At 38.2% G+C, this 114,150-nt stretch overlaps 8 protein-coding genes across 25 annotated transcripts in view; 4 read left to right on the plus strand and 4 right to left on the minus strand.

The window, feature by feature from the left end:
• The window catches only part of Ranbp16 (Ran-binding protein 16), a 33,541-nt gene extending 23,798 nt beyond the window's left edge, over positions 1–9,743 (minus strand). Inside the window, 9 exon segments of the mRNA XM_074108343.1 lie at positions 5–151; positions 511–732; positions 1,518–1,713; positions 2,772–2,899; positions 4,059–4,166; positions 4,824–4,923; positions 5,721–5,824; positions 6,697–6,792; positions 9,698–9,743. Coding sequence (XP_073964444.1) covers positions 5–151; positions 511–732; positions 1,518–1,713; positions 2,772–2,899; positions 4,059–4,166; positions 4,824–4,923; positions 5,721–5,824; positions 6,697–6,792; positions 9,698–9,712 — 1,116 coding nt within the window. The 5' untranslated portion in view covers positions 9,713–9,743.
• Positions 9,744–10,045: 302 nt separating this feature from the next.
• Positions 10,046–17,997, plus strand: LOC141442640 (uncharacterized). Of its 2 annotated transcripts, XM_074107667.1 has the most exons (3): positions 10,046–10,324; positions 14,397–14,558; positions 15,426–17,997. In XM_074107667.1, exons 1-3 carry the CDS (start codon positions 10,213–10,215, stop codon positions 16,715–16,717), a joined length of 1,566 nt encoding a protein of 521 aa, XP_073963768.1. In that variant the 5' UTR covers positions 10,046–10,212; the 3' UTR covers positions 16,718–17,997. The 2 variants fall into 2 exon arrangements, with proteins under 2 accessions (XP_073963768.1, XP_073963766.1); XM_074107665.1 differs by lacking the exons at positions 14,397–14,558; positions 15,426–17,997 and adding an exon at positions 11,112–13,811 and having other exon boundaries at positions 10,055–10,324.
• An 11,735-nt stretch (positions 17,998–29,732) lies between these two features.
• On the plus strand, positions 29,733–35,317 carry LOC141442649 (hemolin-like). Its single transcript, XM_074107688.1, has 7 exons — positions 29,733–29,779; positions 29,862–29,925; positions 30,632–30,758; positions 31,326–31,922; positions 32,757–32,974; positions 33,868–33,996; positions 34,869–35,317. Exons 2-7 carry the CDS (start codon positions 29,877–29,879, stop codon positions 34,994–34,996), a joined length of 1,248 nt encoding a protein of 415 aa, XP_073963789.1. The 5' UTR covers positions 29,733–29,779; positions 29,862–29,876; the 3' UTR covers positions 34,997–35,317.
• Positions 35,318–35,414: 97 nt separating this feature from the next.
• Positions 35,415–43,589, plus strand: LOC141442652 (protein TEX261). The gene is made up of 5 exons (XM_074107693.1): positions 35,415–35,976; positions 37,490–37,569; positions 38,570–38,791; positions 39,599–39,710; positions 41,004–43,589. The coding sequence occupies exons 1-5, from the start codon at positions 35,907–35,909 to the stop codon at positions 41,120–41,122; spliced, it is 603 nt and encodes a 200-aa protein (XP_073963794.1). The 5' UTR covers positions 35,415–35,906; the 3' UTR covers positions 41,123–43,589.
• A 5,034-nt stretch (positions 43,590–48,623) lies between these two features.
• On the minus strand, positions 48,624–90,083 carry LOC141442641 (uncharacterized). 15 transcript variants are annotated; one of them, XR_012452956.1, is made up of 6 exons: positions 89,749–90,072; positions 88,190–88,346; positions 87,300–87,413; positions 85,465–85,650; positions 53,371–54,496; positions 52,683–52,770 (listed from the first exon to the last, which is right to left on the minus strand). XR_012452956.1 is itself a non-coding variant. In XM_074107673.1 (6 exons), the coding sequence occupies exons 1-5, from the start codon at positions 89,902–89,904 to the stop codon at positions 59,363–59,365; spliced, it is 1,836 nt and encodes a 611-aa protein (XP_073963774.1). In that variant the 5' UTR covers positions 89,905–90,074; the 3' UTR covers positions 59,149–59,238; positions 59,359–59,362. The 15 variants fall into 15 exon arrangements, 14 of the variants coding, with proteins under 14 accessions (XP_073963783.1, XP_073963777.1, XP_073963778.1 ...); XM_074107673.1 differs by lacking the exons at positions 52,683–52,770; positions 53,371–54,496 and adding exons at positions 59,149–59,238; positions 59,359–60,585 and having other exon boundaries at positions 89,749–90,074; XM_074107682.1 differs by lacking the exons at positions 52,683–52,770; positions 53,371–54,496 and adding an exon at positions 48,624–50,062 and having other exon boundaries at positions 89,749–90,067.
• Positions 90,084–92,840: 2,757 nt separating this feature from the next.
• Positions 92,841–98,415, minus strand: LOC141442859 (uncharacterized). Of its 3 annotated transcripts, XM_074108005.1 has the most exons (5): positions 98,157–98,415; positions 97,614–97,746; positions 97,075–97,155; positions 95,742–95,870; positions 92,841–95,285 (listed from the first exon to the last, which is right to left on the minus strand). In XM_074108005.1, the coding sequence occupies exons 1-5, from the start codon at positions 98,301–98,303 to the stop codon at positions 94,096–94,098; spliced, it is 1,680 nt and encodes a 559-aa protein (XP_073964106.1). In that variant the 5' UTR covers positions 98,304–98,415; the 3' UTR covers positions 92,841–94,095. The 3 variants fall into 3 exon arrangements, with proteins under 3 accessions (XP_073964106.1, XP_073964107.1, XP_073964108.1); XM_074108006.1 differs by lacking the exon at positions 97,075–97,155; XM_074108007.1 differs by lacking the exon at positions 98,157–98,415 and having other exon boundaries at positions 97,075–97,153; positions 97,614–97,693.
• A 3,422-nt stretch (positions 98,416–101,837) lies between these two features.
• LOC141442644 (uncharacterized) lies at positions 101,838–109,052 on the minus strand. Its single transcript, XM_074107684.1, has 5 exons — positions 108,849–109,052; positions 107,484–107,619; positions 105,772–105,837; positions 104,364–104,501; positions 101,838–103,149 (listed from the first exon to the last, which is right to left on the minus strand). The coding sequence occupies exons 1-5, from the start codon at positions 108,975–108,977 to the stop codon at positions 101,951–101,953; spliced, it is 1,668 nt and encodes a 555-aa protein (XP_073963785.1). The 5' UTR covers positions 108,978–109,052; the 3' UTR covers positions 101,838–101,950.
• Positions 109,053–109,563: 511 nt separating this feature from the next.
• The window catches only part of LOC141443132 (uncharacterized), a 14,853-nt gene continuing 10,266 nt past the window's right edge, over positions 109,564–114,150 (plus strand). Inside the window, exons 1-3 of the mRNA XM_074108344.1 lie at positions 109,564–109,857; positions 112,262–112,400; positions 113,938–114,012. Of these exons, the coding sequence (XP_073964445.1) occupies positions 109,711–109,857; positions 112,262–112,400; positions 113,938–114,012 (361 nt within the window). The 5' untranslated portion in view covers positions 109,564–109,710. The remainder of the gene's footprint in view (positions 109,858–112,261; positions 112,401–113,937; positions 114,013–114,150) is intronic.

The raw sequence follows: 114,150 nt of genomic DNA on the forward strand, positions 1-114,150 counted from the left end.
TTACCTGTAGGCTCTGTACGGTGAACTTGGCGATCAGCTCAATGAGGCGAGGGTAGTTGTCGACCATCACCAACTCCCCAAGCTGGTAGTTGGACTTCTAGCGCGCCAGCAGCCGGCAGAACTCGTGGTAGTTGGAAGGGTCCGAGAGGCCCTGCAAGATATAGACTATGTTAATATACTTATTTAATTGAGAACTAGTTCCGGGATATCGCAAGAAAACGTTTTTATTTTTGCAGACTGTACTGGACCACTGGAAGAAGGTCAATTTTGGTTCCCAAGATTTGGTCCAAATAAATAAATAAATAATAGGGCCAGCTAAACACAAGCTTGTAAAAATACGATGGAAAAGGGGATCGGGACGCCCTCAGACTAGGAGCGATGATCTTCGCAAGGTGGCTGGCAAGAACTGGATGAAAGTGGCCGAGGATCCATCTATCTGAGAGGATCTATGTCCAGCAGTGGACTAAGATAGATTGATGATCATGATGATTTACTAAATCAGTAAAATACCTGCGTATTCTCCAATATCCTGAGCACTCCATGCGCCAGCCTGTTCAGGAACTTGGCTCTCTCGTTGTTTCCGAACAGAGACCGCCGCACGGAAGCCAACTGCACCAGACAGGCCAGCGCCAGCCCGGCCAGCCCCCCGCCGCCGCCGAGCGACTGCTGCAGCTCGAAGAACAGCTCCAGCGTGCCCCCGCCGAGGAATGAACCGCGCCATGACGTTGGGATCTGGAAATACAGGTTAATGAGGGCTATCGTTTTTTGTCTCACTAGATGGCGCACTGTAGCGTGAGGTTTTTAAGTATGGCTTTTAAAGTCTGTTATTACGGGCGTGAAAACAAAGTTTAGATTAAAATCATATTTAATACACCTTAAAACCGTACCATAAAAATATCGAGCATGCCACAGTGTTGCATAGTCCCCATTTTGTTCGGAAAAAAGGGAGGACAAAGGTTTCCGAAAGACAAAACTGTCTCAAAACACAGACATTCATTGCCCCGGAACGCATATTTGCTATAATTAATTTCCGATATTGCAAAATATTCACAAATTTATTCTACCCAAAAACTATGAGATTTGACATTTCGGAGACCTCACGCTACACTAGCGCCTCTAGTGGCGAATTCACACGCGATAGCCCTCATTAAGTCAATGGTGTCATTGTATGGAACCCAGAGTGTAGTTACGCTTAACTTCTTGAGAAAGTGCAGAAGGCTTTATGATTCGTTTACAAAACAATCCTCTATTATTATCTCAGGTTCGAATTGGACTTTGGCCCATATGGAAACCACATAAAAAAGGGGTCTAATAAAAACAAAAAACGTGATCAAGCCGGGAGATATATGATTTATGTTGTAGCCGGAATGTTATTATCCAAAGTTTCTATGCTGATGAAACGGCACCCCTATGAGCGTGTGGAGACGTTCCAAACTCCCTGGAGCTTATTACGGGGAGGAAAGGATTGGAGGGGCTTACCAAATGTGGTCAAACCCAGCCTAGTCTAGAGACCTCACCTGCACTGTGCACAGATCATCCGAGCATTCATCCACGGCCGTCCCGATGAAGTCGTAAGTCAGGCAGTGATGCGCCAGCCGCAACAGCGCCGCTATCAGCGTGTGCTGCGCGCCGTCGAGCGGGTCCAGAGTCTTGCCTCTCGCTCCGGCGAGCAGCGAGCAGGAGAGACGGAACATCTCGAACAGCTGTGTGTCTCTGCGGACAAAAATATCCATCACTTTCTACGCCTACGTAAATGGGCTAGTTTCTATAGGGGTTAGGTTAGGTCAGATCCAATTCCCTAAATTTCCAGTCTCGTCACTTTCGTCCAATTCTCAAAAATTCGATTCTCCAAATATCCAATACTCAAGATGTCCAATTCCTCGAATGTCCTGTCTATTTCGTTCATCTGTTTCTGTGGCTTTATGTCCTAATTTAATTTGAAAATGCCAGAAATTTGAAGATTGGGTTAGGTTAGAGTTGTGTCCGGTTGTGGCGCTCCGCAGCCATGCGGAATAGAAGCTCCGCTGCGAAGCTCCATCGACCATGGATCATAGAATTAAAAATTACAAACCAGAAAATGGAGTAACGCAGACCGACTGGACATTCGGCTAAATAGACGTTCGGGGAAGATACGTACATACAGGTATTCACTTAACATTAAGGCCGTGTATACATATTTTTGCAACTTTGGCCGTGTCGATATCTTTGCCCTTGACTGTACCTAAATGACGATGCGACATTCATGGAATTGGACCTAATGGACCAAACCGGTCAGTACCCTGTAGAGGTTGGGATGATGATCACCGATTAAAATTCATCCTGTATTATGAGATGCTCTCTTTTATCAATGAGGGCTATCGCGTATAAATTCGCCACTAGAGGCGCTAGTGTAGCGTGAGGTCTCCGAAATGTCAAATCTCATAGTTTTTGGGTGAGCTACGCGGGTTTATTTATAATTAGAATATTTTGCAATATCTGAAATTAATTATGGCAAATATGCGTTCCGGGGCAATGAATGTCTGTGTTTTGAGACAGTTTTGTCTTTCGGAAACCTTTGTCCTCCCTTTTTTCCGAACAAAACGGGGACTATGCAACACTGTGGCATGCTCGATATTTTTATGGTACGGTTTTAAGGTGTATTAAATATGATTTTAATCTAAACTTTGTTTCACGCCCGTAATAACAGACTTTGAAAGCCATACTTATAAACCTCACGCAACAGTGCGCCATCTAGTGAGTGAAAAAACGATAGCCCTCATTATCAGCCTTACCTGAAGGAGGAAGCGATCTTCCTGTGCTTGGCGAGCGAGCGGTTGGCGTCCGCTTCCGACACCTGATTCATCTCCATCACCAACTGCGACAGTAGTTGGACGCCGATGGTGCACATCTCGGCAGGACCCTGCGACCACATACCCACCAATATAAGATAGGTGCCTCCCACACTGGGTCGCGAAGATGTTATTGTACTGCTCTGAAGGGGAGCGCCAAAGTTCGCATACTCTTCGTTAGTCATACTATAATTTTTGTCCGAATCATCGTTTGTCATAATTTTTTCCCACTAATACCTTAAATTTTTCTGCATTTTTAAATGTTTCATTTTAGAATACTTTAGGTTAGGTTTGTTTTATAACAATGCTGAACAATTATTGGATTCAGAGAAAAAAGAATTATGACAAACGATCATTCTGACAAACATTACATTCGCGACTTACAATAAGTATGCAAGCCGATATGGACCCTCAGAAGGTACCAGCGGAGTGCACAGTAGGAGTGAGAGAATCGTGGGTTACAGTTAAGCTGCAGAGAATGGTGACCCCCCCTACGATAATTGTTAAAAATTGTCAGACCAATTTTGTTTCTAGGTCACCACAGAACCGTGTCATAATAACTTTAGATTAAAGAATGGTCATAAATCGATCAAAAGAGAACCTTATTATACGTTTAATGAAAAGTAATATTTGCATTTACGTCAAAAAGGGTTTTTTTAATAACGTTTTGTTTATGTTTTTTTGTCATAATCGATTGTCTTCTTGATTTCTGAGTAAGGAAGATAACGTAATTTTTGCCATTATTGCAAAAAAAGAAAAGGTACACTTTTTATAAAAATGCCCATTCCATTAGCGGTGCGATATTTGTACTCAACGAAAGTTTGAACGATACGGTCAAGTAAACTGAATCACGTACCACGATGGAACCTTTGTGCTACCAACGTCATGTTGACATCCCATTAATTTTCCAAAAAAAACATTACTTAAGTCTTTTTAAAATTTTCGCGGTTATTCTCTGAAATTTTAAGTCTTTGACAGCTACGATTTTCCCACTGACACTTCACTTCCTACTCACTGTCAGTTTCCTATCCGGCTCGAAGGACCACTTTTTTACACCCATGACCATGTTCAATACTAAGTATTCACCTATATCTTGTAGTCAGTCAAGTGTTACCTAGGCTTTTTTTCACGTACAACGCCACCTATCGGTCAATATGTAAACATCGTCCGAAACATTCTTTAAGAAAAGGTACGTGATTCAGTTTCTTCGATGGTACACTGTTGGCTGACCTGCAAGAAGCTGGCGACGTCGTTCATGACGTTGTGGAAGACGAACTCCTCCTTGACCATGTCGAACCAGCTGACCTTCGTGATGCGCGCGAACAGGGCCACCAGCGCCTGCCACAACAAATAACAATATATTTTTTATTCATTTATTTTATTTACACCTCACATCAAAGCCCCTCTAAAAGTGCGTCGCTCGATTGCAGCGATAAATCTGGTCACGTGACCCCATTGTGAACGCAATTTTGAATTAGCCGTGACTCGAAAAACGGGCCAAGAGCGTGTCGGACACGCCCAAAATAGGGTTCCGTAGCCATTACGAAAAAATTAAGTAATATTTTTCTAAGGATTTCGTATTTTATACGGAATCTTCCAAATTTAGGTATATTTTATACCTAAATACCAACATCCAGCAGTCAGATTGACTTGAAATTTGGAATACTTATGTAAATCGCGTGACAATACAATAATCTAGTAGTGACATCCTGGTAGTCCAGCCAGGATCGTCTCCACAGGATGGAACTCTTCAACGGTTAATAGCATCGACTTGAAATTTGGTATGCAAATGTAGTTCGGGTGACAATGCAAGTACAATCAACAAAAAGTACAGTCGGCAAAAAAAATGTTTTTTTTATGGTTAGGTTATTTCATTTTGAATCATGGAAACATATAATTATTACTTTATAAATGTGACGACTCTTCATTCGTAAACATTCTTGCGACGGTCGCTATTTCGCCTTATTTATCAGCCCTCTACTAGACTTTAAATACCTGCACGACGAAGTTGGCAAGCTTGGGCCGCGAGGCGAGGTAGTTGAGCACATAGTTGCGGATGTCCAAACGCTGCTGCACCGTCAGGCTCGTCGTCGATCTGTTGGCAACGATATTACAATGGTCTAAGGTCTGACAGTGGTATGGTAACTGCGACTACGCCACGAAGCTGGGACTCTACCCTTTAACACGCAGCGTTAACGCAACGCTTGGGCAACGGCACCGCAATAGTACATTGTGTCTTAAGGGCGGTAAATAAGGAATTACGAACGAGTGTCTATTAGAAGCCCGAAGTCGAAGACTGAGAGGGCTTTAATGAGTCGATGTTCGTAATTCTAGTACCGCCCGTGCGACATACAATGTTTTTCATCACATTTGCAAGTAAAATTGTATGTGTGTAAAAGAAAAACTAATATTTTTTCAAAAAGCCACGCAGTATCAAAATCATTTACCGACTTTGGGCTTCATGACAAGAAAATTAGTATGGGGAATGGCTCATTTACGGGTTTCATGAAAAGCACATTAAGGTCGAAGGGTTTTATTTGGGGGGTTGCAACCAAGGTAGCCTGCATGTTACGACACTGTTTACGAGCAAGTGTGATGAAAAAAAAACAATTTAAAATCCAACGAATCGATAGGTATTTCACCCTTAAAAACCAAGAATCTCGAACTTTTTGAAATTCTAACTCTTAATTTTTGAAATTTAATAGGAGAGTAAGAGGGACGATATGATACTAATTTCGAATTCAGATTTGTTCTTTTGAACTTGACCTGAAATGTATATTTCAAAATTAACATTAATATTATGTACACGAAAAACAGGGTCGATATTTCTATGACGGTATTATCCGGCCCGGTAAAGAATGTCACCCGTCCGAAGTAATACAAAAAAATGACCTGCTGATGAGCTTGGCGAGTGTAGTGGCGGCCAGGAGCTGCGAGTAGCTGGAGTCAGCGCGCTCCAGCAGCGCCTGGCATTTGCTCAGTGTGTCGGGTGCTTCCTGCAAACATAGTAAACTAATTAATATCATTAGACAATAGGGAATTTACCTTTATCACCATAGTAACGTCTCCTGAGTTACTTACTAAATCCACTAAAAGTTAGGAGTTGTGACAGTTTTAACATACACTAAACAGTTGATTGACACTTCGGGTGCCGTCGTATTTCGACTTTTCCCGATTAAATAGTACATTGTGTCGTAAGGGCGGTAAATAAGGAATTACGAACGAGAGTCTATTAGAAGCCCGAAGTCGAAGACTGAGGGCTTTTAATGAGTCGATGTTCGTAATTCTAGTACCGCCCGTGCGACATACAAGTTTTTCATCACATTTGAGAGTAAAATCATATATTCGTAAAAGGTCAATGGTGTGATGAAATAGTAGATTACAAGACAGAATTAGAAGACAAGAGCATAAAACGAGCCACTTTACCAGAGACGAGGGGAAAATGGGTTTAATGCTCGAGTTTTACACTCTGTTTTTCATTTAAATGGCGAGGAAATGAAATAGCAATAGTGGAAACAATATTGTTCACTTACTATTTACATACCTTTTATTGTTAACGCATTACTATTATAATTATACATTTTTAGTTTTATTGATCTATTTTGATTGATTTGTTTGATGTTTAGTTTTGTATAAATTAAAAATTATTAAAAAAAAAAATGTAGAAACTTCTTTGCTTGTGGCTGTTTACACCTGACTGCTTTGGTCTTTGATTTTACTTTATGCACTAGAGCATAAAAAGTCATTTTATGTCAACTACATCCAGCATAAACACGAAGTTTATGAGCATGACGAGAAGTGATAAATATATTATGCACCACCACCACAACTGTAACTGACGATGACTGATATAATGATATTAATTTACCTGGAAAGCGACGACGGCCTTCTCAGCCTGGTCCCTCACGAGGGGGTCCTGCGACTCGTAAAGCTGCTTGCACAGCAACTCTATCTGAATCACCTCCTGCAACACGAAGGAAGCACGTCAAAATATAGAGTACAGTTGAGTTCAAAAACTTGTAAGCAAAAATTAGATCAAAAATATCTGAACATGAGTATTGTTAACGGCGTAGTTGAGCGTGTTCAGATATTTTTGATCAAAATTTTGCTCACAAATTTATGAACTCGACTGTACGAGAGCAGTGTTTCCCAAAAATTTTTCTGCCATGGCCCGGTAATTTTACACTTAATACTTTTACAATTATAATAATAATAATATAGCCTTTATAACCCGGAACTCCTTAATATTCTTTTTTTTTTTTTTTATAATATATCCTGGAGTTCGGTGTGCCTCCTGGCAAAGGCCTCCTCTAGTGATTTCCATTGACCTCTATCCTTTGCAACTCTTCTCCAATTGTAACCAACTGTTAATTTGAGCTCGTCCATCTTTTGCGTTGTCGAACTCTATTTCGTTTCCCATTTCTAGGGTACCATTCCGTTATTATTTTGTTCTTTTACAATTATTTTTACAAATATTGACGATACGTTGAAGGCAATGCTGGGCAACGTTGGGTTGCGAGGAAATGTGGCGACAAAATTCCCCTGGGAATTCCCAAAATCTATATCGCGGTCTTCATTGAGGTTGTGTTAAGAACAACTTTCCAAAATTTCATGACCCATGCCCAGATTTTCGAGATTTAGGTATTTCTTGCTCAAAAACGGTGTGTCAGATCAGAGCAATATTCGGGGCCAACAATATGGATTTGCGTCGACCATTTTTTTTAAACAACGGTATTCTTGCTTGTATATTTTGGAGACCTCAGTATTCGTGCACAAATATAAATATCAGTTTTTGGAAGTGCAACAGCTGCGATCTCGTGTAAAGTTCGGGAACAATACAGATACAAGCTTTATAAGTGCGACTAAAATTACTATCAAAAAATACACATTGCATGTGCATAAAAATTTATAATAAGTTGCCAGCGTCGTTTAAGAGCCAGAATTTAAAAGTATTTAAGCAATCTGTGTGAAAATGGCTTACTGATAAATTAACCAGTTCGGTGACGGTTATTCTTAAACTAAGTAAAATGGCCGAACTAGATGCAATTTTAATGTGAAAGGGCTAAACATACGTTTGATACTTTTACGCGGTAAATCCTGGGCGGATTTTTTTTTATCTGTGGGCATAACTACCATTTAGGTAGTACTTTTACGTCAAGCGGAACGCCGCTACCCCGATGCTACATCGTAATGTAATTGTATTACTTTTTTTTTATTTCTCCAAGTATCTTGGGTAACATATTTTTTAGCAAAGATTTTGAAGTTGAAAGTGTATATGAGCCAAAGTACTATATAGATCTTTTTACTGTCTTTTTTTACACAAGTTTATTTCCCGTATTTTTTTCAGGTATTTGCACCTTTAAAATTAAACTGAAACAATTCGAAATATTCACATTTCCAAAATAAACTAAATAAAACACAATATGGTTGAATTTTAAAATCAGAAAATTTTGAATTATTTCAGTTTTATTTTAAAGGTGCGTATGGGCGTAGTATGTACGTAGAATAACTTTTAATGAAAAAATATTTTATTTAAATTTATTTGTTGTGGTTGAAGGACAGTCCTATTCGCTGGTGTGCCAAATTTTAGAAGTCTCGGATACACCATCTCTGAGTTACGACAGTTTTTGACATTGAAAGCCCGTCCTGTAAAGTAGGTAAGGATTTTACACTTAAGTCCTTGTACGTAATTTGTATTGTATCATATCACTTTTAATACAGCATATTTTAGATAAGCTATCTTCTCGGCTGGTAGATACCTCAGGGGATCGGCAGGCTGGTGCTTACCTTGCACAACGCTGCCTAGCTATCCAGAGAGGTAATGCTGCCAGCCACCTAGGAACGGCCCCCCAAAGCAGCAGCCTTGAAGACGTTTTCTATTTAGTATAAGTTTTGTAAGTAGATAGTAGTTGTATTTTTTAAATTTTGTATGTGTTATAATTCTGTGCTTTTCTGTTATGAAATAAAATTTCAAGTTATGTTAGTTACAATCATGCTTATTTGTATTTCTATTTTACAAACAAAACTTAAATGAGCTCCATTTTTTTCTGAGCAGTAGTAGTTATCAGTTATATGACATGATAGTGATGAAGCAGAAATGGGATATAGTTTTTAAGTCAATAAAGGCAAGTGTTACCTTAACCAGGAATACCATAGAAACTATCGCTTCATAAAAGTTGGAGATGGTTGAAGAACAGAATTACTAACAAGATTTATTTCAGCTAATAGGAAAGTCTTAATAGATTTTCTCAAGTGGTTCAACAAAGAGTGAAGTTGAGATTACTCTTGCTGACTTGGGTTTTAAATTTTGACTATTTTTGGTAACCTCTTTTTCATATATGAAAGTCAAACAAGTCAAGTAAATTTGCCACTGTATAATCTTGGTGCAATAATCAATAAACTATCTGTAGGTTTTTCGTTCGAGTGCGGAAGGAACAAGCCTGTCAATCTATTTAGTTCTGTGTACGTGTTTCTAGTGATGAAATATTACAATGGAGCATTGGAACGAAAACATTGACAAGTTAAATTCAAGGGTAAGGAATATATCAAATACGTCAACAACTAGCATCAAAATATAACCAAAACGCCGGTATATGTGTCAAGAATTACATATTACTTGATATGACGCGTAACAGTGCCCCACATATTAATGTATAATAGGTAAATAACACGAAAATTTATAGCGAAAACTGTGTCAAGCACAGGTTCGGAGTGCGTAAATGCAATTGACTAAAAACGTGCAAGTTGTGCATGAACATTAGAAATCAGTGGACAGACTGAATTTTAATCTATCACAGAGTCATCCGTACGCGCCAAAGAAGCTGAATTAAGTTAAAATTGCATATAAATCGCAATATTTTGGTACTCACCTGTTCTTCGGCCATCTTTGTTATTTTCTCGCATTTGAAATGACGTTTCGATATTGCTATGTTTTGAATAAGACGATAGTAGATTGCATTGCTGTTATCTTGGTCTTATTTAACAAATGTTCTCAGTCATCACTGCATAAAGTGATTTAATCACATTATCAATATTTATTTATCATCAACATTATGACGTCAGTTCTAAAAAAAGACCGGTAAAACGTTTATCCAAATTAAAAGTTCTTATTGTGAACAAAACGCAGTTAAAGGTACGTTCAACATAAATAAAAGTCGCCATGCAATATCCAACACTAGAACATAACGTCAAATTTGATTAAATCCTCAGTTTATCTTTCATCAATACTGGCTAGAAGAATCATGACAGTAATTTCAAGAGCAAAATAAGAAACGAAGACATGGCATGAAACAAAAGCTCATAATGACACAGTATCCGTTTTTTGAAACGTACCATTTTTAACATGTAGTTTATTTTCGCTGATTATCTTCAAAATTATCAATGCATGCAACCAAAAATGCTTAAAACGATGTCGAGAATCAAAAGGGTGTGCGCCATGCTTATGGTGCCACGTTTATTCAGAGGTGCTGGATGCACACCCGGGAAATTTTATAGGCGTAAGTTTACCCATTTATATGATTGCAATCACTTTAATGTTCAATAGTTCATGTACATTATTCGACGCTTTTTGCCTTACAAACAAGGTTATACCCTTAAATACTCATACTACACAAGCAAGTGCTATCTGTAACACGTACCACATCTGTATCACGGGCGGTAAATCTTCTTTATCGAGTACCAGATATGGTACACCATGAATTTCGAGCTGCTTTGTCGTTGTTCCACTTGCATAGCGCAGTGTCAAGTGTCCACTTGATTTGAAATAGATATCTATTTTAATTCATTCCTTTATTTTTTATTTTGTTGTCTTCTTACTTAAGTAAATTTAGAAAGGTACAATTTGTTATGAATGTTTCATGATAACGTATAAGTATTTTATTACGAAATATAACTCCTTACTGTTTATAAATGTCATAAAGACGATGAAAATACCTAAGCTTTCAATTATGTTACAGAAAATGGCGAAAAAAGTCCATGCGTAGAATTTTCCATTGCGATATCTACTGGCTATAATTAAAATCATATTAATACGTCCCTTTTCATGAATTTCAAACTTCAAACCTGCTCTGCTATAACTTGACAACCTCGTATGTGACAGTCGGTAGAACATTGTTGCAGTCAGCATTTGCCGCACTTAAAAAAAAACTTGATAAAGGCAGCAGAGGCTCCCTGCGACAGGGTTCTACCAAAAGTCACATACGAAATTTTCAATGTATAGCAAACAACGCCTCGGCTCCCTGTAATTCCCGCGTGACTCATGGCTTTTTTTTTCGCTATTTTCAGTAAAATTCGACGTGATACGGAAAGTCAAGAAGAGCACTAGCTCTGATCACACGGATCACACCAAGCATGAAGAGTTCAAATGCAAGAAGTGTAAAAAAATAATAGAGTACGCTTTTGGACCTGCCGAGCCGTATCGTTACGTAGACAACAGAACTCATAAAGATATAGCGCACGTGAGTATGTGTGCTAAAACTCAAGGACCTGAGGATGAACGTTTGACACATGAAAAAGATGAAAAAATTATCGCAGAATGGCTTAAGCTTAATGTACCACCCACTAAAGAAAATGCGACGCTTTTGGAGGATTTGAAAAGCAAATCACTGTCAGACGCTAAAGCTAACGTACTTCTAAGAGTTCGAAATCTTGACACGATTCTGGCTGCAGTTGAAAAAAAGGGAAAAGAAATTAGTACAAACACTGCAGAAGCTAAAGATGTTAGTCTATTGCTAAAAGCTAATGCCGGAGAGGAAAAGGAAGAAATAAAACTACATGATACGACACCTAAAACCACAGAACGCTTAGAACACACTGTTTCGCTAACTGAAGATAAGGCCTTGAAATTGCATGCCACTACAGCTGACAAGCAAAATGAGGAAAAAATAAAACTTGCACCAAAATTAGAAACTATCAGTGAAGTTCCACTCGTTGAGGCTGCTCCAAAAACTGATATATTCAATCCACCAAAAGATTCCGTACTGAATGTTACTCGTTTCGATAAGTCTGTATGGCAAGATAATCAGTCTCAATTTATAGATAAAATAGCACAGAAGTATATGCAGTCACCAGTGAAAGATATTGATAGACACTTAGTAAAAGAGATAAGCCGACTAGATCTGCCCCATAGCCAGAAAATTATAAACATGAGTGCTCAAGAAGAGAAGAAATTGGAACCAGAAGTGGTTAAGAATGTATCTTTAGATACGAAACTCAACACTCCGAATACATCCAAATTGAAAAATGAATCCTTTGACAACAGTGAACATATCTCTTCAGCGCTCAAAACAGAGCCAATCAGACCAGCTGAACCGGAAATTAAAATTGATTTTAGTCCGTCAGCTCAGAGACTTGTATCACAAGTAAATATATCAGAAAAGGAGGAAATCCCGGCAGACAATCTTTATTGTGAATTCATAGGACCCGCTAGCGAGGGTAGAGTCGCACTAAGAGATATAGGCGAAAGACCTATTGAAAGTTATAGCATAGATGAGATAGAACCTGAACATTCACAGTGTGAACACAAGCAACCCTGTCATTTGTTCCGTAGAACTATAATTGACGTAGTACATACTACTGAACCTAGACATGGATTAATAGTAAGAGAATACCCTGTTCCTACAAAGGGATTTTTTGAAACACCCAATTATGTAACTGACCCTGCTGATAAACGGACTTTTGATTTAGAGGAGTGGGAATGCCAGGATACTCCAACCGCGCTTAACTACACTCAAGCTACTAAATATTCTGACATTCAGCCATCTGATTCTATTTTGCTCGACAAACAAAGTAGCAGAACTCCTAATGATTTTAAAGAAGAGACGTTAACTGTCAGCCATGCTTTACCAGATAAACAAGAAGGTATTGTTAACTCCAAAGAACTGCCTAAAGAAGAGGAGCCAAGAGAACCAACGCGAGCAGCGGTGGAAATGGCGCATACTTTTATTCAAGCACAGCCCTGTGCAGAGCCAATGCATACAAAGGATCACGAGGGAAAGGCGGCAAGTCCTTTCACTGTAGACGACTCTCTGCCTGAAATCAATCTAAACGATACATCAGTGTCACTCACAGAGCTGCTCCGCCGGGTACGAGAACGTAACAGGATACTGTACTGTCGTGAAGTCAGCCTACAATTGGCGAAAAATATGGCTGCATTGAATCCAGAGGGGAAATGTGGAGACAAAAAGCCACCATGTCCTCCACCCCAGCCGAAGTGTCCCCCGCCGCCACCTCCCTGCCCGCCTCCACCCCCTCCAAAGTGCCCTCCCCCCTGCCCGCCACCAAAATCAAAATGCCCGCAGCCCAAATGCCCTCCTCCATGCCCACCTCCTCCTAAATGCGCGCCATGCCCACCGAAGAAGGATCCATGTGGTAAAAAAGATCCATGCGCCAAATATAAAGCTCACGAAACTATCACTCTGGTGTTACACCTTGGGCCGCTTGTCAACCCCGCAAAGAAACTCATACTACCCGTGCTTGCGACCAATTTTATCCCAGCGGCTGCGCCGAGCTCAGAAGAGCTCCCAGTCAAAGGATACTTAGCAAAATTGATAAACCAAAAACTCGGGCTATTCAGGGAAATTCTGCGTTACATTTTGGAGGGTCATCCTAATCACCTCACTTGCGATATGATTTTGTTAAGGTTGAACAGGACGAGAGATTACACACCATGGAGTCCGATTCCGTCTTGGCCGTACCCGATTATAAATAAAAAGAGGCCCTTGCAGTGCCCCAAGGAGGGCTGTCCCGTAGACCCGCCTGTCAATCCAGCTCCCAAATTCCAAAGACCCTGCCCAAACAAACCTTGTTTAGAATTTCCAAAACCCCCTGGATCGTAGTTTTAAGTTTTAAATTTAAAACAAGCAACATTTTTAGCAAACTACCTACATTTAATCATGACTGTAATTGTTTCGATAAGCAGCGGAAATAAATTATTATGTTAAAACTTTCGTTTTTGTGCCAGCTTAACAAATGATTGTGTTTCGTCAGACGATTGTTATTGAAATATGTTTATTATTTTAGTTTTGTATATGTAAATTATATGAATAAACCAATTCTTTACAATTGGCTTTTAAAGGATAGTATATATACTTTAATTAAAAGTCTTGCTGGAATTCCTTGAAAAATTACTGTAGAGAAGTTTTTTTCTTTATAAATCTATACGAGGATAGTAGTTTCATGTTTTTCCAGCGAGATGGCAAGAGTTGGGTGAAGAAATTCACATTTGAGAGGATGTGAGCAGCAGTTTTTTAAGTGTCTATTCTGGCAATTATCATATTTATCAGATGTAGATTTTCCCTTTTGTTGAACTTCATGAGCAGAACCACTCAGGAGCTGGCAGGGAACGGAGCAGGTGGACGCCTATAGAAAAATAGTACGAGCAGCGATAACTGCACGCATTGCGTGCAGAAAATTTTACCTGTACCCCAGCCGCGGGCGTGCGCCTGCTTCTTGCACTCTTGAGCTGACACAGACTCGTTTCCTGACAGGATACCCTAGTGACTTCTGAATTTTACATCAGGCTTTATATTTCCATTACCGGCCTCTTCATAAGGTCTCTACGAATTCCAGTGCAAAATGAGGAATCGCCAGTGCTATCAAGAGGGTTCTGCAAGACTGATTGGACCAAGCCCAAGTATGTCAACAAGCCATACTCGGACGTGCGCAGTGAACCTGCTGAGATGCCGAAACTGCCGATCGAGGACCTTGGGCCTCTTGAAAAATCTTATAGTCGTAAGTATATTATATACTACTCAAAAGAAAATAGGAGCCACGTGAGTTTCATTGTTCAAACGAGGATACTAATAAATATAATTCTTTATAACATTCACTGTACAAATTCTTTTCTTTCAATTAAACGTGTTCAAGTAATTTTTGATTTCATTTTATCATTGAAACTCAAGTGGCCCTTTTTTCTTTTGGCTAATACATACTATACGTATTTGTGTTGTATGTTTTTCTGTTTTATCCGTATGCTAGGGCATAGCAATTTCCAGAAGTCATTTAATTTAACATTGAGGATCTTTTTATATACATGCCTATATATCACATTCTGATCTACTAATTTTTATTATAAACCTATCAGATTACTTAATAATTCTCCTTTTTTTGTATTGCCGAAGGAACTACTGGGCAATTCATCTTATCCTACGTACCTATAGTTCAGGGGATGGAATTAGTGAAGGGACATTGTCATAGTCACTATCAAATGCTCGTACCAATATGCTTTTCCAAATTAATACATTTCGTATTAGATTTAGGCGTTCCTTTGCAGAGGTACATTTTGACTCTATTTCTAAATCCGTTGTGATAAATTAGCCGTAATACAAAAACGAGTGTTAAGTACTAAATTCAAAAAATATTCTTCGAACGGAATGAATTTACACAGAAAATGGCGAAAAAAGTCTGCTATTAAATTAACAATAGCTATGTACAAAGCATAGTTTTTAATGTGATGGTTTCTAAACTAGTCGCTGTCTCAATAAAACAGTATTTAGTGTTTTCCTTGTTTAAGAAAAATGCCCGTATGACACCATTTTATTTTTCCTCTCCATAGTTTTTTCTATTCGTAACGCTCATGGCTTTTTTCGCTACTTTCAGTAAAATTCGTCGTGTTACGGACGCTGCTCAAAAATGCTGATCACATTAAAATTGGAGTGATCAAAAAGAAGTATCAGCAGCTCTTAGTATACATCTTCGGATGGCCTCGACCCGACGAATCCAGCAATAAATCCATAGATGCAATATACGAATCTGCTATATTAAATACAACTACCTCTAAACAAAACGAGGACGAGAAACTGACACAGAAAATTGAGGAGATTACAGAAGTTCCGCTCGTTGAAGCAGAACCTAGACCCGATATCCCAAATCCACCTAAAACCTCAGGCCCGTCCGTAATGACTTTCGAAAATGCAGGTAAAAATGAAGTGAAAGCGATCGATGACTTGGCAAAACAGTATCTCAGAGTTGTGACGTCAAGAGAAAAAGTCAATGAACAATTTCTCAGGGCACAAATGAGACCAGTAGACTCTTTGCAAAATGTTGTAAACTGTAAACCCCTAGACGACACTGAAAATCCAGTTCAAAGTAAATTTTCTGACGATACAGATCGTTTTGATACAGAAGATACTATAGCGGAGAAAAAAGCTGAGCTGAAAACGAAAGAACCTCATCCAAAAGGTGACACCATGTTAATAGATATTACGCTCTTTGGTAGCTCTTGCCCACGGGACAGCCAATCGATTTTGAAAGAAGCTTATGAAATCTCAAGGGACTCTATTCTGGCGGGAGCTAATACGACACAAGGCGACACCAAAACTGAAGCCACACAGCTATACACTATCTATGACGAACTGCCTGAAGTCAAACCAAACGACAAGAGAATCGCACTTACGGAACTGCTGAGGCGTGTTCGGAAGCGCAATCAGACACTGCATCAACGTGAGATGGAACTGCAGATGAGTGCGCCATCATCAAACCTTGAACCTAGGAAGCCAGGCTGCAATCCACCTTCGCCTCACATCGGCCAGCAGCCAATGGGGCCGAGAGTGATGCCTCAAATCCAGCGGCCTTGCCCCACCAAGAAAAGAGAACCTATGCAACCAGACGCACCAGCTAAAAAGAACCCTTGTTCTAAATGTACTCCAGTCAAAAACCCTACAACTCTGGCACTTCTTGTAGCTCCGTTCGCTTTCCCGGAATTTCTACCACTACTAATGTGCAGTATAAGCCCGATGATTTCATATTCGGTCTCAAAATTAAACTGTGCTAAAGTATTGATAGATGACATAAAACAGAGATTATTTGGATATTCAGAATTGGAGAAAAAACAGGGTGAGACGATGAAAAGGACAAATGTTAAAATAGAAACAAAGGATATGACTCGGTAGCCAAGAATATAACGGCAGATTTCATTCATATATAGCTTAAAAAAGATACGTTTTAAAATAATTATAATTTAACCTTTCAACGCGGAAGATAAAAAAAAATGCGTTCTAGGCTTTTTGTCTCAAATAATATCAATAACGAGATTAGACAAATATAGAAAAATATAGCATAGCTTTAAATTTTGCTGATCTGATCAGTGCCAAACTGCCAAAGCATTATGAAAGGTTAAGAAATAAAATACAGTAAAATGTTTCTAAGAATGAAGTTTCTATGATGTAAAAAGCGGAATAAGTCATTAAAAATTAAGTAAGAATTAGGCTAGCCTAATGGATATCTATAATGTTTTAGTTTGGTACTCTGAGTAACTATTCTACTAGAAGAATACTCAAGGGTAACTAATGAACTAATCGCTGCCTGTGCTTTATTAGTTTTGCAACTAACTTACTTTTCTACCTAACCCAGAAACTTCAATAAAATATCATAATAAACTCATTCCGTTTTAATTCTGAAATAAGTAATTTCTGAACAACTTGACAAATCAGTCTACTTAATAGTCCAGTCGACATGTTGAAAAAGGGAGTAGATAGATGTCAAAAGATTAGTATCCAAAATTTTACCATTTTTGTCTGCTTTTATAGCACGAATATTATAAATGCGAAAATTGGAATGTATACATGTTTGGATGTTTGTTACTCTGTACGCCCACGAAGCATAAGGTCCAGAAGATCGAATGCTTAGGATAGTAAAGTTTTCTTGGTGTATGTATCGCCAAACAATAAACCTGCGAAAGTTCCATTAATTAAGAAATACATTCCAGTAAAAAGTACACAAATTCTGGAGTACCTATAATATTTATGTACCTATCTGAGTACGGCCATTGGTAGGAAAAGTAGCAGGTTAGTCCGAGTCCGACGCCGCATATCCCTTACGCATAATACAACAAATGACAAATAATTGACATTAGTTAGACCCGTGCCACATATGGTACATGAACAAAATATCCTCTACTGCCCCCTACATCCAGCACACCAGATTTAGCACACCCTTTTTTTCTTTCCATAGAGCAGCTAAGATACCTACACTTACGTGCGTATCGCGTTTGTATCAATACCTAATACATTACAATACTCTTTGATCAATACAAACACGCGTTGACGGCGCGTTTAAGAATCGTAGTCAGGTCAGTGAAGGTGGTTTTAGGTACCTAGTTTTTTTTTTACTTTTCACTATTTAAAAAAAAACAACAAAAAAAATTCTTTCAGATTTTGAAATAATTTCAATATTTTTTCTAGTTAACACTGAAGACTTGGCAGAATCTACCCATTCAAAACTTCAGAGACACCAAGCTCCAGGCATCCCGCAATTTAAATGCACGAGGAAGCTACCAGAAAACGAATTGACCGTAGTTAAACGTTACAGCACAACGGTTAAAGGCGCCATGGTTTCGCTCGTCGAAGAAAAACTAGGATTGAGTTTGGAGAATCTGCTTTTACCGCCTCTAGCGGCGGTCACGCACATTGTCAAAAGAAATTATTCTGAACGCAGCGATAAAAATGGCGGGAAAAAAGATTTCTTTCGACCGAGAACGCGCGCTCCTATAGAAACATTCAAAGATCAAGTGCAAAGGCACGAAGACGATATTTATTTGTTTGTTACCTTGAAAAAAACTTTAAATGGTAGTAATGTTACGAATAATGCTGTGTTGAATGCTAAAACTGTTGAGGAAAAGACTTAGGAATTTTCATTTTAAGATAGGTTACATAACAAAATAATTAAAACTATCTGCGAAAAAAACCCGTAGCTAGAAATTGAATAAGATAGATAAAAGTTGTAAATACTTACTAAATTTGTTTACGTAAAAAATGTATAAAAGTTTGCACGTATGTCATTAGGGAAGATTTTTACATAATTAAAGATTACGTTCAATAAATTCAGCTTACTTAGCCAATTTCTTGACAAAGGGGAAACTTACCGTTTCTAAGATGTCAAAGGGTTATTGTTATCGTTATTAAATCGAAAGGTCATGAACTGAGATTAGGTTTGTGCCGAGGAGTTTTCCTGTAGTAAATGTTTTCCGTAGTTTATTTCTCTATTTCCTTGTTTTAGTAGTGATAGATAATTTTGCTTGTCAATAATAAATTAATAAAACGTTTTATTTTCTTCTGTCGATTGATTTTCAGACATAAGTTAGTTAATTACTTAGTTAGGATGGTCATGGACAAGAACGAAGTTAATGGAGTTTTTTTTTCGTTAACCTAAAGGCCAGTCGGGTTTCCATAGTACGTTGGTCCTTACATAAAATGGGTTCAGGTTTTTTTGTGAGTACCTCTTACCTATCATCTCTTATATAGTGAAGAGTATTTATGCTAAGTATGGACATTCTACCTGTAAGTAGGTAGAGATTTTTTTTAATGTATTGTTTTTCGGGATGTATTCAAGCCATCTTCAAATTTTGGAATGGTACAATAGAATACAAATATTCTTTATTGCACACCACAAATCAGTACAAAAAATCTATACATTACACATACATTCAGGGTAGATAATAGGCGGTCTTATCGCTTAAATACGGTACCCTAAAAATAATAACTTCTGTTTTTTTTTTTAAAGGTTCTTATAGATTCGCATCGTCACCCAAAAAAGTAATAAATACTTGTTATCATATAAAAAAGCAAAAAAAAGACCGAATATTTTTTTTTTATGTGGTTGTAAAGTAGTGACACCTCTAGATTTTTTTTCTCAGAATGGACCATACATGGTCTAGTACGTGGCTAGTACTTGCCTAAATATCAAAATTCTCCAAGTGGTACTTTCCTATCAAAAACCAGCAATACCTATGTGTATTCAATTAGTGTTTTTTAGATTTCGTATGTATAAGTACAAACTGTTCTTGAGTTTACTAATCAGTTTGTCTTATTTATGAGCAAAATGCAAGACAACCATTGACGTATCTAGGACTATTTTTCATGGCCTGGCCACATGGATTATTTTTGTGTGAAGACATCTATATTATAGAATTTCGAATCGGTAAGCCTAACATCCTGGGGTGTACATACTTTGAAGTTCGTATCGTACCGTCCCTCTCGCTCTCGTATTAAATAGTATAAGTGTCAGAGAGACCGCACGACACGAACTTCGAGTTTCGAGTTTCGTAGTAGCCCTGCAGGGGTGGGCACGGCCCACCCGAATATACGCCCATGATGACAACTTATAATCCTAACAACAACAATTTGTATACGACACTGAAAAACACCGATTGAATCAGATTGTATACAGAACTTGACTACACTTGATTTAGATAAAATTGCTCGTTTAAAGGTATTGTTGTGTAGATATCTGGACCTCTGCACAGACTCCACAAGTAACCTCTGAAAGAAATACAGGCTACTTTTTATTCCGATATTCCCACGGGATCACGGGAAATACATATTTAAAATTCTCAAATCTAAGTCTGGAACTCTGGAGGCATGAAATTTTGCACGGGTGTTCAAACGTTATACTTAAATGAAAACATTAATGTAAATTTAGGGATTCCAAAAAACCAATCTTAATTTGATTGCTTAATAACGACATCTCTTGTCCGGGTGAGCGGTTAGTTCCAATGGAATGCCGAAAGTTTCTCGATGAGGGCTACGGCATAGATGTCGCTAGCGTCACTGCTTAAGTGGCTAAATAAGAAACAAACAAGCTGAGATATGTGGTGCATAGGGGAAATTCGTGTTGTGCCGTTGACCAACAGTGGTGTAGCGGTATAGCACGCGGTACGGAATACCGAGGACCTGGGTTCGATTCCCAGTGTTGGTCTTATTTTTCTGGTTTTTCTGTGCATCTATATTTCAGTTTGTATTTTCAATTTAGGTTTTACGGGATGACCGTAAAAGTAAAAATTTGGAATTGAAATAAAAAATACAAAAAGATTCCAAAAAACCAATCTTAAATTTAGGGAATTCATCAGTAGAACTGTTATTCAGCTTCAGCTACCAGTGGCCCATTTCACGAAGCTTCAAGTTACAATTTACAAGCGGTAGTCTCTTTCCAATACATACTGTTAAACAAAGACTACCGCTTGTAAATTGTAACTTGTAGTTTCGTGAAATAGGGCACAGACCGCATTTTTAGACGAGCGAAGTCGCAGGTAAATGCTACTTAAAAAAATATGGCTTGTCCATCGGAGGACAATTTTGCCAGTGTCTAGTAGTTTTTTGCCGTTGTACGGTAAAAAATTCTAGGAATATGAGAGGTGATGGTGGATGAATGACCAGAGAAGTTAAAATGAAAATCAGCGCTGCGTGTTTGCGCCTAATTTTTAGACGAGCGAAGTCGCAGGTAAATGCTACTTAATAATAAAAACGTGTAATATTATAAGTTCTGGCTTGACAGCAGGCAGGTTAAATAAATACCTATTTAGGTCTGCTTACATCAGCCTAGTTAAGTAAATAGTTATTGCATTATGCAATACAATTCATTGTAGTGTAAGAGCTAGTGCTCATTGTAATAAAAATATATATTGTAGCAACATAATGGCTTATATGGATCGGCAAGCGTTGCGTCCACCGAGACTACTGATGTGCCAAAGGAAACTTTCCAAAATTGCGAAATTTTTTATATAGGAAAATTTCGGAAACTTCTCACAATTTTGTATGGGGATTGGATTCTAAAATTTAAATTTCCTATATTTCTTGTGAAAATTTCCTGAAATTTCCGAGAACTTTCCCGACTTTTTGGAAACTTTCTGCAACTTGCACATCTGTAACCGAGAGCGACGGATTGCCTAGTTCACGATGGATGCTGGCCGCTTCCAAACAAAGCAACTAAGGCCTATGTAACAGTGGACGCCCAACGGCTGATCTGAATGATGAACTTTAAATTAAACTGAAATAAGTAATTCGAAATTTTCTTATTTGAAAATTCAACCAGATTGTGTTTTATTTAAAGTTTATTTTGGAACTGAATATTTCGAATTATTTCAGTTTAATTTTAAAAGTGCTAATATGATGATGGTGGACGTGGCCCAAACAATAAAGACACAATAAAATGCATACTTAGTTTTTAATAGTTTGATACCTCCACCCGTTCCCATGGGCACCCATGGGTATCGTGGGTCTGGAGAAAGAAAAAGTTATGCAAAACGAATTTCCTACTTCATCGTTTTTTGGCGAAACAATTCGTATCTATACCAACTGAAACAGATGCGTAACGTTTAGCTGTGAAACGTTACTCTGCGGTACACATAGGATAACATATAACAATCTGCTAGCCGTACTGTGTTAATCGTTGTTGCTGTAAATGCTTTTCTTACTTTCTTACGTTAAGTTACTCGGCGAAACGTAAAATCTAATCGTTGGACAAAACATTAAGTAATAGGTATCCATGAAAAGACACCGGCTCTTAAACAAAAGCTTATCATAAATACAATAAAATTGTAATGACTTAGTAGTTATTGTGGTGTATGAATGTACCGTTTTCCTCCAGGAAAGCCCGCACTGTCACGCTATTGTGGAACTATTAAATGCTTGTTTACAATAACTATCATACTTATAATAAATATCCTAGCGAGAATGCGTATTATTTTAAATAGTTTAATAATTATCTAAGTAGTTTATATATATATATACTGGCCTATATTACCTTAAAGTTTTCATTTTCATTTGTCAAAAGCCCCGGCTTGTGTTCAAATATGCAAGTTGGGAATATACCAAAAAGTTAAAAAAGTTCTCGGAAATTTCTGGAAATTTTCACATGAAGCATCCCCATACAAAATTGTGAGAAGTTTCCGAAATTTTCCTATACGAAAAATTCCGCCATTTTGTAAAGTTTCCTTTGGCACTTCAGCCAGTAGGCCGATACACGGCTGAAATCCATACTGAAAAAAAGGTAATAAATAGCTTCCGAATCGAAAGCATCTTAGATGAATGATTGGTCTCGCGCGCTCGCTCGACTAGATACCGCGCTACTAAAACAAACGTTCGTGAATGCGGCAACTCAATATTGTAGTGTGCGTAAGAACGGTGTAAGACAATTTGCAAGGATGCTAGTGTGCGTGACGAATTGTGTTGCAGCTGCTCACTGTTACCCGAATTATTGGGAAAATAAATTATTCTGTGGTCTATTAAGTTACTGGTTACAAAATGTATTTGGAAATACTTAGAAATTAAGAAGTAATTAAGAGTGAATGTATTAATATGTTTGTGTATAGGTTAGGCGTAGGTTTCTTCTTTAAAAAAATGGTAGGTATGATGTAGGTATATAATGATCAGGCTTCACTTTTAATTAAAAAATATATAATTTAAGGACATTCAATATTTACATTATAACTGAAAATTCATGGACTGAGTCACAAACTAAGAAGTTTTCCGTATTTAACACGTTGCACCTATAGTTAAACTAATATAATGTACAGGTTAATTAGACTTAAATAAAAATAATTGTTTACAAAATATACATACATAGGTACATGCATACATACATACTTACATACATACGCTTGAAAAACATAACCCTCCTTCGGGCAGTCGGGTAAAAAGTTAACATTTCAGGAAAATGGGTAGAAATACGAAAAAAAAATTTTTTCGTTTCCCGTAATACCTAAGTAAATCAGCTGATCGGGCTTTGACTGGGAAGACGAAAACATTTTTAATTTTAAGACACATTCACCCCTTAATTAAATAGTGTCGGGTAACAATTAATACACCTTAGTGTATAATATCACAAAGATACATTAAATTAATATAGAACTAGGTTATGTATATATAATAATTACGTTAGATACTTATAAAATAAGTTATTAAAATTTTCATCATTTAATGATGATAACAATAAATTCAATTTATTAAAATCTCAACCACGGGGAATTTGATTCTTGTGTACGCGGCAACACAGAATGGCGTTTAGGGTTCATGTTATTTTATTTTGTAATTTCGAAATTATACGATATTAACTGATGGTATGTGATCCCAGTGTCCTTCTTATTTCTTGAAGTATTATTTTTAAACAGTTTCACTGCGAAAACTGGCATTTTACTTCGGTTTATGACCAAAATTTAACAAAAATTCGGGACATGCATCTTACGCACAGGTTGCAAGGCGACTGACTCGCCTCGGGCTCGGGTACGCCGATTTCGGCGTACTATTTGTTGCCGCATTTGACAAGTACGCCGGCGGTATCTAGTCGAGCGAGCGCGCGAGACCAATCATTCATCTAAGCGAAAGCATAATTAGGAATTTAAGACACACGGTATATCACAACTTCATCGCCAACAAACTGGTAACAGTTTGGCGATACCAAAATTTAGTTTATTAGCATGTGCGTTTGATTAATAAATTAAAAAAAAAAAAAAAAAAACAAGTGTCTAATTTAGCCTTTGCATTGAGAACCTAACCTAACCTACGTTGTTCAGAACTCTGCATACTATAGTGGCACACGCGTAGGTCAGATGTGAAGTTGCGGAATCTAAAAAGTTGGAAAAGTTCGCGGAAATTCCTGGAAATTTTCACTAGAAATATAGGAATAAGGAAATTTAAATTTAAGAAACGGAAAGTTTCAACTCTCATTGAAAGAAATTTCCGAAATTTACCTATATGAAAAATTCTGCAGTTTTGGAAAGTTTCCCTTGGTACATCAATACACCTGCTTGACACTTCAATTGTTTTTTGTCCTGTGGAATTAAATTTGGCACAATAGAGAAACTAAGTAGGTACTTTATTATTTCTTATTTCTTATAATTCGACACATGAAAAGCGATAAATGAATTCTTAGTAGTTAGTCACGAGCGAGCCAAATTTTCACATAAACATTTTTAAATCAGAGGTAAACATAATTAATATTCGTCCCGAGGCTCTTGTAGATAAAGTTAGTTGTCAGGTTCTTTCCCTGTCGGTGCAAGCCGTGCAAGCCCTCATCTGCGCGAAATGAATGCGCATATCAAATGTAACAGGAAAATGGCCTCGTTACCTGTCAAAGCTGAAGATTTAAAAAAGTTTTTACTTACTACTTTATAGGTAAGTACACATAAAAATTCCAACGATGAGAACCGGTTTTTTGCTTTAGAACAGGCTGTTTATGGCTATATAGATGTTTACGATAATGGATGTTTATTGATAATTTCTAAAATTATTTTTATCAAACAAAATTTATTAACGTTTGAGTATTAATTTTTAACGTCCACTTGCAGGCTTTTTAATCTAGGTTTAAGTGGTCTTAAGTCCTGTCAGATCCATAGGTACAAGAACTGTCAGTTTAAACCTGGGGGCACGGTAGTGCGGTAGCACGGGCCAAGACGAAAAAAAAGAAGGCGGGGCACTACACCTACCTTTTCTCGAACCGTTTCGTCGTATACTATTTACCATTAACGTCTCGTATGCCTAGAGTTCTAGACACAGATAAAAAGTAACTATGTGCTAAAGTTAAGGAAACCTACCTTTCTTTTTCCATTTTAATTTTGATCTGTGAAATTGGTATTATTTATACAACTTGTAATGTATGTCCCTATGTACATAGGTGATTCCAGTGATCTGATTTACTTGAAATTGGGCATACTTGCGAGTATAATATAAATCTGGTGACAATACAATAATCTGGAGTGAGTTCCTGGTAGTCCAACCACGATCGTCTCCGCAGGATGGAACTCCGCAACAGTTAATGGCATCGACTCGAAATTTGGTACGGAAATGTAGTAGGTATGACAATACAATAACTGTCAACAAAGAGTACAGTCACCGAAGAAACTTGTGTACAAATTATATTTTTTACAAAAACTTATTAATAAACGACTTGAATGCACTTTTTAACCTAAAACCTATTTTATTTCTGACATACGACATGAATGTAATATTATTCGAAATCACAAAAAAAAATCTTAGATAGCTCAATAAATAAAAAATTGTGTGTACAGTACATTTATTAGGGTTCCGGAGCCAAAATAGCAAAAACAGAACCCTTATAGTTTCACCATGTCTGTCTGTCCGTCCGTCCGCGGCTTTGCTCAGGGACTATCAATGCTAGAAAGCTATAATTTTGCACGGATATATATGTAAACTAATCCGACAAAATTCTAAAAAAAAATTTTTTAGTGTACCTCCCATAATAGACGTAAAGTGGGGTTGTTTTTTTTTCTCATCCAACCCTATAGTGTGCAGTATCGTTGGATAGGTCTTTTAAAACCATTAGGAGTTTGCTAAGACGATTTTTCGATTCAGTGATTCGTTTGTGAAATATTTAACTTTAAAGTGCAAATTTTCAGTAAAATCAAGCGTCCCCCACCCTTCTAAAATCGAAACCGGTAGATGGAAAATTAAAAAAAAATCATGATGGTAGTAAGCATATCAAATTTCCAAGGAAAACTATAACGGCTAAGTTTGCTTGAGAGTTATTAGTAGTTTAAGAGTAAATAGCAGCATGAGGTATAAAATATACCTAAACTTGGAAGATTCCGCATAAAATACGAAATCCTTAGAAAAATATTACTTAATTTCTTCGTAATGGCTACGGAACCCTATTTTGGGCGTGTCCGACACGCTCTTGGCCGGGTTTTTTTAACATACTTATACAACGCTGCATAGCATACAAAACTTTTTCTACGACTAGGTAGGTACTTGTTAAATAAAATACATACTTAGTAAAATTTAAACTTTTTCATACTTAAGTATAACCCTCTTTCGGGCAGTCAGGTAAAAAGTATGGCAACTGCAAAAATAAGGTGAACAGCAATAAAACGAGTCGGAAATATGAAAATGACAAATACTTACTTAATCAAAAGATACATTTTGTTGTGCATTTATTTATTTATTTGTGATAGGACACTTTATTTTATTTTATTTTATTACTTACATTTTATTATTTATATTTATTTTAGCTGTATAAGTTAGCAAAAGAACGTTGTTTACAAAAATCAAATCAAAAACAAAAAAGAATCTGGTTATTTTTTTTATTGATGTTTACTTGCCAATGACGATGTTAAAAATAATTACGCGTGGTAGGTACTTATGTTCGGAAAGTTTTTGTTGTGTATAAAAACCACCTTAGCCTATCCGAACGAACAAATAAAGAAAAAAATGTAATTTTAAAAGTGGTTGTTTTAGCAACATTACGATACAAGTGCTGTTTTATGGGGAATAGACGATATAGACTTTTCCAGAATCTGGTTTCTTATTTAGTGTTCATGATTAAGTAGATCACAAATATAACAGTATAGGAGTAGAAAAAATAAATAACGAGAACCTGCGCGTGCGGCGGTGAATCCCTAGCACATTGAACTGCATACTGATCAACCATAGGGTTCTATGAAAAAGGGATCAACTTTGAGAAAATTTAACAGCTATTTTAGACTTAAATCCCTTTCCACTAGAATAGAAAATCACTTTTCCCATAATTTATACTTGACCACATCTTTACATGTCACATGGTAAGTTAGTTGGACGAGTATGTGATTTATTTGAGCAATCTCTCTGTAAATACGTTGAACGTACAAATACAAGGAGAAGGAGAGTATAGGTAACTAAATATTGACATTAATGATTATTTGGATGACAACGGCATTTGTACCTATGGTTTTTAGATCTAAAAGCTGAGATCGATCTGTGATCCATATATTCGAATTACATATAAAGTGTTAATTGGTATACCGCAAGAGCTACGCAATTTTCCGTGATAAATAATATACGATATCCTACCTACCCAAGGTCTCACTCCGTACCTCATCAAATATGTAATTATCAAGCGTTTAAAAGTGTTGAGGTAATACAGAGAGACATACAGACACACAGTATTTTTAAGGAATTTCCACGGAAAGTTTTACGGCATACTGGAATAACTAGTCTGAATACGGTTGTCATTTTTGTATTTTAATCCGACCTCGAGAGAATTTTGGGACAAAAGTAGTAGTTACCCCAGGCTACGTAGCTGGTAGGATTAGGATTAAAGACGTGAATATATCCAACTTTTATCCAACTCTAATTACATCAAATCACCATTAATATTTGTCTAGAATCCCGAGAAATATAAGGAACTGAGTAGAAATAGAAGTAAAGTTACCATTTATTTTCACACGTCAGTACAAAGGATTGGATTAACTCTTTGGACTGACAAGTCATACAAGATGATTTACCATACCTGCAACGCTAGGATTTTCCTAAACACCTCAGCAGGACCAAACCGCCTAATCTTACATAGGAATATATTTCCAACAATGTTGCAATATGTAAACAAACAAACGCATAGGAATTTCCTGTTACACGACTAAGTAAATTATAAGAAAAATTACAAAATTTTCCTTTCTGTTCTACACGAGGTTGTTACGGACATATTGCTTTATGTGCACTATTTTGTAGAAAATGTTTATTTATTAGGTAGGTATGTTTGACATGATTCAACTAGGCTGTCCCTAAACAATGCTATTTCAAAGTAGGTACCCCATGTTCGCCCCTTTTTTAGAGTTTCGTAGGAACAAGGAATACCCTTAATAGTTTCGATATGTCGGTCCGTCCATCCGCGTCTTAGCTAAGAGCTTTACTGTAAAACCGGCCAAGAGCATGTCGGACACGCCCGAAATAGGGTTCCGTAGCCATTACGAAAAAATTAAGTAATATTTTTCTAAGGATTTCGTATTTCATATAGAATCTTCCATAGTTTAGGTATATTTTATACCTTAGGCTGCTATTTACTCTTAAACTACTAATAATTCTTAAGCAAACTTAACCGTTATAGTTTTTCTTGAAAGTTTGATATACTTACTACCATCCTGAGTTTTTTCAAATTTTTCCACCCACCGGTTTAGATTTTAGAGGGGGGGGGGGACGCTCGATTTTAATGAAAATTTGCACCTTAAAAGTTGATTATTTCCCAAACAACTTACTGAATCGAAAATCATCCTGGCAAACCCCTAATGGTTTTCAAAGACCTATCCAATGATACCCCACATTATAGGGTTGGATGAGAAAAAAAAACCACCCCCACTTTACGTCTTAGGGAGGTACCCAAAAACATTTTTTTTTTAAATTTTATTGTATCATTTTGTCGGCATAGTTTACATATATATCCGTGCAAAATTACAGCTTTCTAGCTTTGGTAGTCCCTGAGCAAAGCCGCGGACGGACGGACAGACAGACAGACAGACATGGCAAAACTATAAGGGTTCCATTTTTGCCATTTTGGGTGCGGAACCCTAAAAAGGTGTCATTTGATTCACATGAGTATACATGAGTGAGATCGAATCTAATGCCACTTGGATGGCAACTACCTTAGATAGGTATTGGAAGTAGCACATTCCGTGTAAAGGAGACTTTCCTTTATTAAAATATAAATAAATTCGGCATTTATGGATTTTTGAAAAATCGTCTGTCTACCGGGACTCGAACCCGTCAAATTCAACAAAAATAAAATGCCGTATTTTATGATGCAGATCGAGAGGGTTACTGATAAGGTTAATTTATTTCTAAATAACATGCACAATCAAAATAATGGAAGGCCATGAAAACTAACAACCTTTTAATTTTGTTATTACCAGACTTGGGAAATGCAAATGCACCACAGCTGCCTTAAATACTAGAAATACTTAGCAAATTTTACGCAATGGAGACTTACTTTTATTTTAGAATGCTTGAAAAATATTAGTAAGTACTTTAAAAGTAAATAGCAATAAGGTATAAAATTTACCTAAACTTGAAATATTCCGTATAAAACACGAACTCCTTAGAAAAATATTACCTTGTACTATTGTACTTGTAATATTGTACTACTTGTACTATTACTTATTCTGTGATATTACTTAATTTTTCCGTAATGGCTTCGAAACCCTGTTTTGGGCGTGTCCGACACGATCTTGGGCCGGTTTTTTTAAAGTAATTACTGACAGACGATAGTTCTAAACAGTCATTGCGATCATAAACATAAACAAATAGGTTATCTACTCATTTCTCGCGGTACTTTACATGATGTGGATTATTCACGCGCGATACAAATTCTGTTGACTAACAAGGAAACAACCGTTAATATTCTGACCATATAAATAGTCCTGTCGTCTGACATTCAAGCAGTTGTCATCTTCCCGCCAAAGTGTTCACACTGAACGGGTGCGTTCGTAAATTAATATTTTTAAAAAGATATTTTAAACTGTTTAAATATATTTTATTAAAATAGTTTTTTTTTTTTTAGGGATTGAAAACAATCATGGCCGCTACCAAAGTTTTTATTCTGTGCGCTGCGAGCCTCGCTTTGAGTAAGTTTTTCTCTTCTAACATAATATTTTTTTTATTTTGACTGAAGTGCTTAGGTACTCAACTTTCTGTATTGACTACAGTTTTGTATTTTTTGCGATTATTTTGTTAGGATTACTTACATTTTAAAAGTTTGTTTTTAACCGTTCGTTCGTGCGATCACGTTGCGGTTCATTAAAAGTACGTGAATTGATTAGTACTTAATTTCTATTGCCATTATTCAAATTTGCTCAGGCACTGCGCCTAGTACATTATTTAAAAGACCTATCCAACGATACCCCATACACTATAGAGTTAGTCATAAAAAATCACCCCTACTATAGAGGCATAGGCCTATGGGAGGTACCCTGAAGATTTTTTTTTTACTTTTTTTTATCCCTTTGTCGGCGTAACTAATATGTATATTCATGCCGAATTACAGCTTTCTAGTACAAACGGTCTCTGAGCTTAGCCTGGACAGACAGACGGACAGACACGGCGAAACTATGGGTTCCTAGTTGACTACGGAACCCTAAAAATCACGACTCAATTCATTTGTAGCTCCCAACCTCGACACTGGCAAAATTGTCCCATATTGGACACACGCAAAGCATTGGACCTTTATCTGGCCTTTTACTAAAAAAAGTCTGCTCAGCCCAGACAGAAAGTTTTGGTTTCTCGTTTCCTAAACTCTTAATTATAATAACGTGTATATTTTTTTTCCCACAGGCGTAGCGGCTCCAGTAGACAACCTGCCAGTTCTAAAAGAACTGAAACCCGAGGTCCTGTTTCGGACCACTCCTGAAGCCCCATTCGTCCTCGAATGTGCCACCACCAAGCCCAATGAGAAGCTGCAGTAAGTTTTTTTTTTTAAGTTCAAGTCTCCGGCTTTTTTTAGGACCCTGGAGCCAAATATTTTTTTTTCCAGTATTATTAGATTCGCAGTTGTCAGCTTAGATTTCAGTAAGATTCATCACTCATTTCATCACATAAAGAAAATTAAGTTTTGGAAAACTTGCCAAATGCGAGTTAGAATGCGCACTATGTGTTGGTGTTTGCAAAAAAGTTTTTATTGGTATTTGTAAAAGTGAGCGCTACTCGCAGTAGGAAATAAAAATCGATTTTTTTTAAATGATTAAATAAACACTATTTATTTTTGATCTATAAATGTACATGATTGTTTCTATACTACTTCAATATTTTTTGTAGTGTTTATCTAGAAATTAACATTTCTAAATACACTTCGAAACAGAGTAGATAGGTACTTGGGTATTCTGTCTTAATCGGATTTTAACTTTTGTTTTATTGAATAATCATTTTTTAATATCTGACAAAAATAACGTTACCTCTACATACCTATACCTATCTTACTCAAAACTTGTCCACTTTTTTTCATGTTTTATAAAACCTATTTGCGTCACAGCTACCACTGGGAGAAAAACGGCAAACCCTTCGACCTGAACGGTGGCAAGGACATCACCTTCCGCGCCCACGAAGGCACCCTCATCTTCAAGAAGCCCAAGGAATCCGACGAGGGCCTGTACCAATGCTTCGCCACCTCCGACGAGGGCGTCGCTAGCTCCCGCATCGTAAGCGTTAAGAGGACCTTCGTGGACATCCCAGAACACACCCTCAAGAAACACAGGCCCGTAGAAGGCAGACCTTTCAAACTGGACTGCGGTGTCACCAAAGCCTATCCCCAACCTAAAATCGAATGGTTCAGACAGGGCAAAGATGGTAAAATCGTTGATATTAAGGAGAAACGTCTCTTAGAATCGCCTGAAGGTACTCTTTACTTCACCAATGTGACCAAGAAAGACATTGACAAGGACACAATGTACGTCTGCCTGGTGGAGACTCCTGCGTCTGATGAAAAACTGGTCGCTGCTGAGCATATTATTGAAGATCTGACGCTGACCAAGGAGCCAAAGACAGGGGAACTTATACCCCAGTACTTGAGCAAGGACTTGACTGCTAAGACTGGTGACGTGACCATGATGTACTGCATCTACGGTGGCACGTGAGTTGCTTTTTTACCATATATTTTTCGCTTTAATAAGTAAAAATTATCGATTAGCTAGTTTGTTAGGTATTTACTGTGCCTAAAAGTTGACAGGTAAAGTTGTTTTACACCACATACATATTTGTTTCATCGCTAAGCGTTATAACTAACAAGGTAAGATAAGTATAAATAATAAAATAATAAAATTTAATAAGTAGTTACGTCTACATATTTGTTGCCTAGCTACCAGTGTTTGCGCCGTATTGAACTGCAAACGCCAAGCATTTAAAGCGTTGGAAAGTTGGTTTTTTTTTTTTTTATTCGACTGGATGGCAAACGAGCAAGTGGGTCTCCTGATGGTAAGAGATCACCACCGCCCATAGACAACTGCAACACCAGGGTATTGCAGATGCGTTGCCAACCTAGAGGCCTAAGATGTAATACCTCAAGTGCCAGTTATTTCACCGGCTGTCTTACTCTCCACGCCGAAACACAACAGTGCAAGCTCTGCTGCTTCAGGGCAGGATTAGCGAGCAAGATGGTGGTAGCAATCCGGGCGGACCTTGCACAAGGTCCTACCACCTGCAAAAAAAAACATGAGATTCCTGATGAGAAAAAAAAACACCCCCGCTTTACGTCTGGGTGGTACTTTAAAATTTTTATTTTTGATTTTTTATGTATAGGTAAGCTTTAAGTAATTACTAACTACTTTCCGCTAGCGTTCGTGTCGTCACAGTGTGTGTATTTTTTTACGTTTAGTATTAAATGGGTCTCATCGATTAACAGCATTGCGGCTTTCCGCAACATTATGCTGAGTGGGGCTTCTCGTATAATCTAGTCTCCTTTTTCTAGCCCTATGGCCTACCCCGACTGGTTCAAGCTGGGCCCGTCGGACTCCAGAATCAACGTGAACGGCAAGCCCGGCGACCGCGTGACGCACCGCAACCGCAGCGCCGGCCGCCGCCTCCTCATCACCAAGACCCTGGCCGAAGACGACGCCACCTACGAGTGCGTCGCCAACAACGCCGTCGGCAAACCGCAGAGCCACAGGATCAAGTTGACCGTTGAGAGTGAGTATCAGCATCAATGAACTAAACAATTAGTTTGATCACCCGCGACCTTTGAAAGACAGGTGTTGTTAGAAACTTAGGCGTCGGGGATTTCAGACCAGCTCCCCGAAATACTGGCTCACTCTGAAGAAACTGTCTGGTTTGACCTATCGCCTCTCAAGCAGAGGGTCGTGGGTTCGAACCCCGGCTCGCACCTCTGAGTTTTTCGAAATTCATGTGCGGAATTACATTTGATATTTACCACGAGCTTTGCGGTGAAGGAAAACATCGTGAGGAAACCTACACAAACCTGCGAAGCAATTCAATGGTGCGTGTGAAGTTCCCAATCCGCACTGGGCCCGCGTGGGAACTATGGCCCAAGCCCTCTTGTGCTGAGAGGAGGCCTGTGCCCAGTAGTGGGACGTATATAGGCTGGGATGGATGGACCTTTGAAAACCGTTCAGGGATAAGTCCGCCTTTGTACTAACACCTTATTTTTTTCTGTAACCTTTTGTTTTCCTTTTGTACATGAAAGAGTATAAACAAACAAACAAACCTTATAATAGCTACGTCTTTGAAGAAATGTGTGTTCACACCGCTCCTTCACCTCCTAAATATAAGAACACATACAAATCTCACAAACCTAACTATCAGATATTAGAGTCTAACATCTGGTAGCATGGTAAACGGTTGTGTTGCTTTGAAGATGAGCTCTGGTTGAGTCCGAATCGCGTCAGTGTAGTGATGGTGATTGCTCACTCGCGACCTCACGATAGCTAAGTCTCTGCAACACATGTGGGTCCAGTCCATGCAGCTCCTCTACCTCCACACTGTAAGAAACACACAAATCACATTGATTTTGACTTCCGCAAAAAACACCTAATTCAACAAATTAATTAATTATTTTCTTCCAGAATCAGCTGAGTTCGTCCAGAAGCCCGAGCCATTGGTTTTAACTAAGGAAGGCCAGGACGTCACCATCCCCTGCGAAGTTTTCGGCGTAGAGAAGGTTACCTGGACCTTCAACGGCAAGCCTCTATCTGGTAAGTTGAGCCTGTGGTTGAGCCAAGTACCAACATAAAATTAGTGTATTAAAAGCAAATCAATTACTCATTATCATTGAGGTAAAAACTAATTAGAAACAGAATTAAAACCATTTTCACAGCCCCCTACTGCAAATTGTAACACCCTACAAAATTTTGTAATGATTCTTTTATTTATGTTTTTTTTTCGACTGGATGGAAAACGAGCAAGTGGGTCTCCTGATGGTAAGAGATCACCATCGCCCATAAATGCGTTGCCAACCTAGAGGCCTAAGATGGGATAGGTACCTCAAGTGCCAGTAATTTCACCGGCTGCCTTACTCTCCACGCCGAAACACAACAGTGCAAGCACTGCTGCTTCACGGCAGGATTAGCGAGCAAGATGGTGGTAGCAATCCGGGCGGACCTTGCACAAGGTCCTACCACCTGCAATGTTTCAAACTTTTGCAATTTTCCTGGGTATTTTTTTCTTTTCAATGATTTCTGAGTAAAAAAATAATACATACTTATTCTATTCCGTCAGTTAGATTATCAGAAAATAGACATCTATTTTTTCTTTTGAAGCCGTGGTGGCCTAGTGGTTTGACCTATCGCCTCTCAAGCATAGGATCGCGGATTCAAACCCCAGCTTGCACTTCTGAGTTTTTCAAAATTAATGTCTGAAATTAAATTAGAAATTTACCACGAGCTTTACGGTGAAGGAAAACACCGTGAGGAAACGTGCACAACCACCCTTTCATTCTGGGAGGCCTGTGGCCATCAGTGGGACGGTATAGGCTGGGACGATGATTTTTTTCTTTACGCAATCGAACAAAAAATTAAAATCGTGAATACTGTGAGAATAATTCTTATTTTTTTCATTATTATTACAGGCAAGACTCCTTCCGGCAAGGGTCTGACTCTCTCGAAGGTCACTAAGAAGGACAACGGGTACTACGGCTGCAAGGGCACGAACAAGCTTGGAGAAGTGTACGCCGAGACTCTAGTGCATGTTGCCTAAATCACAGTATTAGAATCGCTAAGCTTTAAATATACGGAAAAGGAACTTCTGAAGCAATAACAAAAAAAAAACGGTAAAAATGCCCAGGGTAGATCGTTTGACGTGTATTCAATTTACGAGTATTTAAATACCTACACGGGCACTCGCATCTCATCACGTCAAACAAAAGGAGTTCCTTTTTCTTTTTCATCGGCGCGATAAGAGGATGCTTTTTTATGTGTGGCAAATTTAGCATTAGAAAAAAATATGTCAGAAAATACTTGAAATAAACTATTGTATTTTATTTATAAGACTGTCAATAAATTTTTATAAAATATTTGATTTTTCTGTTTTGATTTCTTGTTAACTGTCTGATGAAAAAAAAGAAGGTACAGTACAGATTTAAGTTTTTACTGTGCCTATACTGAGTTGAGGTGTATTTGAATCGTATGTTTCAACAAGTAATAAAAGTTTTTTTAATTCTTTGGAATCTACAACAACAATAAGAACAAATAAATTAACAAGAATAAAATTGTGTAGTTATCTCTGAATGTTATGGACGTTATGGTTTAACTTGGCGGGGCACTGCCGAGTGCGCAGATATATTTGTACTGTTTTTTTGTTATATTTGAATTTAATAAACAAGTAAAACTTGCTTTTTTACAAAATTTTAGCTCATAATCACAGTTTTAGGTAAACAAACCCGTGAAGAAATAAGCTGGTACAATAAGGGTACAATTTATTTGAGAAGTAGTATATTTGTTGGGCTGGACTTAAGTTCCATAATGAATAGACAACTTTATTCTGTTTATTTTGATCGCTTCTGTCAATAACTTGACGTTTGTCATTGACCTAGCACTTGACAACGCGTATAGCCTCAAAATATATTCAAAAAATATCAAAACAAAGGATAAAAAATACGTTTATAAACATGTGGTTCCTGTATTTTTTAAGTATCTTATCTCTAATAGTGCAGGCGATATTTGTTACAATGGCTATTGGTGAGTTTGTTTACTTCAACATAATAAAAATCACTTCGTATCTAACATCAGTAACATATTGAAAATAAGCTTTTTGTAAGACTTAATAAGCCTTAATTTGTGAATTTGTAGCATTATTTTATCCTTAATTAATCTTTTGAGTCATTTATTCAGCACGTATATTTATTATGCTGTCAAAAAATTATCAAATATGCATACGTTTTATTTGTGTATTTTGCTCTCATTATTGTTACCTTATTACATTATATGTTAATTTAATCAAATTTACGACGACATACGTGTGTTCTGGCCAAATTGTCGAGAAACTGCAAATAAAGTATGCATACCATACCAATAAAATTCTAAATTGTAATACATTATAATAATTTGAAAAACCAAAAACACGCTTTGTTTGTAAACTTGTCTGACTGCTGTCCATCGTAAGATCCTGGATACCATTCTTGGTCAAAGTGCATCTTTAAGAATATTCTTACAAACCTAAAAATGGTAGGTTATGTTGTTAAAATTAAATAAATAAATCGTTCATCCAATAAAACATTGACACAATTGCTTTGTGACAAATACATATAAAAAAGTGATTTAAAGTTATCAAACATATTATGAGTACTGGGCAATGGATAAATATACTTAAATAGCTATAGATAAATACATACTAAACATCCAAGAACAGCTAAAAGGACAAAATTAAGTTTTGAGATGGAGCCAAATAATATGTTAATGTACTAAAATAATTTCAAACGTATGTGGGTACTTGGGGAGTTACAGTGACAAGTTAAAACGGTGGTTGTGGTTCGTTAGTCTAACAACTGGTAGCATGGTGTACGGTTGTGTCACTCTGAAGAGGAGCTCTGGTTGAGTTCGAAGCGCGTCAGTGTAGTGTGGTGGTGGTGATAGATGGGTTTGTGTGATTTGTGTGTGTTCTTACAGTGTGGAGGTGGAGGAACTGCATCAACACGCATATTTTGCATAAGCTTAGCTATCGTAAGGTTGCGGGTGAGCAAGGAAATTCTTTTAGTTCATTGATATGGACCTCCGCAAAGTAACGCCTGATTCAATAAATTATATGTTAATGTGTTAAATTGATGCTATTTGATATCTATAAATTATATATGCTAGTTGATATTAGTTAATAACTATAATTTACAGATATCAACTAGCATTTATAATTTTATAGATATATCAACTAGCATTAATTTACAAAATTTACCATGTTTTTTGACTCCATCTCAAGACTTGATTTTGTCACTTAGCTGTCTTTTAGCTTGAGTATTCTGTAGACCAGATGTTTTCAACCAGTGTGCTGCGTATAGTTACACATATTTTGGGTACATTGTACGAAACCCTCTGCACGCTAGTCCAACTCACACTTGGCTATTTTTTATTGGTGTGCCATGAAAACTTTGATGAACAAAAAGTGTGCCGTTAAAACCAAAAGGTTGAAAACCTGCTGTAGACAGTTCTGTAGTAGAGTTTATGAAATGCAACATCTGATGTCTTCTTTATAACGTTCCAGCGGCCGGTCTGTACTACTTAGCAGAGTTAGTGGAGGAATACACAGTGATGGCCAAATATGTGATATCCTGGACAGTAGCCGTAAGTACATTATTCTGTCACTTGTTGAAAAATGGTGACGGTACAGGAAACGTCAGGACTTTACAGCATACTCTCCACCAAAAGTTGTGACGTTTATGGCACATCACTGCGATTCCGCATCGTCTGCGTATTTTGAGCAGGGGTGAAGGGCATGCGATAAAAGCGGAGCGCATACGATGCGTTTTCTGACAGATGTGCAAGTTGCGGAAAGTGTTCAAAAAGTTGGAAAAGTTCATGGAAATTTCTGGAAATTTTCAGAAAGCATCTAGGAAATTTAAATTCAAGAAACAGAAAGTTTCAATCCCAATGAAAAACTCCGCAATTTTGGAAAGTTTCCTGTGGCACATCAGTATTCATAAATGCTTGTTATAGCCTAATTTGAATAAAGATATTTTGACTTTAATACTTTATTTATAAAGAACAGTTACAACGTACCTGTTTAATAATAAATACAATTAAAATTCAAAATTAAAATGAACAAAGAAACGTGGATATTTTTAATTGTACTTGTGCATTTCTGAATAAAGCGTACAAATAGACCTTTAAATTAAAAACAGATAGTACATTGTAAATTAACACTCACAATAGTGATAAGTATAGGTATGTACCTATAATAAAGCAATTTTGTCTGTTGTCACGTTTTCTTATGAGTCATTAAGGGAACAGGTCTGTTTATATTTCTTTGTCTTCAATTTCATGTTTATTATATGACTGTTTGTTTCTCAATAAATAAATAAAAAAAAATTGTCAATAGATAAATAAAATTATTAAATTAAATGTGAATAAGTGTAAATCGTAAATTAATGTTTTTTTTAATCATTATAACATCCCTCCGCATCATACTTGGCCCAAACATACCATAAATCCCAGCAGCATTCCCCCGTTGTATGGCCAACGAGACCCGCTGAACCAAGGACGACCCGGAACGGGGTCGCCTCTGTCCCCAATCCTGTGACCCAACTCTACAACCAAATTTTGACTTTAAAAAAATGTCTTGCAGGCAACAGCGGCCATCCACATCGGCCTCTTCCTCTTTGAGGAGTTCCCCCTCCACCTGAACATCCTAGGGCTCTGCGGCGCGGGGCTCCACGCGCTGCTGCTGCGCGAGTTTCCAGCGGTGAGGGTTACAAGTGCGCCCTTCGCGGCTGCGGTGGCGGCGCTCGTGGCGCATCACTATCTCGCGTTCCAGTACTTCGGGCAGGTGTATTATAGCTTCTCTGAGGTCAGTACAGTAGTGATGTAAAGGCTGGCCAGAATTATAAAAAACCTCGCCATATTGTGGAAAATCAATAGAACTAGTTTCTTGCACTGGTAACACTAAACTCAAATGTCATCTGTCTATTGCTGTCTACGTTTAACGTTGTTTGCGCGTGGTATTTTAAAGTGTGTTTTTGTGCGTTAAAATGCCGAAGATAGCCTTGCAAGGAAAATAATTCACAATGTATAAACGTATTTGTCATACATAGAAAGTCTGAGGGATTAGAAAATATTCGTTTAAATAACATCACCGACAACATTGTCGATACGACTGATAGGTATTGTATAGTAAGTATAATAGTACATTGTGTCTTAAGGGCGGTAAATAAGGAATTACGAACGAGAGTCTATTAGAAGAACGAAGTCGAAGACTGAGGGCTTTAATGAGTCGATGTTCGTAATTATAGTACCGCCCGTGCGACATACAATGTTTTTCATCACATTTGCAAGTAAAAATTTATATTTGTAAAAGAAAAAATATAATTGTTCCAAATATTGGCGATACTTAGGCTGTGCTCTTGCAACGTCGTGGCATCCCTCGTGCATGTGGTCCATGCCTGCAGCTGTTCATGTGGTCTCATGTAGTGCGCGCCATCAGTACGGGCACGGACTCATTTACCGACCACGGGTTTCATGACAAGCACATTAAGGTCGAGGGTTTTATTTGGGGGGTTGCAACCAAGGTAGCCTGCATGTTACGAAAATTGACAAAAAAAGTGTGTGAAAATATATTTACGACAGCGTGGTTTGTATCTCTCATGCTCATTTGCAGGTGCTGGCGTATTTCACATTGTGTCTATGGGTGGTCCCGTTTGCGCTGTTTGTGTCTCTGTCTGCCAACGACTACGTGTTGCCCACCACTGGGGAGAAGCAGCCGCTGCTCAGTAAGTGCCCACTGCCCAGTCTGTCAGTTGAATTGACAAAAAAAACATGGGACACTTGAAACCAATTGACCTAGTCCCAATGCCAAACTAAGCATAGCTTGTACTATGGATACTAGGCAACGGATAAACATACTTATACAAAACATTCGTATTATTCATACAAATATCTGCCCCGGCCGGGAATCGAACCCGGGACCTCAAGCTTCGTAGTCAGGTTCTCTAGCCACTTGGCCTATTGGCCGTCTAATTGGACACGTATTTTTCTATTTTGTCAGGCAATAACCCTCCTTCGCAGTCGGGTAAAAAATAATGAACATATAATAAGCCAGTGTCCTTGTCCAATATTTTTTGGCAATTTTACTGACGGACTAAATAGATTGTTCTATTGTGCCTATAGCACACTAAGGGGCTCTATTTGTTTTGTTCGAATAGACGGAGACGGCATCACATTTAACCGTCGGTTAACACTAATCAATGGATGGTGAAACAGCCCCTAACCCTTGTTTCTCCATCCATTGATTAAATTTATCTGACGGATAAATGTGATGCCGTCTCTGGCCCTATACCACGAAGTGCAAAACTCGAACTTCGTATGTTGCCGTCCCGCTTGCGCTTATGTCATTTAATACGCGAGTGAAAGGGACGGTGCGATGCGAACTTCGATTTGCGAGTTCCGTAGTAGCCCATCTGTTTGTTTTGTCCGAATAGACGGAGACGGCATCACATTATTTTATCCGTCAAATAAAATTAATCAATGGGTGGTGAAACAGCCCCTTAATCTAACATCTGGTAGCATGGTGTATGGTTGTGTTGCTCTGAAGATGAGCTCTGGTTGAGTTCGAAACGCGTCAGTGTAGTGTGGTGGTGGCGATAGATGGGTTTGTGTGATTTGTGCGTGTTCTTACAGTGTGGAGGTGGAGGAACTTGCATGAACACACATTTCTTGCATAAGCGTAGCTATCATAATCATAAGGTCGTGAGTGAGCAAAGTAATTGTTTTAGTAGTGTATCTTGCAGCAGTGCTTGCACTGTTATGTTTCGGCGTGGAGAGCAAGACAGCCGGTGAAATTACTGGCACTTGAGGTATCCCATCTTAGGCCTCTAGGTTGGCAACGAATCTGCAATCCCCCTGGTATAGCAGATGTTTATGGGCGGTGGTGATCTCTTACCATCAGGAGACCCACTTGCTCGTTTGCCATCCAGTCGAATAAAAAAAAGCCGAGTCTCTTTCCAAAGACCGATGTGTAATCTTTATGGCCGGGTACTGTACTTAATTATGTTATGCCATTACAGGTGACAACAACGTGGTCACAGACTACTTATCCAGAAAGTCGAAACGCTACAGTCTGCTCTCGTTGTTCAGCTTCGCAAAGGACTCTCTGTTGCCACAGCGCAGCAAGAAGGCTTTTTAGAACAATCTGAACTATGATACTTGGGTACGCTCAAGGATGTAGTCAAAGGTATTTTACATTTTCCAGCTCCATATCTCAAAAACTACACCCGCACGAAGCCGGGGCGCGTCGCTAGTATATGTATATGTATAAACCATGAAAAATTGACTGTATATCATAGTTTCGAATACGTACTCTCGGAATATCATGCTATCGAGTGTTCAGTGGCTCGACTGTTACTTGGATCGAATATTCGCTGGGTCGAAAAGCATATAAACAATAAATTGTCAAACCGAAACTTTCGATATACCACTAATCGAAACTATATAATTCTAGATTACTGTTGCAGTTCTAAAAATATGACTAGCGTTGGCTGCAACCAATGCAACTGTTAGTCGAATAGAAGAGTTGCAACTGAACGCACTTGTTCTTCATTCTGGCTCCCTAACCTCCTACTAACAATTACGTATGTATGTATGTATACTTTACTGTGCATAAAACACATAAATAATACAACAAGAAAACAACAAAACAAAAAGAGTACAAAGGCGAACTTACACTTATTCTTTTATTATTACGTTTTGTCGATTTTATAATATTTCGGCCACAAGTATTTCGATCTAGCGAATATTCGTGACAATAACAGTCGAGCCAATGAACTTTCGATACACCACTGTGCATTTTTCCGGGATAAAAAGTAGCCTATGTCACTCTCGGGCCCATAAACTATCTCTATGCCAAAAATCACGCTGATCCGTCGCTCCGTTACGGCGTGAAAGACGGACAAACACACTTTCGCATTTATAACATTAGTATGTATTTCAGCCACAAGTATTTCGATCTAGCGAATATTCGATCCAGTAACAGTCGAGCCAACGAACATTCGATGGCATGATATTCCGAGAGTACGTATTCGAAACTATTTATGATATAGGTACACTGAAAAACGATCTAACTGATGGTGAACACCGCATTTTAAACGTTGCTTCGTTTAAAAGACGGCGGGAAGCGGCATTATTTTACACTATGAAATAAAGATGAGTTGCGATCCTATTAAGGCCCAGGCCGCACTGCGGCTAAACCGCCGCGGTTTTTAACCGCGTTACTTTGTGAATCAAGGAAACTAATGCAACGGCCGCACTGGCGGTTTTAATTTTACTTGTGTAAAAAAGGGTTTACTAACGTTTCGGCGAATAACGTTTGGCGACCTGTTTCATTTCGCAACTTTTCATTTCCCAACTGTTTAATATTTCTGAAACTGTAAATATTTCAGAATTTTTATAAAACTAACCTAACCTAACCCAAAGGGTTCTGCACGATGGCCCTGGAATAAATCCTGAAATGTTTACAGTTTAAGAGTTTGCGAAACGAAAAGTTGCGGAATGAAACAGGTTGCCAAACGTTACGTTGTGAAAAGGCAGTACTCGGTAAACAAGTCATGCGGTTAAAAACTGCGGCGGGAAACAGCTGAGCGGAGCGAGGATAGGTAAATGAAGCGTACGTTTCTATTGAAATCTCTGATTGAAACGCGGCCTTAGGCTGTCCAATCAGTTAATTTTGACTCTATAACGTAAGTGGTTTAAAACTAATAAGTAAAGCAATAATAATACAATAAGTCCACTATTTGTGTAAGGGCTGTCCGGTCAAGAAATTAAATCCTTAAACCTAGGTTAGGATTGGCAGTTCCATACATTTGCATAAAGGATACATTCTTTCATTTTCAAAAAGAAACATTCGTGCGCGGTTTGGTAATACATTATAGACTTTCAATACTGTGTAGGTACACTCGAACCAATTGAATCGTGGCCCACTGTGGAATCTTTTCGTAGAAAAATTCATAGACATCGCATTGCTTGACAAGGAAATTTATTCAAACTCACAACATTTATTGACAACAAAAACACACTACATCACAACAAAAACACAGTAAAAACATAAATAGAAGAAGAGAGAACAATTAGAGACATTGTGCTGTAGTGATGCCAAAAGGACTCAGCAGGGCTACTACGAAACACGAAACTCGAAGTTCGTGTCGTGTGGTCCCTCTGACACTTATACTATTTAATACGAGAGCGAGAGGGACGGTACAATCCCTGCAGCTCAGCATGTGCCGTAGCCCTGTAACCAGAGCTGCAGCGCTGGTTTTCAGCTGAACCCCGGTGAGTGTGCACCCACGTAACTGAACGCGTAATTATTGCGTGAAAAGAACAAACTATATGACAAATATAAGAATTATAAAATACCTATAAACATATATTATGCGTGGAAATTTGTACAAGATGATTTAACGCATTCACTGCCACCTGACTTGACTTGACTGACCACAGGTGCCACCGACGCACATGTGCGTTCAAAATGTATGGATAATTTTGACAGCGGCACTGGGGGAAGTTCCAAAAACGCATATATGCGTCGGTGGCAGTGAATGAGTTAAAAATAAAATAAAAGAGTAGCAGTAAATTCAATAACGACAATAATAATAATGAAACAATAATAAGTAAAATAAAATAAAATTAGGGACGCCTCAAGTAAGTTATAATGACACTTACTGTGAGAACGTTCTACGGTGGGTCAGGAATCAAATGTTTCGACTGTACATGATTTAATTTATTGAGAAAATATTCGATAGCTAATTTCTCGCCGGCGTTGGAACAGCTTCCGCCTACGTTAGCTGGCGCGGTTTGCACGAAGCGGGGGGACGCCTGTTGAACAACAGTACGAGCAGCGCTAACTGCGCGTCGCGTGCATAGGATTGTACCATCAGCCAAATATGTGGTCTACCACCCTAAAGCAGCGTCCCCACCAGAGATGTGCGAGGAATATGTTTTTCATTGACCAATAGAAACGCTTCATTTACCTCGCCTCGCTCCGCTCAGCTGTTTCCACCAGAGCGGTGCTGTTGGAGGATGTGTAAATGAAGAGTTTCTATTGGTTAATTAACACATCCTCGGACATTATTGGTGGAAACGCTGCTTTAAGTTGATAATCGTTTGCATGTCATAAAACAATAATGCCAATAGACGTGTCTGTCAACTTGAAACTTCATTCATTTCATTTGATAGGAACTTGTTTAAAAATTGATAGATGGGGGTTTTCAGAAGTAGTACATTGTTGTAGAGGCACAAAAGTAAGCAATAGATGTACGAGTTGGTTTGAAGTTCGATAATACGGGTTCATCTATTGAACTTTTGGCCGATACTAAACACTGTGCTTTTCACGATCACTGCGAGGAAATAAAAATAGTGTCACCCCTCCCTCACGCCAGGAATTAAATTCAGAAATTATATTCTAAAAAGTCGTATCGTATTATGAAATACATATATTGATACGACCTGATTTCGTAATGTGTTACATTGTTGTCGTGTTTTGCGAGCCATAAATGAGTCTGCTGTTAAATGTACACATATAGGCAGTTTTGGGTACTGGATTTAGGTTATCTATGGCCACATTTTCGAGCAGTGTCGTGAAAAAAATGTACCCGTTTTTCCTTAATGTATCCTTAATTTTCCATACAAGATTTATTAGTTAGTTTTCTGACAGTCATACAACATGTATGGTTAACTGCGTTACAAAACTGTCAGTTAAAAGTGGGACACTTTTTTATTGCTTAAATCGATAGTGCTCGTGATTCTGAGTAGAAATAACCCAAAATTTGTTAGGTTTAAAAAAAAGTACAGGGTACACTTTTTTCTGAAACTACCCAGACCACTTATTTTTTCCATGGTACCTGCACCAGCACACGCGAAGTGCACCCGCGCCACGCCAGCTAGCGTAGGCCCTGTTGGGTGATGGTTAGGGTCTAGTCAATAAAAGACAATTTGTGTAATGTGAGTTTCTGTGATAGGCCACTTGGCGTTACTATAGTGAGGTCTGTTTTACAACTTTAATATTTATTTATTTTATTAATTTGGGTACAATAACATAAATGCATGCTAACAAAATTACAAATAGTGACTTAGTTTACGTAATAACAGCGGAATACATCACAATAATATTTTTACACAGCTTTTAACAGGTTACATATTTGAATATCGAAAGTTAAAATATCTACGGGTAAAATGTCGATGTTCAAAATATCGAAAATTAAAATATCGACTGTATCAAAATATCGAATGGTTAGATAATCTACGTCCAATATATCGAAAATATATTTATCTACAAAAGTGACATCGAAAGATATAAATATCGAAGTACAGAGTATCGAATATCCTATGTATGAACTATCACGTGACAGGGTCGACGGAGCTCCGCTTCGCGGAGCTCCTATTCCGCTCAGTTGAGGCGCTTCGCGCCTTGACGCAATACTAACCTAACCTAACCTATTGAACATGAATTACCAAAAATATTTGGTTCGGTTAGGTTAGAACTTTGACCACAACAACGCACGAGCCGAGCGAGCGAAGCGAGCGTGCTGTGGCAGCGGCCGGCGAGTGCTAAAAATGACTAGATTATGTCAAATAAATGCTATTAAGAGAAAGGACTAATAAATAAAGCAGATTTATATGTACGATATTTTAATTTTCGACATTAATATATGTTGACATTTACAACTTAGATATATTGGCTATCGATATTTTTACTCATTCGATATTTTAATCAATCGACATTTCAATCTTAGACATTTTGACCATAGTTATAACAACTTTCGATATTGTGATACAATCGATAATTTAATTTTCGATATTCTGAACATCGACATTTTAACCGTAGGTATTTTAATTTTCGATATTCAAACATGTAACCCTTTTAACACAACCCTAAAAAAGGAAAGGAGATAAAGATAAATACAATAATAAAAAATGAATGATTGTGAATTTACATCACGTTTGTGATTGTTTTAAAAAACGAAATGAGCCAATCTCAGCAAGACGCTACTATGAAATTCGAGAATCGAAGTTCGTGTCATTCCGTCCCTCTGTGCCCTTAGTGTAAGTTTTCGGTTACAAAATACGTCTCGATCGCGTTCGCGTTAAAATCTCAATTTGTATGGAAACACGAACAGCGCCTCTAGCGGAACGTTTGCGATGTTCGTGTATCCATACAGATTGAGGTTTTAACGCGAACGCGATCGTGACGTATTTTGTAACCAAAAACTTACACTAAGGGCACTGACGCTTATACTTTTTAATACGATAGTGAGAGGGACGGTACGATACGAACTTCGATTTTCGAATTTCGAAGTAGGCCCTTTGTCAAGTCAAACGGACCTCACAACACTAACGCCATCTAGCGACACCTGTCAGAAAATCCTCATTGATATTTTTATAAGATAGGTACACGATGTCATTGTGTTTTTAATGTTAATTATTTATTTATTATAGGTCTTCTTACCTTTTAATTTCAGTGAAAACTGCTTTTCGATATTAAATCCTTTGTTAACTTCTTGTTATCTTATGTGACAAATATCTATGAAACCGTCGGTTTTTACAAGATTTAGGGGCTGTTTCACCGTCCATTGATTAGTGTTAACTGACGGTTAAATGTGATGCTGTCTCCGTCTATTCGAACAAAACAAATAGATACGGCCACACTGGATACGGCATCAAATTTAACCGTCAGTTAACACTAATCAATGGATGGTGAAACAGCCCCTTAGGGCGACCTCTGAGTTTTTCGAAATTCATATGCGGAATTACATTTGAAATTTACCACGAGCTTTGCGGTGAAGGAAAACATCGTGAGGAAACCTGCACAAACCTGCGAAGCAATTCAATGGTGCGTGTGAAGTTCCCAATCCGCACTGGGCCCGCGTGGGAACTATAGCCCAAGCCCTCTTGTTCTGAGAGGAGGCCTGTGCCCAGCAGTGGGACGTATATAGGCTAGGATGATGTTGATGGATGATGAAACATTTTGTTCAGTTACAATGTACTCTATGAATGCTCATTACAAGTGAATACTCAAGTTTCTTAGCTCCTTCACACAGGCTCGATTTTTTCGAATTTTCCGCAAGGCCAGTAGCTGTTGTAGCTTTCTTCATAGTTTTGTGATTGTACTACATGTATATTGTTATACATATTCTGTAAATAAGTTTTTTTATTTAATTAATTTATTGAATTTGTAAATATTGTGATGAAAATAAAAATAAGGATTTAGTAAAGATACTTTTATTTCTTGCTTTTATCATTAACAAGCATTATAATGTACTTAACTATATCCTAAGTCCTGTATAGTTATGAAATATTACACTCGAAAAAAAACCCCTACCCTTTCTTTTTTTTTTGAAATATTGGAAAAAATATGGTATTTTTTTAAACAATTGGAATCAATTGTGCTCTTGATTCAGAGTAGGAAAAACCATTTTTTTTCCAAAATTTCAAAGAAAAGGACGGGTACACTTTTTTTAAACGCCCGGCTCCTGAGTCCTATCTTAACAGATGTGGTACGCGTAAAACCTAAAAGTGGGTCACCAACTTAGTTATTTTGGATCATTTCAACATTCTTAAAATTCTTCATTCAATGAACAATTTGTTCTTTATAAAATACATTCGGCCGTTATTCTTAGTGTTAATTTGTTCTATAAAGTACACGACTGACGAGAATATTTTTTACACTGTCCCGTAGAAATCTAAACGGAAAAGCAACGCCATCTGTGATAGAATAGATAAGCTTTATTCTACAAGCTACTCTCCACTAGATGGCGTTAGTAACCATCATAGTTTTGCTATTCACTGTCGGTATTTTTTTCCAACTTCATCATCCCATTCCCATAAATACACATAGATGAGATGACAGTGTGTATAATACTGGTACTGACAGTGTGTACACAGTATAACAAAAAATAGTAAATAATCTGCTTACAACCTCTGCCGGATAAATTTAGTTTTTTGCAGAAAATTAGTTTGTCTGTTTAATAAATCACAGTTTCAAGGGCGGATCCAGCCATGGTGTTCATGATAACAGTAGATATTTCTTTAAAGTTAAGGCCATTGATTTATTAATAAAATGAATATCTTTCTGCGACAAAAGAAAAGAATTGTTTTTGTTATTTGATTAATGTTATTATAAGTTTTTTGTACTGATTTGTGGTGTGCAATAAAAAATATTTGTATTGTATTGTTATTTTACAATAAATAAGTTTCTATGTTTTATTTGTTCACGCAAGTTCACTCACTTTCATATTAATTAGTTAAGCAAATCAGTTTAGCCAACATTAAGATGTAAGTACTTCAAAAATGTCACACTTGAATTTGACCCCCGAACTTGCCCGTGAACCCCACTCACTATAAAGCTGGATTCGCCGTTGCATGGTTTATTAAACAGTATTAATACTCATACCTAGCTATTTTAATTGTGAGGAGCTCAATCTGTTCCGTAAGGTTCCATCCAATATCGTTTTAGCAGAATCGGAAGTAGATTGAAAGTGGAAAAACCATAAATTCATGATTTATTTAGGTAATAGAAATTCCAAAACGTTTATTTCTAATAGGTAAATACATAGTAGGTACACTTTTAACTACATAGAACATTATAGAACTAATTATAATCGAAATTAAGAAGGGACAAATTATTTTTTATAAACAACAGTATTGCAGCTTTGTCACCTTGCAAGTTTGAATTCTCGGTTTGCCATGGTTTGAAATGTCAGCGTAAACAAACCTCCGTTAACTCTGCAATAACAGAGGCGGAGGTAGGTAAGATTTCTTGCGGAAGTTCCTCAGTTACGAAGGCAGAGGTAGCTATTACAACCTTACAATAACGGCCTTAAACCAAGCTTAACAACTAAATCTAGATTTTCCTGCAAGGCAAACCTTAGTACTTAACCTATACATTTTATATTAATACTATCCTTATGTATTACCTACTAGCTTTCATGTAGCAATGTTCGTCGCAAGGACTCGTCTTCAGGAAACTGAAGAAAACCCTAATTTTCTTTAAGATTCAAATAAGAAAGAAAAAGAGAACTATTCTTTTGTTTTGAGTGTATTGCGAAAGCTTATTTCGTGGACAAAGACTGTCCACTGTGAGTGGTCATGTGATCATCCAACTCTATCTTATTGGTGTAGGTCTTCATACAAACCTTGCACTGGAGCGACATAACCTGCGCAATCTTAGAATGCTTCTTCGTATGTATATTCAACGTCGGCAAATCAAAGAAGCCCTCCTGACAAACAGGACAAACAAACTTTTTCTCCTTCAAATGTACTCTGTTAATATGTCTGGCGAGTAGAGATTTGTGCAGAAAAGGTTTAGAGCAGTGTGTACACGTGAAATCAGCTTTTAGATGCGTACCGTTCATATGCAGTCGCCTTAGATACTGCGATCCAAACATTTCGTTACATTTGTAACATTTAAAAGTTTTTATGTTATGCTCTTTAAATTCGTGGCTTATTCTGTTAGAGTCCAGCTTAAAAGTGGCCTCGCAATGATTACACTTAAAGTCAACCGATTGGTGATGGATTTGCACATGTTTCCGAAGACTGAATTCTGAGAAAAAATTCTGCCCGCACGCTTCGCATATGCGCTTCGTACCCTCTAAATGGACTTTGTTCATGTGTGAATACAACATTCCGAAGAATTGGTATGACTTAGCGCATTTCTGGCACGATATTTGATTGTCTGCCAATTTGAAAGGTAGGAAGCACTCTTGTTCCATATCGGCTATAAGTTTGTGTTCTTTTAAATGTGTTATCAAGCCTTCTAGAGTTAGTTCTTGGTGTTTGCATTGCAAGCATGATATAGGTTCTCCGACGTCAACTTTGATGGGGGTGAATTCGGAGGGCCGGTTTTGGGTTAGATGTTTCATTATAGCAACGCTCTTGTGGCTCCCCCTGGTATGTGTGCGGAGAGACGACGCGTCGTGGAAAGTTTGGTAGCAGTAGAAGCAGATGTACCGGTTGCCACGCCATCTGAACGGCATGAGGGTAGTATTGGAAAGAACGGTGTGTACGTACCGACGCGACGCCGCCAGCTGCCAGTCTTCTTGCGTCGGGACGCGGATGTCGTGCGTTTTCGGTTTTTGCTCTGAGAAATTAAAAAAATAATTATTTACGTTCAGTTGATTAGTAGATGAAAACCGGGTGAGTGAGTAGGTATGCGTAGGTGGGTAATTACTGGATTAAATGTGTATGACGAGGATATTAGTTGGTATACATATCTATTTTAAATTGTCAATTAGATAGAGAAGTCTCGAGAAGCTCGAGTGTAAACCCATTTCCCCCTCGACGTGTCTATCCACCCTCGCCGTACCGGCTCGGGTGGCTATATATATATATTTTTTTCATTTATTTACTAAATAGAAAAACAATTTAACATTTTACAATAATGCAACGAGCAAAACCATACTTAATTCACTCACATACCTAACCATAATTAGGTAATTAATCATGATTTATCTTTAGGCTAGGTATACAGGTAGGTATATGAACGTCTCGGGTAAAATGGCTCGTTTTATGCTCTCGTTGTACAATCTCCTATATTGAATAAAATATCATTATCATTTACTGATCTATTTTGTGTATAAAAGAAAGATGTAAACTATTTATATAAGGGGTCTTTGAGTATGACACACGTATGTATATATAATCAAAGCAGATTGGTTTTGAATAAATCTTTTAACATTTTCCATTTTGAGGATGGTAGGAGGTTGAATTAAACAAAAAAGAATTAATTTATATTATAAAGCAGAAATATCAAAATTATCTAAGCCGGGTTAGAATGACAATATGTCAATTTTGACAGTCTTAAAAATGATACCAGATTAAAGTTTCGTAAAAAATGCGTGGACAGCTTTCGCTGGCCAGATTCTATAGGTACAATTATTAAACGCGTCAGCGTTTTGTATAGGTACTGATGTGCCAAAGGAAAGTTTCCAAGATTGCGGAATTTTTCATATAGGAAAATTTCGGAAACTTCTCACATAAAATTAAGATTGATTTTTTGGAATCTTTTTGTTTTTATTTCAATTCCAAATTTTTACTTTTACGGTCATCCCGTAAAACCTGAATTGAAAATACAAACTGAAATATAGATGCACAGAAAAACCAGAAAAATAAGACCAGCACTGGGAATCGAACCCAGGTCCTCGGTATTCCGTACCGCGTGCTATACCGCTACACCACTGCTGGTCACCACCACCACCACCACCACTGGTGGATATTTCAGTTTCTATTTTCAATTTAACTTCTCACATATTTTTATGGGGATTGAAACTTTCAGTTCCTTATATTTCCTGTGGAAATTTCCAGAAATTTCCAACTTTTTGGAAACTTTCCGCAACTTGCACATCTGTAGTTTTGTATGGGGTTTGTGATGTTGAATTTGTGCGGCATAGGTATATTGATTTATGTGAAAGTGTGTCAAAGTGTCAAGTGTCACACAGACGTAGCTGTCTTGTACGTGTGACAGCAGAATAGCAAGGTAAAGTGTTTTAGTTCATAATACTGAGCATCAATAACCGAGTAACTAACGAAGGAATTTAAATGAAACGGTCACATTTACTAAATAATTTATTGTTGTCAAGCTACATATAGAGTATGACATAAGTTAAATACCGATGAATAAGGAACTAGATAATACATAAGAAATTGTCGCCGTTTAAGCATTTTGCGTGAATTAGAGAAGCTAGTTTCGCATATTTTGGTCATCCTCCGTCCAGGTTTCGTTAGTTCCTGAATGATGCACTCTCATATGCAGTTTCAGACTCGTCCACTGCACGAACGCCCGCCCGCACTCCTTGCACTGATTCCTTTTATCATTCGTATGTATCCTTCTATGATACTCCAAAGTTTTCTTCCTCTGAAAAGTTTTCTGACACAAATCACACTCAAACGGTCTCGAATCGTCATGCTTAACCATGTGCCTTCGCAGCAAATCCTTACTAAACACTTTGAACCCACATATTTCACATGCAAAGTTTTTCTCCTTCAAATGCACTCTCTGTTTATGCGCCAAAAGCGAATTTTTCAGCGTGAATATTTTGGGACACATGTCGCATTGGAACTGAGCGCTTTTAACGTCGTGCACAAAAGCTAGATGGCGCTTTTTTAAATAGCTGCTGGTGAGTATCTCTGGGCATTTCGGGCACTTCATTCTGGCGGGACCGTGTGATTTCTCGACGTGGTGATTCAGTTTGTAGGACGATGGGAAGATTTCTTCGCATTCTTTGCATTGGAATGTACATAGATCGGGGTGAGCGTTTCTAATATGGCTATCGACGTTAGCGCGAGCGATGAACCCTTGTCCGCAATGCTCGCATAAGAACTGCTTAGTTTTGCTGTGATATTTGTGTGTATGGATCAACAGTGGGCCGAAGAATCTGAAAGGCATCGTGCATTCTAAACAAGACATGTCGCCCTCCGAAAGAACGTATGGATAGATGCAATGCGTGATTTCTTTATCCATGTCCAATCCGTGTTTTTCTGTCAAGTGGTTGACAAGTTCTTGCAAATTTTGGATGGGGATGTCGCATTTTTTGCAATACAAATCGCGAACATCCAGTTTGATGCTTCGACTTTTGGTTGCCGTGGAACGTAAGATCGTCCTAAGTTTCGCATCTTCATGCTCCTCCTTCGTGTGTTGTATTAAAGTAGTGCTGTGTTCGAAAGGACAGGAGCAGTAGAAACACATGAATTTATTGGCATGCCATTTGAAAGGAGTGGCGGTTGAGCACTGAATTATAACGGTGAGAAGTTTGATGAGTTCCTCTCGCTTATGGACCTCTTCGTCGCTGTCTGAAATAAGAGAAAATTTGGCGTCACTTCACGTCCAGTAGATGCTTTGATGTCAATAAGGCATGCAGACAAGCCATGAATTTTCCTTGATGATAGAGATGCATTGAGGTATGTATTTAGTACATAAATAACACTCTTTGTTATTGTAGATATACGTCTTATTAATTCATTTTAATACAAGTATTCACTGTAGAAATTAAGAAGTAGGTATAATATTGTACCTAAACATAAATGTGTACCATGTGATTCTTTTAACATATTGTAATGGACACCATCGAAATTTGTCTATTTAAAAAACCTAATTAACTAGGTAAGTTAATTAGGTTTTTTAAATAGACAAATTTCGTAAGAAGTAGTGAGTTCCAGGAGTGATAACAGCGAGCTGACTACTTATATATACCTCTATAAGCTAAACAATGAAACTGGATTCTATTTCTAAGACATAGTTATTAAGATAAGACGACGATATAGAGCTCTTTGTTACGGTCTGCTTTTCAGACCTGGTACTCATATAAAGCGTTGAGAGGATTTTAAAGAACTTTAACTTCATAAAAACGTATATAATTCGAATGAGAATGAATGATAAGTGGAGTTAGTTACCTAATAATCGAGTCTACTTTTGTGCCTAGTCTAACATTTTCAAAACCACGTCACTTGGGTTTCTCCTCTCCGTGGTGCACTCTCAAATGTAGTTTCAAACTAGTCGTCTGCACAAACGCCTTCCCACACAGCTTGCAAACATATCGCTTATCATTGGTATGTATCCTCGTATGTATATCCAACGCTCTCTTCCTTGCAAACTTCTTGTAACAAACACTACATTCAAAAGGCTTGGCATCACTGTGTTTCACCATATGCAAACCCAACAGATGATTGTCAAAAAACTTGTCACCGCACACATCGCAAACTTTAGTTTTCTCTTTCAAATGAACCCTTTTGTTATGTTTCACCAGCTGGTTCTGGAACCGGAAGACCTTAGGGCACATTTCGCATTTGAACTCTTTTTTTTTGAAATCATGCACTGTAGCTAAGTGAGAGTCTCTTTTGTATGTGCTGCCGAGGATTTCTCCACAAATGTGGCATTTGCGTTCTTTTATGTTATGTATTCTTTTCTCGTGGTCGTCTCTCCTGTGGATCGCTATGAACTTTTTGTCGCAATATCTGCATTTATAGCTATCCGTGGTGTGAGCGCTTCGATTGTGTCTGTTGATACTGCTTGTCGTAGCGAAATTTTTTCCGCATATTTCGCATATGATTTGCTTACGCTTGTGGAGTCTTAACGTATGAAGGAGTAAAGGTCCGAAGAAAATGAAAGTGTCGTCGCATATTAAACATTTTAGTTGGCCGTCGGCGAGTTTGAAGCAATCTACGTGTGCTTCGTAATCTACGCAGCATTTCTCGTCGTGTGTATCATTGAGATGGGTAAGTAAATCTTTAAGGGAAGTGAATTCTGTATCACATTGCTTGCATTTTAAATCAGAGATGTCTAGTTTGACGGCTTGTCGAAGTGGACATCTTTTAACGGCTTTTCTTAGGTAAATTTCTTCGTGCTCTTTGTAATGTTGTTTGAGATCCGTCGCTAGTTGGAAGTTTAAATGGCAGTAGAAGCATCTGTAGACGTTTCCGTATCTCCGGAACGGCATGGCCGTGGTGTTTTTTATAAGTGTGAGCAGTAATCTTCTTGTTTGGAATTTGTCGGCTTTGTCTGTTGGTGCCGCGTTTAAGCCTGGAACCGAAAAAGTTTCACGATGAGGTCGTGCTTTGAATCCGTAATATATGAAATGCTTTAGGAGTTTCAGCGAATTATTACTAAGTATCTCAACGTTCTATCTACTCGTAGCATGTAATCGGTTTCTAGTGTACTTAATGCGAATGAATAAAAAAAACAGTGTTAAAATACATCGAATGGATAACAAGGAACACGAATTTCAAATCTATCTCAAAACCGTGCATAGGAACTAATAGGAAGGCAATTTTTGTGTTAAATAAAATGACATTGGTACGTGTCCTTAAGTACTGCATTTAATAAGTATAAATTTAAAATCATGAGTAGGTGTATTAAAATTATAATTCATATAATCCATCTTAGTTTTAAGTTGTCTAATACCTAAAAGTATTAACTACTTGCTAAGATTAGCTTAGATTTATCGATGCAAATTGACAAAAAATATTGTTTTTAAAGGAGAATTTAAATAAGGGTTCTACATTTATTCCCTAACCGTCACATCATTTAGGTATTTGTATGTATGTAAACTCTTTATTGTACAAAATAAGTAAACAAACACAGATGAACACAGATGTATTATTTGATTTCTCCTCCTAAATCACACATTACACACACACACACCTTGTAAAAAACACTTGTAAATAGAATTGTACGGTGATTTCTTTTAGTTATAAATAAATAAATTAACATTAACGTGGCCGGAAACTAGATTTGATTTCGGACTTGATTTATAGTGTGTCAGCAGTCATCCTCTTATAAAAAAAAATATGCAAATGCCGTTGACATACCTATCAGAACCAACCAACCAAGTTTATAGAACTAGGTATTAATATTAATAATAGATTATTTGAACAAGAGAGCACTCTTGAAGATAGTATATACTTCGTAAAAGTAACTTAGCTGCAAGCAGGAGTTTCTAAATGCTCAATAGCAGAAGCATGTCAGAATTTTAACAAGAAAACTGCCGTGAGTTTCGGAGAATCTGTTTTACAAAAGTAAAATAAAATTACAAGTGGATACTTCGTCATTCAGTCTATTCAAGATCATAAATGTCGCCTAAATTTAATAAGAGATTCATGATTCAATGTCCAACGTAAGGATTGTCATATGGAACCATCATGGGCGGCTGCACATTCTTGTGCATTCGCGCAAAATGCGCTCGCATTATCTTCTTCGTAGTAAATGCTTTATCACAAGCGTCACATTTGAAATTCTTCTCTCCACTATGCTTGTACATATGGTTCTTCAGTCTATTGCTGTTGAAAGCTTTCCAGCCACAGACGCCGCAAATATGGTTCCTGACTTTGAGATGCGTGTCCCGTAAGTGGGTCATCATCATGCTACGGAAGACGAAAGTCTTCGGGCAGTGGAGGCACTTCACTTCTTGGCGATTCTTGTGTTCAGTAGCCATGTGACGCGAACGTTTGTAATGGCTCTGAAATGTGAGAGAACAGACCAAACATTTGTGCTTCTTTTCAATGTCATGATGGTTTTTCTGGTGCGTTTTCAATTTGGAGCGCGTTTCGAATTTCTCTCCGCACTCCGGGCAAAGTAGACCAGTGTTCTCGTGAACTGTTTTTATATGTAGACGTAGTAAGTTAGCGTCTTTGAAATGCTGGCCGCAAATATCACACAGTATTGCTGATGTTCCTTTATGGTCTTTGTTTGTATGGTGTAAGAGTGGACCGAATGTGTAGAAGCTTGCGCCGCACGCAAGGCAATTGACCGTAAAATTATCCAATTTAAAAGCAACCATGCAAATCCCAACGTCTTTGTTGTACACCACTCCATGTTTTCCTACCAAATGGTCTATCAAATCATAGAGATCATTGACGTTGTCAGGGCATAGTTTGCAGTGTAAATTGGAGATGTCTACGTAGACGACTGGCTCCCAGAAATTGCTCATGGCTTGCTCTTTAATTTCGTCTCCCGTGTGGACTTGTTGGTGGTTCTTTAAGTCCGAAGCTTCCTGGAATATGTCGTAACAGTAGAAGCATCTGTATGAGCTTTTGAGCCATCTGAACGGCATGACGGTGGACTTGACGAGGACCTGAACAACATTGTTCCTCATTATCTTCCGCTTCTCTTTAGGGGAGAGCGTTTTGTTCGCTCGAGGCGTGGATTCCTCCTCGCTTTGCGATTCTGAGTCCTTGTCTGGCACTGACCGTTTCTGGCCACCTCTAGTTTCGCCTGAAATTAAAATTGGTCGTGCTTTATATTGCGGTTGTCATGTTTAAGTCCTAGAGGTAGCCAGATTGTCATGCATGCCATTAATAATGGTAGTTTTTGTATTGTTTTAATATGAAATTTTCTAAACTGAACCCACGCCGAAATTATCCGTAACTATGAACCTTTTTGTTTCAATTTATAAATAAATCTATATAACCATAAATGAGTCTAATGAAGGAGGTGATAGCTCAAAGTAGTTTTACCGAAATTGGTGAAGGTAAGGAAAAAAAACAAATTATGGAAAATCAGTTTAATATCACAAAAATAAATAACGTATCATCTACGTACCTACACAAGTTACTGTTTAAGAAAAAATAAATAACAATTTACAAACAAATATTAACTAAATGTTGTTTTATCAACTTTTTTGCTAAACTGAGTGCATAAACAAAATATCTACAATAGTGTCACAGGGCTTAAAATATCGGACAAAATAAAGAAAACAAACAGTGAATATTTGAGATCCGGTTAAATGTGAACTCTGGAAGATATATATTTATTTAATGAAGCTATACTGTAGGTACTTATTAATTATAATTAAATGAGTTGGTAAAATCGATAAATGACTTAATTGGGAATAAGTTAAATCACATAAAAAGGAGAGAGCTGTACGAGTAAGTAGATAATTTTTACAGGTTTTATTTATACTAATAAATATGCGGAAAGCGGGCGAACGTCTTCAAAGCAGGTTTTTTATTTAGCACAGGTATTTTATTTTTCATTTACAGGTTTATTTTTTGCACCGTAAAAACTTGAAAAAAAAAATTTAGACTGGTCGAAGTGTAGACATTTGCTACGCGTGTAACATCTAATTTAATTAGCCTTAGGGCCACGGTTAGTTTAGATCTACTTGTTTGGTCTACGTGTACGATTAGGCAATTGAAATAAAATTCTGAGATTTCGCCAAAACTCCATGGAGATTCCTAAAAATTACATCGTGAATTCCACTAACGTAGCATAGAAATGAATCCGCACTAAATTTCATGTCCGTAATCCTTGTCCCTAATTTAACGCGCTAAGGTTACATTAGAAAAGTTTATACAGTCATTTCAAGTTCATTAACATTCCGTGCAACTTAAAAAAAAAGATAGATATAGATATAAGGTGAATTCTACAATTTTTCACGTAATTTTGTTCAACATTTAGATTTCAAAATTCCGAGTTGAATATTTCTAATGTGTTTTGAAAAAGATTAAATTTTGGGAAAGCATGCAATTAGAGAAAAATAAACATTCTTTCAAATTTTACGTTTTAAAAAAATACTTTATATTGGAAATATGAACTATTTAGGAATTTACTTTTATTGAGCACGCGTACGGGTACGTCTTTCTTGAGAGTGTAGATTTTGAGGAACGTATACCTTTTGAGAAACGTCACATTTCAAGAGTGTGTACCTACAATCCTAAGCCCTAGGAGTCTTTATGTAATTTAAATGTAATTGGAATAATAATGGGACTCTTTCTCATGTTTGTCCAGCGTTTCAAGATCCGTAAATCCCTTGCGGCACCAGCGGCATACTCGGCCGAAACTGCCAGTGTGCACCTTCATATGCGCCCTCAAATTACTAGATCTCCCGAATAAACGGGCACAGATACTACAGGCATAATCCCTCTCTCCAAAATGCTTCCGCTTATGCAATTTTATCATCCATTTAATAGGTGTCTTGTAGTCGCATAGATCACATTCGTAACGCACGTCAGAATGCAAGGACTGGACGTGCATCAGCATTGCTCCTTTAGTAGTGCATATCTTGGGACATTGCTCGCACTTGATGCGATATTTCTCAACGTTATGCACTTTTCCTAAATGAACTTTGACTTGATAGTCGTTTTCGAACACAGCGCTGCAAAGATTACATTCATGGGTTTTCACACGCCCGTGTATGCGTTCCTTGTGTCTTTCCAATTTGTGGACTGCATCGAATAATTTTCCGCAATTCTTGCATTTATGACCGACGTGGCTTTTGTTAATATGTCTGGACAAGCGGATTTTGTCTATAAAGCTGAGACCGCATATTTGGCATATGGACGAGTGCACCATATGCTCTTTGTACATATGGACTACCATTGAAGGGAAGTTGTCGTATCTGCTCACGCAGAGGACGCACTGCATCAGATCCTTGTTCAAGACGAAGGGAAATACGCAGACTCCAGCGGAGTTATCGTATAATTCTCCGTGTATTGAGATTATATGAGCTATTAGTTCCTCTATACTCGCTAGAGGCTCAGAGCATTGTTTGCAAGCGAGTCCTGTGACATCTATTTTAACCGGTACGTTTTTAGACACAATCTTTGTAACAAACGCCTCTAGGTCGACGGAGTCGTGTTTTGATGTCGTGTGCTCCTTGAGAGTGTCGCAGTCTCTCATAGGTTTGGAGCAGTAGAAGCAACTGAAGCCTTTAGTATTCCATTGGAAGGGCATGACGTTTCCGTAGCGAAGCACGTACAGTATGTTCTTCCGGACTGTACCCAGTCGCTCCAAGTATGTCTCTTCTTCCTTCTTTCTCTTGGTCCCTGGAAAGAGAATACCGTTTTACGCTTCCGTCTACACGCTAATAATACAGTGGAATAAAATGTGGCAATGTTATCGAAGCTTATTTATTTCAGTAACTAATTCTACAGAACTTTATTTACATTTTTACAAGGTTTGGATCGTTTCCTGTACGATGTATTGACCGGCCACTTCTGCTCCTTCCAATTCGTCGTTTATGAACTCCATCTGAACGACTTCTATTTCTTCTTGTGTTTTTTCGAGCGTAGTGTAGCCGTGATGCATAGTCTTCATATGCATAGACAAATTGGTGTGGTACCCGAAAACTTTCTTGCAAAGCGTGCAACTGTAAGCTTTTTTGCCTGTATGCAACACCGAGTGGGAATTCAAGTTGCTCTTTTTGGAGAACTTCTTTCCGCAGACCGAGCATATGAAGGATTTTTCGCCGCTATGCTTCAGCATGTGTAACTTCACGTCGTAAGGTCCGAAGAATTTCTCTCCGCATACTTCGCATTCTACGTTTCTCTCTCGCAAATGGACCCTCCGCATATGCCGAGACATGATACTCTCTTGCGGGAACACTTTAGTGCAAAACTGGCACTTTATTTTTAATTCTTCGACTCCATGCACGTTGGCCAAATGAAGTTTCTTGAAGTAAGGACTTTTGAAAGTTTCCGGACAGTGAGGGCACTTGAGCAAGTTAGCCATGTGGACGTTTTTTTCGTGAATTATCTTTTTGGAGAGCGTCGTCAGCTTGACATCGCAATAGTCGCACTTATATTCTCTGTGGTAGTACCTGTGGTGCATCTTCAAATGGTTCTCCCCTTGGAAGCTAGTGCCACACACGTCACATATATACTCGTGAGCCAAGTGGTACTTATTTGCATGGCGTAGGAGGTATTCGAAGAAGACAAACTTCATTTTGCAGGTAGGGCAAGTTGGGTTGTCCTTGTCTAACTGGAAGGGTAAGAGGCAGTTGGAGACGTTGACATCGTATTCCGCGTCGTGTGCTATAATAAGATGTGTAATCAGCTGTTCCAAGTCGGGAACAGGTTTAGGGCACAGCTTACAAGAGATGCCGGTGACGTCGATTTTGATGGCAGCATCTTTGTTCCGGTTGTCTTTTGTTCTATCGAACACAGCAAGCTCTAGATTTGCGAACTGGTGGACTTTGGCGGTGTGTTCGCGTAAAATTTCTGGGTTTTTCATTGGTTCGGTGCAGTAGAAGCACCTGTATTTCCCTTTGAACCACAGGAAGGGAGTCACGTTCCCGTACTGAAGCACGTATTCGACATTGCGACGTTTTATCAATTGCTTACGTTTGATTTCCAGTTTCTTATTTTTATCCTCCAATGTACTGACTTTTGCACCTGTAAAGAAACGGTTGTGTTTAGCTACTGGTTTGTCCTGTGCCGAGCGAACCTCGTTACGTAGGTAGTTCATTGGCTCTTTGTTATGCGGACAATATAAAATAGATAAGGAAGCTGAATTTATTTTGACTGAGCATATAAGATTTTAAATGATTCACGGGGAAACATATTCTGAATGGTGTACACCACAATTATCTTTAATAAGCTCGTGATATTTCTACGAAACTACTAGCGAAAGTGCACGCAGTCGTCGCGTTAGAAGGAGGGATGACCGAGCGCGGTCTACACAAGATTAATAATATCCATTCTCGGTACTTCCAGTCTACCTGTGATCATGATGCGTCAAAATATCCGAAGCTCATAAAGGTAGGTAAGTTTGTTTTTAAAATATGACGAGTATAATGTGATAGAAAACATCTACCTACTTTTCTTATCAGTCAAAAAGTCATGACTTGCCGCGCTGCGCAATATTATACCGCACCAGGGGTTTATTTTGTTTTGTAGAGACAACTTTGAGATTTTTTTCCTATCGAAAGAACTACAAGTAATCGTGTTCCTACAGTGTATGGTTTTATTTATAGAGTAATTCTTCAAATAACTTAGATTTGAGTTTAAAAACTTAGCTTTACTAGTAATTATACAGCAAGGGATTAACTGAATACAATAAATGCGCTAAAAACTCGTCCCGCAAGAAAATTGAAAACCGAACTTTCATATCCTAAGGTAGGTATAAATAAATTCACAAAAGCAACAGTTCTTCCAAGAACAACAAGCACTCGAGAGGTATTCAAGACAATGTGAAATTTTAACAATAATGAATTAGTAGATAACCCAACCTAATCCTCAGTTGATACAAATAAACAATATAAATAATGGTTAACGGTTACTTTTTCAAAATTTGTATTAATTACATCGTATAGGTAGTGCCACGAGAGTTAAAGTGAATGATTCCACACAGACTCTACATGAAGAAATGTACAAAATAAGAAAGAATAAATGAAATGAATGTCAAACTCCTGATGTCATTACATGACATGTTCTTGTGTGCGTGACCTCAACTCTGGTGGCACTACATATACCAAAAACTCTGTAACTAATGAAGTACCTATTGATGTTATTATGTTATTAAGCTATATTTACATACTAACAATTTCACTTGATTTGGGACATTTCTTTACAAGATCGTCACTATGAACCTTTCTGATGTGCGCCCTAGTGTATTCTTTCTTTGGTAGGATCTCTCACACATATTGCACGTACACACTTGTCCTCCCAAGTGCTTTACCATATGGTTCTCCAAACGATAATTGTTAAAGAATTCGTCCCCACAAATACTACAAGCAACGTTCTTCTCTTGGTCGTGAACGCGCCTGATGTGTACAGACATGTTACTCTTCAAATCGAATATCCTTCCGCAATAGCGACATTGGTAGCTACACTGTTTGGCACCATGGACTGTTTCCAAAGGCTTCCTCAAATAATACTTGCTTTTGCAAACTTTGCCGCACTCCGGGCAAGCCCGCTGGTCTGTTAAGTGTACAGTTTTCTTGTGATGGTACCGTCTCGATGCAGATTTAAACTCGGAGCCGCATATATCACAAGGATACCCATCTTCTTTGTGGTAGTCGTTAAAATGGGCTACTAAAGCCATCTTTCGGTGGAAGGACTTTCCGCAAACCGTGCAGTTGTAATTTTGATCGACGTGGTGTTTAAGTGCGTGACGCAGGAGGTACTCAAAATAGTTGAACTTCATACCGCAGGATGAACATTTGTGTTTTTCTTTGCCCAGCTCAAATGAGAAGAGGCGGTCTTTGATAGAGGTATCGTAGCCCGCTTGGTGCACGCCGTTTAGGTGGGTGATCAGATCAGGTACATCAGCGATGGTAGCAGGGCAGAGTTTACAAGAGATATCTTTGACATCTAATTTGACGGGTACTTCACACTTCTTCACGGAGGATAGTATCGATATCTACGAACTGGTGCATTTCAGCGACATGGTCGCACAAAGGCTCTGTATTCATGGCCAGTGCTTTGCAATAGAAGCGGAGGTATGTATGGAAGCGTGACCACATGAAAGGCATTACGTTGCCGTATTGTAGTATGATGCGGATATTCCTTCGTATCAAGCTGAGCTTGTGTCGGTCCTGAGCGGTTCTCTCTGATTTTCCCCTATCCTTAGGCTTATCTGCAAAGAAACGAGGGTTGCTTTTATTGTAGCCTTATCCTGAAATCCGAAAGGTAAATGTTTCTTCCGTGAATTTGATTATTCCTAATTCCTAACCAAGGAATTGAAAGCAAGTAAACGTTTTTTTATATGGTTAAATACGGCGTTAAACAAAATATCACAATACACTATTTCTTTTGCATTTGAAGGTCCTATTCGGAGCAGGAGATGATATAGGTGTATCTTGAAGCGCATTGTTTTAAGATTTATATTGTCTCTTCACTATATACGCGGGAAGAAAATCAGCAACTTAACAAAACTCTCAGTACCTAGGTACTTCTTTTCTGCTGATTGCAATCAATCAAGCAATCTTTGTACTTTTGGCTCTCATGTCTTTGTCACCTTGACTGAAGAGTAATGAAGATTAGTATGTACCTACCCATTTTCATCATCAACCTGTAAGTCTGGTTTAGTTGAAACACATAGGTCGCCAAAAATAGCATTTGATAAAAAATAAGCATTGTTGGCCCCTACTTATGTATTTTAAATCTTGAGAATAAAAATAAAACAATTAAAAACAATACTGTAATATGTAATAACTAATTATTCATGTAAATTCAAATTACAATTGACGACTTTGGTAATGAAAAAAGTAATTTAATGAAGCACAAAGCTCTCTAATTGACGAATAATAGTAGCTAATTTCATGTCACCCGAAAGACGTCCACTGCTGGACATAGGCCTCCAAATAATTTGATTAGCATCAACTGCCTGTACTAAACAGACGTTCTTTAAATTCGATGGCTCCAAATCATCTTATGATATCTTTATTCGTCCGTTCTTGTGTCTCTTGATGTGCTCCTTAAGCGTAGACTTCCTCAGATACGATTTGCCACACACATCGCAAGTAAAACCTGTTCCGCCGGTATGCTTTACCATATGCGCGTCCAAATGAGCCTTGTTAAAGAATCTGTACCCACACACATCACAAGCCACGTTCCTCTCTTTGTAATGGACACGCCTGACGTGCGCTGCCATTATCCCTTTCTGAGGAAACATTTTCCCACAGTGGGGGCATTCGCTTCTGCACTCTTCGACTCCATGAACTGTAGCCAAGTGTAATTTCTTATAATAATTGCTTTTGCAGAATTCATCGCATTGCGGACACTTTAAATGATCGATCAAATGCATAGTTTTCTTGTGGTTGTACCGTTTTGGCGCGGAATCACACCGCAATCCACATATTTCACAAGGATAGCCTCCTTCTTTATGGTAGTCGTTAAAATGGGTCAACAATGCAACTTTGCGGTGGAACGATTTGCAGCAAACCATGCAAACGAAATCGTGGTTCATGTGATGCTTGTTTGCATGGCGGAGAAGGTACTCGAAATAGTTGAATTGCGAGTCACAGAACGAGCATGTGAGTTTCTCTTTTCCTAGCTCGAAGGCAAACAGGCAGTCTTGTATAGAGGTGTCATAAGCCGCATCGTGCACTTCATTGAGGTGGTTGATGAGTTCAGCTAAGCTAGCGATAGGCGTAATGCAGAGCTTGCAGGAGATATCTTTGACGTCTAGTTTGACAGGTACTTCGCAGTCCCAGGTGTTTAGGATGCGTTCACAGAGGATGCTATCGAGGTCTACGAACTGGTGCATTTCGGCCACATGGTCGCGCAAGTCGTCTGGGTCCACGACTGGTACTTTACAATAGAAGCACAAGTACGTAGATCGCGCCCACAAGAAAGGAGTGACGTTGCCGTATTCTAGAATGATACCGACGTTCCGCCGAATCAAGCGCAGCCTGTGGCGATCGAGCGCGGTTTTCTTGTGCCCCCTATCCATAGAAGCGTTATCTGTAAAGAAATGGGGCAGCTTTTATGCTTGAATTCTTCTTAAAAACCGAAAAGGCTTTGCTTGTACTTTAATTTGGCTTCGCTATTTTAATTATATCAGTGATCCTGGTAATGTTAGAATGAATTAAGGGGTCCATATTGGCTCATATACAATTTTTTATTCGATTATTTATAATAATACCGCTTTTTAATCATAATCATCATTTCTCCGAAAATTGTTCGCTAAGTATATATTTTTCATTTATTACTACTATACCTACATTGTTCATAATGATACATATTTCGTTTTTTTTTTAATCATAATGTCAACACTGTGATTTTATCTATACCCATAATGTTATTTGGGAGAATTTATTTATAATCATCGTAGTTCTAACCTAACCTAACCCACTTTTTTGGCAGCATTTCCGTTCTGTGAGGGCCGCAGTTCTAACCTAACCTACCCCACTTTTCTGGCAGGATTTCGGTTCTGTGAGGGTCCCAGTTCTAACCTAACCCACTTTTCTGGAAGTATTTCGGTTCTGTGAGATAATTATTGGAACTCCGAATTTATTATATTCATAATGTAATGGGGAATATCTGCAAAATTTAGAAACGCTTGAAAGTTTTTATATCAATAGGAACAACCTGTCTAATTAACAGAAAAATATATCAGATTTTTAAGTAGCACCAATTAATTTAAAAAACCGGCCAAGAGCGTGTCGGACACGCCCAAAATAGGGTTCCGTAGCCATTACACATACATTACATTATGCTGAAGTGGGTCCCAATTTATACTATTCGATTTTTTTTAAATTATTATTTCTTCCTAATGTGTTTTTCTGTGTATCGAATATGTGTAAATAAATGTAGCGGATTTCCTACCTAGGCTGCTATTTAAGAGTAAAACTACTAATAATTCTCAAGCAAACTACCGTTATAATTTTCCTTGAAAGTTTGATATACTTACTACCATCCTGAATTTTTTAAAATTTTTACTCACTCTTCGATTTCACTTTAAAGTTGAGAATCGAAAAATCGTAGCTAAAAAGACGCGATTTTCATTTTGTCGGCATACTTTATATATATATCCGTGCAAAATTGCTTTCTAGCATTGATGGTCCCTAAGCAAAGCCGCGGACGGACGGACAGACAGACAGACATGGCGAAACTATAAGGGTTCCGTTTTTGCCATTTTGGCTCCGCAACCCTAAAAATGAAAGAATTTTCTTTACCGCCAAATTACGACAGTCCGGTCGGTTACGGGTTGTTCCATAGTCCAGAATAAAAAACATTAAAAAAGAATTTTGTGTCTTTGCAAGCTCATGTCAGTTTCTATGGGCGTGTACATGAAAAACAGGGTTACAATTACATTATGAATATAATAAATTCGGAGTTCCAATAATTATTATCTAAAATAAAAATGTATAATGATCATTAGGATGTCAAATTGTATGAGATACATTTTCGAAGTTTCAATAATCGAATTTGCAATTTTATATGAACTTTGGCGCACCCTGAATTAAGTGTTCGTGGTTAAACTCTCGGTCTCGATGTTTTATGTCAGCATGCTTAACGCGTATTTAACGCTGATAAAAGGTAACGAGAAAAGATAAAAATAAAACGGTGAATACGTCAAAATAAACCATTGTAATAAATAATTACATTACATATTAAAAGGGTAATAGGTACAAAGCAACATTACTGTCCTATTCATCATCAATCTAGTCTTCCGCCGTCTGAAGTTCAAAGGTTTCCGAGTCATAAGTTTCTCCTTTAACCTTTCCACTTATTTTGTGTGAATTCAAATGCTTGGTGAGATAATGCTTCCGTACAAAAGTCTTCCCACATATTTCACAGCTAAAATTATTTTCACCCGTGTGATACATTAGATGATTCTTCATCTGGTAGCTTTCGAAGAACCGTATCCCGCATACAGGGCACATATGTTCCTTAAGTTTCAAATGCACGCGCCTCATATGGCGTATCATTATATTGTCTTGGGGGAAAACTCTGGGACAGTGTGGACACTTGATCCTTTTCTCTTCGACCCCGTGCACTTCTGCTAGATGTACGTTCTTGAAATATGCGCTCTTCAACGTCTCGTCACAGATGGTGCATTTAAACTGATTTTCCTTGTGCACGTTTTGTACGTGAAGCATTTTTTTACGCAACGACGACAATTTGAGACCGCAGTATTCGCAGCGATAGCCTCCTTTCTGATGGAAAGAGCGTATGTGTAAGACGTGGTAGCGTTCAGAGAAGGAACTTTTGCCGCATATTTCGCAAATGAAACTGTGTTTTAGATGCTGTTTGTTAGCATGTCGGAGAAGGTACTCAAAAAGATCGAACTCCTTGTTGCAAGTGCCGCAAGTGGGAGCGCCTGTCAGCCGAAAAGGCAAGAAGCAATTTGGTATAGTAAGATCGTAATCCACGTCATGATTCTCAATCAAATGTTGGATGAGTTCGTCTAAGTTGGCCATGTTTTCTGAGCAAAGTTTGCAATATAAATCCGTGATTTCTACTTTGATGGCGGCTTCTCTATTGCCTCGTTTTTGGGTGTACCGCTTAACGGCTGTTGGTAGGTCAACGTAGTCGTGTTCGTCGTAATGGGTTAAGATCTGATTGGGTTGTTTATGAGCGACTTGACAGAAGAAGCACATGTGCTTCCCTCGGTGCCAAATAAAGGGAGTTACGTTACTATATAGCAATACGGACTCTATGTTTCTTCGTTTCATCTCGAGTTGCAATCGCATTTTCTGTTTGTTACCGTCCGGTCCTGATTCGTTTTTCGGACCTGCAATAAAAGGAGAGGAGCTTTTACTAGGCATTCTATCCTTTACCCGGCAGGGTACGTTCTTCCAGTTATCATCATGCTTGATCAGTGATTACTTTCCGATGATGTTATTCTTTACTTATTATGCATTTTGCTGTTGCCTATTTCGTTTTAAGACAATTTTACATTAAAATCAACACTGAATTTTCTTCAGTCGCGAAGGGCGATTCTATTATCGCGGGTGTAACAAGTTGATTCATTTAAAGCCGTCATCAAAAATCGCCCAAAAATTAAACGATTATAATGGGAAATAAAATTAATATTCCCCAACTTAAAAACAAACCTACGAGTATATTCACATCCGCGCGCATATAGGTAATACATTACATCACTAATGGAAACTATCGAATCTATCGATCGAAGACGGTCAATCCATTCTATCATGCTGGGTTCCGATAAGTGTGATGATTCTGAAATGGATTCGAGGCGCTAAGTTTTGGAATCGCTGACCAAACGAACTTAAATGCTAGCAATTGAATTGAATCGGGAACTACTTTTAACTAACTTGTTGGTAATAATGGCTCAGGATGACTTCGTCCACAGTCCCATTTCGTCATCTTCTTAAATCGTCCTCATTCGCATATAGTCTACTGTTCTCATTCACCAACATTCCTACATCATCACTGAGCCGTAATAATGTTTGTAAGCCATGGTAGCCTGGTTAGATTTTTGGCTCACAAGAGAGGATCGTGGGTTCAAATCGCACCTCGTGAGTTTTTCATGATTCATGTGCGAAGTTACATTTGAAATTTATCACGAGCTTCCTTCCTTCCTTCACACACCTGCGAAGCAATTGAATTGCGTGTGTGAAGTTGCCAATCCGCACTGGGCCCGCGTGGGAACTACAGTCCAAGCTATCTAATGTTTAGGAGACCCATACCCAGCAGTGGGACGCATATAGGCCGTGATGATGATGAAAATTCAACTTGCAAGATGCAATTCATGCACAGATGGTTGACCCATTGTCTTATGGTATAGGATTTAATGATAGTGTACCTAGTGTAGTGTACTTTCAACAATAATGGCGGTCAAAAAAATGTACTTCAATTAAAACTGTTTTTTTTACCAACACCTTTAATGTCTCACTGACGTAACTGAAAGAAACCAAAAACTTATTTTTTACTTGTGGTTACAAATCAAACAAATGAGTAAATATATATAAGTACGTATATTTATAAATCGTACTTAAAACTATAATTAAAACTAAATATCATCATCACAAACAGAAGGCTCTATTATAATGCTTTCAATTTCATTTACGAAATGAAACTTACAATTTAGGCTGTTCCACCAGAGATGTGCGAGGATGTGTTGCGAGGAATGTGTTTATCATTAACCAATAGAAACGCTTAATTTACCTATCCTCGCTTCGGCTGCGGCTCGCGACTAGAGCGGCGCTGAGCGAGGATAGCTAAATAAAGCTTTTCTATTGGTTCATGTCAAATCCATCCCTCGCATCGCATCTCTGGTGGAAAACGCAGCTTAAATTTTTCAATTTCATATAGTCCGTAAGAAATAACGACCATTTCGTATTTGCATAGAGTCAGAAAAATCACCATTTGTAAATATGTCCAGAAATAATTCTACCATTTTAAATTATGTTACCACTTAAAAACTAATTCGATTTGAGGGCGTTACCATATTACTATATTTCACGGTTTAATTAACGTAGGATGGCATGTATTCATGTACATCTCACATTTTACTTACAAAATCTGCAATTGTTTGAAAAATGTTGCGGACAGATTAGTGTCGGTCTCCTAATTTATAATACACTAAATTCAGTTCTGTCTTAATTGATTAATAATAAAAAAACTGGTTCTAAATATTTTTCAGCACAATTATATTTTGATACAATTCATTTTGGATGGTGTTAATTTTTTATCGCTCTGAATATGAAATCCTGGACTTCCATGTTGTGGTACACAACTCATATTTATGTACTTTTCTATGTATTAACATAGTTATCATATCATATACCTACAGAATTAAATAATCATATAAAGTATCTTAAATATTTTTTCGTATTAATCTTGTAGTACGGTCAGCGTCATAAATATATTATATACGTTACCAAGACGTCAAAAATATCTATACACCACTAAACATGAGGTCGATCAATGTATACTTTGACGCTATGGCTGTATATATATTTTTGCACTTGACTGTACATGTACTGTATACAATATTGACACATACATACATTATTGTATTGTTTACATAGTATTAAGTTCAAAAGGAAGACAAAATTAATCTCATTCTGTTACAGTTACAGTGTTTAGCTTAGCTTTAGTTTTACCAGTTCTAAATTAATTATTGGACGCGCCGGAAAGGACTTAAAATATTTAAGTCTGTATCTTATGGCAGTTATGGCTGCCGCTTTTAAAAGCTTAACTATAGTTATAAAATCTTAACTTTAGTAATAGGTTTTAGTAAAATTGGCACCATAATGCTAGATGTCGATGTTTACTTCAATAATACTAAGGAATCTTAAATTTATTTATATGCTTTAACATTTTTCCAGGCTCCGCTAATTTAGATATGCTACTGCATAATTAATCATGGTTTTATATTGTTTACCTTGGAGGGATTAAATTATAAAAACGAATAATATTTTTCAAGACTTCAATTCATTTTGTACCATATTCTATGTTGCAAGGTCGAATATTTGTGTACTTAGTACACTGTACTATTATGTGGTCTGGTCACTATATGCACTACGCCTGGAAAAGGGTTAAGATTCCCTTTAAACTACATATTGATTTGAGATACAAGCCCTTTATACTTGGTTTCGATAGGTATTTAACTAAATGTAAACAAAACAACATCAATTTGTGTCTTAAATATTGAAATTCCCCCATTAAACTATCTAAACATTTACATTTCTGTATTGAAATACACTATTCTAGTTTGTATTACCTACAATGATAGATAAGTAAAATGTATAAAAACCTTGAATCTACCAAATGCCAGCAGCTGAAGTTTGTTTACATTTAGTTAAATACCTATCCAAACCAAGTATAAGTAACAAGATGTTATTTGTAAAACTAAACTCAATATCCTTGAGAACATAAGTTTCAATGCTAATATTACTTTAAAGTTAATAAAAATTTAAAGATACTGTTTTTGAGCACATTAACTAAATCTTGGACGAGGTTTACGGTCCAGTACGTATTGAATCTACCAAAAAAAAGGGTTTAAAACGTAACCAACGTTCCTAATGAGATCAAACTATACTTGAACATGGCCATATTTTTTATGCATATCCATGTGGCAGTTGAGGTTGCTGCGTCGCAAAAATGCCTTACCACAGACTTCACAACTGAACTTCCTCTCTCCCTCATGCTTAACCATATGCAAGCGAAGGAGATAGTTGTCGAAAAACTTCTCATTGCACACGGAGCAAGGCACGTTTTTCTCTTTCAAATGCGTCCGCCGTATATGGTCTTTCATAAAAGAGTTTCTAGTGAACATCTTGCCGCAGTAACTACACTTGTGGCCTATATCGTGGGTGGTTATTAAGTGTTTCTGTTTGTGATACTGAGATTGGAATTGCTCTGGGCACTTGGGGCATTTGTAGTCTTTAGCATTGTGGCTTTTGGCTTTATGCCGCGCTAAACACCATTGGTTTTTGAACTTGAGTCCGCAGACATCGCATTCGCAAGAGCCGGTGTGAGCGTAGGTGATGTGAACTTTGAGGTTATTTACGTTTTTGAAGCTGCGGCCACAGAAATCGCATATTCTGTTGTTGTCGCTGTGTTCGGAATTGATGTGCCTGAGAAGAGTGCTGAAGTAACGGAATGATCGATCAGCGCATATAGGACACGGTATATTGTCTTTTATTAAACGGAATGGTTCAAAGCAGCGTTTCATGGTTTTGTCGTAATCAGCCTTGTGGTCTGTTATGAGATGGTCTATCAAAGAGTCTAGGTCATCCGCTGGTTGGCAACACATTTTGCAAGCGAGGGACGCAACGTCGACTTTGACGCTAATTCTTTCTCCCTTTAATTTTTTCATACATTTAGACTTTACGTCACATACAGGATGCTCTCGCAAAGTGTGATCTTTTAGATCGTCGAATTCGACGAACTTTTTCGAACAGTAGAAACAAGAGTATTTTGAGAAGAATTTGAACGGTATAGCGGTGGACATGTTGAGCACGCATTGAATGTTTTGTCGGATTTGTAAGATGTTCTGTTTCTTTTTGGGCTCCACGTAAGAATCGTCTGGAAAAGCTATGCTGGTTCGCGGAGCTTCTAGCTGCGAAAGTATTCTTACTTCGCATTTATACAGGTGTTGCCTCAAGCCTTGTTTAGAATGCAATTCTTTTGCACAATAAGTACACTTTAGGCTACCATCATCAGGATGGTCTAATTGGATATGTTTCTGCAGAAGGCCATAGGACGAGAAAGTTAAAGAGCAATCCTGACATTTCCTAACATGGAAAGTGTTTTGATGTTTCTTTAGTATGCCCCTAGTTTTGAAGATAGCTGCGCATTGCTCGCAAGAATATCCTCCCTGGCGATGATTGTCTCTCGCGTGGAGAGCGAGGTCCCTTTTCTTATTAAACGTCAGCCCACAGTCGTCGCAAATGAAGCAATTCTGCGGGTGAACGTTATTCACGTGTTTTACTAGATATCCAAAGTAGGTAAATTGTTCGTCACACAGCAAGCACCGGAAGTCTGCTAGCCTGTATAACTGGAAAGGGATTTCTATGCTAGAGTCGTATCGGAGATCGTGTTTCAGGTTCAGATGGTCGACGATTTCGTCGAATCTGCTGAAAGCCTCGCAGCATATCTCGCAAACGATGTCAGAGACGTCAACTTTTATTTCTATGTGATTCCCTTTGATTATCTTCAGGGAATAGTCGTCGGTGGAGCAGAGGCCGTGAGCTTTAGTGTGCTTTCTGAACTCGGGGTACTCAGTATAGTTTTTACCGCAGTAGAAACATAGGTACGTGCCCCGCCATTTGAAAGGCATGACCGAGGTGTTATTGAACAATATTTGCAAATTTTTCCTCCTCCGCTGAGAGGTACAGCTGTCGTACGGGCGGTGCGCATATTCATCTGAAAAGAAACGATTCTTGCTGTAATTGCAGAACTCTTACAACTTCTTAATTAACTTCTCAGTCCGTCTAAATTAATATCAAGTTAGCGCTTGGGCGTTAGCGTTTTTAACGTGGGAAGCCATGTGACCCCTCAGATTTTTCTTCCACAGAAATTTCTTGCCGCAAACGTCGCAGTGGAAGTTGCGCTCCCCTATATGCTTGACCATGTGCATTTTGAGGAGGGCCGAATCGAAAAATCTCTCGTTGCACAGCGAGCACTGAACGTTTTTCTCTTTTAAATGCGTCCGTCTAATGTGGTTGTCCATGAAGGAGTTCCTCGTGAAAAGCTTGCCGCAATACGAGCACTTGTGGCCGGACGCGTGGGCCGTTATGAGATGCCTCTGCATCGCGTACTGCGATATAAACTTTTCCGGACATTCGGGACAGTCTACCATTTTGTTGCCATGAACTCTGCCCATGTGTGTGCGCAGATCTATATTCCTCGTGAATTCATATTTGCAAGTTACGCATTTGTATATCTTTCCTACCTTGTGTCGACGCGCAATGTGCGCTCTTAAATTCGGTTTCGTCCTAAAGGATTTTCCGCAATACATGCATATCGTTTTGTTGTCAGTGTGAGCGCCGCTTACGTGCCTCAACAAAGTGCTAAAATACCTATAGACTTCTCCACAAAAAGGGCAAGCGAAGTTATCTTTGATCAATTTGTATGGTTGGACGTTTATTTCTACTGATTTATCATAGCGCGTCTTGTGTTCAGAGGTTAAATGATCTATGAGATGATCCAAATCATTCAATGTTTCGAAGCAAATTTTACAAGATAACGTGGAAGTGTCTATTTTAATAGAAATATCTTCCCTATTTCGTAATCTCATGGATTTAAACTTGGAGTCGCAGTGGGGATGTTCAATGATAGTATGTTCTTTAAGGTCGTCGCATTCTGTAAAATGTTTAGTGCAATAGAAGCATCTAAATTTGTTCATGAAATGTTTAAACGGTATAGCGGTGGACATGTTGAGTATGCAAGCGATGTTATTCCTAATTTGTTTAACGTTAGGCTTTCTTTCCGTGTCATCTATGGAGACGACTTCGTCAACGATACGTTGCGTTTTAGAATCGTCAGACATGTTAGTGCAGTGCGCGGCGTGCCGTAAAAAACCTTGTTTAGTGTTCATGGTTTTGAGACAGAACCCGCACTGCAAAAACTCATCGACTATATGTTCTAACTTCATATGCTTCAGTCTCTTGTCTGAGGAAGAGAAACTTTTGAAGCAAATATTACAAATGGAGGAGTGCGTTTTAAATTTGTGATTGCTAAGGGCCCAGTTGGTGGGGAAGCTAACAGCGCATTGGGTACAATTGTAGCCTTCTTTTTTGTGGTAAGACCTAAGATGAGCTGTCAAGTCTCTGTGCTTATTGAATTTCTGATGGCAGACCTCGCATGAAAGAAATTTCATGGGGTGGCTGTTGTTAACATGGACGATTAGTTTTCCGAAATGGTTAAAACTCTCTTCGCAGAGTAAACATTTGAGGTCAGCTAAGCGGTACTTCATTATAATAAGGTCTGAGTGTTTGTCGTACGGTAAGTTATGCTTATGGACTAAGTGAGTGATTAAGTCGTCGAAGTTGGTAGATTGTTCGTCGCATATTTCGCATATAGTGTCAGAGACGTCTATTTTGATTTCTATGTCGGTGCCAGAGACGCGACTGAGCGCTCGGTCGGTAAGCGAGCAAGCGCCATGCGCCCGCGTGTGTTTCCTCAACATATCATAATCCGCCACGTCCTCGCCACAGTAATAACAAAGATATTTTTGCCGCCATTTGAACGGTATCATCGAGGTGTTGTTGAATATTATTTGCAGATTTCTCCTCTTGCGATAATTGGTGCTTTTCACGTTTTTCAGCCCAATTTCATCTGAAAAGAAATTTACTTTTCTGTAGATATGCGGTTCAGTCACATTCAAGGGCACAGGTAAAGGCAGGCACAGGCAGTCAACGTCATCGCACGCATCCAAATTTGTGCAAAAAATCTAATACAAAACAAATTGACAGCTTTTCCAATAAATGATAACTACGAGAGCCTCAGTTAAGTCATGCTATGATCTTTGTCATATAATTTAAACTGTGGCTTACACACCCTATACAATTTGTATTAGATTAACATTCCTAATACCGAGCCATCACAAAATTACGTTCTTCTGTTACGTAAACCTACGCGTTCCGTTTATGCGAAGACATGTGCCCCCTCAAATTTTTCTTCCACAGAAATGTTTTCCCACAAATATCGCAGTGGTAGTTCCGCTCCCCTATATGTTTCACCATGTGAATGTTCAATCTGGTTTTATCAAAGAACTTTTCTTTGCATACGGAGCATTCCACGTTCTTCTCTTTCAAGTGTAATCTTCGGACGTGGTCCTTCATGTAAGAGTTCCGCGCGAACAGCCTATCGCAAAACGAGCATTTGTGGCCCGATCCGTGAGCATCTATCAAATGTTTCTGTCGTAAATAAACCGTAGCGAATTTCTCACTGCATTTGGAACATTTAAAAGTCTTCGTACCATGCACGTTAGCCCTATGAGCTGTCAACTTGGCAATGTTAGGAAAAGTTAAATCGCAGTCGGGACATTTGCACTCGCTACCCCTGTGATACCTTGCTAAATGACCCCGGTAGGACGGCGTGTTTCTAAAAGTTTGACCGCAATATACACAGACGACATTGTTATTAGAATGACTTTCATTCATATGCTCGAGTAACTTTACAAAGTACCTAAATGCAACGTTAGGGCAGAGGGGACAAGCCATATCGTCTTTCGCTATTTTAAAAGGTTGGACTATACTTATCATAGATTTGTCGTATTTAGTTTTATGATTTGATATTAAATGGTCGGAGAGGGCGTCTAAGTCGGAGATAGATATGCAGCACAATTTGCAAGCTAAGGAGGAGATGTCTATTTTGACGATAGCGTCTTTCCCTTTTATAGACTTCATGGCTTTCCCCGAAGGATCACAGTAAGGGTGTTTGGTGATGGTGTGTGTTCGTACTGGCTCAAATTCGGTGTGGTTATTTGTGCAATAGAAACAACGAAAGCGGTTCATGTAGTATTTGAAAGGAATTGCAGTGGACATGTTCAAAATGCACGCGATGTTTTCGCGTCGCAGCTTTGCTATTCTTTTCCTTTCCGCCGCGTCAAAATCCAAACTTTTCAATTTAATATTGCTTAAACCTGGTTCTTCTTTCACGCATATTTCTATCTGATCATCGTAAGGGTCTGTATGAAACAATTTATTGTGCAGCTTGAGATCTTTTTTCTTTTGGAACATTTCGGAACAATATTCACATTGGAAATTGTCCGCATGTCTGCTGTTGACGTGGAAGTTTAGGAAAGCCATTTCGGAAAAATTTTCTTCGCACAACGGGCAGCTGAGGTCTAGTAATTTGTACTGTTCTATTAACATTTGGACTTGTCTGTCGTATTTTAAGTCATGCTTTGTGACCAAATGGTCGATCAAGGCGTCTAGGGTTTTGAAACGATCATCGCATAATTGGCAGGACATATCGGACACGTCTAATTTAAGTGTGGTCTTTAGGCGGCGTTCAGCCAAATATTTTTCTATTAGACTCTTGTCGTGCGAGTTGATGTGTTTGACAAGGTCGTCATAAGTCAAACAGCTGGTGCTACAGTAAATACAAGCATAATGGCCGCGCCATTGGAACGGTATAACCCTCGAGTTGCGAAACAGCGTTTGCAGATTTTTTCGGCGTCCCGCTGCTAATTCGCAGGCCTTTTTGTGCGGTATATCATCTGAAAACAAATTGCTCTACTATATGTTCGCGTTTAATAACACACGTTTCTATTTGCATAAGGTTCTTAGAGCACGTAAAGACAAGATTTCTTTAAATATCCTAACAGTAAATAGATTTAGCTTTAATGTTTAGAAATAAGATTGATTAGATTATTTTTCCAACAGAATAGCAGAATAGTTACTGCAGAATGTGTGCTTGCAGCTTTTGTGGCGTGACATACATTCTGCTGCGGATATGAGCTGCACTTTTCTTTTTGTGTGTACACTACCATTACCATGGCTTAACGTATGTTGCGCTCAGTTCTGATTGTTCCAGAAAGTTCTTATCACAGTAAAAGCAGGTAAAAACGCTGCGCCTTTAGAAAAGGGTCACGGTTGTATTTGTGAAACAAGATTTCCAGATTTTGACGGCGCTAGGGCATAGCTATGATGAACGCTTTTCTTAGGTTTTACACTAAATCCAGAGAGAGATCAAAGGGACGGAACACGACGGAATAATTCGCAAGTTTTTATTTTTAAACAAACTTTAATTTGGAATACTGTGTGTAGTATAATTTTAAAGGAGTATAATTTTGGTCACAGACTTATCTAATACTATAAGCTGCCAGTAGTTTTAGATTGCTTGTTATGGGATGCCATGTGAACCCTAAGATTTTTCTTCCAGAAGAAACTCTTCCCGCAGACGTCGCAATGGAAATCCCTTTCCCCTACATGTTTGACCATGTGGATCTTCAGGAGGTGATTATCGAAAAACTTGTGGTTACAGACAGCGCACTGCACATTTTTCTCCTCCATATGAGTGCGGCGTATGTGATTCCTCATAAAAGAGTTTTTGACGAACATTTTGCCACAAAACGAGCATTTATGGCCGATGTCGTGAGCTTGAATTAAATGCTTCTGTCTTTCGTATTCTGAAGGGAATTTTTCAGGACACTTTTGGCACGGGACCTCACGAATGCCATGTGTTTTGGCTCTGTGACTTTTTAATTTAAGCGCCGAGTTTAATTCGACGTTGCAATCTATACATTTGAAAACTTTCGGTCCGTGTATCCGCGCTATATGCATTGTCAAAAGGGCTTCGCTGGCGAAGACTGCACCGCAGTTAGAGCATAGGCGTGTCTTAGGGGAATGTTCTTTGTTCATATGTTTAAGTAAAATGTTGAAATAAGAGAAGGCCTGAGGACACAACGGACAAGCCATGTTATATTTCTCGAGCCTAAACGGCTGCATGATACCTCTCAAGTTTTTATCGTAATTAGCTTTATGATTTAAAATCAAATGGTCGACTAACAAATCAAAATCGTTAAAAGGTTCGAAACAAATCCTGCAAGACAGCGAAGTTATATCTAGTTTGAGACACACATTCACGCCCTTCAACGATTTAGGACATTTTCTCTCTAAATCGTAGAACGGGTGTTCTAATAAAGTATGCGTTCGCACGTCTTCGTGTTCATTGAAATCTTTCGAGCAATGGAAGCATGTGAATCTGTTCTGATAATATTTAAAAGGGATAGCCGTTGTCATGTTTAGTATGCAGGCTATATTTTCCCGGTTGCGTTTGGCTATAGCGTTTCTCTCGCGCAACCGTCTACGTTGGGTTTCGATTTCGCAGTCATCGATGTCTTCGAAAGCTGCTAAGTCTTCTGCGTCCAGTCTGAGGTAAGAATTCCTCCTAGATTTGAGTCTAGAAAGTATTCTCGCACACTTGCTTTCAGACGCGCCATGCGTGTTCATTAGATGAAGCCTCAACAAGCTATTCTTTCTGAAACAGAGTTCACATTTGACGCACTGGAACCCCGCCCGCCTGTGATAAATCCGACAATGAGCCGCCAAGTCGGATTTTTTATTGAAACTCTTATCGCATTGTTCGCAAGGCACCAGTTTTTCCATGTGATTTTTCCTAACGTGCATAACAAGATTGCGAAAATACTCAAAACTTTTTCCACATTCGGTACATTTGAGATCGACTAGTCTGTAGGAGGAGAGACACATGGGGACGTCTTGGTCATAGTGCAATCCGTGTTTTGCTATTAAATGGGGGATGATCTCGTCGAGGCTATTGAAAGGCTCATCGCAGAGTTCGCAGGTCACGTTAGATATGTCTAACTTGACTTCTATTGAACTACCGTACTTTTGGGTGACCAGGGATTTGTGTTTGACATTGCACGGACCGTGAGACTTGGTATGTTTAACGAACTCCTTATAATCACGATATTTCTCGCCGCAGTAAAAGCAGCCGAACTGGCTGCCGCTTTTAAACGGTATTACTGTGGTATTGTTGAAAAGTATCACCAAGTTTTTTCTCCTACGCTCAGTGGCGCCCAGCCCGCCGATTGACTGGTGTTTTATTTCTGAAACGAAATTTACATCGTGTCAATCGAGAGCCAACGACGACGACATCCTTAGTGGACATTTAAAGTACTGACCAATGAAGTTTCTATCATATAACCTATTATTTATTAAATTAAGTTTATAATTTTGGTGTGGTGCTTCAGAATTTCAAAGACTTCAGAAACAGAAATTGTAGACAGCGAGAACGTACCTCTCTTAGCCGTTATTTTTACATGAATTATCAGTATCACAGTACCTTTTCGAACACGGTTACAAAATAAATATGATAGTTATTCTATTTTTTTATCTAAGTTAATCGTTGCAATTCTAAATATTTGCGTTGAGAGCTTGATAGTTTCTACTTATAACTTCACTAATCATGTCAACAAAATCAAACCATAGACAGTGTCAATGAGGCAATCTGAGGCCTTATTGTCTAACGCACTCGGAATCACGATCGTTTTCACCATTTCTCTCTGTCACACAGTGTGAGATGAGGATAGAAAGGGATGGTGATTGCGATCGCGACTGCCACAGCGTTAGACACTACGGCCACTGTTCACATAGTTCGCAATTTCTATCTGCGTTACCTAAATATGTATAGGATTAATTTGTTTATTGTGCCTAGACATGTGAGTACGGAGGCTTTTCCTCCAGAAGAATCTTTCTCCGCAGATATCACAATGAAAGTTCTTCTCGCCGCTATGTTTGACCATGTGACGTCTAAGCAGTATGTTGTTGAAAAACTTCATATTACAAATAGAACATTCGACGTTTTTCTCCTTCAAATGTGTCCGTCGAATATGGTCTCTCATGAAAGAATTGCGAGTGAACAATTTCCCACAATAGGAGCATTTGTGGCCAGAATTGTGGACTTCAATAAGATGTTTCTGTCTTAAATACTGAGTTGAGAAGCTCTCTGGACATTTAGGGCACTTGGCCGCCTTGACACCGTGGGCTTTAGCCATATGCATATACAGTCTAGACGGTATGTTACAATCCGCACCGCAAATGTTACATTTAAATCTACCATCCCTGTGATGCCTCCAGATGTGAACGCGCAGATTCTGATCCCGTCTAAAAGTCTGACCGCAGTAGACGCAAATTATGTTATTGTTAGTGTGAATATTGTTCATGTGTTTCAATAACGTTCCGAAGAACCTGAATACTTCGTTAGGACAGTGAGGACAAGCCATGTGGTCTTTGATCAGTCTATAAGGTTGTAAGCATGTTGTTATCGATTTATCGTAATTAGCATCGTGTTTTAAAATTAAATGATCTAGCAAAGTATCGAAATCGGATACAGACTCGAAGCATAACTTACACGCTAAAGAAGAGATGTCAATTTTAACGCAAGCCACTGATTCTCTGCATTTCCTTATACATTTCTGTTTAACATCGCATATTGGATGTTCGATTATTGTATGTTCGCGCATTAAATCAGAATCGGGAAAGTCTTTGGAGCAATAAAAGCAGTTAAACTTGTTCTTATAGAAGTTAAAAGGTATAGCTGTCGACATGTTTATGACTATAACTATATTTTCCCTAATCTGTTTGACGCTCGGTCTTTTCACGGGATCTTCGTAATTCTGGTCGAGGTCCATGGGGTCGTAATCTTTTTTTCTTATTTCTATTTGAAATAGTTCATCGCCTTTACACTTCCTTGCGTGCATTCGAAGTCCCTGTTTCGTATGGAATTCTTTAAAGCAATTATCGCATTGTAGAGACCCATCATCTGGATGTTCTACTTCCATATGTTTTTGTTTTAAAGCGGCTGACGGCAGTTTTAACTGGCAAATGGTACACCTAGTCAAGTGTCGATTGTTTCTGTGTTTACGGAGAATGTTTAAAGAACTAAAGCTTTGCGGACAGGATTCGCATCGATAACCACCTTCCCTATGATAGTTTTTCATATGAGAGAACAAGTCTCGTTTCTTATTGAACTTTTGCTCGCACTTGTCGCAAATGAGACAGTTCTTCGGATGACTATTGTTGACGTGGGACACTAGGTAGCCAAAATACGCGAATTTTTCCTCGCACGCTAGACAACTGAGATCAACTAGCCTATACTCTTCTATGGCCATATCTACACCTTTGTCGTATTCTAATTTATGTTTGATAAACAAATGGGTTACAATATCGTCGTAGGTGGGGAAAGGTTCGCTACAGATTTCGCAACTAATATCAGACACGTCGATTTTGATCTCCATGTTTTGACCGCCTTTTAGCACTTTTAAGGAATGATCGCGCGTCGAGCAATCGCCGTGGGATTTTGTATGTTTGCGGAGAGCACTATACTCCGCTATGTCTTTGCTGCAATAGAAGCAGAGGTATTTGCCGCGCCATTTGAAAGGTATAATCGTGGTGCTGTTGAACAGTATTTGGAGGTTTCTCCGCCTGCGCATCGACGACGATTCGCAGCCTTTGTATTTCCGCGGTTTAACATCTGAAAAGAAATTTTCTCGACTGTAAATGTACCCTTGTTATTTAAACTAGACACGTTTCAATGAGCATTACTTTTTAAGTCAAATGAATAAATAAATGAAACTGATTTAAAATTCTATCAGGGTACATTTAAAGTTCGTTGGACGGAGTAGGATAGAATAGAATGGAAATTTAAATAATGAATGACAAGAGTGAACATTTTAATTATTAATAAAATATTAAATAAAACCGTTAGAATATAATCTAGCCTGAATGCCGGCTCTGGGGTAGAGCAAGAAAGAGCAGCGGTCGCTCCAAGCGCCAGTTTCCAGTGCAAAAAAAAAACTGGCGCCTTTTGAGAGGCACGGAGGCGGTGTAGACAATCTCGCTCTATCTTGATCAAGGGCTAGAGGCAGCACTGGCCCGAATATAGCAGCCAAAAAGAGTCAATTTTATTAACTAACAGCTTCAGGATGATGCACTCTCATATGCTGCTTTAAACTACTATTCTGCACAAAGGCCTGACTACACAACGCGCATACAAATCTCTTGTCGTTGTTATGGATACGCATATGATCCCTCAAAGTCTGTTTCCTCGCATAAGACTTCTTGCACACCTCGCATTGGTGTACTCTCTCCCCAAAATGCTTCACCATGTGCTTCTGCACTTTCGTCTTAGAGAAGAACTTCTGATCACAAATGGTACAAGAATAATTCTTCTCTCGTATATGCACTTCTTTGAGATGCGTTAGCATTTTGCTAGGTAATTCGAACGCTTTATGGCATATGGGACAGTTCGAGCACGGTACGTTTATATTATGGACAGTACGGTGATGAGTCTTGCGACGTATGTAATCGGGGAAAGTTTCGTCGCAATAGAAACACTTGCAAACTTTCTTTTTGTTGTGTACTTTAGATTCGTGTTTATATTTGATGGTGAGCGAATCGAAGGTTTCCGGGCAGAGACTGCATCGGAACCCTGAGCCATGATTCTGGGCGTGACTCCTCAGCCGGCTTTGGCTCAGAAAACCCTTTCCGCAAACAGCGCACATGTAGTCGCCGTAATGGATATTCATGTGCTCGTTTAGTTTGGTAAAGTATTTGAATTCTTCGTTGCAAACTGCGCATTTAAACGAATAGGTATCTCCATCGAATCGGTAAGGTAAGACTCCAAAGCACCCGTTTAGTTCGGTGAACTTTTTATCATGTGCTGAACGGAGATGACCAATAAGTGAGTTTATGTCATTGAAATCAGCATTGCAGAGACGGCAGTCTATTACGGAGAAAAAAACTTTGACTTTTTCGTCTCTCCTTAGGTAAGAAACGGCGGCTTTGATGTTGGCCTTCTGGTGCTCGTCCCAGGTATGTTTTTTGAGGATATTAATGTTCTGAAAGTTCTTGTGGCAGAAGAAACAGGAATAACTCTGACTATGCCACCTGAAAGGCACGACCGTGGAAGATTCTAGGACAGTTATGGCGTTTGCCTTCATGAGCCGGTTGCGGTTAGTGGCTGTCAACAGGGATTTGTTTGTCAGTACGACGGACGCAGTCTCTGGCCATTTCATACCTAAAAAGTGAAACGAAAGAGTCAAAATTGACATTGGTGGCCTTTAAAGGACAGGGAATGGGGTAGACTTTTAAGACAATAGGTTATAGTTTATAAATGTCAGTTTTAAAAGCAATATTTGTGAGATATGATGATGGATATGCATAAATTATTCAAAAGGGATCTTTAGAGAACCCAAATATGAACTTAACGTTTTGAATACGGTTTCATAAGCAATGTTTATTAGAAAATGATGATGGTTCTGCATATAATTCCTATAATTCCATAAAGATCTTAAGAGATCCCGAATATGTGTAAATAGACAGTAATATAGCTTTATTCAACAACTAACTTCCATCTGTTACTAATTCTGATTGACTTAGCTTGATTTTAATCCATTCCTAGAGCAAAATCTTCTGATTCTTCCAGTCTCATCTTCTGAGTTTTACCACATCGACAGCTGATCTGTACTTCGGTATTTTGCCAATAGTTATAATCATAATTTATGTGATGTCGTGGTTAAATCGCCCGATATTTTACACGGTATAAAAGTTAAACGCGTGGTATAAATATGCTGGTTTAAAAAAATCAAGTGTACACAAAAAAAAAGCAAAACGATGGTCTAAAACATGAGCAAGACTGGATTGGTGGTTTCTAAGTTAGTAAACAAAAAATCAGTGTTAAGAAAATCGTTTTGCTTTAAAATATGACTTGACACGTTCAATAATGCGAAATATGACATTTTCTAATAAAAAGTATAACTCTTATAGCATACTAAAACTAAAAAAGAAAAAGAGGGAAAATTCTCTTTTTACATATGATCTTAAGCCTTTTTGTCTGAAATTTGGTTCTCTTTAGGAACATTTATTTAATTTACAATGTTCGTATGTTACTTTATTTAGGTCAAATCTTCTGCAAGTCAAATTCCACCTGCATCTCTTGATTGGATTAACTTGAAATTTGGTATAATTACATTGATAATGCAAAATCACATACTTTTTATTTTTATTGCCACATTTGAATTTGTAGTGTCAAATCACAGACAAATAAACATATACACAAACGCTTGAAAACTTTCCTGTTACCACTTATTTACACACATAATAAATTATTTTATTATATCTCAATGACAAAATATGAAATAAATTTGACTTTATCATAAGGTTTTGAATTTTATTTAAATACACCGTACTTTAGGATGCCCAATGGACTCTATTAACTAAGCTTCTCTGTTGTATCTTTTTGTCTATATGTGTGAAACAGGATTGTATCTTTTGAACTGTAAAAGGTAAGTACCTACATAATGCATTACTATGGTAGTTCAACAAACAATGGTTCCCTTACAAGAAACATGGCTACAAGAGCAAGTTAGATTTGAGTTTAACCCATCTTTTGTTTGAAATGGTAACAGAAACTTTTTCAAAGGCAGGCTATTGAAGTTGTGTTATAAATTTTACTTCAAGTTTTGTTGTTTCCAGATATTCGCCGACTGTTGTAAGATGGCTAATAAGTAATTACATCGACGATATCAACCAGTATGCCATGAGGTTTCCGTTTCCTCGTTTAGTTTTTTCCTGTCAATCAATAAGTCAATGTCCAGTATGTGTGTGTTGAAACCACGGAATAAAGAGGCTAGTGGAAGTGTTTAGTGTGCGTTCCTGCGCTGCCAAGCATAAATATGAGGTATACCTCAAAACCTGTCTCAGTTATGTGTCAACCGAGTGCAGAGGTGACGTTTGAACCAGAATCGAATATTATTTTATTCGTCGAAAAAATGCCGTATTGTGCAGTGTTGAGCTATCAAAATGATAGTAAAATAAAAAATCTCACTCGAGAAGGCATTTTGTACGATCAGTAAATACTATTTACCTAATTTTAAAATAAAAACATGTTTTCCGTGGCTACGACATTATTTTTCACTTTACTTAAATGAAAAACAATTCTATCGATCAAAACATAAGGTTCATAATCGTGCGTATTTTGCCTGATACAATAATCTAGAATCTAGAATGTTCGCTATCCGCGCGCTACTCGCATCGCAAGGGATGTGGCTATGATACTAGTGTCATCTGTCATCTGACACGTAGCTGTTAGTCCTGTTAAAATTTAAACCTAACACTAATCGAAATAAAGTTCATAATCAATTGGTAACATTTCTTCAAGCATCTATTGGTGAGTAGCCAAACTGATTTGCCTGCTTCTGTTTTGCGCCTGACGGTTGCTCCGCTACTGAACGTTAGATGACAGAACTTTGTATGCAATTCGAATGTCAGGATAATAGGGCGTAACTCGTAACATAGCGTAATTGATTTTCGACACTATGCCACTACTTTAAAGTTTAAAATATGCTAACGGACCGGAGTTCATAACCTATTTTTAAATAAAACACAACAACCAATCATTTTCAAGATTTCATAATAGTCAACTTTATGTTAGTGTGAGTTTGGCGACATCGGTTCTGATACTAATCAATTCTGACGCCACTTCCACTAGTCTCTTCTGTGGTTAAAACAATAAATACGTTTTTACAATGTTTCGAACTACAATAACTACACGATACATTAAGTTAAGATCTTTATTCTTCTAGTTTCGTTCAATTTTATTTTGAAAAAAAAAAAAAAAAAAAACATTTGCCAAGTATTTTGTGGTGCAATCTAAGATGATGAATCCTTCCGAAACGTTGGCAGTATAAAAAGATCCCTTTTGCAACCTACTTTATAACCATTTTGATTTTGATTTCACAATCGTGATGCATACAAATGCATCGAAATATTGTGAGCTACGCAGACATTTATCGCTATCTATAAACAATGTGGCCTACTTAAGACAAAATTGACAACACAACTTCAATAACCATTGTATCAAAAACTCGGGACCTACCTTTCGCAACTGCTTTAGACTTGGTCGGTTTCTCTTCCAACTTGGGCACTTTGGCCTTCTTCTCCGGCTTGACAGCCGTGGAGGACTTCTTCGGGCGACCCCGCTTGCCTTTCACAGCTAGAGCGGAGACCGTTATGTCTTCAGACACCGATGGTTCTCCATAGTCTTCGTTTTTGAGGAGATCCTCTGGAAATTGAGGAGGGGTTAAGATTGTTAAAGAGCTTTTTGTGTACCTCATATAGATGGAGTGAATAATCAGTCCCCATTGTGAAAATAAAAAACAACTGCTTCCAATTGCTGCCGACGTGTCTATGAATTACTGTACAATGTACATTGATCAGTGACACTGTACAATGTACATTGATCAGTGACATATTGTAAAACTCAAATTAAATAAATAAAACACGAGTTTGAAGTATAATTATCTATCACACTGAGATGTTATAATTATAACCCCTATTAACAAATTATAATAATTATAAAGAATGTATTGTAAACAAAAATTTAATAAAATCTGATACCATCTATTTAATCATTTGGAGATTTTTATAGCTTTTAGCCAAGACCTTCGGTTCTATAGCGAGGAATCGAAAACGTTCCGCTAAGAATTATAAGATGGCGCCACCAGCGGCACCCTAGGATACAAAATGGCGATTATCACAATCTCCCCTCGTCTCTTCCAATAAAACCAAGATCAAGCAAACATCGCTGCGTAAGTTTACTCCACCTTCTCTTCAACCACAAGAACAAAAAGGATGGCCCCTTCAATAATCTTACCAACTGATAGTATTGTTGGGTGACAAGCAAGTCACTAACTGCAAAAAAATTTAGTGGAATATTAACCTTACGATGCTATGCATAAGTTTGATTATCCCTCTAGTGACTTTTGCTTGTCACCCGTCGGTATGACACAGGGTCTATCTATACATAGTCACGTCTATATTGTAGATGATGACTCTTTTGGCACAGGAGTAACCCTGTATACTTTCCTTGTATGATAACAGATAGTGTGTATCTATTTAACTAATAGTGGATTGTACAAAAAGAACATAAAACGAGCTTCATATAGCCACCCGAGCTGGTACGGCTTGGGTTGATACACGTCAAGGGGAATATAGATTGCGAGGAAATGACATAGCAGCAGTGCAACAATTGTTCGATTTCTACTGCATGCATTAATGCATGAAAAATAAAAGGTAGGTACATAAAAATTTAAGAAAATAAAAGGTACATAGGTAGTGATGAAAAACCGGCCAAGAGCGTGTCGTACACGCGAAAAATAGGGTTCCGTAGCCATTACGAAAAACTAAGTAATGTTTTTCTAAGGATTTCGTATTTTATATACCAATAACCAATACCGAGTTTAGGTATATTTTATACCTAAGGCTGCTATTTACTCTTCAACTACCAATAAATTTCAAGCAAACTTAGCCGTTATATTCGTGTAAAACCACAGCTTTCTAGCATTGATAGTCCCTGAGCAAAGCCGCGGACGGACAGACAGACATGGCGAAACTATAAGGGTTCCGTTTTTGCCATTTTGACTCTGGAACCCTAAAAATGCATTAATGCAAGAAAAATAAAAGGTACTTAGAAAGTGAACAATTGTTTCCACTTGTGCTATGTCATTTTCTCGCAATCTATTTTCCCTTGACATTTGTTTTATTGATTTATTTTGATTGTTTTTTAGTTCTATATTAAAAATTATTAAAAAAAAATATGTAGAAACTTTTTTGTTTGTGGCTGTTGACACCAGATTACCTTGGTCTTCGACAAAGATTTTACTTTATGCACTAGACTTTATGAACAAGAGAAGTGAAAAAATAATTATTTACCATCAACATAGTCTGCGTCATCTTCGAGATATTCCACCTCGGCATCCTCAGCTCCTGCATCCTCCTCTATGTCCATGTTAATCTCAGACTTCATCTGTGTCTGGTACAGCAGCACTGCAAGGGTATAATTGCAATAGGCTAACTCCCTCTTTCACCATTCCATTGATTAAATTTATTTGACAGATAAATGTGATGTCCTCTTTGTATGTTTTGTTCGAATAGACGGAGACGGCACACACATTTCTCCTTCAAATCTAATAAGTCAGTCAGGTACATTTGGATTATCATAAAATATTGGACACATACTTTTTCTTTTCTTGATTAATCAAAAAAAACCGCGTGACGTGCTAAAAAGTTTCGCACGTCGTGACGTCACATTTTTTGTTCAATTGACAAAAGAAAAAAAAAATGTTAAATTTTTTCCGCTACTTAAGTGATCAGTGGATCACCATAAAAGTGACTTCTTAAATTTACAGAGAATTAAGATTCCAAAAATATGTTTTTCTATTTTTTTCCATGGAATCATTTTACTAAAAAAATACATGAAATGGCCAACCCGCTGAAGTATAGCTACCAACCAACACATATTTTAACCTATTCACCACCACTAAACAATCAAAGTGACATGCTCTGTACGCCACAGAAAAACCAGCAACAAATCAACTTGATTTTTAATTCCATTGCAAAAGGATTAATTTCAAGTTGAATGTTGGTCATGTATAGATGACCGTGGTGTGTGAGGCATTCCATTGGCTGGCACGAATGGATGACTCTGGCGGTGAAGAGGTTAAATGGTTGAACATAACTGTGTTAACCATGTAGTACTTTATTTCTTGAAAAAATTACACTGAGGTGAAAAACTTGCAGTCTGCTTCTACATTGAGACAAACCTTTGGGTCTGAACTCTCCTCGCCCCACCATATCCACAAAGCGCTTCTCGGACTCCAGCACCTGCTTCTTAAAGTTGCAAGCATCGCGAAGTCGTGTGATGCACACCTCACAGATGAGGCGGTTCGAACCGTTGGGGCCTGAAGGATGTTGCGATATCTGAATAGAACAAACAAAACAACTTGTAGATCTTGTAGAAGAATCTTATCTTACAAGTTACAACTTGAACAGCATCCAAATGAAATGGATTACTTTTGAATTTAATGTAGTACAGTCAAGGTCAAAGATATGAATCATTCTACTACTTTGTGTTTGAACTTTTGTATAAAATTGACAGAATGCATACAGTGACAAAATATAGTGTAGGTACAGTACAATTACTTGGAGTTAACACTTGACAGATGGGCGTGCCTTCAGTCAATTTTCAACTTTGAAGTCTTATGATTATGTAAAAACTATTTTATTTTTATAAATAAAATAGTTTTTACATAATCTGTAAACATGGGTAGCGGTATACTAAAAATGGCTTTATTTGTATGACCTCAAAGTTGAGAATTGACTGTTGGCACGCCCATCTGTCAAGTGTTAACTCGAATTAATCAAACTGTAAAGATTATTTTCTTATTTTTGTTGATACTTTTTAACACTTCAGATGATAAATTGATAATGTCAGCTTCATGGGTGCTCGCTCACTTCCCTATACAAGGGACAGATCAGTGATGAATGCAAATAGCTTTGCCAGATGTTTGCTCTGAGAGCTAACAATTGACCTGGCCGTTCATCATCATCATCATCTCAGCCGTAGGACGTCCACTGTTGGACATAGGCCTCCAGTTGCTTCGGCCATTCGTTTTGACCTGGCCGTTCATGGAACCCAAACCCCCAAGAACTCTTCTCAAGTTTGAGTTCTACAACAAATGAGAAAAGTCGTCTGCCTTCTGGCAAATCTTACACAGCATGGTTTGACTCTCACAAAAAAACTTATTCCAAAAAATAGAACTTACTAAGGATAGAATCCTATCCTATCCTAAATACTAAATGAGGCAGTTTGTAAAGATGTTTTGATGTTTGAATGAAGGTTTGATACTCAATCTCAGCTTCAATCTGGCCATGATAGTAAATGAGGCATTTGCCAGCCAGACTTCAGTCTGGACAGGCCTCATGGGCCTGGCTTGTGGGGCTTGCTGCAAGCTAGGCGGTACATAGAATAAGATTTCTGTCCCCTGGACTATGATGAACCAACCAGGCTCTTACACTGCACTGCACTAGCGCTGATTTAGATAATATTTATTATGGAGATAGTATTTGAGAACATAAATTCGTTCCAAAGAATTGATTTTTCATTAGGCTGTTAGATTAAGATATTTTAAATAGTTAACTAGTCTTAGCAGGGTTAGAAGTGACATCAATTGATGGAAATACAGTCATGAAGAAAATTAACAATGGATTTTAAGTCACGCCCCAAACGCTTTGAAGTTGAATACAATTAACGTAAATTTTACCGCTGATGGTGTCTTTGACAAATGCATTTAAGTAGACAACCATTTAGGCAAACACTTACGCTGATATCGAAGCATTCCAGTAACATATCGGCATAAATTTCGGTCTCACTCATCCAACTATACTCCGAACCCAGGTCTTTATAACAGCCCTCGGAAAGACAGCACCGGCACAAGCCGGGGCTTTCTTTAACAACAATCTCGTCGAAGTCCATCATTGTGTCACTTTTATAACATATTCTAATCAAAAACAACAGTTCCGGGCTCTGGGAATTATCACGAAATGCACAGCGTCAGTATTCTCACAGTACACCCGCCATTTTGTAAAGCAAAGCCAGCCAGGGCAGCCAGCCATCAATTTAATTTTTTTTTTTTTGTCCTGCCGTCCTGCGGGCGGGGTCGGGGCGGGATGAGAGGTGAGGTGATGTGACGCCGACGCCGGTACTCAACAGACAGACAGACTGTCTCCATAATATTCATACTCCATCATTGTGATCTGTGGTTACTTTATCCTTAAAATTGATCATCAGTGTAGTAAAAATTATCTATATATTTTGTCTAACTACAATCGCATGTATTTTTCTCTTGACAACATTTAGCAAGAGACATCTATTAGTTAGTAGTAGTACTAAATAAATACTGACATCTATTTTTAAATCATGATATTGAGTAGTGACATAATTATCGCGAATGAATTCGCCGCTAGAGGCAGTATAGCGTATTCTCCGAAATGTCAAATCTCATAGATTTGGGTGAGCTACGCGGGTTTATTTATAATTAAATAATTTTGTGAATATTTTGCAATATCTGAAATTAATTATGCAAATATGCGTTCCGGGGCAATGAATGTCTATGTTTTGAGACAGTTTTGTCTTTCGGAAACCTTTGTCCTCCCTTTTTTCCGAACAAAACAGGGACTTTGCAACACTGTGGCATGCTCGATATTTTTATGCTACGGTTTTAAGATGTATTAAATATGATTTTAATCTAAACTTTGTTTTCACGCCCGTAATAACAGACTTTGAAAGCCATGCTTAAAAACCTCACGCAACAATGCGCCATCTAGTGAGACATAAAACGATAGCCCTCATTGACATCATCTGTATTTGAGTATTTCTCAAAAAGTTTCTACTTTTTTTTATTCTACTGGATGAAAACGAACAAGTGGGTCTCCTGATGGTAAGAGATCACCACTGCCCATAAACATCTGCAACACCAGGGGTATTGCAGATGCGTTCCCAACCTAGAGGCTTAAGAAGCCTACTTGTATTTCATTTTCGACTACAAAAAAGAATGCGGATTTCTCCTTGAAGGCACTGATAATTATTTGTAACCAAATTTCCTTGTTACAGGTCAAATCTTCGTCGAATTCTTTTTTCAGTATCAGCCAGATTCGTTTGAAATTTAGGATATAGTCAAGAAAAAAGCTTGTGTGAAAAATTAAACTAAAAAAAACTTATTTTTTACCATGAGCCAAAGAATTGTCATTTATGTTGATTGCCCCTCAACAAACAACCTCTCATCCTGAACGCCAGCTTTCTCCGATTCATCGTGGTTACTATTACTTATTCTGTGTCGTGGGTGACGTAAAAAATAGGATTTTAGGGGTTATGGGGAAGACTGGGGTATGGGGTGAATTAAAACTAACTCAGTATTAAAAAAATATATTTATTTACCTTTTTATGAGAACGGTACAGTCACCATCAGATATATCGGAGCGGCCAATGTGGTCAAAAATATCGGAACATGCGCTCTATTACCTACCAAGGTTTTAGAGTTCATGTTTCGATGTTTTTGATCACATTTGGCCGCTCCGAATTTTTGATGGCGATACTGTACAACCAATACATAAAATTATTCAATCATCCCAGCCAATATACGTCCCACTGCTGGGCACAGGCCTCCTCTCAGAACAAGAGGGCTTGGGCCACAGTTCCCACCCAGTGCGGATTGGGAACTTCACACGCACCATTGAATTGCTTCGCAGGTTGTGCAGGTTTCCTCACGATGTTTTCCTTCACCGCAAAGCTCGTGGTAGATTTCAAATGTAATTCCGCACATGAATTTGGAAAAACTCAGAGGTGCGAGCCGGGGTTTGAACCCACGAATTAATAAGTCAAGAATTGTAACTGCGTTTGAAAAATGGCCTTGCGTGTCCTGGTAGGCGGGGCTTAAAAACCGTGTTCTACGTGTCATTTCCATCTGACATTGCATCACGCGCGACAACCAATCCCTGCTTTGTTTTAGAATTTTAACCAATCAACAAGCACGTCTATTTGCAACCTCGATAATCATTCGTATTTCAGATGAAATAGAGTTTATATTTGATAAGTGGTTTTGGTTTAAAGTATGGTAGGATAATAAGCATATATATGTTTAATTTTAGATTATTATCCATATATAGTTTGTTAGATTGACAAAAGAAATCGTGTCCAATATTATATGTATAGTAATCAATCGGATTAATTAGTTTTTTTTATGAAAGTAGCTTTTTCCAAGCTCTTTATAATTCGGCTATATAATCCTACGAATAAATAATAAGTCAGGAAGCGTAACTCCAAATCAAATTCCACACAAAAAGTGGCCATACTTTAAACCAAAACCACTTATCAAAAATAAACTCTATTTCATTTGAAATACGAATCATTATCGAGGTTGCAAATAGACGTGCTTGTGGATTGGTTAAAATTCCAAAACAAAGCAGGGATTGGTTGTCGCGCGTGATGCAATGTCAGATGGAAATGACACGTAGAACACGGTTTTTAAGCCCCGCCTACCAGGACACGCAAGGCCATTTTTCAAACGCAGTTACAATTCTTGACTTATTAATTCGTGGGTTCAAACCCCGGCTCGCACCTCTGAGTTTTTCCAAATTCATGTGCGGAATAACATTTGAAATCTACCACGAGCTTTGCGGTGAAGGAAAACATCGTGAGGAAACCTGCACAAACCTGCGAAGCAATTCAATGGTGCGTGTGAAGTTCCAATCCGCACTGGGCCCGCGTGGGAACTATGGCCCAAGCCCTCTTGTTCTGAGAGGAGGCCTGTGCCCAGCAGTGGAACGTATATTGGCTGGGATGATTGAATAATTTTATGTATTGGTTGTATGTACAGTATCGCCATCAAAAATTCGGAGCGGCCAAATGTGATCAAAAACATCGAAACATGAACTCTAAAACCTTGGTAGAGAGAGCGCATGTTCCGATATTTTTGACCATATTGGCCGCTCCGATTATATTATATTATATTCTTTTTTTCGAACAGCAGGCAAACGAGCAGGCGGGTCACCTGATGTTAAGTGGTCACCGCCACCCATGGACACCTACAGCAGTATTGAGACACCATAAAAAAAATTGCTAGCACATGACAGGTAAGGCTGGCTACAGGTTTGCTTAGGGCATCAAATAGTTTTGAACCGGCATTGGTGTCTATATCATAGGAGGCATGGGCGTACCCAGAGGGGGGCAGGGGAGAGGGCAACTGCCCCCCCTGGAAATTGTATGTTCTACAATATATTATGCCCCGTTTACCTATGCAGCAGGATCCCTTGTGGGTGTTTACCCTGCACTACATATACCTTGTGTTTCATGTAGGTGTCTTTGTGTAGTTTGTATGACAAAACAAGCGCAGGTGATCTGACCTAAAAATCTGACTTGCCCCCCCCTAACCGGAAGCTGGGTACGCCCCTGATAGGATGTTGATGGCCCCTTAGTAGCACAAAGATGGCACTGGTGGACCTGGTACAGTCAGTCAAAGATATCTTACACTTTACTACCTTGGTAGCGACAACTTTTGTATAAAATTTTCAGAAGGCAGTGACAAGGTACTAAAGTGTAAAGATATTTTTGATCTCGACTGTACATGACACAGTTTCCTCGACTGAACTTACATCCTATAGAAAATATGTGTAATGGACACATCACTTATTTACAAGAATATGGCAAGATGAATCTTGCAAACCAGCATAAATAAAAAAAATATATTGCTAAAAAAAGCACAAGATTTTTTTCTCACTAGGTATACTTAATTATTGCACTAACAGGCAGGAACTCTATACATTTACATATGTACTAATTTTAATTCAATTCTAGCCAATTTGGGTCCAAATTCACAAGATTTTAAACCCCAAAATTGAAAAAGTTTATGATTCAAAGCTCGTCGGTCGAAGCTTAGTCCAAAAAAATTCTACATAAAAAAAAATACAACAGATAGTCTTGAATCATGTTCATTGTGGTGCACACAGTCAATTTAACCAGACAAAAAAATACCGGACATTTGACATCTGTTTGGACATTAATTGCGGTTATATTTTTGAATAGTAATTTGATCCAACTCTCTCTTATTATTACAAGAATTCCTCGTTTGAGATTAACCTATTGTTAAAACCGACGCCCGCAACCGGTCTTCAACTACGTTGAAACAATATCAGAAGCGGCCATACTTATACCATGATTAGACAGCAGATGGCTCTTCAAACTGCACTTCTGTACGAACGTCATGGCACACACCTCACACTTAAACCTCCTATCATTGTTATGTATCCGCATATGCTCCCGCAGAGTATACTTCCTTGCATAAGACTTCTGGCACACTTCACAACAGTACTTCCTCTCGCCCGTATGTTTGACCATATGAGCATTCAAAGCTTTTTTACTAAAGAACTTGTATCCGCATTCAGTGCATTGGTGATTCCGTTCCATCAGATGAGTCTTTTTAATATGATACATTAGTAAAGACTTGAGGATGTAAGATTTGCTGCATACGTTGCACTTGTATTGAGCTTCGGAGTTATGTACTTTCACTAGATGTTGGTTTCGTTGGTAATAGCTCCGGAACGGTTCGTTGCAGTACGGACAGTTGGAAATGTTCCGTGCTCCTAAATGCTTAGTTTTCTCATGATAATGTTGTTTTGCTTTACTAGTAAACACTTTATCACAATGCTGGCACTTGAAGCTGCCTTTTTGATGTGTCGTTCTATGAGAATTCAAGCTGCGCTTCGTAGCAAATGAAGTATCACATTTGTTGCAAGCGTAGTTGTTATAATGCTTGTTCATATGCTGTTTCAGCATTTTAAATGTTTCATAAGTGGACGAACACAACGCACAGTCATACACGTCGCCTTTTCTCAACTTAAACTGCAACATATGATCTTTAATGTCACTGTAGATAACTTTGTTATGCACTTGCACTAGATGTTGTTTTAAAATGTTCAAATTATCCATTTTTTGCTCACATAGAGTACAGTTTAGCTCGCTGACGTCTAGTTTGACATTGTACTCGGTCATATCGAAGTTGCTTTTGAACTCCAAGCGTTCTTTCTTATGGTCCTTCTCGGTGTGTAGTCTTAAATCAGCTGGATCCGGGAATGGTGTGTCACAATATCCACATATGAAGCCCAACAGAGATTTATTTTTAAATGGTACAGCGTTTGAATATTTTAAAATAGTCTGAAGGTTTTCTTTGTGTTTCCCTTTGTCGTGTTTGGTGGGTGATATCCAAACAATGACTTTTTCTGGAGGCTCCTTCTTCGGTTTGCTCTTGACGATGTGTTTTATCTCTTTCTTGTTCAGCTTCGCGATGTCTGGCAAGTCGCAGGAGTCTGGAAAAGGAGTGGATTATTCATTTTTATTTTCTACACTTTTGCTTTAAATATCATGTGGAACTATGTATTTTTAAACGAGTATTTTAAAAAAGATAAAATATTTTTCGTTGCAGCTGTTATGTGGGCACCAAGACCGCAAGCTTAAGTGGGACTGAGCTGGTCACGTCTGCCGCATGTACCCACAACCATGGACCCAAATTGCTACCCACTGTGTCCATTCCATGGGATGGCCATTGGAACAGAGGAAAACCGAAGAGATGGCGGGACAGGGACGAGACAGGGACGAATGGTGGAAAAAAGGGGAGGCCTTTGCTTAGCAGTTAAACACTTTAACGGGTTAGAAAAAAGAATGTTCTATGTTCAATTTGTGATTAATTATTGCCGTATGTTAAGTCTTGCTTGGTGCTGATCGGCGTAGCCTTCAGGCGCGTTGTGAGAGTGAGAAAGACTCACTGATGGAGCTGGCGAGGCGGCTGACGAGCTGCCGTATCTTGGTTGTGCGCGTGCTGCCAGCCGGCACAGCCTTCGGGGGCGCTCGGCTCGGCTCGGGCGTCTCCGGTTTGACGTCAGGCGAGTCGCGTACTGGAGAAGGCATTAATTTCATTACAATAAGGGGTTGTTTCGTTTCACCACCCGTCTCCGGCTATTCAAACAAAACAAACAGAGACGGCATTACATTTATAAGGGTCTCCTTTTTGTTGTGACGTGTTTAGACGCAAGCCAAATAAGTAGAACTAATAGTATAAAAACATCGCGGTCCAAAGCCGACAGAAGAGACGAGGCGGAGATGCCCTCTCTCCGTGTCCGCCCCGTCCGCAACGCGCTTTCGCCCCACGTCTCTTCTGTATGGCTTGCGTCTTAGGGTCTTCCAAAGTTTGGCTTTAGCCAAACAAAAAACGCTGTATTTCCACCTAATAAGACTAAAAAACAGGCCAATCGGCTCGGCCAACGCGCAACACGGCGTGTATCGACGGGAAAACGTCTTTTTCGCCCTTTTTGCGTGGACATAAAATGTTTTTCGATCGGCTATAGGTGTGGGGAGACGCTAAGGGGCTATTACGTCACACCAAAACCGATGCTGGGGCGCCGTGCGACACTTTTACATGACGTTTAAATTTCCTGCCTCGCACAGCAAAACTCTGGAATGAACTATCGCCTGCGGTATTTCCGGACCGATATGTCCTTCAAGTTTTCAAGAAAAGAGCGTACTCCTTAAAGGCCGGCAACGCACTTGTGACTCTTCTGGTGTTGCAGGTGTCCATGGGCGACGGTAATCGCTTACCATCAGGCGATCCGCCTGCTCGTTTGCCCCCTATACCATAAAAAAAAAAAAAACCTCACTGGCCCCACTTGCGTACTTTGACGCGCTTCAACTTTGTCAAATCAAATAGAATATTTAATTACTTAGGAAACTATCTAATTAGGGGTAAAATGAAATCAAGTTGAAAAACAAGTTGTAGTCTAGGTATTTACAAATGATATTTTGTCTTAGTCTACAGCCAAATATTTCAATTTTTGAAAATATTGTAATGATGTTAATGTATTTCAAATTGTACTTTTGTTACTTTTATATATCTAATTTTGAGTTGTCGATTTTCCATTTGTATGGTCAAGGACTTTAATTCATGAGCCATCATGGAATCATGTCACAGTAAACGTTATAGTGACATTGCATTAATTAGCAAGGAAAATCTTAATGACTTTCTTTGAAAAGGTTCATGAATAAGTCCTTGACTGTACTCAATGACAGTAAATCCGTACTTAATGAAGTGGGGGCATAACCAACCTGCATCAGCCAGGAAGTAGTCATCAGAGTCGTCACTGTCACCCTCGTGCTTGGGCTCCAGTTTCACCTCCAATGGGTACTCAAAAATAGAAATAGTTTATTCTGTAATTACCCTGCAAAGGGCCCTTTACATGTAACTTTTTCATACTACCAGTGCTTTCGGAAAGACCATTGTTGCCGAGAAGACAATTAGTCCAAATTACTGGCCTAAACAGTTACTTTTTAGTATAAGGTGGCCTGTTATTGAAAGGTACCACAAGTCTCAGAATACGCATAAGGAATGATTATGAAGGCCCATCATACATTTTGCAATAATTAAGTGACAGTCGTTCTTCAGAGACATTGTCATATTTTTTTTTACACAGAAGGCAAGCGCATTCAGGTTACCTGATAGAAAGCAATCACCGCCACCCATGGACATCTACATATAACATAGGCCAAGTTACAGACGTGTTGCCGGCCCTTTGAGAAATGCTTACTTAGGCTCGTTTTTTGAAGATCCAAGATATTTTTCAAATTACTGCAAACAGACAACATACCATGCAGCCCGGGGTCTTGCAGACTCATCACGAGCTGTTGCTCGGCGTGGAGCACCTGTTGCTTAAACTGCAGAGCCGCCCGCAGTTGCACCACACAGGACTCGCATATGTTGGAGCTGTCAGTTTTTGTCAGCTAAAAACCAGAAGAATAAGAGTTACAGATTCAGTTACATATACGTACAGGTAGTAGCAGGCTGTTTTCCGCAACTCGACAAATTAGAGCGCCTACTATGCGTGATTGGTTGTAGACACTATTCATGCCAGGCTAGCTCCTGGAGGAAGCCTAGCAGACGCCCAGATGTCGCGACACCAGGCATTTCTGTCATAATCCGTTACGTTTTATATGTTAAAATGTGCATAGTAACACGCTATTTTCCCAAGAAAGTCATCACAAAGGTTCACTACTGTTCCTCAACTAAGAGTATAACGACAGAGGGAATTTCAAGAAAGTGTGTTTATATCATCATAAATGGAGAATCGGTTTCGTGCTCACTTATTTCTCTTAAAGCTATTTCATAACTAGACATTTTTGTCATTACTTACAACTATATTGAAGCATTGTTGTAGCATGTCTGAATAAATTTCGTTTTTGTCCAGCCAAACGTAGCTGGTGTATAAATTTCTAACTAAGCCTTTGGATAGGCAACAACGGCACAAGTTGTTTTCCATCGTATTGGTTTTACTGTCCATTAATTAATCATACTGCGATAATGCGAAACTTATAAGATTTCCAACTTGAATCTAATCTCCCAATAATATATATTTCTGCATAGTGGTTGTACAGCATAAAACATAAAACAGATAAAATTTGACGTTTAATCAATTTCAATTTGAGAGATTTGACAGCAAAATAAAACAAACAAAACGTTTAGTTTTGCTTTTTCAAAAAGATTTGCACTCAGCATGTCAGCATCTTGAAAAAAAAATAACGATAAATTTTCAAGAAAAGTTACTGTCGATATTTATAAAGTAAGCTTAAAAATCTGGTATCTACTTCTCATCTCAACTCGTCCGTATTAAAAATATAAACGCTAATAACAGCGCCATCTTTCCAAATATTTATGAACTAAAAACAAATCCTTTAAATTTGATAAAAGAGCCCTCTTTTAGCTAGTAGCAGAACTTTTATGTTAAGTGTCATGCTAATTATTTCACATAAGCTAGCAACCTTTTTATTTAGTTTTGCTACTTGCCAATAGATGCAGTTAATATCAGTAAGCGTACAAGTTACTTTCATTTCCAATAGATGGCGTTGACAAATAATTAGAATTTGATTATAGTGCCCTCTTGTGGTTAATAGTTATAGAAATAAAACATCGTGGTAGTTTTTTTACATTACTTCAAGCTGTGTATTTTAGTTTCGCTACTGACTAATAGATGTGGTTGATATCAACATTTTTTTGATGCTTAGGTACGTTGCGTACCTTTTTTAAGTATTACTAGCTGTTGCCCGCGACTCCGTCCGCGTAGAAGTATGAAAAATAGTTTACATCCTATTCTCAGACCTATCGAATATACACAAAAAAAATCATAAAAACCGATCAAGCCGTTTCGAAGGAATTTGGTCACAAACATTTTTGACTCGAAAATTTTATATTAGAGATAATAAATGAATATTACATACAATGAAAGACGTTTGCCTAATCTAGTATAATTTAGCTAGTAGTATGTAATATAGTGTTGTAATAAAGAAGTGTAAACCGTTACTCCTAATGTTCAAATTACAAGCTAAAGCATTGAATATTTTTTGCACAGTTTCATGTAGTTTGACTTGTTTGTGACTTGTGTGGGATTAGGTTAGTCCTTTTCTGTTGTAAGATTGATCTGAAATTTGGTATAGGTAGTGCCACCAGAGTTGAGGTCCCGCACGAAAGAACATGTCATGTAATGACAGCGGGATTTTGTCATTCACTCATTCATTCATCATGGAATCAGTTTCACATGTAGATGTTTGTGTAATCATTCACTTCAACTCTCGCGGCAATCCTGTACATATCTTTAGTAAGTTACATGTATATTCGACCGTCAGAAGAAAAAAAAGACAACAAAATAATGTAATAACATGTTTTTATTAATAATTGAAAAACAATATATTTAAACGAACTTACAAGTAAACTACAAATACACAATGTCAAATTAACAATAAATTACCATGGAAGAACTTTTGGTTGAATATACCTTAGACCTTTCACACAGTGACCCAGAGTTACCCAGGTGATCAGGTACCATCAGCCAAATAAGTGGTCTATTAATTTTTAATCAAGTTCCTATCAACTGACTATGTTGCTAAAGTTGAACTTTCAATTTGACAGACACGTTTATTGGCATTATTGTTTTATGACATGCAAACGATTATTAACTTTAGGGTGGTAGACCACATATTTGGCTGCTGGTACCAGGGTGTAATAACTTCGATGTGTTAACAATCACAATGTTCGATGAATTAGAATGAGCGAACCAGTGGACCTATTTCTGAAATCAACTCACATCATTCGAAAATCCTGTTCGGAAAGGCTAAAAAATTGTACCAAATTTCAAATAACAGCAAAATAAGTAGATAGTTTTTAGTTTTTGTTCAGAATTCAATTTTTTTTATAGCTTTTATTTGAATTGCCCTGTTTTTTTGTGTCGTTTGACCCGCTCCTAATAGTCAGATTGACTTGTTTGGATTGGATGGCAATGCAAGTATCTACAGTTAACGAAAATTAGTCAGCAAAAATCTTGTGTAAAAAATGAAATTTATTAACAGATAGTAGCAGCAGGTGGTAGGACCTTGTGCAAGGTACGCCCGGATTGCTACCACCATCTTGCTCGCTAATCCTGCCGTGAAGCAGCAGTGCTTGCACTGTTGTGTTTCGGCGAGGAGAGTAAGACAGCCGGTGAAATTACTGGCACTTGAGGTATCCCATCTTAGGCCTCTAGGTTGGCAACTCATCTGCAATACCCCTGGTGTTGCAGATGTTTATGGGCGGTGGTGATCTCTTACCATCAGGAGATCCACTTGCTCGTTTGCCATCCAGTCAAATAAAAAAAAGAAACTTATTATACCCATGCAAAGTCGGGGCGGGTCTTTAGTTTAGTTATAAACCAATAAAACGTGGCCCAATTATGAAACAGACCACACGGTGCTAACGCCATCTAGCGATATTTTACTTGTTCAAAAATAATTTCATTATTCGAACACTTATTGAGAAACCAATAACGTATCTAACAAGAATGGTTCGTTTACTAATAGGATTATAAATATTAATTAAATTACTTTACAAATATTTTACATACATAATATCCATTTTATTTACAAAATAAACAAATTAATCTCTTCCATAACAAACAGTTCATTTAAAATATTTTTTAACAATTGTATTGCACATCCAGGCAACATTAAATAAATACTAAATATTTTTAATAATTAGTAGGATAAAAGTTTCTGATCAACTTAATACGTAGTCACCAGTACAGTACAGTACCCGGCCATAAAGATTGCACATCGTGTCCGTGAACCTGCCTACTAACGCCATCTAGCGGATCGCTAACTGCACCACTCGCCGTTTCAAGATTAATGCACGGATCCACCGCAAGGGAGCGCGCCGGACGTCTTACAAAAATATGAAACAACCGTCATTCTTCATTCGCTTCACCTTTCACTTACAAGACTTGAATTTTTTAACGTCTTGCATTTATATCAAATTCCATCAAAATTATTGTACGAACTTTAAGTTTATTACAAAGCTTTAAAATCATAAAAGCTCCTTAATTGAAGAAAGCCCTACCGTCGACACCCATCCTCATCAGGCTAGCTCATCGCCTAAACACATCGGTCTTTGGAAAGAGACTCGGCTAATTTCGGCTTCGTAGAACAACAATACTTATGTGACGTTTGTCAGTCGTTGTACAGGTGCAATAGAGTACGGACGCATTTAGATGAAAATATATACTACGATGGCATCTTTAGACGAGGGGTTATAATTTCTGTATTTCCAAGGGACTTCAATGCTAAACACTCCATGGGTACATCGCGTCCTCTTATAAAGGACTACAAACTTTCCTAAAGAATAACCCTAAGCCGAATGTACTTTTATATTAAAGTACAAATTGTTCATTGAATAAAGAATTCTGAGAATTTTGAAGTAATATCCAAAATAACAAAGCAGGTCAATCACGTCTAGGTCTTCATTTAAACAGCTTACGTAAAAAATGACCCCCATGTCTTCAATGACGTTAAGGAGGCTAAAACATTTTTTTTTTAGAGTTGTATCTTGAAATTATTATTTTATGGTGTCATCTACCTTATTTTTCTATTTCTCGTAACAGTTCTAGCACCAACACTTTCCAACCGTCTAGGTCATCGGACTACTTGTATTCAGCTCCCTGCTCTCAAACTCCGACAGAGTTATCCCATGGTTGGACAGCATATGGCTCTTCAAACTGCATTTCTGTACAAACGCCAGCTCGCACACCCCACACTTGAACCTCCTGTCGTTGTTATGAATCCTCATATGCTCCCTTAACGTCTTCTTTCTTGCATAAGCCTTCAAACACACATTACACTTGTGCACTCTCTCCCCGTTATGCTTGATCATATGTTCATCCAAGGACTGTTTGATGAAAAAACCCTGCCCGCACTCAGGACAGATGTGATTCCGTTCCATAAGATGCACTTTCTTTATATGAGACGTCAATTTAGATTTTAAAATGAAGTTTTTATCACATATATTGCATTTGTATGATGCAGCCGCTGTGTTATGCTCAGCATACATATGCCTGTTTCGTTGGTAATAGCTAGTGAACGATTGGTCGCATTGTGGACAGCTAGTAGTGTACCTTGCACTGCTATTATGCGTGTATTTCTCATGGCACATTTTTCTAACCCGCGTACTGAATACTTTATCACAGAAACTGCACTTGTACGTCCCTAAGTCATGGGTCCGTTCATGATTCTTCAATCTGTGCTTATTTATGAACCCCATATCGCACTCTTTGCATATATAATTCCTGTAATGTCCGTTCATATGTTGTAATAACATCTTAAAAGTCTCAAATGTTGAATTACAGAGTGCACAGTTTAATATCTCGTCGTTCGTTAACTTAAATTCCATGATATAGTCTTTTATATCCGAATGGAATTTCACATCGTGCTGCTTCACTAGATGCTTCTTCAAATTGGCTACAACATCGAAATTTTCACCGCACACCGTGCATTTCAAATCAGTAATGTCCAGTTTGACCGACATATTGTTCTTGTCCATCCGTTTTGTGTCATAAAATTCTGCGTTTTTGTGTTCGGCTTCTGTGTGTGTTCTTAAATCTTTGGGATCGGTGAAAGTTTCTTTGCAGTAAGCACAGATATAGCCGCATAGTGTCTTGTTGGAGAAAGGAGTGCCGTTGCAGTGCTTCAGCAGGTTCTCTATGTTGTGCTTGTGCTTGCGACTTTCGCTTACAAATCGAGGCAGCGGCGTCTGTATCTTCTCAATCTTTGAGAGTGCCCGCAGGGATATGGCGAGCGGCGGGCGCGAGTGTAACTTTCTTGGTTTTCGTTCTGGAATTAGGATAAAATTTGATAATTAAATCTTAGTAGTAGTAGTAAGCGCTCTAAACATATGTCACTTTTTGTATAAGAAACAAGTATTCCTGACCTGAATGAGGGTTTTAACAGAGGCGAAATATCGCTAGATGGCGTTAGTGTCGTGAGCTCCGTTTGACGTTTGCTTGCGATTGGCTCATTTAGTAATTTAACCAATCACTCACGATACTAACGCCATCTAGCGATATTTCGCCTCTGTGAAAACCCTCATTCGCCAAAACCCAATACATATTTATTATGAAAATATAGATATACTGCTAATGTTTACTGAAGAAAAAAATTCAATTTTCAACGAATTGTTTTTTTGATGTGGATTTTCGTGTGACGATTATACAATTTCAGTATTATACAATTCTGAATCGGTCGCCCAACATCGTCAAGAAAGAAAGAAATACATTTATTCACAACACAGCAATAGGCAACACTGCACAAGACACAACAATATTATTAAGTGCGACAGCATAGATAGGTAGTAAGATATGTGTCATTGCGGTTGTGAATCGGACACTGGCTCAGCATAATGCTGAGACGTTAAGGACGCCCCAGCGCTGATTTTCAGCCAGCACCGTCGGTGACCCTCTGACCGCTATATACACTATTAATTAAATATACATATAATAGTACATTGTCTTTAAGGGCGGTAAATAAGGAATTACGAACGAGTCTATTAGAAGCCCGAACTCGAAGACTGAGGGCTTTTATGAGTCGATGTTCGTAATTCTAGTACGGCCCGTGCGACATACAATGTTTTTCATCACATTTGCGAGTAAATTTTTAAATTTCTAAAAGAAATAAAATATATTTTTTCCAAATATTGGCAAGGTATCGCCATATAGGCTGCGCTTTTTCGTTTTTTTTTTCCTGGCAGCGCCGCGCCCCCCTCCCCCTCCCGCAGCATGCGCCGCAACGTGAGTGTGCATGTGGTCCTGCAGCAGCGCGCGCAGCAGCTTCAGTACGCGCTATGACTCATTTTTACCGACCTTGGCTACATGACGAGAAAATTAGTACGGGCATTGACTCATTACTGACCACGGGTTTCACGACAAGCACATTAAGGTCGAGGGTTTTATTTGGGGGTTGCAACCAAGGTAGCCTGCATGTTACGACACTGTTTACGTGCAAGTGTGATGAAAAACTACATGAATTATATACGCCTATGAGTATATTACCATTAGCAGTGTCCCCGCTATCCCGGCGCTTGCGCCGCCGCCGCTTGTCCGCCACGTGTTCGAGCCCGAGCAGCTCGGCCAGCTTGGCATCGGCGCTCGGCTTCAGGTCTTCCAGCTCCGACAACTCCTCCTTCAGTTCTGCCAAGAGATTACACGTTATGCTACATTTACACCCTTGACAAGCGTCTACAAACTCCAAGCATATACATATTCTTGAATGCCTACACGCGTGCAAGCGCGTTAGTGTATTCCGTACAGGCAAGCATGGCAGACGTCACAGATATAGATTACACTAGATAACGCAAACACCTCAATCTGTATGAAAACCAACCGTGTCACTTTTTTATATCTACTGTGACGTCTCAAGAGCGAATTAGCGGTTTGAATTTCTCGATGTCCGCGTAAAATCGATTCAAATGCGGCGCCCGCCCGCGCCGTGGGGCTCGAGTCAGTCACTAGTCATGATTAGTCAGTTAGCGATCAGTCTTTGTATGGGGCTAACCCCGACGTTTGGTCGGGGTTCGGACACGCGAAGGAGATGCATTTGCGTAATCTAGTGTAATCTATATCTGTGGCAGACGTGGATCTCGAAGTTGCTTCGGCTCTTGACATATTTTTATTTAAAGAAAAAAGATCAAATTTCTTCATTAGTCCAAGCACTCGTAATGGTCACTAAAATGTATTTAATATGTACGTCCGTACGGTGTGAGCGACACTTAACACGAGCCAACGTGTTGTAAACACGTCGCAAGCGCTTGCCGCAAGTACCTTTGATCTGTGTTGAAAAACCACGGAATAAAAAGACTAGTGAAAGTGGCGTCAGAATCAATTAGTATCAGAACCGATGTCGCCAAACTCACACTAACATAAAGTTAACTAAGTATTATGAAATCTTGAAAATGATTGGTCGTTATGTTTTATTATAAAATAGGTTATGAACTCCGGTCCGTTAGCATATTTTAAACTTTAAAGTAGTAGAGTTACGCCCTATTATCCTGACATTCGAATTGCATACAAAGTTCTGTCATCTAACGTTCAGTAGCGGAGCAACCGTCAGGCGCAAAACAGAAGCAGGCAAATCAGTTTGGCTACTCACCAATAGATGCTTGAAGAAATGTTACCAATTGATTATGAACTTTATTTCGATTAGTGTTAGGTTTAAATTTTAACAGGACTCACAGCTACGTGTCAGATGACAGATGACACTAGTATCATAGCCACATCCCTTGCGATTGCGACGTTTGCGACCGAGGACACGTTCGAGATACGCACACATAGACTTGTCGTACGGATACGTTTACAACTACAATTATAAAATGTGGAGGGGCGCTCCTTCGTGAGTGAACAGTTCCCTTAAAGTTATCGGAAATCAAAATTAACATGGTGTATAGAGCTTCAAATTACTTACGTAGTATGTAGGCTCCGTTGTCATCGTCATCTGACATCTCCAGTTTCACTTTTGGCTCTTCTTCATCTGGAATTACATATATAAATATAAGCGGGTAGTATAAGGTTTCTTCAAATGTTTACTCTATAATTATCTAAGTTTCCGATTTTTCACTTTCACTTTGTTTGTTTTTTTTTTTAGTTGTTTATTTTTTTATTGTTTTTGGTAATTATTATTCACTCACGTTACATTGTAGGTATTATGATTATGTATGACTTAAATTTTATTTTGTTTTATTCTATTATTTCTGGATTTTCGCCATCCGTGAAGCCGCCAAGCGGTCACAGCGGAATACCAGCGTTGGCTCGCACAGCCAACGCCGTCCTGAGCTGGGATCGGGCTGGGACCATTTCGCGACTTCGCAAAAATTAGCTTTTATTTTTTTAATATTTTATTTTTTTGTTTTGTCATAACTTGTAATTACTATAAAACTGTTTCTGCGAATAGTGAATAAATTATTCTTCTTCTTTACTTGTTAATATGGCATTTGTTTTGTTTGGCAACAGATGTACACTCAGACACAGTAAATAGATTGAAAATACAAACTGAAATATAGATGCACAGAAAAACCAGAAAAAAAAGACCAGCACTGGGGTAGGCAGAGCACACGAAACGTTACCGCTTCGGAGCCACTTTTAGCAATTTTAGGTTTTAAGTTTGACAAAAACGGTACAATAGTGACAGGTTGCCTTGCCAGCCTGTCGCCTACGGTATACCTAGGGTTGCCAACTTTTTTTACAAGAAATAAAGTATACTTACGTCTGAGAAGGGAATTAAACAGTATTTTAGAAAAATGAACAGTATTTTCTTCTTTTCATGTTTTAAAGACAAATATTTGGGTGCTTCTCGCACAAGTTGTAAATTAAGTTTAATTTTTAAAAGCCTCACAGACCTCGTCAGAATCAAAACTAAAATTAAGATAAATAAGGAGATAAATTTTTATTAAATTAACATTGGCAGATTCGTTCCGTTGCTAGTGTTAGGCAATGTTGATGCTGAAAACAGTATTTTATATACTTCAAATTCAAATTCAAATTCAAATTCAAAAATCTTTATTGCCACCAAAAAGTAAGTAAAACAGAAAATAATAAAAAATTATAAAAATATTAGTAAATAAAAAAAAAACTGTACTTAAATTATGCTGTGACAATGGGTCCCGGTCTCAGCATGTGCTGGACCTCGAGGTCCAGCGCTGATTTTCAGACTGGGCCCTAGACCAACCTCGGTTGGACGCGAACAACAAGGAATTCGCGGAGCGTATGTGTGTGCGCATGGAAGTCCCTACTGCGAGCCCTATGTCCCTGCTGAGGGACTACAGTCCATCATCATCATCATCATGTGTGTGTGCCTGTGAGGGTGTGTATTATTTGTGAGTATGTGTGATGTGTATATGTGTTTTGTGCGTGCGTGCGTGCGCGTAGGTATGCGCGAGCGCTTCCATGCTTGCGTACATGCGTGCCTGTGTGCAACACTTTATTTTAGTTCAACAGTAAAAAGTATGAAGTACTGAAAAATAAATAGTACAATACTGTTTTTAACAGTATAGTTGGCAACCCTAGGCATACCTTAACCTATATCCTTTGTCACCTCTTACAACATCCACGGAAGATATGGAGAGGTGTTATTCTAACCCGCCACCACACGGGTAAAGAGTCATTGTATTGCATGGTCACCTGTATTGTTCCAGTTGTGTTGAGCCAGTTGCAGCAGCTCGGCCTGGCAGCGGAGCACCTGCTCGCGGAAGTCGCACGCGTCGCGCAGCCGCGTCACGCACACCTCACAGATACCACACTCCTCACCACCTGACATCTGGAACACCAACACCACTGGTGAAATAAATCATACCTTGTAGTGGAGACATGAGTAATCTCGACTCTTGGCATGTGATCTGATTCACTAAATCCTGCTCCGATATTACAATAAATTAATACTTAAATCTCTATATAATCTTTATTTATCCTACTAATATTATAAATGCCCAAAGGGTGCCAACGGAACCCTATTACTAAGACTTTGCTGTCTGTCTGTCTGTCCGTCCGCTGTCACAGGCCTCTATCTCTTGAGTCGTAATAGTTAGACACTTGAAATTTCCACAGATAATGTATTACTGTGGTTGCTATAACAACAAATACTAAAAATAAAATAAAATAAATATTTAAGGGGGCCTCCCATACTACAAATGTGATTGTTTTGCCGTTTTTTACTTGATATTAATAACGGCAAGGCAACAGGTAGACGCTTGAAATATTCACAGAATACTTAGTTGTAAAATCGCTTTAAGATAAATAGTCAAATTAAAATAAAATAAATATTTAAGGGGGCTTCTGTACAACAAACTTGTTTTTTTTTGCCGTTTTTTGCTAATGTCTAAATGTTGTATAGATAATGGTACGGAACCCTTCATGCCCAACTCGCATTTCGCCGCTTTTTTTTGTTACATCTTCATGTCTAAACCACTGAACCAATTTAGATGAAATTTGCTGTACCAACCTGGGACCTACCTAACTGTATGTACACTACAGATAGTCGAGTGCCAGGGAAGAACATAGGACAGTTTTTATCCTGGAAAATGGCATAGTTCTCGCGGGATAGCCATACACAAATTCTTCGCAGACGGAGTCGCGGGCAACCACTATTCTTTCATAAAAAATATATTTTTTTAAGTAAAGTAAATTTAAGATTGTTTTTTTTAAATCTTTTTGTGTTTTTTATTTCAATTGCAATTTTTTTTGTTACTTTTACGGTTTTTCTGTGCATCTATATTTCAGTTTGTATTTTCGATAAAGTAAGTTTGTTATTACTTAAATAAGCTTTCATATACACAAATTACCTACACATAGTCAAGAAATAATGAAGATGTCGAGCCACTTGTCGTTAATTGAAATCCAAATGAGTTCATATTACGATATTACAAACTGGATCAACCAGAAATAAACGTCAGACTAATCCGTAAACTTCTATATTCTAAGAATTATGATAGTCAAGTAATCTGACATGCATCTGGACCGTTTAAAAAGCAAATAAATGGCAATATTTACATGAATCTCGAAGCATTCTTTGAGCATCTCCGAATATACTTCTGTATGGCCGAGACGAAAATAAGCGGTCTTCAAATTTTTGTCCGGCGGCCGTACCAGGCAGCACCGGCAAGAATTTACTACATCCATAGCATTAATTGTTTAACATTTACATTGATCAGAAATAAATTCAATTTATTTTAAGTATTCTGCTCCGGATCTGCCCAAATATTTTTGACAATTATTTTGACAGCTGTTTTTTTTTTGTACGGATCGTAGAGTGGTTCCCATTTAATCGGTATCGGTTATTGAAGCCAAGTCAAAGAAAATGGCCAAGTTATTGCATGGAAAGCTTTATTGCTTAATAATTCGTTCAGAAATGTTCACAGAAAAGAATGTTAAATGGTTTTTTTTTATTCGACTGGTTGGCAAACGAGCAAGTGGGTCTCCTGATGGTAAGAGATCACCACCGCCCATAAACATCTGCAACACCAGGGGTATTGCAGATGCGTTGCCAACCTAGAGGCCTAAGGCCTTAGGGGTGTTATGATATAATTTTGCACTAATGTGTTTATAATTACAAATTAAACAGATATTTAATGTTTTTCCTTGATTTTTGTATTTATATTTAATTAATTTAAGAGTACTACATTAAAGAAACAAATTGGTATTTAATTTAATTTATATACTTCTGAACGCAACAGCCACCTTTGCTTGCTTGCTTGCTTTGCTTGTTCATTCAATTCCAGTAATCTGTGGTTCATTTCTGAAATTTCAGAAAATGGCGGATCTGTTGCATAGCGTCGTACGCTAGCTAACGCTAAAGTATTTTATAGGATAAGCTTAGATTTGTTTTAATGTGATTGTTAAATAGTGTTAAACCATGATGGAAATGACTAACACCCTGCACAGTGGCATGTGCCGGTGCTGTTCATCGGAAGGAACGTTCAAAGACATTAAAACTAAGTACCATTGGATGGGAGACGAAGAGATTTACGCCGACATGTTATCGGACTGTTTTGATATTAAAGTGAGTAATTATCTAATTTGATTCATTATTTAATGCGAAAAATTCAAAAGCAAGGCTTTTTCACTTAGTAATCCAGCATCTACATCATTCTGGTTATTGCTAGGGGAATGTATACTTCCAATTTCGTTTTTCTCGTAATTTAGTTTCTATCAAATGAAGTTAGGAAATGTTTATTTCTCAATATAATTGTAGCAAACGCCTAATGTTGTCATGTGGTGACGCTACGCCGTACATTGCGCCGCGTGTACGTATTGATTTTTTTGATTATGCAGTGACGCGCAATGGAGGTCAAATCGAATGTCGAGCGGAAAGTGAAAGTATCTATGAATTGTTTGGTAAAATTACTCTATAAGGTAGGGTAATGTCGTGAGATAACCATTGCGGGCCGCAGGGCTTAAGAGCTCCGAATGATTGATTGACCGCCGTAATTGTACTGGCACGAATTTTCTCACTTGTGTGAGTACTACTCATTATTTATACATGTATCTATTGAGAAATGGGCAAGGATACCCTTTACTTCAAACCAGGCGTTTTCATTCTTTGGTTTTAACGGCACACTTTTCGTTCATCAAAGTTTCACGGCACACCAGTAAAAAATAGCCAAGTGCGAGTCGGACTGGCGCGTAGAGTACCTAAAGGGTTCTGTGCAGTATACCTATAATATGTAGGTATAACATAACACATAACGGACAGTGAATGCTTATTAATAGGGTCTCATTGACACCTTTTGTACGAATCACATACACGTCGCGGCGATCGCGGCACACCTGAAAATATACGCGGCTCAACAATTGAAAACCTCGGCTTTAAACTTTGTCCCTGATGAGGGATAGTTGGAATACATCTACATCTTCTGCAAGGAACACATGCAACATGATAAATTATGCAACATGATAAATTATCATGTTGCATTTGTTTATTACGCTGTGACGTTTGATGTTAGTGTTAGTCCCAAAATAAGCAAAGCTTGTACTATGGATACTAGGCAACGGCTAAACATACTGTTATAGATAAATACATGCTTAAATACATAATAAACATCCAAGACCCGCAAACAAACATTAGTTTTATTACTTTTATTTATTCATACAAACTACTAACCTAACCACTTGGCCATCGGGTCATCAAAGGATGATGATGATGATGATGACGACTTTATGTCTACTAAACTTGTAAAGAGGCTTATAAAGACAGCCTTCAATTTACATTTTCCAACTTCATGTTTTTTTTTTAAAGCTATAATACATCCGCATTTAAAAATATTTCTAGTCATTCCATTCAACATAATGGTTTTTCTTTTTGTTTTATCATATTTTAACGAGGCTTTAAAACACTAAATGTGACTATGTCAATGTCAGCCTCTTGGGCAGCCTCTGATACATGTTACACTCCCCTTGTACCGAAACCTAGTCTGTGGATGCAAAGGCCTATCTAATGAACTTGTAAATCTGCATCGCTTCTTCTGAAAGTGGTTGACTCAGAATCACATTTACACCTCCATTCAATAGATCCATATTTTTTTTTTGAAAAGTCAGTTTTTATTTTTAGTACCAGATACTGTATGTGCAAAACAGGCTCATTCATATTAAATGGTATTGTCCTGGACAACGTACACATGTCATGTGTTAAACACTTGAGCTAAACTTGATTTAAGAAGGGGAGTTATTCCCAGTTATCCCATACAATATCATTTAAACCCATTGCCTGTAATAAATTCTTAAATTTATTGTGTCAGAAATACATGCACCTTTTTAAAGATAGTGGATATAAAAAAGTGAACAATAATTTATAAATATACTCTAATAAATAAATGTTATTGTGACTATTTCAGTCTTAATGACCAGAAACAAGCCATGGTTGACCTATGTCTGTCAAGCAGAGGATTGTGGGTTCTAACCCAGGCTTGCACCTTGTGAGTTTTTGAAATTCTTGCGAGAAATCAGACATTTGTTACATCACTAGGTCCACTAGAAACATGAAAACAAAATTCTGTGTAAGGGCTCTCAGAAAACCGCGATGCGATGCGACGCCGCATCGCAGGAACTAACGATGCTAATTTCTCCGATACGATTTCGTGCAGTAAGCACAAGATTCAGGTGACCATACCTTCCGCTTAACGCACGAAATCGTATCGCAGCAATACGCATCTTTAAATAAAAAACTCAAACACAACATTTATTGACAAGATAATCACACTACATCACAACAAAAACACAGTAAAAACATAAATAGGAGAAGAGAGGAAAATAAGAGATATTGTGCTGTAGTGTGATGCCAAAAGGACTCAGCTCAGTTACTTACTTTAGTTCCCGCATCGCATCGCTGTTTTGTGTGAGTCCTATGGTCCTTCTTAGCATCTACTGTAGCGTATCTTTTGCTTAATCATTTATTCTCCATTGTCCAGATTTGCACCCCGGAAGACTTTGACAACGGTATCTGTGAGGTGTGCATCACGCAGCTCCGCAATGCAGCCAACTTCAAAAAGCAAGTGCTGCACACCGAGGAGCAGTTCAAGAGGCGGCTCCAGCTCAAAGATGTCAAAAGTGAGACATTTGTATTCTACGACGTGACATGCATTGAGTTGGTGGCAGGGTAGTCAGGGTGGGTGGCAGGGCTAATGCTGGTGGCGCGCTGCTGCGGCGTAAACTACCAACTGCCTACCCTAGAAACTACGCAATGCACGCCAATGCTTGTATTTATATTTTTCATTATATTTAGAGGCTTAGTTAGTTAAGGCCTGGAGGCCTGTGCCCAGCAGTGGGACGTATATAGGCTGGGATGATGGTGATGATGATGATTATTAGGCTGTTATGCAATAGTACATAACAAACAGCGTCCAGTGGCGATCTGCGAAAGGATGACGATCCCTTCAAATAGCGAACCTACTGTGTTAAAAATAAAGTTGTGTTAAATACTTGTGATGTATACATGTCATTTAATAATGTTGTAAATCTGTTTTAAAAAAATATATATATACCTCGTTGAGTTTCTTGCCGGATTCTTCTCAGCAGAGGTTTTTCCGAATCGGTGGTAGATTTTTTTTGACATTCATGGGTGCTTGTTGTAGCCTAAATTGAATAAAGATATTTTGACTTTGACTTTGACTTTGATGCTGGTCGAAGCTGGATGCGTCTAGCCGAGTACGGCGCAATGGCGCTCTTTGGGGGAGGCCTATGTCCAGCAGTGGACTGCTATAGGTTGATGATGGTGATGTTGATGATGATGATGCAATAGTGTGTCAACCCTGATTAATTCTGCAATACAATGTCAACCCTAGGAAAATAATTTTACCAGTTGACGTTGTAGTGGGTTGACTCAGTATTGCAAAACTGTAAGTTAAGATTTATTATATTCCCAATCCGCATTGCGCCTGCCTTGTAACTACAGCCCAAGCCCTCTGAGAGAAACCTGTGCCCAGCAGTGGGGCGTATATTTATAAGGATTATTTATTTTTAAAAAAGTGATGAATATAAAATATTCCAGCTTCTAAAGTACTCAAACAGTTTCCTTTTTACCGGCTGCCTATAGGTGGGTTATCCTTTTCGAGTGTATGTATGTATGTTTCTCTATTTCCTTGGTGCTCTCTAATGCTCACTAAAAATACGTAAATTTAAGATTGATTTATTATAACGTGGTCGAAACGTCAGGTAAATATTACTCATGTGTTTAGCGTGATAAGTCCTGGTTGTGGTATTTTAACTATCACTTTTGTACCTTGAAAAGCCAAAATTCATTGTTAACAAAAAATATTAGTACCTAAAGCCGATTAAATGAAATTATGGAGAACTAGCAGAAATAATCATTATGTATATTAAAGGTAAAATAGTAAAAATATAAGAATACGACGTGTGTACGTCAGTTCGTCAGCACAACAAGTAACAATCAGCTGGTTGCTGTGTCAACAATTCATTATTCAAATCATGTAATATGATTACATATCAGAGCCAGAATTAAGACAGGCGCTATACAGCCTCTAATACAATTCAGATTCAGGGCCCCTAGACAGTATGCTCTGTCTAATGGTTAATCCGGCTTGCTTTTGTTGCTGCTCCAGTTGTTTTAATTGTGTGTTTTGTGCAGATCCCATCAAGCTGGAGTCTGCGGATGACCCCATTGAATCTGACCATCTCTCCGATGCAGACTTCTCAGGAACTGGTAAGTTTTATGCAGCACTAGATTTAAATATTACTCAAAAGTAAACAAAGGCCACTTGAGTGTCATCAGTAAAATTCGGCCAGTCAACTTTTTAGTGTTGATTGCCATGTTAACATCTCCTGGGTCACTTATAAAAAG

This window comes from Choristoneura fumiferana, chromosome 26, assembly GCF_025370935.1.
Source record: "Choristoneura fumiferana chromosome 26, NRCan_CFum_1, whole genome shotgun sequence".
Taxonomy (NCBI): domain Eukaryota; kingdom Metazoa; phylum Arthropoda; class Insecta; order Lepidoptera; family Tortricidae; genus Choristoneura; species Choristoneura fumiferana.

Bases quoted from the DNA above. Each gene is read 5' to 3' on its own strand.
- LOC141442859 (XM_074108005.1), bottom strand. From the start codon at position 98,303: ATGGACAGTAAAACCAATACGATGGAAAACAACTTGTGCCGTTGTTGC. The intron at 97,156-97,613 runs GTATGTTGTCTG...TTTCTATTTTTG, and splicing joins GCAAGACCCCGGGCTGCATG to AGTACCCATTGGAGGTGAAA. The intron at 95,871-97,074 runs GTTGGTTATGCC...TGCCTTCTCCAG, and splicing joins CTACTTCCTGGCTGATGCAG to TACGCGACTCGCCTGACGTC.
- LOC141442640 (XM_074107665.1), top strand. From the start codon at position 10,213: ATGCAACCAAAAATGCTTAAAACGATGTCGAGAATCAAAAGGGTGTGC. The intron at 10,325-11,111 runs GTAAGTTTACCC...CGCTATTTTCAG, and splicing joins ACCCGGGAAATTTTATAGGC to TAAAATTCGACGTGATACGG.
- LOC141442649 (XM_074107688.1), top strand. From the start codon at position 29,877: ATGGCCGCTACCAAAGTTTTTATTCTGTGCGCTGCGAGCCTCGCTTTG. The intron at 31,923-32,756 runs GTGAGTTGCTTT...TCCTTTTTCTAG, and splicing joins TACTGCATCTACGGTGGCAC to CCCTATGGCCTACCCCGACT. The intron at 32,975-33,867 runs GTGAGTATCAGC...ATTTTCTTCCAG, and splicing joins GATCAAGTTGACCGTTGAGA to AATCAGCTGAGTTCGTCCAG.
- LOC141442652 (XM_074107693.1), top strand. From the start codon at position 35,907: ATGTGGTTCCTGTATTTTTTAAGTATCTTATCTCTAATAGTGCAGGCG. The intron at 37,570-38,569 runs GTAAGTACATTA...AATGTCTTGCAG, and splicing joins TGATATCCTGGACAGTAGCC to GCAACAGCGGCCATCCACAT. The intron at 38,792-39,598 runs GTCAGTACAGTA...GCTCATTTGCAG, and splicing joins TGTATTATAGCTTCTCTGAG to GTGCTGGCGTATTTCACATT.
- LOC141442641 (XM_074107672.1), bottom strand. From the start codon at position 89,904: ATGATGGACTTCGACGAGATTGTTGTTAAAGAAAGCCCCGGCTTGTGC. The intron at 88,347-89,748 runs GTAAGTGTTTGC...TGTTCTATTCAG, and splicing joins TGGAATGCTTCGATATCAGC to ATATCGCAACATCCTTCAGG. The intron at 87,414-88,189 runs GTTTGTCTCAAT...ATACCCTTGCAG, and splicing joins AGGAGAGTTCAGACCCAAAG to TGCTGCTGTACCAGACACAG.
- LOC141442644 (XM_074107684.1), bottom strand. From the start codon at position 108,977: ATGGATGTAGTAAATTCTTGCCGGTGCTGCCTGGTACGGCCGCCGGAC. The intron at 104,502-105,771 runs GTAAGTAATTTG...ATCTCTTGGCAG, and splicing joins CAACGGAGCCTACATACTAC to AACTGAAGGAGGAGTTGTCG. The intron at 103,150-104,363 runs GTAATATACTCA...TCCTAATTCCAG, and splicing joins TAGCGGGGACACTGCTAATG to AACGAAAACCAAGAAAGTTA.